Below are 144,179 nucleotides of genomic sequence, written 5' to 3'. Positions count from 1 at the left end.
TATTTATATACGTTTAATTAAAGGTTGGGGATGATGGTTTTTTATCTGACCCCTTTATCATGGATTGGACAACCTACTTACTTAATAGATACAAAGTGTCTGAATATATCTGAATATAATGTAGGTACCAGTTCATGAATGTTATAAAAAACGAACAATTAAATATTTACAATAATAAAAAAAAACACAAAAACATAACTATTTGAAAATGTAACTAGTTTTTATATCAGAAACGAATTCTACGTTATAATTTAGAATCATTTAATTACAAACAAGATAAAAGCGGGCGGGGCGGCGGAAAGCGCCGAAATTTTAGAACGTAACAAATATAAGAGCCTTGGTAGAGAGTACCATTTTGTACCATTTGGAGTTGAAACTCTAGGTCCATGGGGTCCCGCGCATTTATTAAGTTGAAGAGCTGGCGGCTACCTCGCACAACGTATCAGCATTGCGATACAGCGAGGAAATGTCGCCAGCATCCTTGGTACAATGCCTCAAGGGCCTATTTTAGATTTAAGCTAGTTTTTAATTCTACGTTATTGATTTATCCAAAGGACTGTTGGAATTTTTAGAATAAAGCCGGTCTTAGCGATCTTAGTCGGCTTATTTTGACATCAGGAGCAATAGTGCCAAGTTTCATACTTGAAAAAGGAAAGTAATCTTTTGCACCAACTCTAGAACACCTGTAAGGAATTGGAACATACCCGTAGACGGCATTTGTTCCAGTCCAGTTATAGAAAAAATGTTCGTAAGAGACCAAATTAAATGTTTACGTGTAAAATTAGATTTAAGAGACATTTTAATTGACTACTTAAACGGTCTTAAGACGTACGTAGGCCTTCATATGCAGGTCTAATTACAAACTCCATACTAACGAGGTACTTTCAGCTGTAATAATATGTTACTCTTCGAAGGCCGCAAAAATATCTGAAACGATCTTAATATTGTAGAACCATAAGAGCATGTCACATATTTTTGCGGCCTTCGAAGAGTAACATATTATTGCAGGTGACAGTACTGAATCGTTTTAATAAAAATAATTAATTTGACTTGTAACTCCGATTCCATAATTATGGAAAGAAAGCTCTTGTTCTATGGCACAGAATGTCGTCTGAAGCTGTAGATAATTTAAAACCCTGAAAATAGAATGTTTATCAAAGTAAGTAAAATTCGTAAAACGTGTCAACAATTAAAAAAATCAAAATGCAAATATCAAAATCACTCTGTATTTATCGTTCCGTATTAATCGATCGCTTAAAATGTTTAAATCGTACGTTCACATTGTAATAAAAAGAGCCGATAATTTTAGTGTTTGTTTACACTAATATTCGTTGAAGGGGTTGCGCGCGCGCACCTGCGCGATGTTATCCGGCGCGAGACCCGCTGTAAAGCGCTATTTATATTATGATCGATCGCCCGCTTAGCGGAACCTCCAAATTTATAGTTTGGAGTGCTTATTATTTAGCTCCTACCTATGTTGTAGGGGCGATTGGGAATATTGAAATTGAGGCATACACTTTTGTGGAGGGGTATGTAACAGTAAAAGTTAATTATTTGTCAATAAAATAAATTTTAGTTAGAACTTTGCTAGAGCTAGAGAGATTTTTTTAGCTAGAGCCTTGTAATTATTGTTTTTAATGTTTGATAAAAACATTTATTTACAAATAAGATATATACAGTGGTATTACTAAAATAAATTAATAACTAGCTTAAATCTAAAATAGGTCCTTGAGGCATTGTACCAAGGATGCTGGCGACATTTCCTCGCTGTATCGCAATGCTGATACGTTGTGCGAGGTAGCCGCCAGCTTTCGGTCACTAGTTACGTCAACCAGACGCTTCGCGATTTCCGCGAAAAACTTATGCGCGTTGTTTTTACATTATACACAGTACATCTGTTTAACTAAAAAAATTTTTTTTAAGGAAACGGCTAAGAATACGACTTATTTAAGAACCTGTATCGATTGTAAATTAAGTTAAATTAGATTACTCTCAACTTATATAACTACCTGTTTATTTTTTGATAATCCAGAGGAGGATAATGCATCAATTGCTCACCGTGAGGGGCCGCGAGCCCGCGCCCGCCGGACAGCGGGGCAGAAGCATAGAACTGTTTATCGATATCACAGAATAAGTAATAGTGTTATCATACTAAATGGACACGCACGCTCTAAATGGAATGATTTACTTGAACCCGCGGCAGCAGATTGACAGTTTATTGACAGAAACTCAGTTCGGTTAGCAACGCGATGATGGAAAATAAAGTTCAAAATGCCGATGTATTGTGCCAAGTATGTGTGCTTGTCAGTTTCAAATAAAGAAAAACTTTCTTATACCACGTTGCCATGGTTATGCCGAAATGCTGCCCCAAGGGACTTACACACATTGATGCGTATAAGTACAGACAATACATGTCGTACGCATATAGATGAATACTGAAACGATTTCCGTACATTGGCGGGTCCGCCGTGTCGATATTTTGTGTTATAGCCTTTTGCATTGTAAGAATAAATATTCAGACTTCAACAGAAAGAAGCGATTGTCAATGACATAGCGAAATGATTAATCGGTGGCGTCAAACAAAATTTCTGCAATCTTCGTCAATCACGTGCGATTGTCAATCAGGTAGTAAAAGGTTATAGATATAGATTAAGGATTTCTATTATTAATTATTATGTATGACAAATGTAAGCACTCGTTTTATCGATGAAGGCTCAACATTAGTCGAAGCACTGCTACCCATCAGCCCATCACTTGGCACGCTGACTGACACTGGAAGGATTCTTTTAAACACTTCGGCCTTCGGGGAAGTCCGTCGGACGTCGCATTCCGGGCCGACTCGCGCATGCGCGAAACACCGCCGACGTCGATCGTAGATAATGACCACTTATGACATGAACCATGCTCTTATTCCAACAAATTGATTTCGAACAAAGATCGGATCTCCGATAGCTAGCTGTTTGAAGTTGGGGGTAATGCCATCGTTTAGAAATTGACATGTAGCTTACTGACGCAACTTCAAATAGTGTGGTGATCGATTAGAGTATGATGCCGTTTGAGATAAACATCGCTAATAGCCTGTATTACATATGTTTTTAGTTTTAGAATGTGCGGCTTCATATAGCCTTTGGCGTTGATGGTTTCAAAATTAAATTGTAATAATTACTCATAGAAGCATAGAGCGATTACTGCAACACCGGCTGATCAAGATAACCGATTATTAATCGCCGCTAATTACTGCTGGTGTTAGTTCGACCTTTATCTGGACACCATTTACCTACGCCTAGCAACAAAAAATACTTGTAAAAAGCGTGAAGAAAGGTAGATTCGGTTGGGCTGTTAATGGAATCGCTTACCGACACGGTGCGAGGGTTCTGCTCAGACAAACCAGTACATTTGTGATCTCTGATCATGCATAGCTGTTACGGAACAAGAGCTCACACTTATTCTGGCAAGTTAGATGATTTACTACGATCACGCGGCCGTCCCGCTGCTCGCATTCACCTGTTCAATGTTTGGCTGGCGGCTGCAAACAAAAGGGTTCAAATATCACAGTTTTTGGAGATAATAGCTGTCAGTGCAATAAATTTAACAGATAATAACTGCACTTGCGGAGCGTTAGATTATCGTCCTAATTCTTGGGTTCTTTGATTTATCTACAGGCTTTTTAGTATGCCAAATAATAAACCTACTATATACCGAAAGAATTGGAGAAAGAGTGGTCAATAAGTGCAGCGATTAAATTAGACGTTCGTTTAGTGACTTCATAAACGGGAGATATTTATACTTATACACTTTTATGACTATTTATCATGAAAGAACTGGATCGGGTCGGGTCGTGAATTTTAGAGTACAGTTGCGTAGGTATTAGGAGTCTTTATTTTTTTAAGTTCATCTGATTTCTTGTGTATGTGTTTTTATATGAATGTTATCTTTATCTACTTAAGTACCTATACATACCTATTGTGTATAGGTACTTAGTGTAGATATAAAGAAGTGTGTGCAATTAAAGCACCTATTTCATTTTGTTACTAAAATATGATGTTGAACCGCCGACCACTTATCTGCTTTGCCCGATGGTTGACTGGTAGAGAGTAGATAATGCTTTATAGCATTAAGTCCGTCTGTGTACGATTGTGTTTTCTTTTGTGCAATAAAGATTAAATTAATAAATTTGCCAAATTATTGGGTTTTTAACCTCAATATCGTCTAATTTCCGCCATTGGCAAGTATGAGCAATGGTAGGTAGGTACAAGTTAGTGTGTGTAGCCGAGGAGCGGATGCGGTCCCGGCGATAAATCCGCGGAGCGCCGGCGGCGCGGGCGCTGGTTTCGGGACCTATCAATCATGCAGCGACGTCGCTGGTGGTTGCGCGGTGCGCCGTAGAGCACTGTAACGTGCAGAGGTTTTATTTATAGTGCGACATATAATAGTAGAAACTCGGAATAATAAACCAATAGGAACCGCCATTAACAGGCGTTCCCCTCTGCCAAAAGTCGGCGGCCGCCGGTCAAGGAGGTTATATAAAACTAGTTGCCATACGTCATACGCCATTCAGCAAACGTCAGTCTAAGCGGAATGTTAGGAGCAAAAATGCCGAATTGTAGCGTTTTCTCCTGTAAAAACCGATCGGAAACATCTAGCGTACTTAAAGAACACGTTTCTTTTCATATGTAAGTACAATTTACATGTAAATATTATCAAATAGTGCACTAATTTAGCAAAAAACTAAAAAACATTGTCAATCTGAAAGTGATACCACTTCATGGTACTAGATCTAATTTAGGGTAATATTTAAAGAAGACTTTCTAAATATTCATTAGGTATACCTAACTTCTATTTTGCGTGGCTTATTATTATATAATTTATATAACACATTATTTTTATATAACACCTTATTTTTATATTAACATAATCCTTTCAATGAAATAAATAGTATAAATCATAAATAACGTGATATTACCGATATAGGGTCATTGTGCTAGTTTCCGTCCATGCTCTAGTCTCTAGTTTTCGTCCACATAACAGATTAGCAAATAACATATTTGATATTTAATTTGCTACTTGCCAAATACATTTTTTATGTAGATAGATATATTGTCTCGACATTAAGGATTGCATTAAGTCCAAATTTGTGCAGCAATGTAGATTTATATTCAATTTCGTCAAGTGGACGAAAACTAGAGCTGGACGAAAACTAATGCACCTACCCTACTACTGTTTGAAAATTCATTTTTCTCTTATTTATTTATTTATTTCATTAGACACACCAACAGTACATAAACAGAGCAAGTAAAGTTACATAAGTACAGTAGACACGTATAATATTTATGCACCAATAACAGGTGTGCAACAACATTCAAGCAGTTTGAGGCTTTTACACTACTTTACTACTCCTAACTAGATATAACTATACATTAATAGATTAAGTAAATAAAACATGCAATAAAAAACTATAACTACCTTCATACTATAAGCATTAAGTTTGTTTGAGCATTCTGCGCTTCAAATTTTGCATAGAAATACTAACTCTTATTCTTATTTGACATGTCCAATATTTGTATTGTATTTTATTTATTTTAAGGTATTTACTGCCGTCATTTTCCATAAATAGGCACTTTTAATTTATTACTCTGGTATCACTCTACCATAGTTAGCGATGGGACACCATAAAAACCAATACCGATAAAATCTATATGAACATTATAAATATATTGTTATTTTGATTTATTTTTTTAGATTTCCAAAAGATGCAATAAATTTTAAACATAAGTAGTTTTCAGCTTATCAAGCCATCGAAAACCTAAAACTATTGCAATATCAGTCACGTTTTAAAGATCTAAGAACTGCATAAGTAATTTTGTAATTCCATATAAATATATGCTATTACAAAGTTACTGTTGCAGTTCCTAGTAGGTAAAGTAAAGGTAAGTACACTACGATGTATGTACGATGTGAGTATGAATAAAGATGTGTTTAGTTATGATATGTGTATACATAGTATGGGTATGAGTACCCTAAAAGAAGGATTGTCTACAAAAAGAGATGAGATCCCATCAAAAACATTACATGTAAAAAGGTGCAAGTCTCGCAACGCTTTTATTACAAAAAGTTTTGAGATGTAACGTGAAACCAAGTCGGTTATTTTAATCAGTGCCAGGGGGTGTTAAAACCGTATCAATAAGATATCTTTAATTTGTAATACATATAATGACTTGGCAATCGCACATAATGCTTTACTCGTACCGTACTCGTAAATATGTGTAATGATCAAACTGCAATTAGTGCTAGCGTTATGTTCAATTAGAATTATTTTTAATAGGTGACATGATCCTTATGTCATTATGCAGCCTTGCGATGGCCAAGTCATTATACGTATTACAAATTAAAGATATCTTATTGATATGGTTTTAACACCCCCTGGCACTAATTAAAATAACCGACTTGTTTTCACATTAGCATTACATCTCAAAACTTTTTTGTAGTAGAAGCGTTGCGAGACTTGCACCTTTTTACATGTAATGTTTTTGATGGTTATAATTGACTAAAACAGACAGTTAAAATTCAGTCAATAAAATATCGACAATATTATCGACAAGTCCCTCGCACTTCTACGTTTACTTAGAACTGACATCATCTCGTTCACGGACAGGGTTGTCTGTGTTTGTTCTTGTATTTGTGTGAATATAGTTAATGCTAGTGTTTGATAATTTTGTTGTGTGCGTGTGTAGCGACGCATGCAAAAAATGCATTAGTGTTTACATTATTTGTGTGCGTTCCTCGCCCCCCGCGCCGAAAACGGCAGAATTTTTCACATAGAAATTAGTGCGTGTCACCACTCCATATGATTATTCCTCCGAGAGTAGAAATTATATAAAATTGAACTAAAAAAAATTTCATAGGTACACTTGGTCAAGCAGATCTAGTCAGTAGAAATAGGCGGCAAATTTGAAAAATGTAGGCGCGAAGGGATATCGTCCCATAGAAATTTGAATTTCGCGTCTTTTTTTACTGACAAGATTTGCTTGACCAGCTATAGGTACTAAATTGTTGCCATGTTTAAGCAATTTATACGTCAAACATGTGACAACTACGTAAAAAGTGACGCCCTCAATAATTTTCTATAATTTCTTCTCAGACTAGGTATACTGGCTTCTAAGACTCTACCCTATTACTAAGACTCCGCTGTCCGTCTGTCCGTCCGTCTGTCACCAGGCTGTATCTCACGAACCGTGATAGCTAGACAGTTGAAATTTTCACAGATGATGTATTTATGTTGCCGCTATAACAACAAATACTAAAAACGGAATAAAATAAAGATTTAAGTGGGGCTCCCATACAACAAACATGATTTTTGACCGAAGTTAAGCAACGTCGGGCGGGGTCAGTACTTGGATGGGTGACCGTTTTTTTGCTTGTTTTGCTCTATTTTTTGTTGATGGTGCGGAACCCTCCGTGCGCGAGTCCGACTCGCACTTGGCCGGTTTTTTTCTTCTTATTAACTGACAATTTGGTTTGACTAACTTTACTATATGGTCAAGCAAATCTTGTCAGTAGAAAAAGGCGCGAAATTCAAATTTTCTATGGGTCGATATCCCCTCGCGCCTACATTTTTCAAATTTGCCGCCTTTTTCTACTGACAAGATCTGCTGGACCAGCTTTAGCATGCCAAACCTGCTGCAGGTGCATAAACCACGCGCACTGGCCGGTGATAAAAAAAAGTATAACATTGTCACTCGTCTTTTGTTTTTGTTTTTGGTGAATTTGGTGAAACACGCGACTTTTCATCAACTTTTAAAGATAGAGTAGAAAATATCAATACATTTTTGTTTGTTTATTATATGTATGTAAGTGGGCTAATTCTTGAATTTTGTCTCACATGGTACACTGTTACTAGCGTACTCTGTAGCTAATATTCTAACGACCCCTTATTAAAAGAAGAACCGCCACGGAGGATGTCAGACATAATCTGTGATACATGATAACTAGAGGCAAGTCACATTAAATCAGGGTGCTCGCGCGCGGTATTCACTTACGCGGTTAAATTGGCGTAATGCCGCCATTAGGGTGTATAAATATAATTCAATTGTCGCGGTTACTCGGTGATGGACGGTCGTAAAACAGGTATAAAAATAATGGGAACCAGCAGTGTTTCCCGCCAGCAGAATACTGTTTCTTTCCAGCATCACTTTGAAACGGATGGATATTTAAGTAATTAACCTTTTCGACGCCGTGTCAAACACAAAAGCTGTCACTCAGACGCCACGTCATTGTGAAATGTCAAAACTGAAATTAAACTTTATGCGTATGCACGTAGGTCTATGTTGCTCTGTGATCTGTGACCGATTAATCGGTCTTGGGCGTTGAACCTACGGTGCGGATATATCGGTCATTGGCGTCCAAAAGGTTAAATAAACTAAACCCTGGTTAGAATGGTTAGGCAAGTTAAAATTACACAATTTCTAGTTCTAGGTTTTTTAATATAACCGTGAAATCATACACTATTTTATTTATAAATCCTTTCTCTCGGCAGATTATGTGATTATTAATAATCATCGAAGATGTAACAATGGCGGGTCATTACGGTCCCCTGAAGAATGCGATTTGTAAGCGCGCCTCGAAACAACCATTTTGGCGTGTGCTGGTGATTGATCTTGGGATAATACTCACCCTGAGGATATGAGGACATATCACACGGTCACTGAAAAATCAACTGTATTTCCAAGTCCAGTGAGTCCTAATTTTCATTTATTATAGTAGTTGTAATTAATCAATAATGTTGATAAGTAAAGTGTATCTTAGTGGCCATAAAGATAAGGTCGAGTCTTGGTTGATACTGTAACGTAGATGGTGAAATCAGCACACGGCTGTAACGCTTGCCGCGAGCTGGCGATTAGGGTGAGAAACACTGTTTTAGTAGATAGACTTTGCAATGGTCTAGAGTCGATTATTCTTGGCATGGTTTTGAGTGTCACACCGTCTTTCGGAATTTTTTCAAACTGTACGAGTAGGTATGAATGTTGACTTACACAAGTATGAGTAAGACCTTATTGTTAGGATCAGGATCCTCATTAAGAAACGCTTGCTGTTTTTTCTGTTCACATTTAATGTGGACGGAAAGTGGACTAAAAACATAATGTAAATAATATACCCCAGGGCTGCAGGGCCAAAGGAATGGATTAAGGCTTCAAATGTTTTTATTTATATATCACAAAGTTTATTGTGTTTCGACCAGTCCTATATGGTTCGATCTCTCCACACGTGACTTTGGTTTTGTGTACGTCATTTCTAAAAGTTTGTAAGCTACAGCGAGTAGGAACTATAGTATTATGAGCCTAAATGTGTTTGTTATTTTGTCCTACAGGCAAGTATTAAGCCTTTGTCGGTTCGGCCCTCGCCCATCGCTTACCTACTGCTCTTTATCATAGTGATTTGTGGGGTGATTGTGCGCAGGATTGTTCCTAATTGCTCGAAGCTTACAAAATAGGCTTCTACTACAATACTACAATAGTTGTCTCTATGTGATACAGTGATAGGGATACTTAATTTAAAATAACCTTAGCCCTTATTTTGTGAAACTCGTGCGGTTTTATTATTTATAGCGGGGTCATCTATCGCACTTCGCAATGTTTTGTTAGAGCTCTGTGTTTGCCGAGGAATCATATACAATGTTGGATCCGAAAGTTTTTGTGGGAAATTGTACCAGTTTTGTACTCGTAAGACTCGTAATAACCTACTTATTATGGGTAGGTAATAAGTAGGTTATTACGAGTCTTACAAGTACAAAACTTGTACAATTTCCTCCATATCTACTAGTGTTTCGTTGATTTTAACGAGCAGGGTTTACAAAGTTTCTGACATTTATTAAGTGCCTACAAGTATAAAGGCTGACATTACACTGCACGGAGCTAACAGATCGGTGCAATTGGCTTTTGAACCCGATGAGTGAGCCTTCCTCGGGACGATCTAACTTGCCGATACGACCGCCGTACAATTTAGGATACTCGTGAGGAAATGGAGAAGAATGGTTTCTGGTTCAAAAAGCGGCCAAGTGCGAGTCGGACTCGCCCATGAAGGGTTGCGTATTTAGGGAATTTATGACGTATTAAAAAAAAAACTACTTACTAGATCTCGTTCAAACCAATTTTCGGTGGAAGTTTGCATGGTACATGTACATCATAATTTTTTTTTTAGTTTTATCATTCCCTTATTTTAGAAGTTACAGGGGGGGGGACAATGGGGACATACATTTTACCACTTACTTGGAAGTGTCTCTCGCGCAAACTATTCAGTTTAGAAAAAAATGATATTAGAAACCTCAATATAATTTTTGAAGACCTATCCATAGATACCCCACACGTATGGGTTTGATGAAAAAAAATTTGAGTTTCAGTTCTAATCTAAGTATGGGGAACCCCCAAAATTTATTGTTTTTTTTTTTTTCTATTTTTGTGTGAAAATCTTAATGCAGTTCACAATATACATCTACTTACCAAGTTTCAACAGTATAGTTCTTATAGTTTCGGAGAAAAGTGGCTGTGACATACGGACGGACAGACAGACGGACAGACGGACAGACGGACAGACAGACAGACAGACAGACAGACATGACGAATCCATAAGGGTTCCGTTTTTTGCCATTTGGCTACGGAACCCTAAAAAGGAGGGGTGTGGCCTAGCTAAATAGACTCGCCGTTTCTATTTTTTTTTTCTCGATGGGACTCGATAGAAATGATAAGTACGATTAATATCATTTATAAAGCAAACGTCGCAGGCGGGAGGTGAGGGCACATATAAATCCTAGGCGCGATTAGAGCTTGCCCATTATCCTGTCGATACTCCTATTCGTGCGCACGAACATGGCTGAATTACACCTCTACTTACTGTCAAACTTAATTCATACCCTCTGTTACGAAACCGCATGTTTAGGAAGTACTGTTGACGATCTCTAGATGGTAAAACTGCATCTGATGGCTACTGATTTGATGGCCTTTGAGAAGAAACGTCTTTAAAATCGGTCCGTATGGGGTCACTTGAAAAAACCAAATGTAACGAAAAGTTTTATGGCGCTTTCACCAATATTTATGCACTTGCGTTATTTTAACATCGATGTTTAGAGGAAAAAAAAGCAACGGATTGCACTCAGGGAGTGCCGACAGAAGTGAAAACAATCACTATTGCAAAATGTCTGCAGCTCTTATGTATAATTGAGGTTTACGCCATCTAGCGTTATTTCGTCGCATTGCTTGAAACCCCTAAGCACATCACTGTTAGTACTCGAGTTATATTAATACCAGTTAGAGCGAAACTCACTAGATGGCATTTAAATCAATAAAGAAAAACTCAATGACATTGAAGTTACAGTTCTTCGATTAGGTCATGTGTCCGTCTTACGTCTTACGGTCACGTGACACCTGTTACGAGTTTAATATTTTTTCCCCATCACAAAAAGTGCACAGCGCCGCTAAAGAAGTTTTCACTTCAAAATCGTAGTTGTACACACATTTGAATTCACGCACGCTATGATTGATTTACCTCTTGATATTCGTCGATTACGTCGGTGTGTACTGTGTAAGATTATTCTAGAAATGTGTTTTCTACAGTGTAAGTTCGTGATCGTGACCCTCTGCTGCTGTCACTTTCCCTTGCTTGATGAGCTCTCAGTCTGTGTCTTTAGTGACATGAGCAGCCCCGCAAATAAATTCAACTTATTTAGCATTCGTCATTATAGTCGTTTAGTAACATTTGTTTACGATTTTTTATATGTACAGGATAAGAGCAAGGAGACATTTTTTGATCTTGAAATTATCTGTGCCGTAAAATACCTATTAATAAATGTAGTAATGCTATGAAAAGTGATCTATTTCCATGTAAATATGCTCGTAACTGGTCGAATATTATCTCCTAACCATCCATGCGTAATAAACTTCTTAGTAATCCAGTTGGTATTCTATTCAAGCTTACGCAAACCAGTATTTGAGTTATGAACGGATGAATAGAAAGCCGATGTTGTTAACACCTAGAGGCATCGATGCGCTTTCAATGCTCGGAATATTTACGGTATTGTATGACGAGCGGTGATTAGTGGAGGCTGTTATAATTTAGGCTTAGCGTAATTCTCGCGGTGTTGTTCGCTTGTTAAGCTCACTTGTTGTGCGCGCGCTCACAAACTCACAGATTACGCTGGCTCGACGCTGCGTGGTATTGAGTCAGCTTATTTATATTGTTATTGACCTTTAAGCATGCACGAAAAATATTAGGATCAAAATATAAGAGAGTAACTAGAAAAAAAAACACTCACTGACTCACGCTTACCCGGTTTGCTCTTTCAGATCTACACAAAATAAGACCTTACCAATTCCTGTAAGTACCTGTAGTCCTGTAAGTATTTTACTGTCTATGCATCTCGCTCGTACTCGCATATTAGTGCAAGCGAGATGTATAGAAAGTAGATTACGTTCTCGAAAGCGTTTATGTCAGTTTTGACACTGTCAGTGACTCATGGTACGGGCTCTTGAATGAGTTGTTTAACTTAACGGCCATCGTAGACTAGTCGGTTCGAATTGCGGTAAGTGCATTTATTTGTGTGTTATCATATCGCAAATTTGTGTTCCTGAGTCATGAATTTATTATATGTAAGTATTTAAGTATTTCTATCTAGTACTCACAACACAAGCCTTATTAAGCTTACTGAGGGACTATTTTTGTAAGATATTTTTTATAAGGTACTTAACTGAGCAAAGTAGATCACATTTCATTTAAGTCGTCTTCATAAATTATATACCTTCTTCATTAAATTTGTGAAATCAATACATATTTAGAGGGAAAAAAATCATTTGATGTAACATCAGCCATTGTGCTTAAATTAAAACATAGTAAGTACGTATTTATAAAGCCGATTCCTCTATATGTTACCGGTACGCGGACGTTAATATATCGCTGACCATTTATTTACATTAGCACCGTTTCATTATCAGTTTATCACTGATTGCCTCGAACGCTATTGATGTACGCGTTGTATTGATAAATAGGCGATGACTAAATGTAAATACGATTGAGCTTTTGTTGTGGCGAGGCTTCGCGCGTGAGTACGATGGGCGCGAGGATCAATTGAAAGAGTTATTCACCGTTGGGATACAGTATCAGCCCTGACAAGCCGGATAAATACTCATTTTTATTGATGATCATTACAAAAGCAACTAAAAATATAATATTATAGTAAACCGATTGAAACGCTTTTTAAACTTAAACGTTATTGCAAAAAATAACACTTACAATTTGTATCCATGCAACATGCTTCAGATCATCGATTTCGATGGTTATTTCTATCCTACTTGTTTGTATAGTGGCTGGCTGGCTCGTCTTATAGGTACAAATATCTAACAGCTAACAGACTCACAAATAAATACTTAAATAATGTTTATTTTTGAATTAGGTTACTATAATCTAATAAATCCATTATTTATTTTCAATTGTGAATCAGTACCGAATATGTAAGTCATGAAATAAAGAAAATGGCGGACCTATTTGTTCAGTTTCGTTATAACAATCACTTTATTAGACTCCGTTTCTTGCTCTTACCCTCCACAATGCACAGTATTATACTATTAATACTATTATTCCAGCCCTCGTCAACCTTTTTTGTCGCGCAGTTTTTATATCGCTACGATGACATGATTATGAAATGCGAAGAGGAATCTCGATAAAGAACCCTTTGACCGCGACACACCACATAAATTATGAATTAGTCAGTTGACTTCATTGAAGAGCTGTGCCACCGCTGGGCTCCTTTGTGCAGGGTCCCTATTAACTGCTTAAGAAGTTCATAGCATTTTGATACATCGACTAAGAAGTGGGTCCCTTATTATGAACGTTCTCACTGGCCTTTTAAAGGTACCTGTATTATTGTGAGAATATTTTGACACATTGCCGTGCATTGTGTGAGGTTTTTTGGTGCAATAAATTATTTTTTCACGCTGCATCATTGTGGCCGAAGATGAGTGACACTGATTTATGAGCAACTGAAATTATACGCAAGGTGATGTTATTATTTATTCGATTTTTTTTTGTATTATCAAACGCGAACAACCTACTAGCTATGAAAATCTAAGCGAAGATTCAGAAGAAACATATTTCTATGTCAGTTTGCTAATTTGTTCGATCCTATCGAGATTTAATTAAATTAGGCTTGGTATCACATGTTTGCTCGCATTAAAGTGACAGTCCATTTCCAACCGCAGCTGCACTACTGTTAATTTTACTATGGAAATTAACAGTAACAGCGACGCCTTTAGTACCAGTAGTGCAGCTGCGGTCAGAAATGGAATGTTACTCTTAGTCATTATGTTACACATAATTGGATTGCGCTGAATACCCTTATGTACACCCTGTGTGTGTGTACTGTGTGTGTATAGAAAAAATAATTTCACACATCTTATTATTTAATATATAGACAAGTATTACTTTCTAATTTATTAGGAGTCATCGTCTGCGTCGGCATAACGCCGCTTGTGCGTGTGTGGACAGGTGACAATAGGGCCTTTCGGCGCGACCGCGACGAACAAGTGTGATAACCGATTGAGGAGTGCCGCTGTCACAATGAGCTCGCACAGTAGCTGCTTCCGTGTCTCTGTCGCTCCTGCTAGAATTACAAACGGTTACAGAATTGGGCTATCGAGTTACAATTGTTACAAGATATACCTACATACATAAGGTCCATTGGTTTGCAAGCTCTTTAAATTGTACTGATCTGTAAACTTTCGAACAATTCGAACAACAACAATGTCTTCACTAGGTATAGGCAACCACTAGACCAGCCAGCCTATATGTTACGTCCGAATTTGTTGAGTGCCTACTTACATCGGTACCTATCTAAGAAAAAGGAGCTGGAAATAGAACAATTGATTGAATTAATTGACTAATTTGACGTCATGATGACTAACGAATACAACAAATTTAAGTCATCTAGATATTTTTAGGTCTGTGGGCACGTACGTCTACGTTTCGACACAATAACATGCAGCGAGGTGCACATACGCCACGGTAAACAATTAACATAATACTTATACCACTGCCTTTTCTTTGAAATATGCCGCCGCGCCGCTCTCGGCGCTTCGACCCGCCTATTTGTCACTCTATACATGAGTGTGTTACAAAATTTTGATTGTCTTCATATAATGGCATGTTTTCGCACCCGAGTAGGTAACAGCACGGCTAGCACATGATTACCCGCGGGATAGCTCGCGCCGCGAGAGACGGCAGTCGCCCGTCACAAATTTCTATCTCTATCTGTCAATTCCTCGATTTTGGCAGCATGAGTTCGCACATCGAGAAAAGAGTTCCACGAGAGAGAGCCATCCCGCGCGCGACTTAGCCAATGTGGCCATTTATACATGGAACAAACTTTTCATTCGTGGCAACACTGAATCGGTAAAATAATAATCGGATAAGTAATGAATAGTCAGCCTTAGAAACGGAGCGTCCCTAGTCACGATAACTTTGTCTCTTTCTCGCAGTATGAAGAATAAGAAATAGCAAATATTATTTTTAAGTCGAAAATGTCAGTGTCAATACTGTCAATCAAAATTTGATTCGCTTTGTCGTTACAAGTTGGGATATATTATTATAATTATCTAAAGATTACCTACCTAATCATTAAAATAAAATACAACTCCTTACGAATAATTGGCGTTTTGTTAAAAGTTTTGGCTAACAAAATACCATCTTTACGAAGAAGTCAAGTTGCAAGTACGTACACAATTCAATCTTCATAAAGCTCTTTTCCGTTGTCTTTTGCAAAAAAATTACATTCCTTTTAAATCTTATTTACAGACTAAATATCTTATGCTAATCCCCGACATATCTCCCTTATGGCTTCGAAGATAGATTGAATGATAATCATGCACAAGCCTGTCATCAAACACGGAGGTATTCTCTACACCTAAGCATGCTGCTGCTAACCGCAGCCCTCCTGCCATCACGGAGGACATAGAAGGGCTCAAGTTGGGAACCTACTCCGTGCAAGGACAGTCGAGTGTTGATAACACTTCTCAAATAATGTGACTTAAATAAATACTACCAAAAACTTTAAATGATTTTATTTACTTTGACCTTTTTGAGATAGGTACTCAGATTTAAGTACGATTCGTCGGAGTCGGAGCGCATTTCACATTTGTATGCCCAAAGCCGGTCGGCTGCTTGCGGATCGGATGGCTCCGGACGGATTCTATCGCTTCTGCCACACATTATGTAATAGGTACACTGAAAAAGCACTCCGGCGCGGCCCAACTCTAGCCGGTCGGTGGGAATCGTAACTTAAGGATTAGGCTAGTACCAACTCGTACACTACAAAGTAAGTATTACGGCTGTGGTCTTCTGTGAGGTGGAGGTTGAGTTGAGCTGCCAGATTCATTATTTGCATTCTTTGTGGAATGATGTTTCACAAAATTTCGTCTAAATCGGTTCGGCGGATTAAGCGTCAAGAGGTAGCATATAGTCAGCAGCAATAGTTGCTAAGCGGGCGAGGTGTTCAAAATTACCTTGACGCGCTCTTATTCTCTTAACAATAAAGTCGCGTCAAGATCATTTTGAACACCTCGCCCGCTTAGCAACTATTGCTGCTGACTGTACATAGGTACATATTTACTTTTGCATTTACTTATTATAAGTAAGGTTGATCGCAATATTCAGGTCGGGATTGTGTTGTTTATATCCCGCAATGAATGGAAACACCAAAGGAGCGACATAATATAGGTTGTCAACAATAATTGCATGTAAAAATACGCGTGTAAGTAAATATAACGGGTTAGCACTGATTGATAGCACGTAATTGTTTCGCGGATTAGCAATGTACTATTTTTGTATCAATTATTTATGTTTCTATTAATTATCCCCCAGTCAATTCGCCACCAAAGGTTTGCTTTGTTGATGTGGTCGTGATCGTACAATCTTAGGCTTAGATTTTTTTCTGTCGGATTTTCGTTTAACTTAAGAGAACAAACAAGTCATTGTGAAAAAATATAATCATTTTGATATTAATGGCATGATCATGAAACTCAAGATTCAAATTATACTTAAACAAAAAAGTGTTGTAGTATGAAATAAATATAAAATATGGAAAATTATCTTTCTTTTAGAACAAAAGTCAACAAAACTTCGACCAAATGCGCTTGTCGCGACCCTCTAGCCTCGAAGACAATTTCTCTCATTTTGACGTTCAAACGCGGGACATTTTGTCTCCCATAGTACACTCGTGCTACGATTTTCGAGAGTATCCCGCGTGGAACTGTCAAACGACAAAATTATGTCGCTTTGACATTTGTCCGCGAGACAGCGGGTTGTCGCGCGGTTCTTATGCTACCGATTCGCGAGAGAGCTCTATGTCGCGGCATTTTCTCGCCTGTCGACTGTCGCGCCCATCATGTGCTAGCCGTGCAGCTTAATTAGCGATAAAGCCAATACTTATATAAAAAAAATATTAAGTTAATAAGATTTATTTATTTGTGATCTCTATACTTAAAAGTAGCGGCTTTTTTAACAACAAACGAAATGGTGCTCTATATTTCATCATAATGCAACCGACTAACTAAAAACGATATGGTTGAAATTGTTTCAAAATTGCAACCATTAATTAGTAGATATGATTAAGGATAAAAACATAGTGTACATGTATATGTTTCTTTTACCAATAAATATCTGTATCTGTATAGTGCGGCGTCACGGGAGATCTCGAATGGAAATGGCGGTATGATCTTGACATGTTCCAACGATATTGTTCGTCTAATATTGCCAAGAGCAGAGGTGCATTTTACCCGGTGTAATGCGACATTACAAGCCAATAAATAAATAAAGAAAATAGAGTTAAGGTAAAATATGGTAGAGGTAAATATCTGTAGGTACCTAGGCGATAAAAGATACCTCTTTTATCGCCTAGGTACTCGTACCTATAATAGACGTCACAAATGCCTTTGATGGGTGCTCTTTAAAGTGTGTTCTTTATAGGGCTCTTACGAATATTTTTTCAACTTAGGTACCTAATTCATTAGGTATCTAGTCTTAAATAATGCTAGCAATTTACATTATATTTTTTGATAAGATCCGTCTCTCCTACTTATAGTTGTTATTAATTATATGAAGTTTAGTGGATGTCGTTCGGCACCCTTTTGAGGGGGTGCGAGTGGCCTCTTCCGCCTTCCGGCTGCGGAGGCTGCTTCGGATCGCGCCCCACCTTGTGGGGCGGATTATATGAAGTTTATTAAACAAATTATCTAGAATAGGTATCATTTCTTTCGTAAATAATGGGTTACGTAAACAGGGAATGGCAAACATAAATTCACCAGTAGTAATAAACCGTAGGTAACCTAATAAAATGTAAACCCCTTTCTTGTATATTATGGTTTTGAACCACGCGCGTCGATAATTACCTACCTACCTACTACTTATAGGTAGGTGGACAGGAAACGAGCCATGAAATTAAATACATATTTCTACCACATTTTAAATGGATCGCAAATTATATACAGACTTAAACTATAGTATAGATACAATACCTTAGTGAAAATGAATTAAACCCTTGAACTATACCTATTTTAGCACCTACCCAGACAGGCCTTTTTATCTAATAAGTAGGTAACGGTACTCTTTTTTATATGATTTTTCTGAAATCATTGATTTCAGAAGATCATTGAGATTCGCTGAACGTGCATGTGGGTCAAATCGGTAGCTTTTAAGGTTCCGTATCATTGGTCTTCTTTGGATTCATACTACCTAATTAAGTCGTCAACAACATAACTATAATTTGAATAATCAATTTTTACTATTTCGCTGTTGTGATTTAGTCAAGGATTCAAAAGTTAAAATTGTCACATTTCTATAATATTAGCTCCAAGCGAAGGTGTTAAAAAGTATTGGTTTACGACGCCTCGACTGCAGACCATGTAAATAAGGGAGATTTACATGGTCTGCAGTCGAGGCGTCGTACACGAGTACCGCTATATACCGTTATGTAATCGGCCCCTAATGCTCACTCATTGGCGAGCTTGCCCCCGTCTGCGCTGCAATTAGCTGTTTACAGCTTGCCCCTATTGGCTGCGCCTGACAATAGTGTTGTAGAATGTAAGAATAGGACAATGAATCGCAGGTAGAAGCTTATTGAGCATTTTAGCGTTCATTGTTCATTATTATTATTACGTGTACCTACACTTAGAAAAGTCGTATATAGGTATACCTACAGAACAGGTAAACCTTTACGATGGTGACACTATAGGTAAGTAAGTACGAGTATGTCTTCCAAGCCAAGCCAAGCCAACCATGGATTTTTGTCCCTGACGTGGTACAACAGTCGTCCTTATCACCAGTTTTATTAATATTAATTAGCAAAAAGTGTATTTTGCTGGGTAACAGTAAAAGGTTCGTGTCTAATATTTGAATCGAAACTGGTGAGAGTTCTGACGAGTTGTTGAGAATTAGGGTTTTCGTAACGTCCCGCCATTTGCATTCTAGCATCTATCTCGACATGATCTGTGATCTCGACCATAAGTGGTTAACATTTATTAATTTACCTACCTATGTATATACTACGTACTAGGTATTAATACCTAAATATAGTTAGTTAATATATCGGGTAGAGATAAGTATATCTTTAAAAAATTTCACGGTTTCAATATTTAGTAATTACGATTTCAGAAATTAGACGACCCTGAAAATATCTCACGTTTAAGAAACATATAATGATTTCTCATTGTTCCAACTTCCATTGAAAGAGTTATTACAAATTCATTTAGCGTACCGTAATTTACTAATTAAAAACAAATTACACATACCGTCAAATTTGAGGGACCGAATTCTCACATATGTTAAAACAATGGCTACTGGCCGTTGCGCGCTATCTGCTATCTTACATCAATAAATGCCTTTCTTTAGAACGTTATATACAATTTTAATTACGTTTATCCGTCCGGAATTATAAAAGCTTGCTAGTGGAGGTGTCGTCCCGGGTGTAGAGGTCATGGTGGAGTGGTGTAAAAGTTTGAAGTAACGCATGGAGAATGTTTGTGGGTTAAGTATTAGATGTGGAAGGTGATTGTCACGGGGCGGGCGCCTGCACAGTGGGCCAGTAATGGTCGTTTAATTGCATCGGGGCAAACACTCCACCCTTCTATCCACTGCATGATATTTGGTTTAACCCGTTACATGTTGTAATGGTATTTTTATTGTTCATTAATTTAATATTGTTTAACACTGTCGAGGCAAACAATCTGACGAACGGAATCGGTAGTAGTTGTTTTTAACTCTAGGAGTTACTATACTTGAACGTACCTTCATGCAATACAAATATAAATAAATAATTATAAATATAAATAAAAAGCCATACAAACAAAAAGGTGTACATCTTTTTATATTTGAATTACGGAGCGATTATTTCCAATATTCCTTAATGTTATTTTTAAAGACCTATACAAAAATTACTAGTATGTAATGCCTCGCTAAAATATATGATACATTTAAACTTCTAAACTAAGTAAGTCGCTGCACACTCAATATCAGACAGACGGACATGGCGAAACTATAAGGGTTCCATTTTAGCCATGTTGGCTACGGAACACTAATAAATAGCCCTAAAAACCTTAGTAAAAATTAATCGTTAGTGAATAGTGATAGACTCGTCGTCTAAAAAAGTACTTTTAATTTTAACTGTAGTGTGTCGAGTTGCATTATAGGTAAGAAGTTGGTTTTTGAACTTAAGAATTTATTGATGTGATTGCCAATCTTAACAGAAATACATACCTACTAAATGAATGTGTTCTGGAACAATTCCTTTTAGCATAACTGAAAATCCATGATTAGTGTTACGTCGCAAACAGATTTTTGCGGCACTCAAAATTTTATAATACAGTGTACAGTCTAATTAAGTAGGTGAAGAAATTTGAAGAAAAAAATTGAATTCTTACGTCACGTCACTTCGTAAGTACTACATACATTGTCACTGTGGCGATCAATATCAAAGCCGCTGGGATCTCAGATTATTGTCTTTCAAATAAAGTTCTTTGACCGTACAGTTAGATTTTGAACGCCGGACTACGTAAGGTATATGTGCAGTGATGTTTTGTATGTCAAGGAAGACGTTTGAATACCTTTTCCACTAGGCATACGTTACTTTAACCCCAGTAATCAATTACCCACGCCACGGCATCACGGACACCTGTCGGTATTGTTTTAGTCAGATTGTTTTTAATCCGCGGCCCTTCAAATTATCATGTGCCTTGGGAGTAGATGATTTAAAATTCTAACTACCCGTCGCAAGGTGCGCTCTGATATGATTAGCAGCTTGTCAGAACCGAGTTAGACTCCCGATGTATTCAAATTTAATCGGGAAAGGGTTGAACTTATAAATTGTATTATAATTAATGGGCCCTTTTTACGGTTTTGTACTATTTTGCTTTAGGACGGGCAACTTTAACTCAACATTAAAAATATAACTGTTACAAATTTGCTTTCATATTTGCAGAGATGCGATTTATTTGAAATACTTCTATTTAAAATGCAAATACAAAATGCAAAATACCTATTTTGTATTTTGCATTTAAATGCCTTTTAGTAAAAAGCATTTTGTATTTTATTTGAAATACTTTTCGAGATGTATTTTGCATTTTTAATATTCATTTCAAAATGCAAAATACTTTGTGATTAAGTTTAGCCAACATTACCAGTCAAACAAAATGAAATGAACGAATGACGCTTGTATTGCCGAATTTGACCGATAGAGGCGTCTGCTAGCCATGCGCGCCCTTTTTAGGGTTCCGTAGCCAAATGGCAAAAAACGGAACCCTTATAGATTCGTCATGTCTGTCTGTCAGTCTGTCTGTCTGTCTGTCTGTCCGTCTGTCTATCCGTCCGTATGTCACAGCCACTTTTCTCCGAAACTATAAGAACTATACTGTTGAAACTTGGTAAGTAGATGTATTCTGTGAACCGCATTAAGATTTTCACACAAAAATAGAAAAAAAAAACAATACATTTTTGGGGTTCCCCATACTTCGAACTGAAACTCAAAAAATTATTTTTCATCAAACCCATACGTGTGGGGTATCTATGGATAGGTCTTCAAAAATGATATTGAGGTTTCTAATATCATTCTTTTCTAAACTGAATAGTTTGCGCGAGAGACACTTCCAAAGTGGTAAAATGTGTGTCCCCCCCCCCCTGTAACTTCTAAAATAAGAGAATGATAAAACTAAAAAAAATATATGATGTACATTGCTATGTAAACTTCCACCGAAAATTGGTTTGAACGAGATCTAGTAAGTAGTTTTTTTTTACACGTCATAAATCGCCTAAATACGGAACCCTTCATGGGTGAGTCCGACTCGCACTTGGCCGCTTTTTTTTTTCTTTGGTTAGAGTGCGCGCCTTATAGCCGTTTAGACTCGCAGCTCGGCTCGCGGCGCGTCTCGTGGCTCGCCTCGACACACTCGCATTCGGCTTGTCATTCGGTTATAATGTTATAAACCTTATGCCGTGCCGTTAGTGTTTAAATTATATTAGCTCGACGAGCTTGCGAGCCACGAGAGTCTAAACCGACTATTATGTCTGACTAGTGTCAATGTGAAACGAAAATGACAAACATTATCTATTCTATGGCTATTCTCATGATAAATACCTAAAATAAACAAAAATATCTGAGATTTGGTCAAAAGTAGGGCTTCCAAATACCGGACTTCTCACAATACCGGTATTAATACCGAAACTGTCTTCATCAATACCGGGATCCCGGCATCCCGGTATTGGATATGAATCGCTTAAAAAATTATAGTTTTATTGAAAAGGGGAATAAAAAAGGCTCACCGGAATACCAGATATGTCCAAAAAGCTATTACAACAATAAACAATCAATGCCGCCATCTGCAATAATTTTATTTCACACTCCAGGTTGGCAATAATTTTATCCAATTTGTTGACTTCACCTCACCACTCTCACCAGTCACATTTTTAGTCAAACTTAACCAACCAGACAACTTTTTTCAAATTTCCGTCAAAATTGGTTTGCCATTATTACAGTTATCCTTGCTCTTTCGATTTATTTTCGGATAAAATTATAAGCTTAATGTCCACTATCATCAAATATGATATGAATACATCACTCACATAACTTCAGGATTCATCCACCACCAACCACCAAATATTTACCTGACGCATAGGCAAATCTTGTTTCAATAATAAAATGAGGGCTAGAGGCCAGTTAGAGTTAGACCAAGTAAAGTCTGCAACGATTTTGATAGCATACGTAGTACGCAGTGCAAGTGTTATTTGTACGTCATAATTTCATAGAAGTTTGACGTTTAAAATAACACTTTCATTGCGCGTGCTATCAAAATCGTTGCAGACGTTTCTTGTTCTAACTCTAGATGCATCTGACGTTTAGTAAGCTTTTTGATACACTGAGTATAATGGATTTAAAGGGTTTATACTGCACATTTCCCTCGTTTTTTAAAATACCGGGATCCCGGTATTGTGTTTAAAAATACCGGTATTGAAAAATGAGTTTAAAAAGACGGAATCCCGGTATTTCGGTATCCCGGGATCCCGGTATTGGAAGCCCTAGTCAAAAGGTATTTTATTTTGAAAAAGCATTTTGAAAATACCTATTTTGCATTTAGCATTTGAAATACAAAACGCAAAACTATTTGGTATTTTGCATTTGAAATAGTAAATCTGAAAAGTATTTTGCATTTTGTATTTAAATGCTTTTTTAAAACCATTTTGTACATCTCTGCATATTTGTCTCCAAAGAAACATACAGAAAATATATACACGCAACATATTATATTATTAGACCTACAAGATTTAATTCAATTTGTATTTCGGAATAATTACAAATGCTAATTTCAAGATAATGCTTGCTAAGTACTGCTAAGTAGTACATTAAATTAGTAGCTAATTTATGGAATCGTTTTGCACGAGGGGACTTTTTGTTGGCACTATCATCGATCGAACAAATTCCGATAGTCGCCGGCGATACGATAAAAAAGTTAAGTAACCCTTCGCTAACTAGGGGAAGAGTCCCTTTTAATCGCCTTGGTGATTAATTTACATAATATCTTGCAGTTACATTGCCTGTACAGATGTTGGTGATGAGTGTTGATACAAATCATCAAATTATCGATAATATTTTAAATAAAGTTTTGTTAGTAGTAACGGTTTTCAATCCTCCTGAATCCCCAAGTCATTATCGCGGTTTTGAATTTGGAACCTTTTTGTATTCCATTTTAATTCGAAATTCTATTTGAATTAAATCCTTTATAAAGGCCTCTATAGCGATGATTCGACGGGACCGTCAAAAAATTAGGAGCTCGATTCTGATTTTATAACTGATTTAATAAAACTTCCATTGGAATTGCCGACAATTAAGCAATTTTTATCGCCATTTAACTTGTTATCCTCACTAATCGTAATAAAAACAATGATCAATTACTTACCACGCTCGTACTGCCTATAATAACATTATTATTTAAATAATATATGTCCTACAAGTAGGTAGGCACTAGTACGGTAACAACCTCGTGATAAGGCGGTCTTCACGCCAGAAGCGTACATGTACCGCTTCGAGACAACACTATATACGTGCATAGCGCTGTCTCGCTCACACACCGGACCGGCGTGCGGATCCTCATCAGTGCGATAACCGCGTACAGGATGACTCACGTTAGATCGGGCCGACCGGACCGTGTCCGGGCCGGAGCTTCCGGCGCTTACTTTTCTATGACAGCTCACGTGATGCTTTCCATAGAAAACGAAACTGGAAGCTTCGGCCCGGACACGGCCCGGTATAACGTGAGTCATCCTTTAAGCTTCGTGTCGGCATCTGATAGTGTTGAAGTCAATTGCCCGTAGTGCACTTCGTTGTCACTGTCGCTATCGTCACACAATTAGCTATGACGGAGACACGAAGGAAAATTATACTTGCACAGTCACAGTACCTTAAGTTAATGCAATTGGTTTAATAAATGTTGCATTATTTTTCTATTTAACGTTGGATATCGAACTTGCGAATTTCGTCAGCAAGTTTTCACTGACTGCACTTTTTCCAGCACTTATCGATAAGATTCTAACAAACCCAAATTCAATAAGGATTCGTTGTTTTATCACAAAGTTTCTATGGTCAGCAGGTCAGCTCGATGTCATCATAATATTGCATTATCACCAGAGATCGGACAAATTTGCGTCAATGCCCGCAAGAATGTGGACATGACTCCAAAACTGATTAAATAATTAATCATTTAATTAATTTTTTACCTGAGGTTTAATTTTGATTCCTAATCAATAAATAACACTAAGATTTCTTATAATGTAAATTTATTTAAAAAAATAATCAGTATGTTTTCCAAATTTTCTGAAGGTACTCATTTTTTTATATCAAAAATATATTTAAGTGCTATTTATTGACTAGGCAACAAAATTAAATCTCAGGTAAAAAAATGTATTAAAATTATTTTATGATTAATTATTTAATCAAATTTGGAGTCATGTCCACATTATTGCGAGCAATGACGCCAATCTGTCCGATCTCTGATTATTACCGAGATTATATTGAAGTGTAAACAAAGACTAATTATTATTCCGTACTAGTTCGTATATATGTATGTATACGTATGCTTTTATACAATTGTGCTATCTTAAATTACATTTTTTAATCTACGGCGATACGAACATTATATTAAATGGATCAGCGCGTGCGCTAACTTCTGTCTAGTTATCGTTACGCCCTGATTATAGTGCCAGTCATGGCAAACTGAGTAACAGACTCCTTTAGGATGCAACCGAGAAAACGAAAAAATGAGGAAGAGTATATAAACATATTATAATATACTCACGTTTATAAATAAATATCTGGGAGACCAAGCAAAGCTCGGTAAACATAACATAAAAACTAAAAAATGCACGTTTTCCCAGGGATAAGACCTAGCTAGATCGATTTTTCGCCACTAAAAACCCCCATATAGCAATTTTCATCGAAATCGTTAGAGCCGTTTCTGAGATCCCCGAAATATAAATATAAATAAATATATATATAAATAAATATATAAGAATTGCTCGTTTAAAGGTATTAGATAGATAGATTAGATAAGTTATAATGCCCTATTTATGTGTCGGAGGCTAACCAGTCCATTATTATGACAATCTCAGAACATATCCACAAAACCTTTTAAGGGACACTGTTAACACATTTATGTGCAATGTCAATAGTCTTGTCTGGTCATAAAACCGTTTTAGAAACCATTAATTATATCCAAGATAGACATATCATGTTTGAGACGTTATCTTGTATCAACGGCTATCAGCGATCGCCCATTGTATACGAAACTGAATTAATAGCTGACTGAATAGTTTCGTCATATGCAAATCCATTTCCCCTCAATTTAGTATATTCGCCCACGATTTCCAGACGCAAAGACAAAGGGGGCGAACATGTTTAATTCACGTATTTTTATCATAATCGTTCATTCAGACAAAGATTACTTCACACTATAGCAGATATGCCACTACCAAAAATATAACAATGATTTTAATTGAACAAAGTGATTTTAGCTCTGAACATACTCTCCGAAATATGTATGTAATGTACCTGTAAGGTAAATGTGGCTAATTCCGTCATAGAGACTTTTCCGTCCACGTGCGTATATTTCTTTGATTTTTAATCGTAGAAAAAAACCACATGCTTTTGATTGCTGAAACTAAAAGCAATCGCTGCTTTGTCGATAAAATTAGCAATTTTGTTAGTTGTTCGAGAAAAACGCTAGTAGACGGAATAGTCCCTATGACGGAATTGGCCACATTGACCTTAACTGACGTTCATGTTTGTTTGCAAGCTTTAAGCTTTATTTCTAGTATTGGAAAGTGAGTATCTGCTATAGGATTATTTTATATTAAAATATAATAAATTTATTTACAAACAAGATATATACAGTGGTAGGTATTACTAAAAGAAATGAAAAACTAGCTTAAATCTAAAATAGGCCCTTGAGGCATTGTACCAAGGATGCTGGCGACATTTCCTCGTTGTATCGCAATGCTGACAATAGGTAGGTAGGTTGTGCGAGGTAGCCGCCAGCTCTTCGGTCACCAGTTACGTCAACCAGACGCTTCGCGATTTCTGCGAACAACTATATTTATATTTAGTTCAATTCTCTAGAGTTCGTTGTCTGTATTTTAGCGCACTACGGCTGCCATCGTTCGTCTTGTTTAAAATTCGTCCCTCCGCAACTCCGATATGCAAATTCCAAGCGACATTCGCATACAAAAAGCTCGAACGCGGTGGCAACGAGTAAATCAATCGATCAACGCCGGATATACTCGTGGGATGTCTTCTATATGTCTTCATTGTGTTCATTAGCGTCGGGACCGGGTCGCGGATCGACCACACCTGCCTTCGGAATATGTCCGGCATTCCGCAAAAACCTAAATGAACGCCCCTGGTTTTGAATGCGCTTACGTTGTGCTTCTGTTTAAGTTTACGGTTTTTTTCTATTATAAATTTTAAATTACTTACTATAGTTCGCATTAGAAAGAACTTGCAAGAAGGTAAGCGATCTTGACGTCTTTTAATTGAAAGACGCTTTTTAAAAATAAAAAACTATTACTTATGAAAGCAGAAGAATATAAATGATCGTATTAGATTCATAATTGTTACATATTTGCCGTAACTTATTTTTAAAATGTGTTTTTCAATTAAAAGACACATCAACATTGTTTACCTTATTTCAAAACGTACATAGACAGATATTTGATAGACAATATTCAAATGTAGGATCCTTGGAGGATACAACTAAACGGAGTAGCCATTAACAGGCTTTCCCCTCTGTCGAAAATAGGCGGCCAACGGTCATACACAATGTATGGACTGACGTTTATCTGACATGGCTATTTTTACGTTACGCATACATTTGACGTTCCCCTCCCCCGCAGAAATCGGCAGACTGTTTTGTACAGAAAATTACAGACATGGCGTCTCCGTTTGATTATATCCTCCAAGGTAGGATCTGACGGCATAATTATGATATAAGTAAGTTGTTTTTTCTAACTTTTTAATAATACGTTTTTAATTCATAGATAAATAAAAAAATTGGTTCCCATTTAATTAACATCTTACTTATCTCCATCGATTGAAAGTAATATGACACAGTATTGTCCATTAAAATGACTCGCTCATTAGTGATTCGTCTTCAATACGAAACCGAGGCGTATAGGTAAGCGTCTTATAAAAACACAATAGCGCCGAATTGGGACCGTTACGCGCGGCTATTACGCTATTAAATACCCTAATTACAGATCAAACTCCGTAACCACAAAGGCTTCATCTCGCACCGTTTTTAGACTTTTGTGTCGTAAAAAAGTTTATTATGGGAGCGGCTGATTAGCGGTTTTAAAATAACACAGGGGTTCCGCATAACACCGCTCGGCAACACAATGGAGGAAACCTCTATTGTCTGAGACGGAGCCGTGTTTTAGATTAGGATTATACTCGAATTAATTAGTAACGTAGAACTAGCTCAACACACAATACGCGATGGTTGTATATGGATAATATCACAGAATGCAATTTCAACAATACAATTGCAACTTCAAAATGATTCAGTTCAATTGGATTCACATGAACGCGGTGAAAGGTAGCTTGAATGCTTTTGCGATGTTACATGAAGGTTAAATCAATCTGAGTCTTTTAAAATATGTTCTTTGCCTTTGCCTTTTAAAAATAACGATGGAGTCATAAAAGAACGTAAGATGGAAACAATTGAAATCACAACTAACCTACGGAAGTCACGCGTGCATGAGGTTTGCGGTTTTTAGGTTTCAAGTGAGTAAATTACATGATAGGGACACCATTGTATAATATATTCCTTTGAGTGTGCTTTGTACGATGTAGCAAGGTCAGTATTCTTCGTCATATTAACCAAAAGGTACTGACAATCATGAATATCTACAGATGTGTAATAATCGTTCCCGTCCTGTGGTAAAGAAGCCTTCATGATGACGGATAACGCGTGGGAAAATTATATAGTTTACTTTTCCTTACAAATATGTATTTTATACATTTAATACTTATAGATACGTAGCTAGAGTAAGTAGTACTTATACCTACTGGACACTGACTTAATATAAAAGAAATAGACACACAAAGCAGAACAAAAACGTCAAGAAATGTGGATCCCAATGACGTTTCGCACCATTTGCATTGATGATAAAAACGCTTACGTAAAATTTGAGTCAAGATAAATGTTTCGTACAGAAAAGAGCTTAATGTCGTAAGCATTAAGTGTCAAATTTGCAAACATAAGTACCAACACTGTTAAAAAATTTAGTCCGATGGCACTACGTAACGTATGTACGTCAAACAACGTCAAACGAGAATAATGAACGAATGGAGTCACTTTGGTACACTTTAATATGTATTACTGTACAGGAAAACCAATTGAAGTAATAAATAAAACAAATTTAATTTAATCGGGAGCTCAAATAAAATTAATTCGTGGTTCAAATTCAAACAAATCTAATTTTTAATTCGTAAGTATACGTCTTTAAATACTAATTTCCTTGAAATAAATTCTACTTATTAAATAACTGTGTATTTAAGATCTACATTTACTCATAGCGCGGGTGCACGGGGACATTTAGATACTGATTGGATTTTTTTTATAAAGTCTACCTATACTTTATAAAAAAAATCCTGTGGTTGTCACTGTGTTCCGACAGGTTTAGCATTTACAGTTAGTCGATATAAGCCCTTATTGGTGGTGTATATGTCGGAAACAGGGAAATGGGCCGAACACACAAGTGCCGTTTTGCCTTGTTTAAAACTGCATCACCCCTATCTCTTGCTATAATTAAATAGCAGTCCACTTTGCACGTCGCATAGGTTTTCTTGGAAATCTTGAATTTAAACATAATATTATTTCTTATGAATTCCATATAAAAATATAAAAAAATATTGACCTCACATCGACTCATTAGATTTTTGTTCCTTAACATCCCTTCTTTGGTACTAACAAATTAATTTATTCAAATCCATAAAATTACCACCAGATTACATAAATTATGTAATGCTATCCAAAGAACTAACCGAAAGAAATACATTCCATCCTTTTTCCTTGTTTTATCATTGTTATTTTTACATATTTTAACGGCACATTTCGTAATTGTTGACAACTTCACATTTGAGCGTTTCAAACAAGACTAAACGAAAAAGTAATGCATGATCTGTTTTGACATCACTTTTGTGGGGCCATTTTTGGCGGCTGATTGGGTATCCAGTTCTTTATACTATATCAATGCTACTGGAAAATTAATCAAGGCGTTTATTAATTTGCCTATTGGCAGTATCTGCGCCACAAATCAGCGATGATTATAACTAAATGTTTATCCGGTTTCATAAATCCTCAATTGATTTTAGTACCAAAACATCCACCGGCCGATCGGTTGAGTTGGGCCTGTAGTGGCAATGACGTTGTAATATTGTCTCAGGTCCCAAAAACTTCACACAAGACGTTAAACTTGCAAAGCAGTACTCACAAATAATTAAAGGAGGTCAAACATTGGTAACGAGGTACCCTAACTAGATTGGCAGAGGCAACACCAGGATTCACGACATTAAATCTAACCCGTGTTGCTAAGAAAATCACCGGCGGTTTGTTATCAGGGGCAGTATTTACGAGGGCAACTATTTACCTTAACTATAAGCACCAGCGGGTAAGCCATAAACGTAGTCAACCGTCCATTTTCCCGATATCGCGACTACGGGCAGACACGCAGGCCTTTCCAGCTAATACACTGTGAAAAGATTTAAAGAGCTCAATTGATTTGATCTAAATTCATCCTTAAGTTCTCCCAGTTAGGTTTAGTTTTGTTTGAATAGAGGGGTTAGTTAATGAGGCTTGGTCGGACGGGCATGTATTAGCATAACGACCCGCGCGCCCCTTAACGCAGCATGCTTGGTCACGCTGACCCCCGACGTTGCTCGCAATTTCCCCGCTTTCGTGAAAAGTGTTGCGACTATGTAAAAATTTACGTGATATTTAAATACATTGAAGTAATTTGAAAAGAAATACGAGTAGAACATTGTAACTTTGAAGGTGTACTACCAACTTAGGTAAGTTGTTATTTTATAACTCAATAATATATTAAGTTTATTATCTTATTTTCGAGAATTTGGGTTATCTATACTTGACCGTCGTAGAATGTCTCTGGTTTATATGCATTCTTAAGGTGACAGTCCATTTCCAACCGCAGCTGCACCACTGTTCATTTTACTATGGAAATTGACAGTAACAGCGACGCGTTCAGTACCAGTAGTGCAGCTGCGGTCAGAAATGGAATATTACCCTTAAAGAGACAGTTCTAACAAAATAATCAACTGATATTTAGGTATAAGCAGATAGTGTGTCCAATATCTTTAGTTTAGTTTTTTTAGATTATTCGAAAATTTCATCTAACTTTAAAAACAAGTTACCTATCATAGCGTTATCGCACATTGCAAGAAAGACAGTCATGAATTGGAATAATTGATATAATTTACTTATTGTTACCTTTTCGTTTCAAACAAATCAAAACGTTTAGTGTCCCTATTAGGATAGAAAGTCAGGTGGATGTGGTGTATTGGGGTTATAATTATAATTTATAATTACCTATATAAATATGTATTATATATAGGTACCTATAATACCTACTTGTATTTTATTAAAGATATTAGTTTTTTCTACAAATCAGAGAACATTATTCATTTATGTAATACGAATAAGACAAAAACATCAAAAACCTGTTGGCGCTGAAAAGTTCTTAAAACTCAAGTACACGTAACTTTGCTGGCAACCGGAGCGAACGGCAGATGGAGGTAAAACAAGCATGGCGTCTAAACTAATGTTGCCAGTGTATATCACTATCGCATAATTTAGGACATTTCTTGAAATTACCCTGAACTCCGGTCGATATTGCCTAACCCGCGCGTAGGGTTTGCACGACGGATCCGAAATGTATGGGAATATCCGCGGATCCGGATCCAGATCCGGATAATTTCTTACATTTCAGATCCGGATTGCAAACCCTACCCGCGCAGTCTATGTGCTCTATCCACGAAACCTCGAGCACACCGCTATTCACAGCGCAGTAAGCCAGCTTATCATCTAGATCGAACAAAGGCTACTTACAACTGTTCTTAATCGTCATTTCACATACGGTCTCTACTGACGCATGCATCACGTTCGTCTTGCCTGAAAGTATATGCGTTACCATACGGTACGGTTTGCAAAATAAACTAAGTTTTAAGTACCACAGAATAAATAATAGTACTAAGTACAGAAGACTCACTCTCTAACAAAACACGTCTGTTACGATCAGCACAGATATGGCCGCTAGGTGGTGACAGCGCCACGCGCGGCTTATGGCTTTCCCCAAAATTGGGGCCGGAATGGATGTACTTTTATCTACCTGTAGCAAAGCGATGAAATCGCGGAGTGAGACACGCCTGGTTTTACCTCATATAAGTAATAATTACTGATGTGACGTCGGAAAGTTTCCAAACTTGCAAAATTTCCACATGGGAAAGTTACGGAAACTTCTCATAATTGTGTATGGGAATCGAAATCTTCAAAATGAAAGCTGTGTTTCTCGTGAAATGTTACCTGCTGAAATTTTCGAGAACTATTCCAACGTTTTAGAAACTTTCCGCGACGTCAACAACTGTCTTTATTTGCATATGAGCTATTATAACTTTCGTCAATATAAGTGAAACTTTGAGTGCCCCTTTGCACTTCGAATAAGAAAAGTGCGATGAACGATTGAGCGACAGATCGCTATTGCGATAAACTTGACAGAACAGATCCTCGACGAACGTTTGTTCGAAAGATCAGTATTGCTGTATCACTGCTACTCGAGTCTCGATGAAATGCTTGTACTTACATACAACACAGCTTGAGTGCGACAATTTATAGATCGTCTGATCGATTTTGCGACAAATAGGTACTTGTACTAAACAACAACTTAAGTGCGTCAAATTATAGATTATTTATTTTTCATTTTACAAAATTTTATACAATAAAAAATACTTTTTTTTTTAAATATATTTTATAATTCAGACTACCTAATTGTTTAGTCTATCGCTCCTGCATTTTGCAAATAATGGGGGCGATTTTGCTCGCTTCGCGGTCTGCACTGGCCACAATGGGTTTCGAGCGATATGCATAGATATGCGTTAAACGATGCAGCCCATGCAAATGTGTTGCGCTCGTGAAAGGCTTCACTCCCACGCCGCTTTCCAATAACTGTGCTGCTACCCTCGGTGTGAAAATCTTATGAATGTTAAGACGATTCTCCTGAAAGAATAGGTGAATGAGGAAAATCTTTAGCTAAGAACGTAACACCAGAATAAGATATTAGTATTCCATTAAAGAACGCACGTTTTACCCTGATTTATGAAATAACTTCAACCCGAGGCGGTAAATGATTGAAAACTGATTGAATCTCAGTTTGAAGTACAACCGGAAATCTCTACTCATTTTAATTCTTATATGATTTTATTTTCTCGTTCTAATAGCTGTCAAACGTTATATTTCTGGACCAGAAATGTCATTGTGACAGATAGATCAAATCCATAACAGTTTTAGAACAAGAAATTAAAATAAGGGCCCATTTAGACGGCGTGCGAACTCGTATACGATTTCAGTTAGGTACATAGCGGACCATTGAAGTTACATGAATTCAGCCGACCGATCAAACGACGCAATGTAATCAAACTCGCATGCGAGTTCTCGCCCCGTCTAAATGAGCCCTAAGAATCGGGCTTAATTAATCCACTATGAATAGAAAGCTAGGTAGGTACTAAGCAAGTAACGAAGCCAAGAAAAAATCACATAGCATCTTAGGTAGCTTATATTTTAATAAGTGGCCGCTTTTCCATAGGCCGGCTCCGATCTTGATAGTATGTGTTCGTGTGAATGGCCTACGTCGGCTTATTGTTGCCTCACGCATCGGGGACCGCGATTATATGCAAATGAGATGTCATAACACGTGAATAATTACCAGCGGCCACGAGTCGCCCTTTCGGGCCGCCCGCACTAAATTGGATTTACGTGAAATGCAAGTTTTGCCGCCGAGACATGACGTTGATGTATGAATTTGCCTTTATTATTTAGAACGCTAGGTAGTTAATATTAGCTTATAGTATATAGTCTGCAATCGAATGTTTATTCCGATTATTTTGGTCTTATAATGTAAGTATTCGGTGTGCCTTATAGTGTAAGTTCGGATGACAATTACAGCACCATTACTGTGGCAAGTTGCAACATTAGAGTCCGTCTATCTATGATAACTCTTCGCCGACTTTAAAAAAACAAAATGTGGAAGTGTAATGAAAAACGTCATATTTTCATAGAAATTTTACATGTTGTACCTTTATGTTGTATGCGGTTGCCATGCATAGTTAAATAGTTAGCTTGGTCACACTCTTCTGTTGCGGCGTCGACGCTGGAGTTGTCCTATCAGTTTCCTTTATCCTTTAATGTGTGACGTTATCATTATGTTTTCGAAAGAACCTCTACGTGTTAGCATAGGTTTGTCTTAATGATTTGGATTGTCATTTCCTGCAACAATGCTGCCGCTATTGGAATATAGCCTTTAGTAACTATACCAGTATGTAAAGCAACGTATAAAGTGTCACAATCTTCTGTACATTAATAGTTAGTTCCTCATTGGTTCGTCATAATAAAGTTGTGACTGAATGTGCCGTAGAAAAATACTATTCCCGGTCACTTATTTTGAGTTATAATATAATATAGATAATATTTAAACGAAGGTACCTAAACAATAGTAGTTTATGCAACAGTGATATAATAAGGGTTCTTAAAATTCAAGGGTCGAAGTTACAAAACGAGACGTAGTCGAGTTTTGTAAAAAAAGACCCGAGAATTTTAAGAACCAATTATGAGCTGTTGCATACATTACTTTTTCTATGACAGCTGCAAAAAAAAAAAAAAAAAGTTATTATTAAAAAAAAAAGAGTTATTATTTAAAAAAAATTGAGTTATTATTTAAAAAAAATTGAGTTATTATTTAAAAAAAAGAGTTATTATTTAAAAAAAAAGAGTTATTATTGTAAATGAAAACATACCTCTTTCAATCAAGATGATCGGAACTTGTATCTTTAAAAAAAATAAAGCAGTTGTATTATACTCATAAGATGACTGCTAGCAGTCATCTTATGAGCCTATAGACAAAGCATTCAAATGACATTGCTTTAGATATCACTGTCAGTCATTTAATTGACACATTTAAGTGCTGGAGTAGAAAAAGTCTATTGTGATATTATGTACAGAAGTAAAAAAAACCTAGTTCTTTATGGTATACATCTGAAAATGTAGGTATTAGGTAGGTACTATTAGTTTTGACAGACGTGGATATTGCTATCAAAGATAGCTGTTGCTATAGATGCACCATTGTTAGTTTTTGGTTCGCACCGTTAAATAATTACTAACTGTTTCCCAATTATTGCTCCTTAATTGTATGGGAATGGATAATGAGCGCTGGTTATACAAGTGGCTACAATAGTACAGTAAGTAGGTATCTGTATAAATAATACATAGCAATGTTAGTATGTACCTATAACTAGTTAAAATTTCGTTTTAGCTTTATTGACCAAGCGTTAGTGAGGGTCTCCGTGTCACCTCGTATGTCCGGATGTTCTCGTTTAACCTTTTGGACGCCAATGACCGATATATACGCCCCGCAGGTTCAACGCCAAAGACCGATTAATCGGTCACAGACCACAGAGCAACATAGACTTACGTGCATATGCATAAAGTTCAATTTCAGTTTTGACACATCGGTGACGTGGCGTCAGCGTGACAGCTTTTGTGTTTGACACGGCGTCGAAAAGGTTAAAGAACCCGTACCATGAGTCACTGACAGTGTCAAAACTGACATATACGCTATCGAGAACGTAATTTACTTTCTATACATCTCGTTCGCACTAATATGCGAGTACGAGCGAGATTTATAGAAAGTAAATTACGTTCTTGATAGCGTTTATGTCAGTGCCAAACGGATGCTAGCCGTACAGGTCGCAATTCTCAACCAATTTTCGTAAAATTTTGTGATCAGGTTCAAGCACAAACTCTACATGTCGCTTTTGTCAACCAATTGTCGTAAAATTTTGTGAACAGGTTTTATATATTTTTTTTGTCGATTTAGTTTTTGGAATTTTATCAAATATGTGGAGCGATGGGGATTCGCGAGGTCTACAGCTCACACAGGCACTATTCTAAATATTTTAAGAACTAGGTTGATCTAAAACTGATGCTTCTTAGCAGAACACGTAAGTTATACCTATTATAGCATTTTTTCATTCTACTGTTTAAGGCGGTTGCGCATAACAATCTATAATATAATATTCATCACTGGCTCAGTGACCCAAAAAGGATCTTGGCTTCTAACACAAGAGAGCGCCACTCTGCTCTATCCTGCGCCACTCCACGCCTGGTTGGGTATTCCGAGGGCGGTGAGTTCTACAGGACAGGCATCTATATAATACATAATTTTTGCTAAAAACTGTAATGTTTTATATTTTTGTCTTAAGTTATGTCGATTCTGGTTATGTTAATGCAACTGAATAGTACTTATTCTCTAAAAGGTTAAGTAGTCGACGGATCTATTATTAAATTCCAGTGTCCGCATTAATTACTGCAGACTTTTCGTAAGTCTCATTGCACACATAAAGCCTTACGATAGTATATAAATAATAAAATAATAATAAATAAAATATCATTTATTTCAGGCTTTTCACCCATAAAACACAGAGACAAATCACACAATACATAACACAAGTGCTTAAACGACACAATAACAAACCATATATATACTGACAGAACAAATACAAAAGTATATGTTAAAAGTATTATTACCTACTACTACTAGTAACTACCAAAGAAATAAATTTAAGAAAAACCGGCCAAGTGCGAGTCGGACTCGCGCACGGAGGGTTCCGCACCATCAACAAAAAATAAAGCATAAAAATCGTTTTTGTTGTATGGGAGCCCCCCATAAATATTTATTTTATTTTATTTTTAGTATTTGTTGTTATAGCGGCAACACATCATTTGTGAAAATTTCAACTGTCTAGCTATCGCGGTTCATGAGATACAGCCTGGTGACGGACGGACGGACGGACAGCGAAGTCTTAGTAATAGGGTCCCGTTTTTTACCCTTTGGGTACGGAACCCTAAAAATGATATTCGAGTGCTCCAATGTAAACCTTTCAGTTCCTTTCCCATGAACGTAATATAACGAGTTAGTAATTAAAACCGATAAATGATATCCGTCAGTAAAATTTGTAATTTCGAAATTGGCGTGTCCGATGAGCGGGTGCCGCCCTAATGGGGGCCTGCGCCATATAAGCTCGTACTTATATTTACATACAGAGCCGAGCGTCAGTTGCTCGGGTCTTTTTCTGTTAATGTATGTAAATGGGAAACAATTAGGCGAGTTAAAACACGGGGCAGGCAGTCTAGGCAAGAGCGAGCGCCCCTTCCGCCGAGACGCCATATGTTAGTGGGCGGGCGGGCGTTTGCCGCGCGAGGCATGTTATCAGGGTTTTTGTGAAGGGTAGTCCGCTTGATAAAAATATACACGTGAATTTAAGACACGAACGGCGGTTCCTAACTTCCTGCTTGTATGTATTTAAAAAAAATCGTAATAGGTAAATCAATTTGAGCTGCCATAGTTTTAACGTTGTATGCAATGATGGTTTGGTTGAGGGAAAAATTGTCGTACGTAGTATGTATTAATATTACCCTGTCCTGTGTTGGATATTGTGTTACCTACCTAGAAATCCATATATCGCAATAGGATATAGTATGATAAGTATGATAACGGAATTCTAGAGAATCCGTTGGTTCAATCTAGTTAAGTTTGTATGTAGGTAGGTACGCAAGCAAGATCTCTCATGAGGTATTTAAAACATTTTGAGTACGCACAGTTTACTAACTGTGCGTACCTGCGGTATACTACCTAGTTTCCTACATACTTAACCCTTTTCCAGGCATAGTAATTTATCGACCACATATTACGCGCCAGAAGAATTTCAATTTTAGCAAATCCGATTAAAGGTTCAAATTAGATCTCACATTAAAGAAATGTGATTTGTCTTCAAATGAATCATCAAAACTGGATTAATTGGAATATGTTTAGATTTTTTTGGAAAGTTTATAGATTTGCGCGGCTTGAAAAGGTTTAAGACAACTAAGAAACAAATATTTTAGTAACATACAATCAAATAAAAAGCCTTACCGGGAGATCCAGCATCTTAGTCAGGGCATAGAGAAAAAAGTAAGATAAGAGTGCTCACTTCATACATCAGACTATTAATTTCAGTGTCTACATCTAGCATCGAGTAGCGGAACTATCAGTACTGCTACTTGACAATAGATGTAGTACTGATAGTTCCGCTACTCGATGCTAGATGCTAATAGTATTTTTGGTACTAAAACTCATGTATGGAGTGAGCACTCTATGTATTTTTTTCTCTATGGTCAGGGCACTGACCATCCAGCCTCTAGACTCAACTTAGGCCAATTCTTTCATGAAACCGATGCTGCCAAAAATACAGGGGTGCGGGGGACGAGGTGAGCGAGTCCCGTGCCATGATTGGTCCGTTCAAACACACGTGGGCGTCAGACAGAAATATCTACCGGGCGCTAGTGATGTGACACGTTGAATAATAACATTGTCAATCACGGTCAATAATGTAATAACAGTAATAATATGCAAGCATGTTTCGAATGCTATGTTGATTCGTTCGTTCGAAAACATTAACCCATAACGTTGTGGTTTCGTTAGCAGGTGTATCTGCTTTATATAATTAATTTAAAAATAAACTATTGGTAAAAAGGCGTCTTATGGGATTTAGAGAAGCGCGAGACGAGACGAGATACGGATGCGGATATTCGCAACATCCCTGCTTGGAAGCACTTCATTCACGCAGCTCGCCCTTCGGCCTCGCTTTAAATTACTGAGGGTTGCACGCTTGGGAGTCGGGGTGAAGGCTTCGGGCCTTCGGCGGGCCAGCCTTCGGCCTCCCAGCCTGATATTCGCCCTTCGGGTTCGCTTAACCTACTTGGAAATTTTCCTTTGCCCGTGTCCGCCGTCATTTTGAGTGTTAATAAAAAATAATTCACATACTAATCTTGGGCCCCCAAGCTCGCCGCATGCCAAATCTCAACGCGCTCAGACCAACTTGAAAAAAAAAGACGGCCATTTTCATAATCATAATTCTTTATTGCAACCATGGTATTACAAGGTGTTCTTATGTTAGTTAGTACATTTTGAAACTTTTTAAATGCAATTTGTGTTGTCTCGGGCCCTCTATGGCATTTGGTCGAGCACCCCCCACCTATCTCTCACCTTTGAAGCTTTTCATAAAAAATAAGTGGCCATTTTTACCGCCATATTGGTTTTATTAAAAAAAAATCCATAGGAATACAGCTAGGTGACCCCGAGTTTTCGTGACCAAAATTTTAGCGCGCTGGGAGCATTTTGAAAAATGATCGCCATTTTGAATCCGCCATTTTGAAAAAATAATGGCGGCTTCAGAAACTGTCAGCGTCCCTCTATGACATTTGGTCGAGCATCTCCCACGTATCTGTCACCGTTTAGTAACCAAAAGTCGGATAATCTGGTAGACCAAAAGTCGGATTTTTCTGGAAGTCACCAAACCACACCCTCTATACGACCGTATCAAAGTCAAATACCCCAGGAACCCCCTTCTGGGAGAGCAATTATGTCAATTAATCAGTCGGGTTGCGGCTTTATATACAGGGTGGATTTTCTTTTTGGCTCAGTGAGGGCAGCTACCAGATCCCGTACTGCTACGAGAAAACGGTCTTAGGAGACCTTCCCTCGATTTCAAATTAGATCCCATTCCTATTGAGGATCAAAAGCTTGTATGGAAGCAAAAAAAAAATTCCGGCTAGAAAAGCCACAAATCGAGGAAAACTTTTCCCATAATATTTGAATGAAAATGAAAACTTTTATTTTTCACATGCTACTTTTGTATGCCAATCGATTCCATTCCTATACAGTATCAATAGTTTCCTAGGGGTCGACTTACGGTAATGTACTAAAAAGCCACAAATTAATAAAAACTTTTTCCATACATTTACTATGGAGAAAATGTGAAATTTTATTCACAATTTTCTACCTCGCCCATCATTCGTACAGCAATGTCTTCATACAGTATTATGGTTCTTAAATTTAACAGGACTGGACTGATTGGCCAGATAGAAAACTGTGAATTAAATTTCACGTTTTCTCCATAGTAAATGTATGGATAAGTTTTCTTCAATTTGTGGCTTTTTAGTACATTACCGTAAGTCGACCCCTAGGAAACTATTGATACTGGATAGGAATGGAATCGATTGGCATACAAAAGTAGCATTTGAAAAATAAAAGTTATCATTTTCATTCAAATATTATGGGAAAAGTTTTCCTCGATTTGTGGCTTTTCTAGGCGGAAATTTTTTTTTAGCTTTTGATCCTAAATAGGAATGGGATCGATTGGCGTAAAAAAAAAAGTTTGTCAAAAATGACCTTTTCTCGTATCCTGTATGTTTTTTCCAAAATCTGTAAATGCCAATCTTCATTAATTTGAAATCGAGGGAAGGTCTCTTAAGACCGTTTTCTCGTAGCAGTACGGGATCTGGTAGCTGCCCTCACTGAGCCAAAAAGAAAATCCACCCTGTATTCGCGGTATCCTACTATACCCACCCATTAAAAACATCCTGTATAATTCTATTAAGAGTTATTACATGGTTTAAATCAAATATTTATTTGTTATTATGTAAATGAAATGTTATTTAACACAATCTAACTGAATGAGGTTTAAATTATTTGGCCGAATGTTCAAGTATCATTGCCATGTTGGCAGTCGTACACAGAATAAAATTGGTCTTGTGATTAATCTTTGCAATGTTTTTATAATAGCTAAAAGTAATACGAGTACCTATGTAGTGCTGAATTGACAATATCGTTTATGTTCAAGGGAAAATTGGTACCTGACCGTAAGTGTAAATCTCATATTATTTATTTGTTTTATAGTGAATTTTTCGCAAATACCTATGCGATTTGAATTGAATTACCTTGTCAATAGTAAACAATCACATTCTATGGATATGGACATCACTAGTTTGGGCTTAGGAATGTCACGTAATAAAAGACAAGAAAGGATGTATACGGATGCAGCGCGATAGAAAGAGACTTTCTTAAAAGACGTCATCGAGTTTCAAGCGCTGTCAAATTTGATGAGCCGCTTAAATTAAAATATTTTTTTATCCAAATCTCTAAAAAATCGGCTTACCTGTGAAATGAAATGCCATTTTTTTGTACACCAGAGTTTTTAGTGTTCTTGCCACACAATTTGACACAACAATAATGCATTTTTGATAGCAAAAACTTCTTCGAGCTACCGAAGTTTCTAGACCGAGCCCGGTCCGCCGACTGAAGTAAGCGGTGTAGGCGTGACTCGAAGATGGAGTAACGCTACCGTATGTGTGGCAGAGGGGGTAGCGCGACTATGCTATGTCTAGAGGCTGGATGGTCAGTGGGTCAGGGTCACTAAACGGCCTAGGCTAAACGGCCATTAAAATAACTAAACATACTCGTTCGTAGCTATCCTCTACTAAAAACTCACCGTGCAACTTCCTTACTAGAGCTGAATCATTATTATATGACTGACCGAAAATATCGAAAATTAACGTTTTATCTTTATATTTTCAAACCCTTTCGGAAGTTTCCTCATAGCTGCCGGTGCTATACCTACCTACATAATCTGCCCAATAAAAGATGGTTCATGCAATGCACCCTAAATCATACACTTATAGATAACAAGTTCTTGATCATTGTTAAAAAAAAATTCCTACGCGTCGACTTGAGAACCTCCTCCGTTTTTTTCGTCGGTTGAAAATATACAACAAACTAGTTTCTTATTTTTATTTTGGTTCATTTCGAATATTCTCGGGTAGACTATTTAGGAAATAGGTACCTACGGAAGTATTTTCCTTAGAGTTCTGTCACCAAAATAGTTACTAACCCGAGGAACTTCAAATTTTCGCGCGGTTACTTCTAATTTTTTTATGTTTATGTTCTATTAATATTGAAGTATGTTCTTCATTGTCATGGTTGTTAACTGCTAAAAGGAATTTATGGTTTAAAAACTAACTGGGGCCCGTTTCTCAAAAACTTGTAGGTAACTTGTAACACATAAGCGGATGTCACTTTTTGACAGCTTTTGTTAGAAAGGGACTTCCACTTGTATTACAAGTTACAAGCTTTTGAGAAACGGGCCCCTGGTAGTAAGTATTTTACAAATTTTGAATAATTTGGTATAATCGTTTTTACAACCGTTCCTTGTTTTCTTATTTACTAGTTATCGTGTGCTAGATCCAATCAGTCTATGCATTCGTGATACTTACATTATTACATTGATTCTCCCCCGAGGCTATTCTCACATGAGGGTGATGGGCGTCAATCTTGAATAGGTATGTTAATGTGGGTAGGTATTGGTATTAAATTGAATTTGTAATTTTTTGTGCGGAATCCGCTTCCATTAAAGACATCACAAACAGTTGAGCTTACTGCGGGACTTAGGTCTATTTAAGCTTTGTTTTTATATCCCACGGCAAACCTACAAAAAAAAATTACCTACAGACTATTCGACCAATCTAATTCCACGATCCAATTTGAATGATTTTGTGCCTAATCTAATACCTTTAAACGAGCAATTCTTGTTTATTTATATATATATATATATATATATATATATATATATATATATATTTCGGCGATCTCGGAAACGGCTCTAACGATTTCGATGAAATTTGCTATATGGAGGTTTTCGGGGGCGAAAAATAGATCTAGGTCTTATCTCTGGGAAAACGCGCATTTTCGAGTTTTTATATGTTTTCCGAGCGAAGCTCGGTCACCCAGATATTATACCTAAACACAGTTGAATTGGGCAGTTAGGTTGTAGGTTAGCCAATCAAACTGCCATTTTAGAATCTTGAATTAAAAACTAGGGATAAGTTAGGAAACATCATCCCATAAGATTTAACTCTCATCATAAGCTTATCTTTAAGTGAAGAATGACATTCTCCTTTAATTTACTCGATTATTTCAGATAAAAATCAGTTTGGGATTAAAACAACATTGACACCTTTACGTTGTTCTTATTTTAGTAATTTATCTTTCACAGCTCCAGTGCTAAAAAAGTTAACTTTTTTGAATAGGTAATTAGAATTTGCGTTAGCGCTTAGCGTCGGCGGGAGGAGCCTGCGCGGCGCCGCCCCGTAGCGCCCAGTGGGCGGGCTCGGTCCGAGCAGCGCGGTCACCGGTCGCGGACATCCCGGTAATCGATAATTTTCTCTGACTTCTGGAATGTAAGACTTGAGCGATCATTGAAATCTAATGTTTTAGAGATTAGCTGTTTAATAAGTTATTTAACGTTACTTGAAATGTATATTTCTTAATAATTTATGGTGTTTTTTGTAATTTATTATTTTCAGGACCTTTGTATATGTCGGCCCTATCAATAATGTATTATAATATTCACAAAATAATTAAAAATTATTTATTAAGTATAACTTCAGCCAATCTATAAGTAGGTAGTACATCATATGTACCGTCGTGTCTGATGTTTGATCGGTTGATTACTAAGAATGTGAATTAAAAAAAAACCGGCCAAGTGCGAGTCGGACTCGCGCACGGAGGGTTCCGCACCATCAACAAAAAATAGAGCAAAACAAGCAAAAAACGGTCACCCATCCAAGTACTGACCCCGCCCGACGTTGCTTAACTTCGGTCAAAAATCACGTTTGTTGTATGGGAGCCCCACTTAAATCTTTATTTTATTCTGTTTTTAGTATTTGTTGTTATAGCGGCAACAGAAATACATCATCTGTGAAAATTTCAACAGTCTAGCTATCACGGTTCGTGAGATACAGCCTGGTGACAGACGGACGGACGGACGGACGGACAGCGGAGTCTTAGTAATAGGGTCCCGTTTTTACCCTTTGGGTACGGAACCCTAAAAACCTTTGATTGGCTGATGATAAGGGCGTGATTTCTACTACACTACCAGAATGTGGTAAACATCTGATGTAACAATGCTTTTTCATTTAATTTTATTCATTCATAATTGTTACTTATAACAAAACAATATATTATTGTCATTCATTGTACGTTTCAAATGAATAAATCCTTATGAAACGAAAACAAAATACCTTACAAAATCAAATTAAGGGATCCGACCCGAAGTAGTCAATCGTGTAGAACATGGGGCTGAATGAGAATAGGTCTTTGTTCTACAGGTAGGTGTCAGATCGTATGTCGCCGCTTGGGTGGTCCAAGACAGATAGCACAAATATTTTGAGCACATTATGATTTAAATGGGCACTGTGCGGGCCGGCGCGGCGCGGCATTGTACTATTTGTATTTTGAAGCACGACGAATGTCACTTGTTTGAGCCGCCATCTTGACCTGACCCCGCTGCGGGGTGACCTGGTCTTTGCTACTATCCATTTCCCCTTTCTAACCTTTGCGGGCGGGGAGACCGGTAGGCCAAGACGGCGAGGTTTTTGTGTATTTTGCGCGTCGTTTAGAATCCCGGCCGCAGTGGCAATGGGCGAGGCGCTATTGTGTTCGTAGGGTGACACCTTACTCTTTTGTTGATGGAGGCGCGCTGTGAAGCGAGTGTTAATGAGAATAGCATATACTAAATATGTTTTTGTTTACTATTTTAATTTGAGACTGATTCATCACAACATTTTTTGGTATCTTTTTTTTTTAGAAAATAGAATCTAAGAACTTACATAAACCAACTTTTGCCTGTGACTGCCGTGAGTTTCGAGCTAATGTTTTATTTAAAAATACACTGTTTGATTCAAACCCTTCAGCTGTTTTTGTGTGAGAGTAAGTGAAAGAGTAAATAAACATGCATAGTGTACCTACATCCATTAATTACAAAGCTTAACGTTCATAACATTCATAGGATGCATAAGTATAGCTAATTATAATTATGTAGGTACAAACAAATCGTTTAACTAAACGAGTACTACCTACGTAATATGTGAATCCATACTAATATTATAAATGCGAAAGTGTGTCTGTCTGTTACCTCTTAACGCTTAAACCGCTGAACCGATTTAGTTTGAAATTTGGTATAGGTACCTAGAGATAGTTTGAGTCCCGGGCAAGGGACTCAAACATAGGGTAGTTTTTATCCCAGAAATCATCCTTTAAGGGGGTGAAAAAGGGGGTGGAAGTTTGTACGGGGAATCTATAAAAATCTGCATTGGATCAAAAATAAGCTACCCAAATTACTAACACCACGCGGACGAAGTCCCGGGCTAAAGCTAGTAAGAAAAAAACGGACGAGATGACGAGCAGATATAGGTAATGTAACAGAGAAATAGTTCTGAGAATCAACGGTCGTATCATAACAAAATCAGAACTTCGACAAATTGTTACATCAGAATGGGCTATCAAGTAAGTAAATGTTGGAAAAGGTCAAGTGATATTCGTCAAGATTGCCTATTTCGCTTAACATTGCCTGGTTTGGAAAAAAGTTGTGATTTACCAATCTGCACCTCTAGCCGCCCAGAGGCCTATAAAAAGTTCTCCCGTTCCATTCTACTTAATTTGAATCTTTATTTTGACAAATCAGAATTTATTTTTTATTGGCAAGGTTTGACGTCTGGGTGGCTAGGGGTCTTCGATCAACACGGAAGGGATGCGGCATTTGCACTATTTCCCCTCTGCCTAGGTACAAGATCAACTGATCTAGCGCGGGTAATAAAACTAGTTGCGCTCGGATTTTTAACTAGACCGAGTCCAGACGCGCGAGTGAACACAGCAGCAGAAAAAATGCCTAATTGCTCGGTTTTTTGTCGTAAAAAGAGGCCGAGGACATGAAATTTACAAAAAGAAGGTGTTACATTTCACTGTAATATTTTTTTTACATGTCATACGTTTAATTACATTTAAACACAATTATTATATTTTAGGCTCATGTAATTGCTGGATTTATCGATTTTACTCGCCCAGGACAAATTGCGGATCGGTCGAGCGACAAATCCGACTTATCATCTCTCAGAAAACAATAAAATTCTTTGACGAAAATGTGTTAGTGTGCGTGTTGTGACACTTGTGATTCGTCCGTACACAAAAACAGATCGAGGTGTGCAAGATTTCTCTGTGTAGGGTGTCATTTTCTATGTATTTGTGTCGTCATTACAGATTGGATTTTGTATGTAAGTGTGTGCGAAGTGCGACTGTTTGCACGTTCCCCCCCCCCCTGCGAAAAATGGCAGAATTATTTGAATGTCAAGATATCGCTTGGGCCTATCCCTTCCGACGTGTCGGAAGCCCGTGTTGATCGAAGCTAGGGGTTAATTATTTTCTAACAATAGGAGAAAGAGTGATACCATTTTGACATGGTAGTCAACATTTATAGAAACGTTTCCTGGAAACCGCGGTCTAAACTCCCCGAAATAATAATCTAACCAACCTATTAATAAATAAAGTCGTTTCCTGTTCCAATAAGTAAGTAATTTCACATCCAGATACAGTAATTAGGAATACTAAGTTTTAACTAGATATCTAGGTACATAACTTGCTTCGGTCGAACTGCATAATAACTAACTAAGTATCTACTTAATTAATAGGTTGGTACTTAATAGTGCTATTACATAACAATGGCGGGGCAATTAAAGCTCTCTTTGTCAAAAATGTATGCCTTCCTATAAATAGGTAATTATGTCTATAAAAACTACGTCTAAAACTTACCTCAATTCCTCATGTTGAAGAATAGAGATGCAATTTTGACATATTTCTCATTTGTAATATGAATAAATAAGGAATGGCCCGTGATTTCGTAATCGCAGTGCTGATTGTAACACTGTTCCAAAATAATGTATTTTTAATAAGTAGTGAATAATTTTTCCCGCCCCCCTTAATAAAAACAGTTTAAAAGCTCTGATGGATGGTGCGAGTACATGGTCAACAACTCAGGTATGACCAATAGTCGATCGATCAAATACAGCATCTAACGAAACTCGCATGCGTTCTCGAACTGTCTAAATGAGCCTCTTATGGTTACGACGGGGAAAAATGGGTTAGTTATATCCTTTCGCCGGACATATTTTGCTCTTGATGCTAAGAAGTTCAAGGAAACGATATATACCTTTCTCTATCTCTCATAGCAGAACCTGTCATAAAAAAGGATGGATGTGTCTTAGAGTGTCTTAGAGACACTGCTTATGCTGAGCGGCATCGTGGTGTACCTTTCTTTATTTAATTTTCTGTTGTACCTAATGTATTTTTTTTACGCCAAATAAATATTTTCTATTCTATTCTATTCTAGATGTAATAACCCCTATGCATACGGCACTTATTACTAATAAGCCACATATCGCGCGACGCTTGCAACTTTAAGTACGATTGTCTATTAATAGTCGTTCGTCCATTCGTATTGCTAAGACATAAGGTCCACCAACGGTCAGTTAAGAAAGTTGCTACTAGTACGACTGGTATGCCTGCGTAGCCTGCCACTTGATGTATCAATAACGATATGTAATTACGCCGGCTAGAACCACACACGTTACAATTAATGGTACGAGTAACACACGTTGCATTTCACACGCAGTGAATTGCAATAAATAGGTACGTAAGTATTCTGTATTATACTTACGTAACTTTACAACATAAACATATATAAACATATAAAAACAGAAATAATACCACAATATTAAAATTAATTAAAACTATCTACCTATACAGGGTGATTCAGGAGACGTGAGCAGGATTAAGCACTGCATACGCATACAGTAAGTTATAAACAACTGTTTCGTACCAGTATTTGTGAGATTAACTTTAATTTAATTTATATTGTTTTAAAAATAAAGTTTTAATTTATTTACGACATTTATGGTCACCCTCTTTGTTTTATCCATAACAAGTGCCAAATTGAATGTCATCGGAGTCTGGTTACTTTTGAAATATCGTATCTCACTCAAGTGTGACATTTTATTTTCTTCATACTCAAAGTGCCGTCATAACGGTAAAAAAAGTTTTATCTTTGTTAATTAAATGTTGTAGGGTATCCATGATTGTAGATAATTAAATTTGTCCTTATCAAAAAGTATAACAACAGACAAAAGCGTGACTGTTTTACTTAAATATTGTGGTCAACGATTCTTTTACATTTACTGATTGGGTAGGCTTAGTCCTGCTCACGTCTCATGAATCACCCTGTATACACATATTTACGTATGTGCCGATTATTTATCGGTTATAAAATTTACATTAAAAATTAACTGATAAATCTTAACAATGTAATGTGTTTGTCTTAAATTGCGTATCTTTATTATTTAGGTAGGTACATGCGTCTGAACTAGAATAATATTGAGGCACTAGAATAATATTAATTTAATTGTTTTTTATTTTATTTATTATGTTAATATTAAATGATTATAGTATTAAAATATTGTATGTACCTACTGACTCTCTTCGTGCATGTATAATATTTTAGCGTGTCAGGAATCAGGATTGTTTTTTTTATGATAAGTATTTCATAACAAGTTACCCTAAAAGTTAGGCTTTTTCCCCGTATAAATAAATGAAATTGTTACTGGGTGAATGTAACATGTTATTCAAGGGGAAGAACAATGAGAAATATTTTTTGGCATTCTATGATTTTCAAATTAAAATAAGGATGAAATCTATAATAAAATGAAAAGTATAAAAAAATTGGATTTATCATAGCTGATACAGCTGGGTTGCGTAATGCATCGCAGCCATAGTGTGTGTTTTAGTTTGAATGTACGAGATGTTGTATAATATGTATGCTTAGTTTTTAAGGTATATCTATGGGTCAATAGTTGCCTGAAAATAAATATTTTCATTCAGTCATTCATTCATTCATAGCTAGTTGTGATTGTGACATCACATCAATGCTTCTTGCTTACTCACTTCAAAATATTGAAATAGCAAAAGATTTATTTGATTTGACTTTTGCCCTTACAGAAGACATTTTTTACTACGTTGTTAAAAAAAATCTGTGATTTGTACCTAAGTAGATATAGACATAATATTGTGATGTGGATATAGTTATACAGTGTGTGGCCTATAACGCGGGCGAAAAATTAAAACGTAGATTCTACTCCTGTGTGGCCTATACACACTGTATATACAAACAGCGTGTGCATCAGGTATAGGTGGCTTTTTAAGCACGCTGTATGTATAGTTAGTTACACGGCAAGATAGGTACACTGTAACATGTCCTTCGGCAAGGCGGTGTCAGATAAAAGTCGGCGAGTGTCCGAGGTATAAATAAATATATTCATTAGGCGACACCCACGCTGTACCGTGGCACTAAATCGTACGTGTATCGCCCCTGTCCCGGCGCTACAAGGCGATGCGGCCACTTTCAAGCGGCCGAGAAAAAAAAACATCGGGTCTGCCTTCTTATCCTTTACTAATATGAATGGGAAGAGTATTGGTAGGTACGCACACTTGAAAGTTCTTAAGTAAGTTTTAAACGTATCTCATACTTATTTCGAAATACGCACATAATCATTGTAAATTAATCGGCAGTTATATAATATATTTTTCACAATAACAGCTCAGAAAGGCTTACTTTGCACAAAACTGATAGCAAAGTTGCATTCTATTCACACGTGAGGCAAAGTAAGGATGATAAATATTTAATAACATTCATTTGGATTTGATTTGGTTTGATTTTGTTTGATATTTTACATTTAATATTTGCTTCGGGTTGGTGTGGTGAAAAATTTTGTGTTTTACTCGGGGGCAAATTGTGTTTAACCCTCGTTCTTTGAAACCCTCGCAACGCTCAAGATTGCATTTTTTGAACCACGAGCGTAGCGAGTATTTTGGAATCTTTCGCTTGCTCGGGTATCAATATTAGCACGAGCGGTAAAACAACAACCTTGCCCCCTTGTAAAACAAATAACTATGTACTCGTATTTCCTTCACATTCACCTGAGGAGGGGTTCGTGCATAACAATAAACGTAAAACTACATAAATAATTAATAATACAATACAATATAGAGTAACAGGCCTCCATAGAGGTGTTAGTTACATACTTAAGCCTAGGTTATAAACAATATATGTAAAAATAAAAATTTATCCTAAATATGTGCTAAAAAAATTACACTTAATCTAAGAAATAGGTACGCTCCCATTTGACTTAAATAATACACCACTCAATATACCTATAATATTACATTATTTTTGTCTTATGTTTCCAAAACTGTGTAACTTTTATTACTTGCATGAAATAAAATACTTTTTATTTATATTTTAATACTTTATTCACTAGGTGCACGACTGGTGCTGCCCTCATTTTGTCGGACTTTCTACGTTAAATCTTATGGAGTAAAATTAGTTCAGCGGCTGCCGCTAGTACTAATGTCGGACATTTCATAAGATTACCTGTGTTTGTGACGATCAGCGCCACTTCCCCCTCCACCGACTTCGCACCTTGCCAATATCAATCATCAATCAAGCATGGAGCCATGTAAACAGAAAGTAAATAAGAGTTCCTTTTCTTAGCTTAGCTTTCCTAAAAATTGTCATTGTCATATTTGTCATCATTGGATTCTTGTGCGGAAAGAGAAGAGTCAATGTATTGGCTCCTTGGCTCTCATACATTCCACGAATCTTCTCTTTCCGCACAAACTCTATAAATGTTTTGATGTATGTGTTTATTTGAATTTTTGATATAATAAAAAAGTCTATTATTTCCTCTATACTTCGTTTTTTTAGCATTAGAAATTTGGTAAACAATCTTGATGTGTCTTTTAATTGAAAAACACATTTTAAAAATAAGTTACGGTAAATATGTAACAATTATGAATCTAATACGATCTTTTATAGTCTTCTGCTTTCATAAGTAATAGTTATTGATTTTTAAAAAGTGTTATTCAATTAAAAGACATGTCAAAATCGCTTACCTTCTTTCAAGTTATTTCTAATGCTAAAAAAACGAACTATAGTTCTCTAACCCTCTATGTACAATACTTCTTCTAGTTCTAACCCTCTATGTAAAAATTTTCAACAGAAGCATTTATATTTTGTTTTACGGTGGTTCCAATGCAACACTGCACATCTCATCAAAAATCCATTCTATTCAACGCAACAACATTAAATTTATTGTACCTATCTATAAAATTATCATACCATTGGTCAATCGAATTTTGTGTTCTACATTATTTACATATAAATTCAAATGATATTGACTATAAAAATTTTGTTGATTAGCGTAGGTTTTAAATCCAGATCCAACAACCAACTAGTATGTCGGCTCTTCCGCACGCGTGCATTTTAAGAGTGGATTTACATTCTTGATATTGTTGTTATAAAAATAGTATTTGTGGTAAAAAAATATTGGTTTTTAAACCGATACAAAGCCACAAAATATTGAGTCCATGTGACACGACCATTAAAATTCAAAATTTAGTTGTAGGCTTAATTATTGGGATTTAGTCTGCATAATCTGACGTGTGTTTTATAAAAGCAGTACAAAGTCCCATTTGAAGTATCAAATGGGACTTTGTACTGCTTTTATAAAATAAATAAGAATAGGTAGGGCAAATGTCTTTAGATACCTACACTGACCAGTTAAATAATTAGACAAAGTTAATTTTAGAAGAAGTAACATGCCAGTATGTACTACTTCAATGAAAAGCGATCAAAGACATATGTCTATTAAAAAAGTGGATAGTGGATAATTCGCGGCTTAAAAGAATTGCAAGTAATTAGTTGCAATCAATATTTAATACTACGAGCAGTACGAGCTAGCACGCTATAGTAAACTCTATTACATTTGTTTAAGTGTCAAAGTAGTATGTATTTATAAACAGGCAGATTTGTATTAAAGAGTTCATCAAAAGGTTTCCATACTATCATTACAAGCCACTTTCCTGTAAGTAATTAGTGTATTCAAAATAAATCCTTGCAAGTCCAGACAACATATGCATTCAATAGTACCTAGGTACCACATGGCGTTCTACTTAAAGACAGTGATTTTATTCCACATATGGACATATGGACACAATGGGAATCCTTAATTATATCTGCACTATTTTTATGTATTTTACTTCTTTTGTTCTTGTATTAATAAAACATGACTTATTTTTTTAAACCAATCTACCGCAATTGAAAAAAAAAAAAAACGGTTATTACTAATTACCTACCGATTTTATTACCGTGCTTAGAATCAATTAGTTTGACTCAACTTATTAATTATTTTCGAACGGTTTAAATAAAGTCTTGGCTAAAGTAAAAATCCGAATTACGAACTTACTCTTCTAATTAATTAAATATGAAAGTAACCTTAGCACGCACCGCGTTTATTAGAACGGATGTTAAGCATGGTTAACTCGAACCACTTCTAATTAAAAAGCATACATTACACTGTATCTGTCTCTCAATATAGCTGTTATCTATTGCGTGCCAGAGAGGGATAGGCTTACATTAACACCTTCGCTAAAGAGTGGTAAAAGATCACCTGTGCTCACTACCGTAATTCTACCGGCGGCGGTAGTGCACCTGTCCCTTTCATGCGATTCAAGCTTAAGCTGAACCAAACGAGTGCGAGTAGGAGTAGTTCCGTTTGCTCTCGATTCCAATACGTCCGTAGTGCAACGTTTTTGTAACTGTGAAATGAACCTTAACCATAGAAACTTTATGATTCTAAATCGCGTTCGGGAAAGTAAACCGTTCGAATTTAAAAAGCCAAGAACGGGACGGAAGGTTACAATCGAATCGAGCGCTGCCGTAATTTTTGACGCGTTCGGAAATCGAATTAAGAGCGTTAGAGTGAGAGGTGCGCGGAGGCCCGAGTCCGTGAAGGCAGTTCTTGTTATTGTTTGGAGCGGTGATTTTTTCCGAGGCGTGCGAATGGGAGTGGGTGCCGGTGGGCGCGTCGGGCACCCAGCGCGCTCTTCAGTGTTCTGGCTGAGCTTCGAGCGAGCGCGTGCTTGCTTAGTGCGTCCGTGCCGAAGGTTCTAGGTCTCGGTTCCAGTGTCGGACTGATAAGGTCTGAGTGTCGTGGTCTGGCCGCATGTTATCATGTTGATATCGGCGGGCAGCGGCCCCACGCCCGAGTTCTCCCCCGCCTCGTGCTGCGCGCCCTGGAAGATGGAGCCGGCGCCACCCGCGCCCGCTACCATGCCACAACCCCTCAACATATCACCCAATGGTGAGTGATTTTCGTTTCCTTGTTAGATAAGTACAAATTTTGGAGTTCCTTACCTATCTTAATCAGCTTGTTACCAATGTTCAGGATCAATTTAGACATTTGTGTGGTTTTTAAATTATAATACTTACATGTAGGTACATTTATTTACTAATATAAATGGCGTACACATTTATATAAAAATATAGTATAAGATTGACTCATGAAAATAAAATTATATTAACCTCATGCTAGAGGTAGGTAATGTAAATATAAAATATTGTCTTCATTATTATTTTTTATATTATTTCCATTGAATTCTGTTCAGTACACATAAATAAATACATTGTTTAAACGTATAACATAATGAAACAATATTACCAAACATAAAATTAGCTAACTCCATGTGCCGTCGATAAAGGGGCCCACTGATTAACAGTCCGCCGGACGGTATCGGCCTGCCAGTTAGAACAAAAAGTTGACAGTTCCGAACAACTGACACGCCAATACCGTCCGGTGGACTTTTAATCAGTGGGCCCCTTAAGAGTCGCGAGCCGGCCGAATTTCACCTTCCCATACAAACGGAGTTTCGTTCTCATTTTAAAACTGCATGTTGGATTGTAATGAAACTTTGCACACACAATGACATAAGGTATCGTCAGGTGACAAGCAAAAGTAAGTACCTGCACAAGTTCATAGCCATAGTGAACCACATTAGTACGAAAAGAAGGTTGATTTTTGTTTAAATATTTTATAGTAATTAGTGACTTTTGCTTGTCACCTGACGGTATATACTTACATCTAGTTCTGTAATTAGTTTATATAGCTCCAGTATATAAAACAAACACAATAGAGCAAAAACAAGTTTTGTATGAAAAAATTAAATTCGCTGTATTTTTTAGGGTTCCGTACCCAAAGGGTAAAAACGGGACCTTATTACTAAGACTCCGCTGTCCGTCCGTCCGTCCGTCCGTCTGTCACCAGGCTGTATCTCACGAACCGTGATAGCTAGACAGTTGACATTTTCACAGATGATGTATTTCTGTTGCCGCTATAACAACAAATTTATACTAAAAACAGAATAAAATAAAGATTTGAGTGGGGCTCCCATACAACAAACGTGATTTTTGACCGAAGTTAAGCAACGTCGGGCGGGGTCAGTACTTGGATGGGTGTCCGTTTTTTTGCTTGTTTTGCTCTATTTTTTGTTGATGGTGCGGAACCCTCCGTGCGCGAGTCCGACTCGCACTTGGCCGGTTTTTTATGTATCATCAACGTCCTCAACATTATCTACCATGTCCCAACATTTCCCAATAATGGGAGACTAATACTTAACGGGACTGATGTAGTTAAATAATGTTTTATCTCTTTCTTACAAATACATAAGTCAAAATGACAGGTACAGACAAACGAATTATTCAGCTAATTCAGGCCAGTAACGCGTTTATGAATAATGACCAACAGAAGTCTGCAACGATTTTGATAGCACGCTCAGTGCGAGTGTCATTTATATGTCATAATTTCATAAAAGGTTGACGTTTAAAATAACACTTGCATGTTGCACTGCATGTGCTATCAAAATCGTTGCAGACTTCTCTTGGTTCAACTCTAATCTAATGCATACGATGAAATAGGCTCATTTTTAGGGTTCCGTAGCCAAATGGCAAAAAACGGAACCCTTATAGATTCGTCATGTCTGTCTGTCTGTCTGTCTGTCTGTCTGTCCGTCTGTCCGTCCGTATGTCACAGTCACTTTTCTCCGAAACTATAAGAACTGTACTGTTGAAACTTGGTAAGTAGATGTATTCTGTGAACCGCATTAAGATTTTCACACAAAAATAGAAAAAAAACAATACATTTTTGGGGTTCCCCATACTTAGAACTGAAACTCAATTTTTTTTTTCATCAAACCCATACGTGTGGGGTATCTATGGATAGGTCTTCAAAAATGATATTGACGTTTCTAATATCATTTTTTTCTAAACTAAATAGTTTGCGCGAGAGACACTTCCAAAGTGGTAAAATGTGTCCCCCCCCCCTGTAACTTCTAAAATAACAGAATGATAAAACTAAAAAAAATATATGATGTACATTACCATGTAAACTTCCACCGAAAATTGGTTTGAACGAGATCTTGAAAGTAGTTTTTTTTAATACGTCATAAATCGCCTAAATACGGAACCCTTCATGGGCGAGTCCGACTCGCACTTGGCCGCTTTTTAATTGATTTATGTTTGGTCAAGGAATTTTAACAAATCAGTTTCACATATACAAACCTTACACCACACCACGACCGGCAGTGCGAGTAATATAACCTCGCATTAACCGGCAGTATTAACAGGAAAACCAAATAAAAACAATTAAAGCCTGGCCAGGAATATAATGATTATTGTCAAGAGGGCGCTGTTATTCTCATGTATAGAGTGACAGTTTAGTACTTATAGACCATAGAATTAGATGACAAAGACCAACTGTCAATCTTCAAAAGTGCGACCAAAAATGAAATGCAAGTGTGTGCGTAAATTGTCTGTGTGAGATCAAAAATAGTGATGTCATGTTACAACATATTAATAATCTGTCGATGTTTGATTGCTTTATCGACTATTTTTTCAAATGTGTTATTTAAAACGTTAAAATTCTACGACAATATGACGTATAAACAATGATCGGAATAGGTAGTGCCATTTGGGGTGAATGACCTCAAACATTGTACTTAACATGGATAAGACTCGGGATTCCAAGACTCTTATTTTTAGGGTTCCGTACCTCAAAAGGAAAAAACGGAACCCTAATAGGATCACTCGTGCGTCTGTCTGTCCGTCCGTCTGTCACAGCCTATTTTCTCCGAAACGACTGGACCAATTAAGTTGAAATTTGGCACACATATGTAAGTTTGTAACCCAAAGATGGACGTGTAACGTAAATAAATGAATTTTAAATATGGAGGCCATTTTTGGGGGGTAAATGAGAAAATTGTAAAATAAAGTTTTTCAAACTAAGTATATTACATATCAAATGAAAGATCTCATTGTAAGGATTTCAAATATATATTTTTTATAATTTTAGGATTAATAGTTTAGCAGTTATTCAAGAAAATAGGCAAAAAATGACCATTCCCCCCTTATCTCCGAAACTACAGGGTCTAAAATTTTGAAAAAAATACACAAAATAGTTCTTTACCTATAGATGACAGTAAAACCTATTAGAAATGTGCAGTCAAGCGTGAGTCGGACTTAATGTACGGAACCCTTGGAACGCGAGTCCGACTCGCACTTGGCCGGTTTTCTTCCCAAAAATATTTCTTGGCATGTCTTTAATTGAAGTAGGTAATATGAGATCCCGGGGTGAAAAGGTATATCCATACTAAGCTTACGCACCAAAGTCCCGTGAAATGGCACTACCAATTCCGATCACTGCGTATAAATAACACCTACACTGCGTGTGCTATCAAAATTGTTGCAGACTTATCTTAATGTAACTCTTACTGTGTTGGAAAGTGAAGTTTAAATTTACCGCTAAACATGAGCACCTTCAAAAAGGTATAACAATCGTTATTATTTGAAGTCGGTTATAAAAGCTAATATCTTAATGATGTTTTGTAAAGAAATAATTACATAGCTATTATTAATATGCCGACAAGTTATCGATACTGTCATATGAACAGTTTGTCAAGCCCTAGCGTAAAGTAACAGGATATGTTTTTACACAAAATATTTTAAATTATAGACTAATATGGTAAAATATTAGCACGCAAAGGAAGAAAAACTTATAATTAACTGTATAAACCGGCTTCTTACACTTTTTACGCTGTTAATTTGACAAAATATCGTTATGAAAATTTCGCTCGGAATAATATCATAAATCCTCTGAAATGAGTATTTGCTTGGATTATTTGGCCCTGTGACACTGAAATCCGGCACACTACAAGACACCATCTTCACTGAATTACTTTATTTAATACTTTTCGTCCTAATCCATGTATATTTTTCAATTTGAAAATTACCGTGATACGCTCTTGGCCGTCCGCGGCCGTCGTCAAACTCAAAAGTGGTTACGTTTTCCTATTGGTAGTCTAACTCTTTCGCACTCATGGGATGTTCATATACGTGATGGCTTCCCTTTCGCACACTTAAGCTGTCTGTCAAGCGCGAGCGCGGATTCTATGTCTGTGTTATAGACAAAGATAATTTGAAATAGAGGCGTATTGTCAAAGTAAATTATGTAGCCACAGTAAATTTAATGCCATCTTTCGACGGAAGATTAAAACTGTTAGAACGCCATTTGATTTTGATCCTTAATTCTTTCACTGATATGTGTTAATTTGTTAAATATTAAAAATAACGCCATCTACTCGACAGTATAGGCATAAGGCATGATGCAATCTTTTCGTGCGTTAAATAACGCCATAACCTTTTGTATAGTACATATATGAACAAATTAGTTCCAGTGAAATTCCGCAACATTGCGCGTGATCATATTATATTCCTGGTCAGGCTTTAAGAGCCAACAGGAGTGGTCATTTCTCCATACAAACGTACTCGACTGTTTCCTCCGTGGTTTTGAAGCTAGAGCAATGATTTTTTAAGACAGATTAATATTATCAATATCTGTGTCGGACCGTTTTGTTTTTTTTGATATTTTTGTTTTTTAAGGCGCTAGAGCCCTTCAAAAATGGCCAAAATGGCATAATTGACTATGCCGCAATGAGAGGCGTGGTATTGTATTGTAAAACTGATATCAATTAGCCAAAAAAGCAAAACGGTCCGACACAGATAATTTCAAAATCATTTAGATTTCCAAATTTGGTTACGATTGGTTAAGTTTTGGAATAGGAAACAGTCGAGTACGAAACCTCGATATTTGAGATTTTTTACGGAGGATTTTTCGCCTTGTCTTTATCGCACTAGTTTTAGGAGCCGCTTCCGTTAGCGAGACGGGTATATTTACCTAAAATATTTAAATCTCAGCTCCTGTTGGCTCTTAAGTTCTAAATAAATCGAAATCCTTCTAGTACCTACATACTCATAACTTGATAGGCAATGTGTCACTACTTAAATACTACTACTTAAATCGAACAACTACTTAACACTTCAATGTTATATTTTGGGGGTGCAAAGCGTGACTGTTTAAAACAGCCAAACAGGCATACATACATTCTACCCTCATGGGACCCTACCATCTACATCTGGAAATGTATAAGCCTTGCACGAGGGTCAAACTGAAAGTTTTTAGAATAGAGAAAACTATAATAATTACAAAACTGAAAGTAGTTATTTGATATCTTTGTTGTAACGCGTGCTTATAGTCGTTCTAATCACGCATAAATATATGTATATTTTTACAGTACAATGATGCTATTTTCCCGTCCCAGTGCCGGAATAATCACTTTCCGTGCCTATGTCGAAAATTTAAAGGTTAATATCGTAAATAACTATTTAATTTGGGTGGAACCGCCCCAAAATGTACACGGCTCCTTCTTATAACGCCCTCTTCGTATGGCGATTTTTGGTTCTCATAGATTTTGTATGGAAATCATGAGGTACTTATCGAGATTAAAGTTATTTTATGTAGGTACGCAAAAATATTCATGCATTTTTTTACTGGTGTCATAATGAATAGTTAGAATCTGCTGATATGCAATTTTATTGTCGGTCCGCACAGCTACGATATTAAACTATAGGTACCTCAATAAAACTATAAACAAATATATTTTCATAAATAATGTGCTCGTTCCTGTTATACTTACCTATTTAATGTAGTTACATCTCTAAATGGCCCATTCTAAAAACGATCAGTCTTACCTAAGATGCACATTTCATAGTGTATTTTTAATTTTTTATGTTTTATTTATTTATTTAAACTTTACTGCATGATATAATTGTACAAATGGCAGACTTAATGCCTTAAGGCATTCTCTGCCAGTCAACCAATTGGGTCAAACAGAAACTTGTAGGTACTGAAATCATATACAAACTAAAAATACGCGTTTCCCCAGAAATAAGACCTAGCTAGGTCAATTTTTCGCCCCCGGAAACCCCAAAATCAAAATTTCATCGAAATCGTTAGAGCCGTTTCCGAGATCCCCAAAATATATACAAGAATTGCTCGTTTAAAGGAACTGAACGTAGACTTTCCAGAAAGTAATCCTAATCGTAGATAATGTTCAAATACCCTTTCATCAGTCAAGAGCCTTAGCGAGCGTAAGGAGTATCGTCATTTGTCATCGGCGCCCGCCGCGCCCGCGCACCCAGCTGCCGCGATGAGTGAGCGAAAACCACTGCCATCGGGACATTGTTCGCATCGTGCCGCCGATCGAACTAATTAATCGGTAGATCGGCCGCTAGATTGCCCGGTAGCGTTTCCGGCGGTTGCTCAATATTCACCCGGTATTAGATCGGAGCGTAGCGCCGGTGACAGGCGAAAGAAGTCGGTTTTCATATACATAGTATGATTCGAAATGTAAATAAAGGTACAGTCCAAACTTAAACTAATTAAAAACTATAATACCTAAGGGCCACCCCACATCTAGCGTGTTTCGAGCGTCGGCGTCTCGTCGGCGTCTACAACTCTATGGCCCTGCTCGACGCAACGTCGACGCGACGTCGACGCAACTGCGCAGTTGCGTCATTTTCCATAGCGCTGACCGACGCCGACGCTCGAAAGACGCCAGATGTGGGGTGGCCCTAAAGAGGGCATAGTGCCAAAGATTACTGGCAGCATTTCATCGCTGAATCGCAACGCTTATTCGTTGAGCGAGGAAACTGCCAGCTCTTTAGTCCCCAGATACATCAACGCAAACAAGCTCTGAGCTCCCGGGCCCCACGGACCGAGGTCTCGACACCGAAAGGAACAATATTTTATGTTATATTTTAGTAGGTATGTCGATGAGGACACGAGTGAAACGCCACGGCAACGGCAGTAGTGCCATGGCCGTATCCTGAGTACGCGTTTCAAAGGTTACATATCGATTTTCTCGGCCCAATAAATAATCACTCATATTTGGTTATAGTGGATGCTTACAGTAAATGGGTCGAGTGCTTCGATATGAAGTCAAACACAACGACGCATAGTGTTATTGAGAAGCTCTGCGAAGTTATGTCTCGATTCGGTACCCCTCAATGTATAGTGAGTGACAATGGCACGGCGTTTACGTCAGACGATTTTAAACAATTCTGTTCGCTAAACAAAATAACACATTTAACGAGCGCGCCGTACCACCCAGCTAGCAACGGCCAGGCCGAAACCTATGTAAAAGTAATTAAAAAAGGTATAAAATCTGTACTGATGTCAAATATTACTAATGCTAAAATTAACACTAAATTAATGAAGTATTTATTTGACTAGAAATTCAATTCATTCGACCACTGGTACTTCACCAGCGCAGTTAGTTTTTGGTAAAAAGTTAAAGTCCAGATTAGACTTATTAACCAATGTAAACTCACCGCCGTCTTCGTCCACCAACTTCGCCTCGTCGGTTAAAGAAAAACAGTCCTCACAGGTTAATTATCACGGCGGCGCAGAAAGAACCGATTTTAATATCGAGGACCAGATATTATATAAGAAATATATTAATAAAAACAAATTTATCTGGGTAAGAGGAAAAATAACAAATAAACTAGGTCAACGGTTGTATTTAATAGAAGACCAAGAAACATGTAACGTTATAAAAAAACATATCAACCAAATTGTTTTATACAAAGGGAAAGAAACCAATTCACCCACTACGGAATGTATGGTGCCCACTACACACATGACGCCGAGCACACAGGAGCCAACCGTATTCCTGCCCGTGCCTGGTCCCGTCGCCTCCACAAGCGTCAGCCAGCCAGTCGTAAGGCCGACCTTGCCGGCGCTTCCAGAGGAACCCAAACACTTGGACACTTTTCATCCGGCTGAGGGAGAAGAGGGTAATAATATATCCACGGAGGGTCAGCGCTCTGTCCAATCCGAGAACGCGGATGACCAACGTGTCTACGCCACCCCGGAAGACCAGTCCCCTCAACAACCCGGGAACTCAGACCCTCAAGACACGAATGCCCTAAAACCCTTGCCACCGCGGCAAGCTAGACTTAATTTAGATTTTAAGAAATACTTTTAAGGTACTTATTGTTAAATAAAGGTGGAGGGATAGTATGTATGGTTAGCAGCGGCTGCGCCCGCGCATCCCGCGGTAGGCCTATTATTGTTAATAAATCAGTGTGCAAATAGCTACGGCGCGTTTCACTTCCGCTTTATCTGTGTCGTCATTAATATCGTTGGCTATGAACCACTGAGTCAGCCGATTCTTGTAGGTTCTCCACTCCTGGGTTTCATGATTAAAAACCGAAATTAACCCAAAAGTACCAGCCATCGCCGCCACTTAGTAGGTATGTCGATGAGGACACGAGTGAAACGCGCCGTAGCTATTTGCACACTGATTTATTAACAATAATAGGCCTACCGCGGGATGCGCGGGCGCAGCCGCTGCTAACCATACATACTATATTTATAATTTGTCAATGTTACAGAAATAACCCAGTAGACACAGTTTCGTATAACATTAAACTATATAGTGCAACCTCGCTAATTCGTACCTCGATAAAGAAAAATCCTCGTTAGCACGAAATAAAACGCTAAGTATTCCCTTCCCGTCAAAGCCTAAAAGCTCCATAACGTACATATGTTTAATATTTAACCTCATTAAGATGAAGTAACCCGTTGGTTCTCTTCATGGCTATCCAGTACAAATTTTACCTCCATAAATCGAAAGCTGAAATTTACCTTTCTGTATGTACCTAATTCGAAAAAAAAGATAATAATACGTATCTTTTTTTGTCACCTCTATATCACGAAATTATTTGTAATCAAACCTCAAACTCGAAGAACCGTTATAACTCTTTATCTCTCTAATACGAATTTTTCATGAATTGTACCTCTGTAACTCGAAATAAACTATTTAAGACGAAGAAAAACCTGTAAGAACCTTTCTAAGTCGATAACCTCTACGTAAACTCGTTAACATGAATTTTTGGCGTGTCCGAAAGGATCTCTTCTAGCATGAATCTGAAAAGATTCATGCTATCGAGGTTCCACTGTAGTAATAGTTTATTTTTTATTTCATTCTAATTCGATATTTTTAGAATTTATATGCAAAAATCCTACATACCGTTCATCCAAATAAGCGCTAAGTTTTATCATCTAGCCGCCCAGAGACCTATAAAAAGGTTTCCTGTTCCATTCTAATTTGCACTTTGTGTTGACAAAATAAAATTTCATTTTGCTTGGCAAGGTTTGACATATGGGCGGCTAAATGTTATAGATGTTTAACCAGGGCCATAAAATAAACAAAGTTTATGATGTCCTAAAATGATACAAAATACAAACAAATAAATGGTAAGTAGTTATTTGATTAGATGCTCATTCAAGTATAGTTTCATTTTGCTTGGCAAGGTTTGACATATGGGCGGCTAAATGTTATAGATGTTTAACCAGGGCCATAAAATAAACAAAGTTTATGATGTCCTAAAATTATACAAAATACAAACAAATAAATGGTAAGTAGTTATTTGATTAGATGCTCATTCAAGTATAGGTAGTTAGAAATATTTGATAAGTTTTGATTAACGATTTCAAACATACCGACAGCAGCAGACGGAATTTATGGCCGTAGAGTCGTCGTTGACTATTTAATCCGATCGAAGATAGTATTTGTAATAGTTAATAGTCGAGAATGCAAACTCAGTAGTAGAATCTGGTATAATAGCTCAGATAACCATCTAAATGTGAATCGTAAACTTGTATAAATGCTGAGAATAATTTAATTACTAATTTATGTAGTTAATAATTAGCAGCGACATTATATTTGCTAAAACATACATGTTTGCGGTCTGTGTGAGTCACAATACATTTGCTAGGTGAGTGCTGGCAACAGGCATTGTATTCTAAACGTAGGCGAACGGTTGACTAAGGTAAAATAGTATGGGTATACCCTCGAGGACGTAATGACTACGCGTTGTAAGATCCCATTTTATACTGGGCTGCCTGAGCTAAAATGCTCTGGTAGTCCGCGATAGGAATTCGCTGTAGTCTGTTTTTCACGTCAACGTTTATATTGAGGCAGGTTTGATCAGGTGCGCTAATAAATCTAATTAACATTTAAATGGTGATCACGCATAATAATCAGCTGCCTTGGTAAACTGAGGCGATGCTGCTTAATTAGTAGACAATTATGACTATGTGTTGGGGCGTTACACATTCAGCCGCTCTTTGTGAACACTTGTACAAACCAAACGGCAGTATTTGACGCAAGAATGACGCCGGCATTTCGTTAATCCCAAAAACGTTGTATTCAATAATTTGATTTAATTAGTAACCGAGTGACATTATCAAAAACAAAAGCAATTTTATTGATTGCTTACGGCTTAGTTTGATTTGACTTTACAAGTATAATCAGTATTGTTACCTACTATAAAAGTACGCACAGTCGCTATCAGATACCTATATCGGAGCAACCAAGGCGCTCACAAATATCTGAACACGCCTATTGTCAAGGCGCTAGAGTGCGTGTTCAGATATTTTTGGCTACTCTGATATATCTGATGGCGACTGTACGTAAATACATATATATGTCGCAGCCGACTAGTTTAATTAGCCAGCTAATTAGTCGCCTAGCCCGTTCACTAAACGTCGGCAGGCAGGCGTAAGGCAGGCAAAGTAGCACAGTAGCCTGACTCGGTATATTTACTAAAAGCTCACTTCCGTTCTTGATGCACTTCCCGCGAAGGGTACTAAATCTCTCGATCATCCTCACTGAATATGCAATGAGTTGATTTGCGAGCTTAAACTTATGCGATGGGGAGATGAGTATGTAGGATGTGTGTAATGCTTAATATTTTTTACAACGCAAGATAATGTCGTGTATACAGTCTTAATGGATAATTTCTTGAGTAAAGATCCAACTATGTCCGTTACCCCTGGGCTTTCACATATGGCAAAAAGGCTGGTTGCCTGCTAAGCTCCGGATGTCTTTCTTTCGTCCTAGCTGTGCGCGGGATTTTCTGCATGTACTTACTCATTTTTCCTCAGCACCTCCTCTCAGAAAAAAGGTAAAACAATGAAATTTAATCCCGTTAACGTTATTAATTTTATTTAACTTTCCCTGTAATTTTGTTGGTTTGTGTTAGTGTACGTCAAATCTTGGACAAACTTTGACCCACTTACCGATTTCCGATTGAGCTGAAAATTTGCATACATATTTTGAAAATTTGTAAGTCGGGTGACAATGCAATATTATAGTACCATCGAGCTGATCTAATGATGAACACAGGAGGTGGCCACATAGGAACTCTGTGATAAAACAACAGAACCTAATTGTGTTTGGGGTTTTTAGAATTGTCTCTCTGAGTAGGTACTAGTTGCCTGTGAAAAGTATAGTGAGCGAGAAAAGCTTTTACCATGAATGTCATGTTTGCCTAAAACTTATTTATAATATGATAATGAGAGGCAAATTGAAATTCCCTTATGTGATCTGATTGATGTTTTCGATTCCTATTTTACTAATTTATAATTCGTGTAAGTACCTAAATCAATGGTTATCCTAATTCCATAGGATTTTTTTTTTCGCAAAGAAAACATCACTTTATCAATTTTTTATTGAACTCGATAGGATATAAATGTGTATCATCATCAGCAGCATAAATCCAGACATTATCCGAATACCTATTTTTCGAAGCAAGACCCTAACCTAATCTCATGGGCAATTTAACACGAATCATTCGAATATATATTTTATTATCGGACCGAGTATACGCTTTTTAACTCTGAACTCATCAACATAATACATGCGAATCTTTAAAAACAATTCTAACGAATTTTAGTTGAACGTGGGTTTCTTGCAACCATAAAAGGGGCCCGCGTGTACACTTTCGATTTCATATTAAAATTTACACGAAAGGTGGTAATTTTCCGGCTGCGCGATGACATTAATAGCTGCGAGTGTGCTCGGTAAACAGTATTTTTAGGGTTCCGTACCCAAAGGGTAAAAAACGGGACCCTATTACTAAGACTTCGCTGTTCGTCCGTCCGTCTGTCATCAGGCTGTATCTCATGAACCGCGATAGCTAGACAGTTGAAATTTTCACAAATGATGTACCTATCTCTGTTGCCGCTATAACAACAAATACTAAATATAAAATAAAATAAATATTTAAGGGGGGCTCCCATACAACAAACACGATTTTTTTGCTCTATTTTTTATTGATGGTACGGAACCCTCCGTGCGCGAGTCCGACGCGCACTTGGCGGGTTTTTTTTGTATAAAACTGTTTCACATTCGGACGATCTTGCAAGAAGTGCAAGCTCCCCTCGCTCCGTTTTGCATGTTTAACGCGGTGTGCAGGTGCCCGTATCGCAAGCATCTACGTTTATAAGTATAGTTTGTCCATAGCAAGAACTAATTGTGTAAACTTACATCCCGCAAATGTCTTAAAAGCGTCATTAAATGCTAACACATTTCAAAGCTGCGTCGCAGAGCTTATCTTTTACGAAGATAGTTTAACCTGTACACTTAGGTTAATAACTAGGTACTATTTCTAGCGCTTATCAGACATAGGTACATTGCTGCTTCATTATTAGACACCTGAGAGGACACTTGATAATAAAAAAAAGGATTAAGGTCGTGTTTGTTTTCTAATTACGTTGACATACCTCTGCTGTTTACATGTAGGAAAGATTCAATTTAAATTCACAACATTGTAAACACATTACACTAGTATGAAGATTGGACTTGTTAAACAAACCACATCAAATGATAGCCATGAACCGAACCGGTCAAATAAAGTAATAAAAACTAGTGGTCGATAAATAGGAGCCACGACTGCAGTCAACGTCGAGTCAATACATTCTAATCAGTGATTTATTGGCCCTAATCCTCAGCTCAGCACAAATAAGCTATCTTGTCGGCTTAATGTTGTATCAGCTCAGGCGTGAACTCCCGCGTACCACTAAGTGGTCCTTCCAGTTTCCACTCGAAATATTTTAATAAGACCTTACTGCTCACGCACCCAAATAAAGACACACACACGCACGCACCTCGGCACTACATTAAAACATGGAGCGTTCGAACTCACTTTATTTATAATAGTAGCGACACTAAGGATCTACATTTTTGCTCTAAACGGCGTTAATTTATTGACCGTGGGCAGATAATATCATTTTTTTTCTTCCATTATTAAAGCGATTACACGAGAAATTATACGTCGATGTCCAGTTCTTCGTGCCCGATCAAAAAGTAAACCAATCCAAATAAGACCTTATTCAGCCTGTGTTGAAAGCAGTTTTTGCTTGTTCAGAGTGGAAAGGCGTGATAATACTTTTCTCGACAGAATCGTCTTGTAGACTCGCTAATAAAAAGTGTAAAGTTATGGACAAGTTATGCCACTTGCATTAATTTCGATGCTTAACCTGATAAACAAATTATGGTGTATTAAGTTAATAGCTTAATTTATAATTGAATATTTTACGATGTATTCGCATATATCCATAATGGTATCACGTTGTTTAACATAATTATCTGATGCGTTTGAAGACAAATTAGGCAAAATTGGAGGCGTTGCTCCTTAGCTAAATATGGCCGAGCACATACCTAAACTTAGGATCCATTAGGCTAATCAAAGCAGAGTGGTCAGATTTCGCACTTAATAAGTTTACTCAGAGGACAGTTTATTGAATTTAGTGACAGTTAAGGAAGTGAAATCTCGATAATCCGGCAATTCGATGGCCCGATACATCCAGTAATCCGGCCCTAAAAAGGGGTGGAAATGATCATTTTAGATATCCAGTTTTACTAACTGTGCTTATTAGATTATCGCACTATTTAGGGGTAAATGGATATTATATTACATAACAAACAATTTTATTTTTATTTTATGAATGTATTTCTACAACATAGGGTCATTGTGCTAGTTTCCGTCCATGCTCTAGTTTTCGTCCACATGACAGATTAGCAAATAACATATTTGATATTAAATTTGTTACTTGCCAAATACATTTTTTATGTAGATAGATATATTGTCTCGACGTTAAGGATTGGATTAAGTCCAAATTTATGCAGCAATGCAGATTTATATTCAATTTCGTCAAGTGGACGAAAACTAGAGCTGGACGAAAACTAACGCACCTACCCTACCTACTTATAAACGTATCAAAATATTCATTATGCAGATTTGTCTCTAACTTCCAGTAATCTTAATTTTTGACTAATGCATCACTACCATATCAGCAATAGTGCCGGATTAGCGAGATATACAATTTTTTTATAAAGCTTTAATGCTACCTTCTAAATTACTAGAGTATTGTTTATCTTTAACAACTTCAATAACAGATAATCTCAGGACATCAAATTGATGTCCACTGAAGCCTTTTTCTTTTTTATTATCGCTTTTTTAACAATGTTCCTTTGAAATTATACTTTATGGGGTGATTTCAAGATTAAAGAGCCTAAGTGTCGAAGCTTGTCATCATGGAATAACAGGGAGCTTCATAATTCATAATGCAACGAATGCACACCGCTGACTCTTGAATCACAATGGCTGCAATGTCTTAAGTGACGTGAACTGTACCAAACGGTGCGTAGGAAATAAAACATACCGCGGTATTCGGAAAACAAGATCTGTTCTAGAGAAGAGAACGACACGATATGTACTAGATGCCAGGTAGTTTAGATTTCAACTAGATATCTTTTGCAGCTCAATTCGGGCAACCAATGTCACTTTTACGTTAAATTATCGTATTAAGATCGTTTCAAAATTGTTTTGGGATCTAAAAATATATAACGAGACGTTTTAGACATTGTGGTAATCGTTCAAGAGTAACTCCAGAATCGCGGAAATGTCAAATTTGACAGGCTAGATCTTAAAAATATCGTTGTCGTATCTTGGTGATGTCTAATCGATATCTAGTTCAAAATCCGAATCGGGCCCATAGATATTGCAGCGGTGCTTAAAGTGTTTTAGGCTTAACTGCTACCCATATGTAGATATTGGCCACTCCTTATAATAAATTTTCTATTGGCTTGTTTCTTTCTGATTTACAAATATGTACAAATATTTATTGATAACTCCAATGTTACATGTCAAAATAATTATACATTGTATAACTATAAATGTTGTTACATAATATAAAATTAATTATTAATTATCAGATATGTAATTAATATGTATGTCAATAGCAATTTATCACATATAAACATGATTTTATGTGCATGGTAACTCAAATTTTATTTGTTAGGAGACTGGCTAATTAGTATCGAGTGGCCAATAACTATATCAAGGAGATTGTATAATTGCCAAATAAATACCTAAGTATGCCCGGGCACTTATGTGAGAACTCTGACTGTACATAACTAGATACACAGATGAAAAATATACGAAAGTACCTAATCATAGATTATTTATTTTATTTTATTGTATTCTTTCAATCAGCTTATTATTTTTGGGACTATAAAACAGATAATATTTGTTGTAACTAGATTTTATTTATTTCGTAAATGAATTTTACCTAATAAGTAATCTATGTCGGTCGCATACATCATTTTGGCCTTCAAGCTTCAACCGCTTGGAGGAGACCCATGATTGCATAGCTGTGACTCAAGTCATAAACCTTTTATTGTCGCATAATGACGCGAGTAATGACTGAGCAATGTAATCCGTGGTCATAGAAATGTTACCCCGAGGCGCCCTCATTATGGAAACATAAAAAATTAATGCATTTCCAACGAGACTCGTCCAAGGCAAATCAGTGGGATAATTTTCTGTATGACTTAATTTATGGGACTAATCTTGACTATAGTATTTTTCAAACACCTTCCGTACGGTGGTACGGTGACAGATGTCATCTCAAAATAATTTTGCGAGATTTTGAGTTTAACTGTTATAAACTGTATGGAGATAACATCTGTCACCGTACCCAAGCGGTTTGAAAAATACTATAGTATACAGGCGGGTTTAAAATAAATAGTTTCATGACAATGCCTTATCATTATCTTGATAATAAGTACCGATTACGTTGGAATTAAATGCATTTTAAATAAGTAGGTACCTACCTACTTCTGAGGATCACTATTGACCCAAAACATGTAATGTGGCCTAAATTGGAAACCATTTTGGTAAAATATTTAATATACCTACTACCTACCTGTACGACGAAAGTTTTGGACTAACAAAACACAACTATCATTAGAAAACGTTACGATTCGAGTTTAAAATACGTTAGGATTGTATTAAGGCCGTGCATCGAAAAATAACAGGATCTTAGAAAGGTGGCAGTGGCTAGCCCCGGAAACAAACAGTAGTGATTTTCGGATATATGTTTCTTGACTATATGATAAGACATTTCGTAGTAGTCGAAACACGAATGCTTAAAATTTTCTCGATAGAAAATAAATCCAAACTTACGTGTTCATTTTTCGGTTTTAGCTTCGTGCAACTAGAAAACACATCCATATCCAGCACAACCCACCTTACAGCAAAGGTTTTCATCTCGTCTTAACTTTCAAAGAACTAAATATTAACTTATTATCCTTTACCGATGGATTTATTATCGATTTTTGATTTTATGAATTCAACAGCAAACGCCCATTTTACGCAGTTCCGTTTCTCTTTCTGTCATGCGTCAAAGTCATAAATGCATCCTTTATGCCAGTAATGTTAGATGGCCGTCGTGCCTCAAAGAGGTAAGACCTATGTCACTTCGCGCAGCGCTCCGAATTACGTAAAATTTTAATATCCAATAAACGTTGAGTCGTAACTCCATTGAGTAGTAACGGAATCGGAGGTAAACCTATGATGGTGCCTTCTTACAGGCCTATACGTTACGCATGTGTGCGTGTTTGCTTAGCTACGTCATGCTACGTCGAAATCTATACTCTTTGTCAGTTACAACGGGTTAGGAAATTTCGACAGATATTGAAATGTATCGGTAGCTGTTTGGTATTTAGCCATCAGAATCTAACCGTAACTTTTTGCTTTATTTTTGTTTGAAAATAAAATATCTATAAGAATATATTTTTTGCTTTTTTTCTATTGTAATGATAAAAATAAATCTAGTATGTTTCATGCTCAAATAATTTAAAATAATTGAATAAATATTAAAAACTAATTGATATTACTCGTTTTAATTATTATATTATTAAGTTTGTTTGAATAAAATATTTTATTTCAATAATACGAAAAGTTATTATATTTAAGTACCACTAAAAAAGGTCTCTACTTACAAAAACTCACTTGCACGGGCCAGGGTTCGAACCCGTGACCTCCGGTTTGAAAGTCGCACGCCACTACAATTTCACATAAGTAATTTACAATGACATGATACCGTGGAAAAAGTGAATATTACAATGTACTGTGTTACTATCATTTTATAGTTTATTTTGGCTTGACAAGGAGGAATGAGAAAAACGTGCAGAGCGAGAGGATTAAATCTCTCTGTCCCTTTCTTAAAGTAGCCAATCCTAATTATGACATCTGTTTTGATATTAATTCTTTGAACATAATTTGTCGATGTTCTTTTTTATATCATCGAGAAAGATTTTTATTAAAAAAATGTGTTGAATTTATATGTTTTATTTATGTTTTTTTGGCATAAATTTCATTACTTTTGACAAATTTTGATTGTGATGACAAACGATTTGATGTGATGTGTGAAACGAACCATGTGATCAACGATTTATCTAATAAAACTTCATTTAGTCGAAAAAAATAGTTGTCTACTACCGGGTGGAAAAAAATTATGGGCCCTGGAGGGAAAGTGCCTTAAAACCTTAAGTTTGCTCATTTTACTTAAATGAAACATTATTGTTTTTTAAAGAAACAACTGCATTCAAAGATTTTTGAAGTGAAAACTTCTTTAGCGGCGCTAGGCACTTTATGAGGTGGGGAAAAAATGATAAACTCGAGACAGCGTAAGGCGATCATGTGACCGTAAGGTTTAGATGGCATTTAAATCAATAAAGAAAAACTCAATGACATTACATGAAAAAGGTTATAATCTTGTACGGGCTGAAATACGAGGATCTCACAGTATTATAACTTTATATCACTCAAATATAATTCAATAAAGCTACATCTTGATGAAATCGCTAATAAAAGTGAACTCTAGTACTGGTGAATAAAACTCAAAATATCATGACCAAATAAATAAATTATTATAATTAATAAATTTGATTTTCGAATTTTAAACAAGCTCACTGACCAGCAATTTCGGAACCAAAAGTTTTCAATAGAAAGGAGGATGGGTCAATTATACATAGTGCTGCAGACATTTTGGACTAGTCATTGAGTTTTCACTTCTGTCGGCACTCCCGGAATGCAACACGTTGTTTTTTTTAAAATTCGCTTAATCGCGCCCGGGAATCGAACCTACTTTTTCCACACTATTAAAGAACACAAATGCTTTTCTTCTGGTAACTTAAATGTTCTATCTATCTTGGTGATATGTCAATGCAATCAAATAATCTGAAAAAATAATAATAACCCAATTTATGAATTCCGTTCCTTCAGAAAAATGCGAAATGTACGTACAATTTTTAGGGATATCGTACTTTTCCCAGAGACAAATTTAGTTGGCTAAGACACATTTTCACTGATTTGGGGTCTGTACTAAAAATCTAACATAATATGATAAGGACTTAATCGTTTTAAGCTCAAGAGTGAGTTTTCCTAAAGCTTTTTCTAAAAATTATGTCTTTATTAACGTTAGGAGTGCACTGCAGCATGTCAAATGTATGCCAAAATGTCAAGGGAGAGAACAATAAATTAAGTTTAAATTCCACTTCCACTCATCAGCAAAGTGATATAAGTATATCAGCAGTTTAAAGTTATTTTAGATTACAAAATTAGCGCATCAAAAAAATCAAAGTGCATAGAAAAAAAGTCTCCTGAGTCATAATAAAATTGATGTCTCTTGGGTCACCAGAAAAGTCACCAGGGAGAACGATGACCCAAATCACATTTAAAAGAAAATGTAAATTTTGTGTACTACCTACGAACATTTTTCAAAAAACTATGTTTTTATAACATATTAGACCCAGGATAGATCTAATACCTCTTTTCGTACCCCGGATAAAATGGTCGGCGACTAAAAAAGTAACTGAAACGTTACGTTATTAGGTTCACGATGCCGCGTTGTACCCTTGCCTTCGTTGCGATATGTTTGGTAAGTCAGGAGACTTAAAAAATGAGCCATGATTTTGGGACATATTAACAAATATTTTTTTGAATATATATTAATTTTAGCGGACTGTAATAATTTACCAGTTAAATTAGATGTAAATACCTTTTTAGTTAATCGTTAATATGATATATTAGTAGCAGTAAAACACTTTATTGTACAAAAAGACATATAAAACATGAAAAAACACACATCCTTCGTATATGGTAGAATATATTTTTCACACTTATAAGTAAAAACCAAAACCGATACGCGATTGGGATACGCTCTTTTTGTATGGGATAAAAAAAAATTCTCCTGGGTCACCAAGAAAAATCGACATATTAAAATAATTCAGTTCGTTTTTAAGTTCTAGTCAGATTGACTTTTTGGTTATTTGAGATAAATTACAATAACGCTTAGATTTGAAAAACATGATTTTCTATTTTGTTGCGATCGACCCGGGTAATAAAAATACGGCGAATTTGAACTTTTGTTTGTTGTCGTTGTAAAATGTATTAAAAAATAATGTAGGCACCCCTGACAATTGAAATTCAAAATTATCCAGAAAAAGCGGCCAAGTGCGAGTCGGACTCGCCCATGAAGGGTTCCGTATTTAGGGGATTTATGACGTATTAAAAAAAAACTACTTACTAGATCTTGTTCAAACCAATTTTCGGTGGAAGTTTGCATGGTAATGTACATCATATATTTTTTTTAGTTTTATCATTCTCTTATTTTAGAAGTTACAGGGGGGGGGGACACACACATTTTACCACTTTGGAAGTGTCTCTCGCGCAAACTATTCAGTTTAGAAAAAAATTATGTTAGAAACCTCAATATCATTTTTGAAGACCTATCCATAGATACCCCATTTTTTTTTCTATTTTTGTGTGAAAATATAATGCGGTTCACAGAATACATCTACTTACCAAGTTTCAACAGTATAGTTCTTATAGTTTCGGAAAAAAGTGACTGTGACATACGGACGGACAGACGGACAGACAGACAGACAGACATGACGAATCTATAAGGGTTCCGTTTTTTGCCATTTGGCTACGGAACCCTAAAAATGAGTGTTTCAAAAAGGCACCCTGTATTCCTTACATACCTAAATAATCTCTTATTCAATAAAACATATAATTACTAAACACTGTGATTTATTTCAAATAAATGCAAATCGATCGGATAAAAGATATTAATACCTACCTATACAACAATGAATACGAGTACAGGCAGCTGCAATAATATGTTACACACCGAAGGCCGTTTTGCGGTAGATCATGTTAGATCTTATTTGTAGAGCCATAAGAGCGTGTCACATATTTTTGCGGCCGTCGAAGAGTAACATATTATTGCAGGTGACTGTACCTATGAAAAATTCGAGGGTTAATAAAAAGCATTTCAACCAAAGCATTTATAATAATAACGACCATGGACGCCTGCAACCCCAGGGTTATTGTAACCCCATAACAATAAGGTTGAAATTTGCATTTAGTGACCGCAAAGTCAGGTGAGCGTAATCAAGTAAATCTGTTTTCATCATATTTTATCAAAAATAATCTCTTTTCTGTTCTTGTGCTATTTTCTTATTATCAATACTCTTAACTTATATGCTATATACGCTGCTGCTTCTATGATGTTAACATCTTCCAAAACAACAATAAATATGCAGGTTTATGAATTAATTATTTTATTGTTTGCTATTATGAACAAGTAACAACGCCATCTGTTTCAATTTTTTCCGAATTTAAGTTTCTGGCCGACCGCAGCGACCACGTATAATGGTAGTTAACTTCTGTAACGTTAGATGGTGCTAAAAGGTCACACAAACTTCACGTGCGGCGCGAAGCGTTTCCATGTGTGCGTGTTAGCGGGGAGGGAAGAACTAGCGGGCGTGGTTTACGAAGCGCCAGACGCGGCTGCAGTAGGCCCTTAAATGTACTCATTTCTCACATCCCAACTTACCCGGAAAGTACCATATAACAGCTATGTTTCATTTATTCCAGTACCAGTGTCCCCATCGTCGTCGGGAGGCACCGGGGGCTCCGGGACCCCGCTGTACCCGCCGTCGCACCCCCTCTCCTCCCTGCTGTCGCAACAGCGCCTGCTCGAGCTGTCGCGCTTCGGCCTGCGACACTACGACATCGCGCATCACGTCCTGTCACAGCAAGGTGCTGTTACCAAGTTGCTTGGTAAGCAAGTTCTCTTGCTCAGGTTTCCCATAAAGTTTTAAGTCATAATGTATTGTTTTTCATATTATCATCACTACATCGGAAGACCAGCGCTGGAAGCCACCAGCAACATGCTGAGATGAGGCCATTTCGTGGCACTTTAATCTTATTTTGTGTTTTCTTTCATATTATGTATTGTCTGTGCTTACGAATAAATTCTATTCTATTCTATTCTACATAGTATAAACAAAGTCGCTTCCCTATATGTCTGTCTGTCTGTCTGTATGTATGCTTAGATCTTTAAAACTTCGCAACGGATTTTGATGTGTTTTTTTTTTCATAGAGTGATTCAAGAGGAAGGTTATGTATAATTTGTTAACCCGTGCGAAGCCGGGGCGGTTCGCTAGTTAGTCATAAAACTGAACCGTTAACTTTTCAGGATTTTCGTAAGGATATCCTATAGATAGGTTAGGTTAGGTTTATTTTATGACAAATAATTAATAATTATTATTAATTTTTAAATATTATATTTTATGGCAATCCTGAAAAGTGACGCGTTTCTGAACCAAATGAATTATGCCCAACTAAAATGCGGGCAAACAATACATTATGACTTAAAACTATTTGGGAAACAATAGAGATCCGTATACTCCATATGGATCTTAAAAGGGTGAAAACAAGAATCGAAAGTAATTATTATTATTTACAATATTGTACCTACTGTTGTAAAGATATCAAACTGAATACTTAATAAGAATAATATTTGGGAGACCGAGCTTTGATCGGAAAACATATAAAAACTCAAAATTAAGCGCGTTTTCCTAGAGATAAGACCTAGCTAGATCGATTTTCGCCCCCGAAAACCTCCATATAGCAAATTTCATCGAAATCGTTAAAGCCGTTTCCGAGATCCCCGAAATATATATAAATAAATATACATATAAATAAATAAATAAACAAGAATTGCTCGTTTAAACGTATTAGGTAGATAGATAGATTACCATTAGACCGTCAAGCATAAAAATACTAGCATACAATTCTGACGTAGTTATCCTAGCCTCCTGGTCCTGTTACTAAACGAAATATTTTACGGGGGAACGACCTGTAACGCATCAGCGACTTTCTGTACGCAACTTTACTATAGTGCATGGTGACGATAATTAGGCACTTGTATTTTATTGCGTGTACTGAATAGGTACACTCAATGGTCAGGATTGGCAGGAACAAAAATATTACTTATTTGCACTAGAAATTACTTACTCGTGAGAGACATATTAAAATACATTTTACCTTGTCTTCTTTCTGAGGCCCAAAGAGGCTTTTCATCGTTGAGAATTTTAATTCACTACATAGTATAAAACAAAGTCTCTTCCCGCTGTCTGTCTGTCCCTATGTGTGCTTAGATTTTTAAAACTACGCAACGGATTTTGATGCAGTTTTAATAGATAGAGTGATTCAAGAGGAAGGTTCATGTATAATTTGTTAACCCGTGCAAAGTCGGGGCGGGTCGCTATATCAATTATAGTATGTAGGTACTAACCGTACGATAATTGATAAGTAAAATTCAGCCTCGCGGCTTAGACTACTACAATTAATGCATATATTATTTATAGGAAGGTGGTCGAACAGTCTTTGGACTGTTCAGCCATCTACACATTGATTTATTCAACCGAGCCATACAGCCTGGGGCCCATTATAGCCTGCAACTAAGTTATTTGCAATAATTACCCCGCCCGCTTAGAATGATCAATACGTAACCGACAACTTGCGAGTTGCGACTGATTGCAGAGATATTACTAAGAAGCGAAGACTTTACCCACACGTATAGTCACGTCAATCGCTGTAGATAAACATAAGTAAATAAAAATTTAGAAATAGCATTGATAATAAAATTACGAGAAATTTAATGAAAGCTAGTTGAAATTATTTTATACACTATTTTTAATTCGTGGATATTTATGTAATACGAATGGGTACTTATGCAATGTACGAGTACATAGTACTAAAATGTTTGTTATTGTAGTTATTATTCAAATATTCAGTTTGGCTTAAAATTAATTAATTTTTCTCGCAAGTATGATGACTTTTGTGGTTACACAACCCTCCCATGTCGAAATCGGGTTAGACCCTTATTTACCTTTAAGAATACTTTAACTAAGCTTAAAGCTAGTTTCATAATATCTGTTAGTATAAAAATATACAAATATGCAGTAAAAAACGTTATCAATTACATTAAAATATAAAAGCAAAACGAATACCTTGACAATTCACATAGCAGAGGGTGCAAATAGAAAGGTAGCGGAAACTAAGGATGCTTTCATAATATATGTAGTTGTCGTCATTATCTTATAAACCATGAGCATTTTAACAAACACCGTTTTCTCATTCATATATTTTCATCCTTATACTCGAAGTAGCGCGCAGTGAATGCTTTCGACATTCGATTTTTACTCCTCGACACGACACACTTTGTATTGCGCGTAGGTAACGAAATAAACGATAAATTTGCATATTTACCAACAACTAAGCTTTCAGAAATTTAAAAAATAACAAAACCGATAGCTGTTGGCGCGATAGGAACAACCAATTATTAAATAAATATAAATGATATGAAAACATTCATGACAAGTCCGCAATTTGTCGACAGAGAGCGGGCCGGGCCTGTGGTTTGCCGTGCTCTAATAACACGGTTGCAGTAAAAATCTCAATCGCTATTAATCAACGATAAGGCATCGCCGGAGCCTGCCGCGACGAAAGCTGCCATTGACGAAAGCTTAGATTCTAATCGATTCATAAAACTTGCTGCGTGTTAATTATAAGCCACTGGGCTGCGTCTGCGCCGCCACCGCTCTTCTGCCCGCAGGCCGCCGCGCCGCCCAATCCGTCGCGATCCCACTTCTGATGTGAGAACCATCTTATCGGTGATCCCCTGTAGCAATTACCATTTATTTGACTATGCTGTTTATCACTGTAGTGCTGCCGTCTGTATTTAAGTTTGTCAATAAATCGTCATTCAGCACTTGCCTATCCACTCTATGACACCTTCAAATTGCGATTAATCGTCGCCATGGTATCATTATGTCGGATCAGTTTGAAATGAACGAAAAAGTTATCACATTTAAATAAAACTGTGGGAACAACTATTTTGTTTACGACGTCGTCTATTGTGTATAAATTTAATGGTTTTACATGTCTTCACGTTGCAAATCGAGAGAACAATTCGCTCACTAACCGTCCTTTGTCATTTCGAAACAATTAGATATCAATTGAAGGCCAATTGTTAATACTTCGCAGGAAGAAACTACACGAGTAGCGTGTAATTAAAGCCGAGACATTGTGTATGTGCACTGCTCCTAGTCATTTTAATGCTCTTTCACGAAGCGGAGAGTTCAATTAGTGTTCTATAATGTTAGGTTTGAGTGCAAACGAAGGATGGCCACCACAACGTTGTGGTGTCACTTGTGCGCAGTCTTTTAATTTGATGCTTTTTATCCGTACGCTGTGTAATTAGAACACATGGTCGCTTTGTATTTGCTCGGGAGTCGTGAACGGATTATTTGTGGCAAGGCAACCATGGGCGTTAAAATAGTCGCCTAGAATAGTGTTTAGATACTGTACCTTTTTTCATCGAATACAACATAACTAGGATCCATTTCTTATTAGTTAGCATTAAAATGTTAAGAATAATGTCATTTATGGTTACTTTTAAGAAACTAATACTACTTTTTGCACATTGTTTTGACTTACACTTTACATACTTATTATGTTTTCTCAGCCTACCCGTGACCAACGAGTACTAATAATGGGCTCTTTACGTCGTTATTTTAAATTAATTATATGCGACATAATGAAAATGTAGGTACTTATTTATGTAGGTACTAATTACATCCTAATGTTCACCTCATATAACGTAATTTATCAAAATCTTCTGAACGGTCCGTTACGTCAAACAAATTTGTTTTAACAAACACATGTATTTTTGGTTGTTTAAAAAAAAATGTATTCTTTAACTGACACATTAACAAGGTTTTTTAAAATATATTTATTATGTTTATCCATAATTATCAATGACCTGACCTATTATTACAATAGCCATAGGACGCTAAACAAGAAATTCTAACATTTAAGAACAGAAACTAAGCAAAATTAAAGTGATTATCTTAAACTATGGTTACGTTACCTACATTCAAAGTGTCGTGTCAATCAATTTCCGCCTCTGGGGGTTTCGTAACGTCACGTGTCTGTTCCCACGGAAGCCTGGCCTACGTTCCGCCCAGGGCCGTCATGTCCATCCACTTAAGTATTTAACATACATGAAGCCTTAGCTCAAAACTATCTAGCCCAAACATTTTCTAAGCTGAAGGCAGGAAAATGGGCACGCACTAATTTCGCTACGTAGTCGATTCCGAATATTTCAATCGTTGTGGTTAGGTACAGATAGACGAATGAAAATGTCATATCATAATTAATGCTCGATTATTACTAAACGTAATTGATTCGTAAAAGTTTGTTTCATTTGTTACTACTAAGCGAGCATGAGAATCGCAGTTAATGTATATCTACTGAACATGTCATTATACCAGTCCAATAAATGCCATAATGATTCCGATTCCGCTTTGTTGAATAGATGCGTAAGTAATAGTAAGTAGTAGTATAGTAATAGAAGACGAACGTCGAAATCACGACTAGACTAATTTCATATTAAACCGGTAATTTTATTTGAGGTAAATTTGGTAGGGTAATGATACCTACTCGGAAAAATTGTCCGCGGATCGCCGCGGCTGGTAATGAAGCCGTATTTAGGCTTTGGTCCTATAATCAAAATTGAATTAGGTACCGTGGATGACATTCTTACTTTGTGGACAAAGCTTTTTCCTTTTCTGCTCCAGTTCTCGACGTCAATATGAATTTATAATGGCCGCGGCCTCTGCTATTCGTGAAACGTTATTACTCTGATCTATCAATTTCCTACCTGCTAGTGCATATTGAGTACCTATTAAACATTAAAGCCATACGTTTAATGTTTATACAGGGTGTTGCCTGTAACATGAGCAAATAATTAAACCATATATTATACTCCTCAAACTATACAACATTTTTTAAACAACTTTCAAAAATTATGAATCCTTTAGACTTGCTCTTTTTCATACAAAATCAATATTGCCTTCAATGTACGCTGACATTAGTGTGTTTGATGTTGCTTGTCACGCTTTAAACATAACAAAATTTGCAATAAGTACATTGCGTCTTAGAATAAACTTAGTGTAATAAAAATCAAAACATAAGTTATTTTTAAAAGTTGTTGAACAAATGTTGGTCAGTATGAAGAGTATAGCCTACTGTTTAATTTATTGCTCCTGTTACAGTAAACACCCTGTATGTATGTTTATTTAGTCATTTTGAATGACGTATGCATATTAAAGTCATTGTGATAAATGGCCAATAAAACATCTAATCTTAGTTTAAAACCTGCGTGAAATTTACAATAACTTAAGTGCTTGTTCTTAGACGACATAGTTAAATGAAGACTTTGTCGCCCTTTGGACATTGTTTTTACAGGTTTGATGAGTGATAAACACTAAAAGGTGTTAAAAGTACCTGTATGGGCAACTTATAAAACTCATAAACAATGTCCAAGAACGCGTATTAAAAAATACTTTTAATAATTATTAACTACATATAGAAAGACTTAAATATAAAACTGGCTTGCAAAATTTCAATTGCATGAAATTTACTCGGTCACAAATACTAAGTAGGTATTAGGGGATCTCACAAAAATAATGACTAGTTTTTATTTGTCACAAATACTTTAAATGCTAGAGACTTCAAAAGGATAAGTTCGCCTTTGTACTTCTTACTAATTGTATGTTATTTTTAATATGTCTTTTTGTACAATAAAGAGTTTACTACTACTACTACTATTTTAAATTCTGACATTAAATGAAAACACTTTTTTACTCTCCGTCATGGATTTACCCTTTTAATCAAATCGTCCGATAAATCAGGCGTCAATGAGAAAGCCACGTGGATCACACCATTCTAACTTTCTTACCAGGACCTATCGTGTAGGGTTAGGCTATAAAAGTAATCAGTCAGTCATCGTTTACTCCCGATGCATTGTTAAATTAATAAGGGCCTACATTCCACAACTATCATTTCAATTATGGTTTTGAATTGTAGTGTTACTTATATGTTGATTATCAATGCGTTATGAAATAAAAGATATGGCCAATTTAAATCGTGTTTAGGCGTCAAAAAATCCAAATTCAATTGATGCACTCGTCAGCACAAGGAAACCAATGTTTGTCCCATTCAATCTCTGTACAATATTAGTTAGATTAATGAGATTACCACCTACGGTCGAGAGGCCGATTCCGATTTAACTATTTGTTATTTATATCATATCGTCTCACGCGCATCAATGAGTGCGAGCGGGATGCCTAATGACACAACTCTGATGGAATTTCGCGCACACCAATCAGCGTAACCAACCGCCAAGCTCGTATCATAACATCAGAAAACCCTTAACAATGTTTTAAACGGCGTCTCAGCCACTTTGCTGAAATATTTTGATCTATTAGCGCCGTGACGCGGCAAAACGCGCTAGCGCCAGTTAAGGGGCCACTTTTTAATACAAATTTAATTACCTGCATTCGGGCCCTTTCTGTCACTCACAATCATCTTGTCCTTTATGGGGCACCGTGTAATGACTTCGGGCGCCCATAAACGACTCTTGTGTGGAAATTTATTAAGCGTTTTGGGAGTGTATTGTGCCCTTTAAGACTCTCACTTCCTTTACCGGTACGGTGATGATTAATTGTTCGGCTTTGTTTGGCAGCAAAAAGGCTTTTAAGCCGATAATAACCACGGAGTTTTGTTTTGACACCTCGTTAATGTGTTGTTTTATGGGCGTAAGTACGCAATGATATCCATTACGTAGTAATATGGTTTCAATTATTACACAAAAAATCCGCGGTGTACTAATTAGTAAGTAGTAAAAACACCGTGTTTATATCGGGATATCGGTGACCGTGAGAATTCAGACGGGACCTGTATTCCGCTTAGCGCGAGGCTAAAAATGCTGAACACACATTAGACTTTTTAATGCCTCGTGAGGTCTGATGAGGACTTCAGGGATAATTTGCAAAAAGAAGAGTCAATTTAGTCAACTTCTGTGTGTAGGTATGTAAATTAAATGCTATGAGAAAAGTAAAATACATAATATATACAGATGTGGTGCATAATTGTGTTTTCCATCGTATTTTCTCGGAATTTTACTTTCATTATAGTAAAACTTATGAAGTTAAAAAGGTAAAAAGGATGTTCATTAATAAAATCAGGAGTAGGAGTTAAGTTACATAATTGAAAACGCTAGAATACCTAATCTATTATTATACATATAAAAAGTGAACTTTATGAAGGAGACATAGAGAGAGAAACGACTTACGGCCCGATTCGAACTTTAAGATACGTCAAAAATTTACTAAAGATACGACATGGATCGAATATGTCAAGTGTCGAGAGGAAAACGCCACTTTTGACACATATCCGAATTTTAATCAGGCAGCTGTTCGTAGTAACATAATTTCTTCCATAATATAACTAAATCGCAGTAATAAATTTACATCATGCAATGTACAGATATCTATCGAGAAAAGTATTTGTTTTCATCATTACCGGCCAGTGTTCGGAGACTATAAATACAAGACACTAGGCAACATATTGTTAGGCAATAATCGAATCTAACCGAAAAATATTTTTTTACAATACATATGGTGCTACTTTCCCGAACTATATAGTGCGGGAATAGTAGATTGTTAACCAGGGATGAAAGGCACTCATTTCTGCCGAGGTAGTTTGGTGCTCGAACGCAGTGAGAGCGCCAATAGTCAGAGGCTGAAATGATGCCTTGTACCCGAGTTAAACACTCTACTTTTCATTTCGAATACGAGGAAAGTAAAATGCGTGTGTTTTTTTAAAAACATGACTAAGTATAGAATTTTATAGTAAATCTTGAGGGTACTTTCAATTAACAATTTAGGCAAAAGTATCGTTGTTTATGGAATGGGGAGTTAAATATCCCAATGGGAATTGTACAACAAATCCATTTAAACCCAAATTTTAGTTGGTTATCATAAAAAAATCATAAAATCATACTTGGAACGTAAAATGCTCTAGTGCAAAAACGTATCATTTTCTGTACACCTTTTAGAACAAAAATGACCCTCTTTCAGAGCATGAGAAATGAAAATAACACTTTCCGTGCGTATGTCGAAAGTTTAAGTAAAACGTTGTCGCACATGTATGCGAATAGGTAATTCGCAACTCGTGTCGATTTAAAACACTCCCTTCGGTCGTGTTTTAATGTATCGCCACTCGTTTCGAATTTCCTCTTTTCCGCACTTGTATCGTAAATAACTATTTTGTGATAGGTATTCGAATAATATCATTGTTATGTTAAACTAATTTTATAATTAGTATATAGAGACTCGATAAAGTTTGCTTTATGAGGGTTAACGGGGATAAAACTCATTAACTATTTATGACCTTTTCCTGTCTTTGTATAGCAAGTTTTGTCTGTCGGGAACTACGCTTTTTCGGCCAAAAAACACTTACATTTTTCCATAACCATGATACTTAAACTGTTTAACTATAATTTTTTTGAATTCCTGTTCATGATAACTTAATACTCGCTTATTAGTGCGAGTTGTGTACCTACTACTATTAAAGCAGGTAATTATGATAAGCGCAAGATCGCTCTACACACGCGCACGCATTTCACGCAAATAATATACATTTACAACAGTTTCAGGGCTGTATTCCAAACGAGTTCTATGATATGGTTGCATTATTTCATATGCTGTGCTATAAATAATACTAATCTTTAAAAAAAAATAACTTTAATATTTTCATATTCAAAAAAGTACCTACATCTTTTCTTTAAAAAGTTTTTACCAAGGTATACAGTTACTGTGAGAAGTAACGGCGATAGTTTCCGGATATATTGTACATATAATAAAAACATATTAATATGTTTAAAAATTTACATTTAAAACTCGAAACGAATAAGTAGGTAGGCACTGAATGGGAATTGAAGGCAGGTTTGCAGGATTGGCACGCATCAGGATAATCACGAGTAACTCGCCCATTAGGTTTATTAAAAAGGGTTAAACAATTCAGTTAAAATGAACGTCCGCTGCTTGTAACTGCATTTTAAAATAATAGTACATTACTGCAGACGCCGGGAAAGAAGGGCTTGCCGGGTGAGTAGGTATAGCCGGCCGACCGTAGGGAGGCCGGATAGTGATACGAAGCCGGCAAGACCTTTTCACGGCTAGGCATGTATAGTGCTTTTCTCAAACATGCAATGAAATAAAAAAATACACCACTCATTTACAGTTGGCTTTACTTTCAAACTTTAACTGACGAACTGAACAAAAAATGCTGCTGCACCCTGCTGAATTATTAACTGGATAGCATGATTTGTTTCGAAATAAATTAAAAGTGGAAAATTCACTGTCTTGGGTGGGACTTGAACCCACGACCACTGGATCACTAGTACAGTGCTCTGCCATCTGAGATACCAAGACCGTACCCAATTCAGAGCATTGAATTTAGATGGCAGAGCACTGTACTAGTGATCCAGTGGTCGTGGGTTCAAGTCCCACCCAAGACGGTGAATTTTTCCACTTTTAATTTATTTCGAAGCTTAATAGCATCGTTCGCAGGCGTTTCTGCTTAATATAAAAATAATTTAGCATGATTTGTGTTGTGGCGCGCAAGTCCACATTTGGAGTTGAGTGTGCGCCACACATCATCTACCATTATTTTCGGGTACATATTGTCAGCAATATCCCAATCGTCCAACTTTGCATCATTGGAATAGAGCTGCGGGTGCCTCACACGATCCGCCTCTGGACCCGATTCGGATTTTGAACTAGATATCTACTTAATAGATATCTATTAGACATCACCAATATACGACAACGATATTTTTAAGATCTACCCTGTCAAATTTGACATTCCGCGATTCTGGAGATACTCCGATTTCCACAATGTCTAAAACGTCTCGATACGTATTTTTAGATTTCAAAACGATTTTGAAACGATCTTACTACGATAATTTAACGTAGAAGTGACATTGGTTGCCCGAATTGAGCTGCATAAGATATCTAGATGAAATCTAAACTACCACGTATATCTAGTACATCTTGTATCGTTCTCTTCTCTAGAACGGATCGTGTTTTCCGTATACTGCGGATATTGTGAACAATATCCTAACTGTTCAACTTCGCATCATTGGAATAGAGCTGCGGTACAGTGGGCCAAGAAAGTGGTCTACCACCCTACGGTTGAGGTTCGTCTGAACGTCATGAGACAACAAGGTCGACACACGTACGTCAACTGTACGTCATTGTCAACCTTAGCGATCGTTAGATCTCGCAGAAACTTTTGTCAAAACTGGTAGACCACTTTCTTGGTCCACTGTACCTCACACGATCCGCCTCTGTCTAGGCAGCGCGTAATTGCCCTCGGTCATGCGATTACGTTCCTGGCCGATTTAATTATCGCGAAATGATCAGTGTGCCGGCCTCCCGCAATTTACCTATCAATCAACAGAGGTTGTTGGCTGCGGGTGGCGATGGCTTTCAGGCCCTGTATTCCTCACGCATATTGAGCTGGGCTAGCGAGCGACAAGTGTAACAACTACAGGTGTAACAACTCTCCCAATTATCTCAGGTGGTTTGTAAAGAAGTTACGCAGTAATTTTCTAATAAACGGTAGCAGACTAAAACTAGTTTCTAAGACATTTTTACTAACTTAACAAAATAAAAATCAGCCTCCAAGCCTTCAACAAGTCCGTAGACCATTATATTATAACTACTTACGAACCACCTTAGTTAAACGTGTGACATATAGTTATGATAACACTGATTTAAACTTTCACGATTTTTACACATTATTAAATTGTACAACGGGTCTTCTTCGAGACCACGGGGACAACGCCGTCCTCGAAACGTTGGAGGTAAATCTTAAAAACGTAGATACGCGATTAAGTCCCGTTGTAAAATTTAATAATATAGTTATGATCTTATGATAATAAGAGAACGTGTTTGTACAGTCCGCTGCAGAGAAAAAGTAGCCCCTCTGCATAGAAGTTTGTATGGTACTTTTTCTCTACAGGTGACCGTACTAGTACATATATCTCAAACGAAAGCTCGCCAGTGGTCACGGCAGCATGATGGATAAAACTTAGAATACGGGATGGTGAAAGGTCTCCCAGACAGGCTAGTGGCTTTTGCTGGAATGTAATACAACTATTATGTATAAAGTACATTTACATTACGTATTTTGAAGTGGCACAGAATGCGCAGGGAAACATTATAATGCCATTATAAACAGTGGAAAAAATATCAACCAAAATGCCGGGACCGACCTACCATTAACGACCAAATATTCGATATAAAAATCTAGAATAATTAACAAAATTGTTTCACATATGCGATCTACATAATAATGAAGTTATGAATATATTACAGGCTGTTCTAAATCTTGACTGAAATAATTAAGCAAACACGTTTTCTCTATTTAATCTTAACGTTACACGCGATTTTTGTAAATGATTTACACATGAATAGCACCCTAACGTGACCCTGACGTCCACTTACAACGGTCTAAATGAGAGGTACGGCATATATTATATGATCGATATGTAGGCATAAAAGTTTTTGTACCACAATATGGTTATGCACTTAAATAAATGTAATTGCGTCAACGCAAGCACTTACGGTGTTAACTTGGCGCGTTGTTTCTTGCATCGCGATCCCATTTTTGGTCGTAAGCTTTAGTTTTATCAAGACATAAAGACCCGAATGAATTTATCGCGAATGGCGTTGGCAAAAATGTGAATATAATAAATGCAATGAATAATTCAGCGTGTATCGGTAATTCGGTATGGACGGCGGCGGCGAAGGCGCGGGCGCTAGTAAAAACGCAGCGCTAACGCTCGCCCGGCCGGAATGCCTCGCCAGCGTTTTTACCTAATTGTTCTGGAGCACGCACTCATCCATTATCTAACTGATTTAGGCTTTGTTACTTTTTTGCCTAGGCCTTCGCGTCATATCACAATCGTTGTCCTCTGAATTTTGAACGGGCGAAACAATTGGATTTTCTAAATTTAATTTCACAAATTCGTTTTTTCCATTCCTTAACAGGATAAAATATTTTTCATGCACAACGCTAATATATTATCGGGTGTTAATATCACACCAACACATTTCTTTTTATTACCGCGCCTGAGGCATTTAAAAAGACCTTAATTAATTCATTAATCGCATTGTATTCAATTTGTTAGGATGCTGTTGAAGTCCGAATTTCGTTGGCAGTGTTAGTTTAGCATAAATTATTGAGTATGTTTGGTATAAGATATTAACGAACATTAAATAAATTTTGCGGTTCCAATTTGTACAAAAATAGATTTAACATGTTAACTGTTAAATAAAGTCCCATTAGTTCTCGAACAGTCTCGTACCAATGAGTTTTTTGGAACTTATGTACGAAAATATCATTTGATATTTACGATTTGCTTTTCGGTGAAGAAAAACATCGTGAGGAAACCGGACTAATCCCAATAAGGCCTAGTTTCCCCTATGGGTTGGAAGATCAGATGGCAGTCGCTTTGGTAAAAACTAGAGCCTACGTCAATTCTAGATATTTGTCAAGCGGACCCCAGGCTCTCATGAGCCGTGGCAAAATGCAGGGATAACGCGAGGAAGAAGAAGTTCTCGAACAGTCTAAATGGGGCTTAAGAAAACATTCTCCGGGACGATTTTTTTGTAATTGTGCTGTCTGTACAAATGAGTGGCGACAAACTATAAAATAAGAACTCACGTGCGCTTGCGTGGATGTCAATGATTCTGTAATTAATATTAATTTGATGGTTAGTTGTTATTCCACGGCGTTGCCAACGTGCTCGATTATCCATGTTTTTAACAACCGACCACCTTCCTTTTGAACATAATAGCGCAAATATTAATGTCAACAGTAAACAGAATTTTGACCCATATTCCTGAGCAATATGGCTGATTTTTAAAGCATTGTATTTGCGTTGTAATTGAGTAGGAATGGTCGTACTGCCGAGAGTCGCGTTTCCTCACGTTTGGCGCTCAATGCAATTGCCTCTATAGGCATCGTGCTGATATTTTCGGTATTTTCATTTGTGCAACGCTTGTTTATTTTCCGCTCGTCAAGTACAGGTGACGGTGTTCAATGAATCGATTAAATGCCGCCACTTAATTGTAATCTCCGACTGAAATCAGATTTGTTTTAAAATCCCTACAAGTCATGCAACCGACTCGTTGATAATATATTTTATTGAATTCTTATTTAAGTTTAGAGTAAAGTATGTTTTAATTACACATTGTCCCAGTATTCTCAACTGGAGTAAAAAATATACAGTTATTAAGTGTTAAGCATTAGAAAAAAGATCAAACGAAGCAAAGAAAACAATCTTGACGTGTCTTTTAATTGAAAAAGCCTTTTTCACCCTGAGGTGAGCTGCTGACAGCTCGAACAAGGGTAGTTTGCTACTTAAAAACAGTGAGCATGATCGCATTTTGCTCACTGTTTTTAAGTCATGGAAAATAAATTCATCCAGATATCCAAGTGTCAAAACTATTCGTGTAAAATTTAATCCAAATTCCCTAATTAGTTTAGCAGTTTTTGTGTAATAGTGGAGTACCTACCTAACAAATATTAAACAAACATCCAAATATATTTAAGTACTAAGAAAATTAACAAATTTACATTAAAAATACATTAAACTAAATTAAAACTAAACTCAACAAGGCCATAACTCAGTCAAACAACTCTCAGCCTCTGCATCAGGAAAGACCCGGAACGAGGGTCATGAGGGTTTTTAAGTAGCAAAGTACCCTTGTTCGAGCTGCTGAGGTGAAAACTTAATTGTTGGTATATCTTAATAAAAAATGAGTGAATAGAGGTAAGTGATGAAGAAGGAATACATTTTTCGGGTTCTCTAATATGATCTCACTGCTGAGGTGAAACGTTTTGTGAACTACACGAGATCAAAGTTATTTACATCTCGTGCGCTTTTGAGTCCCTTACTACGCTCAAGATTCTAAATTAGTTAGTATAGAATCTTTCGCTTGCACGGGACTCAAAATAAGCACTCGAAGAAATATCAAACTTTGATCTCTTGTTGTACAAATAATTATTGTTGGAAAATAAGTCACGGCAAATATTTAAAAAGCGTTTTTCAATAAATGGGCACGACAAGATCGCGTAGTCTTTTTCTAAAGCTAAAAAAAACGAACTATAGGTACATAGATAGTAGTAGGTATTTGAAGAGATTTATTTACCATACTGCTCTGTTCCTTCCACTATTGTACTATTTTTGTGTTCTGGTAATAAACGTATTTTTTTTTGTATAAATTACACATTGTTTTTCCTGTTTTAGGAACCCTTCGACCGCCGGGGCTCATCGGGGGAAGCAAGCCTAAGGTGGCCACGCCGGCCGTAGTCTCTAAGATAGAACAGTACAAGCGGGAAAACCCCACCATCTTCGCTTGGGAGATTCGGGAGCGACTCATCTCTGAAGGTAAGATTTTTTGATAATAAGTGCTGTGCTAGGTACTAGCTTGATATTTCTCAAAACATTTCCTTTTGAAGTTTTTGTAATATTGACAGGTATTTGCAGCATTTATTATTAATTAAGAATATGCAATTAAATATGTATTTATAATTTTATAATATTTTATTTTATTATATTTTATGTAATTAAAACATAAAAAATATGTATTTTAGTAATATAAAATACTAAGTATTAATGCAAATCAACTTGTGAATTGTGAAGAAAAGATATCAACGCGCATCGGACGGATCAGAATAACACCACAATATTTCATTGCAGCAAACGTTGCATTTTACGTTTACTTCAACGTAATAATTAAAAGACACAATGCAGACGAAGACTATATGACAAATGTAATATTCACGCCCAATCTTTTGCTCACTCATAAGCGGTAAACACTTGTTTTGTATTACAGCTTGAACATATAGGTAGTATCGCGTATACGCTAATGATCAAATGTAGTTAATGAGTTTAAATTATTGAAGAGAAAACTTCTTTAGCGGCGCTGTGCACTTTTTGTCATGGGGAAAAATATTAAACTCGCGAGAGCCTAAGACGTAAGACATAAGACGGACACGTGACCTGATCGAAAAACTGTTATTTATTGATTTAAATGCCATCTAGTGAGTTTCCCTCTAACTGGTACTTATATAACTCGAGTACTAACAGTGATGTGCTTAGAGGTTTCAAGTAATGCGACGAAATAACGCTAGATGGCGTTAACCTCAATTATACATAGTGCTGCAGACATTTTGCACTAGTAATTGAGTTTTCACTTCTGCCGGCACTCCCGGAGTGCAATCCGTTTTTTTTTTCTTTATTTACCAACAGTTTGGCTGGTTACAGTACTTATAATCTCTATATTAATCACTAATGCGAAAATGGTGAGTCGAAAGTTGTTGTTAATGATTTTAGCAGCCGACACTTTTACTTACACAACCATTTTATGCTAAAACTGATTACATATAACAACAACAAGAGTAAAATTAGGTAACTAAATAACACTGGAACCAACTTAAGATTGCTTGGGATAATCTCTAACTTCCCGCACGCAGTATGCGATTGTTAAGTCAAACGCAATGATAAGTTCTAGTAAGTGTAAGGCCTGAGTGGACGCTCATGTTGGGCGTGCAGCGGGGAGGGGCATGCGGCGTGCATTTTAAACAAATGCAAGCGTATAGGAGCGGCCTTAGTGCACGCTGCTCAAATTACTTGTGAGCCCGGCGCCACGCTGCACGCCCCGCCGAACGCTCCGCTTTGAGCGTCCACTCAGGCTTTACACTAACAAATGACGATGATTTGGCACTGGCAAGGAATTCCCGTGCACATTATGAACGCCGGGAGCGATCACGCGTCTGCGTCTGCGCTGCATTCAGCACATACCTACTTGCATTATTTCTTACTGCGAATTTTCAATATTACGCATTTTTAAAACTTAAACAGGAGCCGAATTTTTGTACAAAAAAGAATTCATTTAGCTACAAATGAGACTTTTTTTGTTATTTCCACTCAGAATCAAAAGCTCATTCCATCCCAATATTAGGAGATATTTAAGTGTCCTAAAATTTCCATACATTTTTCGTTCCTTCCGTTTTGCTACCTTTATACAAATTCTATGAAATGGTAATGGATTGGGATAAAACATTGGGACATTTTTTTCTTCTATTAGGATAGAAAGAGCAGAAGTTCCCTTGATCATTAAGATCATTTTGATGTTATTTCAATGGCCCGAACTATTTTTTATTATTACAATGAATGAATATTATGGTAACTTACGTAATTTAAACACTCGCATGGCATGTTTTGGAGAGCATAGATCTCGGTTAGTACAGAATGGGTAGGAATGAAATACGCCTGAATAAATTACTCATACCTCAAATTGTCTGAATTTCAGTCAAATTAACGCCATGACAGAACGTTCATAATCATAATATGACTGCTTGTTTTCAGCAAATAATTACAATTCTTAGCAAAACAGTTCGATTCCCATGTACCTTTACCAAATACAAATTATAGTCTATTTATTTAATCTTAAACAATGTTTACTGCCTATTAAGTTGTTTAAAAAATCATTAGTTACTATCATTGTGGCAGTTACAAAGACAACACGTGAACTTTATTGCAACAAGTTAAGGTCTACCAATGGTCAATGTGAGTTTCCATTCATACAGTATGCAACGCAAGTCGCTCGTTTGCGTTCATGCGTTTATTATAAGTACAGTCACCTGCAATAATATGTTACACAACGAAGGCCGAAAGAATATCTCACACGTTCTTATTTGTAGAGCCATAAGAGCGTGTCACAGATTTTTGCGGCCTCCGAAGAGTAACATATTATTGCAGGTGACTGTACGTAATACCCGTTGGGTGGAGAGCAGCTGCTCGTTGCGTGCGCGAGCTTCTGCGCAGTAGTCCGAGTATCGATACATTAAAAGATCCATGGAATCAACATAGACTATTTCATATCTATTTTGTATGATCCCATGCCTGCGACGATGCTTATGTTTTAGTAACCCTTAAGCGCCACTTGCACCATCCTACTAACCCGGGTTTAACGGGTTAAACCGGCAGCCGGTCAAATTGTACTGGTGACCATGGTAACTACAGGTTTAACCGGTTAACCCCGGGTTAGTGAAGTGTACAAGTTGACAACGGGACACAGGTGGCTACATTAATACCTTTGACAGTCTTCTTGCATTTTTTTTCTGAAACAGGATCATTAGTACTATTGGGCTTCGAGGAGGCTTGAACTCACGATCCTCTACGTTTTTTGGCAAATTAGGGTTAAAGTGTGGTGCACAATACAGCTTAGGCAGAAAATAATAACTAACCGAAAGAAGTAAATAATTACGAGGGCGTACTTACGCTCGCTAATCGCTTAGGTTGTAAATCTAATTGGACAAAACGGCACACTGGGCATATAGTTGTATCAGTAAAAGTTAAGCCGGTGTAAAGGTCGACCGCCGCCATTAGGTAGGAAGCACAGAACCTCTTACGCAGTAACTTTATATCCGATTAACGGATCTGCTTATTTGAGTAATGATTAATGAACTTTAGTAGATTCATGACAACGTTTTTGGGGGTGAATAAGTGAAGCCATTGAAGTGAAACCCCCAAGTCGGACAGTTTCGTGAATGGCTTATGGGTAACGGATAGTATGTCGGTAACACGATATGTGTTGGATTTACGCATCTATGTGCACATAGACTTGGTTGTTGTCGTTACATAAGTAAGGTTAGGTAATTTAATCATTCATCATAACACAAAAAAATAAAGGTATTGTAAGTAGGAACACAAAACTTGGTAGTTATACACAAAACTGTAAAACTGACTTGACTGTATGTTATATGACTTACATATTGGGAAGTAGGTAAAGTACTGATTAACTATTTATCTTCTGAAAATTTAACTTAATTGCTAGTACAGGTAAATTACGATTAGGAAAAAAGTTAAATATAATTTATGTAGTAGGTACAGAGTTACATATGTAATTTTTAGAATAACTATTTCTAAAATAAAACACACGTGAATGGTTCCGCAATGGACTCACAAGTCTCACAACTTATTGCGCAAAGAAAAACGCAACCAGAATTAATTGTATTTAATGTATCAACATTACAATTACCATAAATAGATGCGCAGATTGGTATTGCAGCGAGCGATGGGCGTCTCTGCTTGGAGGCCAACGAGCCAATTGCGATAATTACTCCCGCGACACCTTCGCGCCATGCGTGACGTGGAACGCGAGCAATTCTACAACGCCCTATATGCTCACCCCTGACAATCAATATTTAGTCGTATGCCATCCTTTTTAAAGTTAAATATGGCTTGTTAGCTGAAGCGCTAAAGAGTACCTCTTGCAACTCGAACGTTTCGCCTTCGTGTTTTGCCTAGCACTGCATAGAATCGCAAAATGCATCCAGTTTAAAGCAACTCGACTAAATTCAAATTAATACGCACTTATAGCCTTTTAAATTAGCAAGAGTGAGTGCGAGTGCGTGATCGGCTGTGAAACGGGTTTCGCTTACAAGACCACTTCTGGTTTACGATATCACTGGGGACCGGATTAGGCGACGATAACGCTCTCGATGGGAAACACTGTGCTCAACCAACTTGTTAAATTGGTTCACAGTCATTAAATCTACAGGGGGTGCCGTAACTTGGGGCCATGATCAGGTAAACATCGATATAAAACCAACTTTATTTACAAGAGTTTTATATACAATATCGATTTCGAAAGGACTGTTTGCACATTCAATTTTATTACTTAATTCACCGAAGTATGCTACAGGAAGGCAGATATTTATATTTGAGTTGATTATGATTATTCATATATGGGAATGTTATTGAAGTCGATCGATGAAAGACCGTTTTAAATGAAATAATACTAACATTGAAACTACTTTAAACTGTAAAAATATACAGTAAGTTTTATACAGAATCCTTAGAGTAAATAATAAACACGTATCCAGTTAATGATCGGTTGAAAAATGTGAACAAGTTGTTATGGACAGGGCGAACAATTGTTCAGCGAGTGCTTTTATTCTCCATGTTTTTGTTCTTATCTTTGTGGTCGGCAGAGACATTATCGTCATTTGTTGAAATGTATTTAAAATAATTGGTCAGTGCGGTGAGCAGTGTGCCCTTGCGTTGCCTGCCAAGCTCACGCGATCTCGTGGGCAGTTTTGCTTAAATGCTCACATATTTGCTGTAAACGTCCGAATATTTAGTGAAAAACGTCCGCTTTTAGTTGGTTTACAGTTATATTTTAAATGTAGGCCATATATCTGACAGGTGTCGTCACTTTCGTGAACCTAACAGATAATCATTATACGTATCAATATCGTTGTCTTTAAACGCGTTACGATAAAATAATACCTATATACCTCCCTAAATAAAAGTACCGATATCAATTGAACATAATAAATTTGAATGTAATGCCTGATATGACACATTCATTTTCTAAACTATGTACTCGTAGCTTAGTCATTTGTGAATGTTATTGTGTTGCCGATGGGCTAGTCGAGAATAAAAAAAACTTTGTTGTCGCTTTTATTGTACAAAAAAGTGGATTATTTTAAGGGTGTATAAGCCCCGAGAGCCTACGTCTAGTGCAATAATGTATTACAAAAAATAATTATATGAAATAAGACGCTTATTATGTACCTACGAAGTAGTGAACAAAACTAACATTTTGTACCTACTGATACTTTATTTCAGTGGGGTACTTATATACGTATTTTTAAAAGTGTTCTAGAGATATATAATTTTTTACAATTTTATGCTCATTATTTTAACCATTGGCCTAAAAAGAAAGAAAACATCTTACGAATAAAAAAATTGTAAAACACAAAAAAAACACGGGAAAACTGTCGTCCTTTGGGTAGTGATCCCTAAAATATACCTCCGTTTTCTTTAGCAGTATACCTGTAGGTTTGCGATTGGTGCACAATATATTTATTTCTAAAAAGAAACAACTAGAAAATTTTCATTGCATCTACAAGTCGCGCTCACGCTTGCCAGTGGCCGCGATGTAGTTATGATTGATTCCATTATATCCGACTACGGTTTCGGTGTATCAAAGCGTGTTGACCGGGCGGACCACCTGCTGCTGCTTAGCCGTAAACTCTCATTGAATTAAGAAGATGCACAGAATAGAAGTGATATTAAACATTTGATAGTTTTATTGAAGTGAAAACTGCGCTGTGCACTTTTTGTGATGGGGAAAAAATGTTCAACTCGTAACAGGTGTCACGTGAGACGTAAGACGGACCCGTGACCTGATCTAAAAACTGTTACTTGAGTTTTTCTTTATTGAATTAAATGCCATCTAGTGAGTTTCCCTCCAACTGGTATTAATATAACTCGAGTACTAACAGTGATATGCTTAGGGGTTTCAAGTAATGCGACGAAATAACGCTAGATGGCTTTAACCTCAATTACATAGTGCTGCAGACATTTTGCAATAGTTGTGTTTTCACTTCAGCCGGCACTCCCTGAGTGCAACCCGTGGTTATTATTTTTAATTATTATTTTAGTACTTAAGTACTTACCTTGGTTACAGTAACTGTTATCATCCTTGTTTTTTTTTATACCACATCGGTGGCAAACAAGCATACGGGCCGCCTGATGGTACAGTTAATTTTCAAGTTTCAGAGTTTCTTTAAAAATTTAGCAGTCTCTATTTTGTAAGTAAAGCTGTAGGTAAGCAATATAGTTACTGTAGCACTGTTAAAATATATTAAAATGATTTTAAACGCGTCATTCACGTATTATTAAGTCAAATAGAGGCTCGACATAATAATATCTCGAATATTTAAATAATGTGTGTATGTGTATGTATGTGTCTTAATATGTTCGAGTCTTACAGGAGTTTTATAGTTAATATTGTAGCAATGTTACTGTTAGCGTTGACAGCGGCGACGTTACTGTCAATATCCTTGATAAAATGAGAGAAGGATTATACGTTCTAGTCGTGACAGTAATTATATAATATACGGCAAGGACATCAACGCAATGTATCTAGGAAATTATTGACAGTGGCATCGCTCGAGTTAATGCAACAGGCCGCGTAGCCAACATGCCAATCGCTTACGCTCCGTAGCGATCGAAACGCAACTGTCACTGTCGCACTAATATAGAAGAGTGATAGTGATAGGGAGACACAAAATGATTCAATGGAGAAGCGATAGCGATTGTCACCTTGGCTAGGCCGCCAGTAACGTTGCAACAGTACCTAATCCTGTTGCAGTCGCCATCCGAATGTAATATATCAAGTTAATACTTTATATAGTTTCGTTAAATCCGTTATTAAATCTGGCCTTAATCTTATAAAATAATCTGCATTATTTATTAAAAAATAATTAAGGGCCGTTAATATTTCGCTTTTAGATTTTATAACAAATTACTTCTCTGCAATCTGCTTAAAATAGATTAGAAGAAAAAAATAAACAATAATTTGCACCAAAGCCTATCTAAATAATAGATATTGTCATAAGTCTATGGTATGGAATACTTTTAAAATAAGATCGAAATAGAATTTCAATTAAATTTATATCATAATGGCCTGACGTACAATGCGGGTTTTTGATAAGAGCTCGTGCCCAGCCGTGTTTATGAAACGAGCCAAAATTGATTAATTTCATTTCATAACTGTAGCGGCACGGTAGCCACCCAATTTTTTTTTCGACTACATCTTCATAACAAGTGCTATTATTAAGAATTATAGATGTACCTATCTATAATTACTCGACCCAAGAAAAATATTAAAAGGTAACATTCAAAAATCCTTTTTTTCCTTCTTCAGAAGTCCACTTTAACACCAAACTAATATTTAGAAATGCCAATATATAATAGGATTCTGTTAAAAACGAGGCATCCACTTAAGACAGACGCGCCCGATGAGCGGTTATCAAAACAGAGCGGCTCATCGCAACCGTCTAAATTTTAATAAGTTGCCCACTACCGCCTTTGTTAACCGTGACGAGGCAGTTTTGGACAATGGCTTGCGCAACTTATCGACTAAATAAATCGATATCGGTTTACGAGGCGTTACGAGGCTCTAGCTACTGACCGCAGTTTGATTAATTGCATTCTTGGGTGTAGGCCAGCGGCTAAGGGGTTCGATTCCCGAATCGAACGTTGGCGCCGATTAATTAGCGAATCGATGCCGAGACTTTTACGACTCTCATGCTGGGGATCTTTTTGTGGGTGTACAAAAAGGTTTTGTTTTTTATTTAACGACTAATTTTATTTTAATATCGAGTTTTTAAAATAAACAAAAAATCTTAGGACTATAAACAGAATCGATTAAATTGTGCCCAGAATCTCAGACCTCCTATTGGTGTGTCTAATGGGATGGAGTACTTTTTCACGCGCTTTTTGACATTTACTAACAAGGTCTTGCCTCGTTCGCTTCCATTGTGCGGTCCAAAAATCAAATCGATGGCCTCACAGCTTCTAATAAATCGATACATTTATTGATTTGTTACAGCTTTAAATTGGTTCCCAGCAGTGCACCGCAACGTTGCGCCCGAGCCGCGTTGCTCTCGCTCTTGGCTTTTGGGACTTTTACAACGCGCTTTATTTGATCTACTTTTAATGTATGAATAAACAAGGCTTTATCTGCCAAAATACCCCCGTAACTCGCGGTGTACGTTTTACGTATATTTGGCATACCGACAAGATATTATACCTTTACTAGCGACCCGCCCCGGCTTTGCACGGGTTAACAAATTATACATAAACCTTTCTCTTGAATCACTATATAAGTATATTAATCATAGGATCATAGCTATGACATTTTGTTTGACTTTTTTTTGATTTATTGATTATTAATGATAAGAGTTAGCACTCGAAGAACAATTTAAAAATCTAAAAAGTGAAACGTAACGAAATGTGAAAAAAAATCTATGATATTAATATCCAGACAGGAAAATAGAGGACTACGTTAATACGGAGGTGTACCTAAGTCTTTCGCAAATATTATAACATTGATTACATTTTAACAAAAAAATATTCACGGTAGCGTGTGCCACTTCCGCACGATACAGTCCTAGTAAAAGTGCTATTTATCAGACGTCGTAACGTTATCTAGCCATTGCTAATTGAAATTTGTAGGAAAGCGGGTGTAGGCGTTTAGCGCAACGGTTGCTGCAAGCGGCCCCCTGCTGGCGTGGACACCTTTTTACTTGGGCCACGCCGCGGGTGCCGCTTGATTGCCTCCGATCTCATCGTTTTATGCTCCCCATAAAGCCAACAATAATTCATTTAGACGACGTGACGCCACTCACTCGTTAACTGGTGGTGTTGTTCGACGCGGACGTGATTCCAGGGCGGCCAGACAGTTCCGCCTTGGATAATATCACTCGCGCATTTCAAATCTCTCACAGTCAATTATTCGATACATTTCTAATCGAATCACTTCAAATCGTAAAGAAAGCACCCATTAATCGAACGCTACCATCAATACATAAAATCAAAATTTAATGATCTTGAATAGCCAGTTCACGACTCATCACAAGAAAACTAATAAAACGTCAAATTCACTGTGCTTTATAGATATTTGAGGCTAATTAACTTGATCAGGTTAAGCCGTCCACATTTTTTCCATTTCTTTAATTTAGTTGGACGAACCGTCTCTATTTAAAAACCGGTCTAAGTAAAACAAACAAACAAATTCATTCCAAACCATTAGGCACGAGATCCGACTGTTAATGTCTCAATTTAGAAACGGGCGTAAATCTTTTAAGGCGTGACAATTACTGTTGCTTTCCGGCAATACAAATAAAAAGGCTTTCCGTCAATTATCGATAAATTAACCCGATTAAACACTCCACGGCCGACGGCGCCGGAGCGTCTTATCTCGGGACATGTCACGCTTTTAGGCAGGTAACACTGCGCCTCAGAAACATTTACAATTTTAAACTAATTTTCTTTCTTCCATATACAGTACTCACTGAATCAAAAGTGAAAAACTTTAAACCGACCGGTCTGGCCCAGGGATGTTGCGAACATCCGCATCCGCATCCGCAACCGCGGAACTTCCGCATTATTTTCAAATCCTCCGCATCCGCATAAAATCGATGCGGAGCTTATGCGGATGCGGATGTCGAACAAGTCGGTACAGGAACGTCTTAGCGGCGGCGTAAGTGCTAGGTAATTTCGTCATTACCTATAACGAAATCGTCTAGATCCAGAAAAGTCGGCCAAGTTACTGTTTATTAAATATAACGCACCTATATTCTTGCTCAAATACTAAACGTTTCGTTTGTTTTTAAATAAAAAAATACTAAAAATGTAATATTTGACGTTTTCTAAGTACCTAATCTTGACATCCGCATCCGCATCCGCATCCGCGGATGTGAGCCTTTAAATATCCGCATCCGCGGATGTCAAAAAATCGGCATCCGCAACATCCCTGGTCTGGCCTAGCGGGTAGTGACCCTGCCTGGGAAGCCGCGGTCCTGGGTTCGAATCCCAGTAAGGGCATTTATTTGTGTGATGAGCACAGATATTTGTTCCTGAGTCATGGTTGTTTTCTATGTATTTAAGTATTTGTATATTATATCTATCGTTGTCTGAGTACCCACAACAGAAGCCTTCTTGAGCTTACCGTGGGGCTTAGTCAATTTGTGTAAAAATGTCCTATAATATTTATTTATTTATTTATTATTAAAATATGTAAACACATACACCATTGTGTCATCTAATCATTGCCGCCGATGTTGATATTTATTATAAAGTGTACAGTCAATAATGTGTACGAACATTATCACGTTATTAGATCTGATACGTACAAAAAGTCAACGTTGTAAGAATTTAAACGCTGAACATAACTAGCTCCTTCTATTGAAAATAACTAAACCTTTTAATAGAAGCGGGGCCCATTGTGACTAATCATGATTAAACGACTTTAGACAAATTGCATGACCGTGACTGGGCATGTAGGCAACAGGGCTCGAGCTCAAATCATTAAAAGAACAATTATAGATATCGCATTCATTCCCACCTGCAACCGTTGACTCCGTTAATGATCTCGATCTAAACAAATACCAAATCTGACCGCTCGCCGATCATTCTATAACCGATTGCCATTTACAATTTAATATAGGTACATTGCCAATCATGTTTGATTTACACTGACAGGATTTGGAACATAATTCAGAATAGTATTTTTTATTTCAATTGATTAGAGTCAGAATTTTACTTATTGATAAGTTTTACGAACTAGTTACGGTAATATCCAATTGATTACTGTTCTTGATCATACTCATAAAGGCTTTTTGTGAGTCAAAAGAAAACTAAATCGAACTAGATTAAAAGAGGCGGCGCGTCGCTGAGCTCCCACAAAACCTTAACGGATTTTCAACGGTTCGTTTTCTTTTTACAAAACGCTTCTCCCAACATAATTAAAGATCTCGGTTGGTAAGTGATGACTGGTCACCATTAGATGTATTCTCAGCCACATCAGGTTTCTGACGTCTAAGGGCGGCGGCTGACGCCGCGCTGCCTCGCCGCGCCGATTACGGACCAAACAAATTGTGTGGAGGGCACCTCTTTGTGCTTCAGACGTGTTAACAATGAGAGAAGCCCCGCAACTGATCATTACTATTATACCTCCTATGCAAGGCTTTGTATTTTGAGTAAATTATAACAGCTCGCTTGTATCATCTACGCCCGCCAACTCTCAGACAGCACGTCATTACCAACAGTGACAGCATTAAATCGATTTGTTTCATCGCGTTGTTGTAGACCACCAATCATTGTATTAATATTGTCCATATCTAGAAGCTATAATTTTTTCTATTTATTCTCCGTGACAAGCATTTGACAAGGCGTATAATTTTTAGTTACCGATAGATAGATAATTTCCTTTAACTAGCGTTGTCTTTAAAACGTTTCACATGTGACATGTTAAGAGCGTCCATTAAGAAATTATTTACAATTATTCTTCGTGGACGTAATTGTTCAAAGTATGGACAATTTATGACTGCAATAATGAGTAAGCGGAAAAGTTTAACTTCAAGGAAACAATTAGGTACCTACCTACACCAAACAGACTGTGCGCACAGTTACTAAAGATAACGCCTGAAATTATCATTTGATTATTAGTCGATGGATGGCTGTTATTTAATCGATATCAACACAAAAATCATAATAAAAAAACACATTCACACACTCACGTCATTAAATTAATGTTTCTCATGACATAATGGCAGCGTTTAACATAAGATGCCTGCAGGTACATTAAACGAAACATGGTACCTATCGGAACTAAAATGAAATTGAGTAGTACCTACTCGTAATCTCTTTTAATGCATTGTAAATGGAATAGTTGATGGACACTGGCCCACGAAATAAAAAATAAACCTTCAATACAGGTTTCCAATAATTGTAATAAATTGCGCCAGCAAGACTACTGGACTCAATTGTTCAGTAGCTGAACAACAAATTCTACGACAATTATTGTTGGCCAGGCTATGATTAAATTATGGCACTTATTCGAAGTGTTTCCTGAAAATTACATGGGATGGCTCTCGCAAGGCTGCGCGCGCACGCGATCCGAGCACGCATTAAACTCTATAATGGCCAACCATTCTGCGGTACTAGTCAGGAACAACATAAGCGTACTTGGCGTACAACATACTTACGACATTCTATGCTGGCAGGCTGACCGTTTTAAACGCGACCAATGACGCATCGGTTTTAACGCTCCCAGTCACTCTTGTAATTAACAATGCGTTCTTCCAACCTGACGTCGTTCAAACCTGGCACGACGACGCCGATGGCGGTGTTGAATTATAGCAATACTTTTTCATCTTACGTATATATATATATATTACGTTGCGCTAAATGTCTATTTATAGGATAGTGTATGTTAAATATTGTGTATGGCTTGTCTAAGTAAAACAATTTTGATATCTTCATCGCGCATTGCCGTAACAGTCGATATAAAAAAAAACATATTTATTGAAAGAAAATGGAGTATGTACCTACCTATCTGGGTAATCCGCTAGATATGATCACTATTAGCTTTAAGTTCAAACTTGTAAATAGTCATGGAACATTTTGTGACCAATCAATCTTTCATTTCGAGTACATGGTTTCGCCATTGCCGTTGTATTTTCAGGTATACTAACAGTTTAGAGCTGAATTTTATAATTTTAATTATTTTCGCAGGTGTATGCACCAACGCAACTGCTCCAAGCGTGTCCTCGATCAACAGGATACTGAGGAACCGGGCCGCGGAGCGTGCGGCGGCGGAGTTCGCTCGGGCCGCTGGCTACGGGCTGTACGCCGCACCGCCACCCTATGGCGCCTTCCCCTGGGCTGGCAGCGGCGGCGTGTGGCCCCCGGGCTCGCTGCCGCTACCCCCCGGCGTGCCGCCGCCTTCAGGGGTACCGCATCATGACATGCAACAGGGCTTCTTGTCTTCATCCGGGCGAGGACTAATAGGTAATTTCTTAATAAGGAAGTACCGGGCGATAAAAACAAGCAATCTTATTTCTGTTAATTTGATGTGGCAATCAATACTCAACATTCTTATCTTTCTCGTAGATGTCGACGGCGATGACTCCGGTTCGCTTGACGGAGAACAACCAAAGTTTAGAAGAAATCGCACCACCTTCAGTCCTGACCAGCTTGAAGAACTAGAAAAAGAATTCGAGAAATCTCATTACCCGTGCGTCTCGACGAGGGAACGCCTCGCTTCCAAGACGTCATTGTCGGAGGCGCGAGTCCAGGTAACAAGACCGCTATACCTAAGCCACAAATTAAATTCCTCAATCATAAACCAAGCAGCGAATTAATAATTTATAGTAATAATGTCGAGCTAGAGATATCTTAATCAAATCAGAGCTATCATTTTACATCGATTTACATTCATGAATATTTGTTAAATCAGTGAGAACAGAATACTAATCATGTTTATTTACCGTTACTGACAGGTTTGGTTTTCCAACAGACGAGCCAAGTGGAGACGCCATCAGCGCATGAATCTCCTCAAGCGCGGTGGCGGCTCGCCCGCACACCGCCTGCCCCACTCCCCGTCCCCCTCCCGCTCCCGTTCGCGTTCTTTGTCCCCCGCGCGCGCGTATCACACGCCCCAGATGGGCGGCGAGAATAGTGCTTTCAAGTCACTCTCCCATCAAGATACGGCTCTGAAGGCTCTGTCTCACCAGGCTCAGTTCGATAGCAACGCACTGAAAGCGCTGTCGCAGCATACGTACGAGAGCGGTGCGTTCAAACCGCATCCTGGGCTAGAGAGTAGCGCGTTCAAAGCGCTCGTCCCGCATTCGGCGGCGGCTGCGTTACTGGCGGCGCAGTCGATACACCTAGCTCGCGGGTACGAGTCGCATTCGGACACGGACGAGGAGATCAATGTGCACGACGAGAGTGAAAATGAGGCTGACAGACGCAACAGCAGGGCGCGGTCGCGCTCGCGGAGCCCCGCGCGGCCGCGCCCGCCGCCGCCCAGCGATCTGCCTCTGCAACTCACCAAGCACGACCGTTGACGACTCATTATTCAGTATTACAGGGTTCCAATTGAAGATATCAACAAATAAGCTTTATACGTAAGCAACGCCACTGATTAACGGAAAAAATTAAAAGATAACATTTTAACGGCTTTTAAAGATTTGAATGTGACCTGTAAACATTGTTATAATAGTCTTTATCATTCTTTATAAATGTACATTCCATGTGAATTAAGATGTAAATATTTGTTGTAGGTAGCCAAGTAAGCTCGAAAGTAATTATTACTTAGATACCTATATACAAGTGAATGACTGTGCACAAAAAGTAGATCTTTTATCCACAATAGGAATGTTGACATGATGCTATATATCATCAGATTGTTATGAATACTTACCAAAGCAGCCATTTGGATTGTAAAGGCACGGTTTTAGGCAAACCAAAGTTCCTAATATATTCCTACTCGAAATGATCAATGTATCATAACTTGTATATTGTTATAAAAAAATGTACATTTAATACGTTGTCTGTTGAATTGTAGTTGTAACGGAACCTGATGCTGAAATGGCAGCAACACACTTGGTTATTTTATTTGCGCTAATATAGCCTGGTCACTTCCGTTTTAAAAGATACAACACGAATATTTGGGCAAATGCGGCCAGGTATGTTTGCGGCCGAAGTGAAATGGGTGTTGTTTTGTAAATATTGTACCTAATCATTTCGGGCACTATATGTAAATTATTTATTTCTTAGAAAATTAATATTTGTACAGTATGAGAAGTAGCAAATTACATACGTAAGTACGAGAAATCGAATAAAAAAGTTGAAGTATATTGTTTTTTATTCGTAAGACCTTTCTGTATACAAAACAATGTTCCGGTGATTAAATTTGGAAGCATCCCAAGCTGGCATCGTGGAGCTGAAACCAACGCGTAGATGCCCTTACGACTATTTAATGAAATATAGGTAAGTGGTAAGTATACCGAGGGAATAACAATTATTGAGAAAATTAGTCCCTATCTAAAATTTACTAGGCTACAGGGATGTTGCGGATGCCAATTTTTTGACCGATATATCCGCACCATAGGTTCAACGCCAAAGACCGATTAATCGGTCACAGACCACAGAGCAACATAGACCTACGTGCATATGCATAAAGTTCAATTTCAGTTTTGACACTTCGGTGACGTGGCGTCGGCGTGACAGTTTTTGTGTTTGACACAGCGTCGAAAAGGTTAAGGCAAAGTAGAGGGCCTTATCCCACCCCTTCTGTTGGGCTCCTCCAAGTAATGTCTACGTTGACTGACGGCACTGGTAATATCAGCGGCTGATGGAATCGTTACATGAACCTAGTTAGATTAATTTAGGACTAGTTATAGCACTAAAAATAGAATTGCAGTATTGAAAGCCGATGTAAATGCACTGTAAATAAGTTCAACATTGCCAGCTGTGCCAAACATTGCTTTGCTTGATAAAACAGTTATCAATCAACTATCTATGTCTTTAAATTTAAAACTAGCTTGTTTTGAATTACCTACTTTTACTGCTGCGCATGGTTGCCGACTGCATTGCTCCCGCAAATGAGGGATGTCTGATTATTGGTGGCAGTAATGCAGTCTGCAGTAATGTCGCGCCATAAAGCTGCAGCAGTAACGCTAGTTCAATCTGAATCCGAACGGTACCTTAAAGGTGACAGTCCATTTCCAACCGCAGCTGCACTACTGTTCATTTTACTATGGAAATTGACAGTAACAGCGAAGCGTTCAGTACCAGTAGTGCAGCTGCGGTCGGTAATGGAATGTTACCCTTACTGTTGCAGCGGTGCCGAAGCAGTAAACGAGCGACATCACTATCAATATCTCTGATAAAATGGATAAACGGAATGAAGGTTCTAATTGTGACGGTAATGCGGAAACGACACGACAGCAACCTGAGAAACTTCATCCCCGCTCCTTCGTCAATTTCCCGCTGCTGCATCACTGCAGCAGGAACGCGGCAGCAGCGACACTGCTGCAGATGCGATATGATTTCCACCTGTAATATAATATCGAAGTCATGTGATAAACAAATAATTTTTAAGAAAAAAAAACCGACTTCTATGCGGCCCGGTGAAAGATTATTGTAGATGGTGCGCTATGTAGAAAAGGAGGTAAAACCACCCACTTTTCTAGTAGCATTTCGTTTCTGTAAGGCTCGCAGTTCTAACCTAACCTAACCTACTTTTGTTCGGTTCTGTGAGGATAGTAGTTCAAACCTAACCTAACCCACTTAACAGCGCATATGCGGTGCGGTGTACGGGGGTTTGAGAAGGAGGGGTTTGGCCTCATCATACTTTATACCTACATTTTATGGTAGGTAAGCATAGTGGTTAATTTAGTTTAGGTATCATAGTGGTTTTCCGGGTCAAGGTCCGGGTCTGTGTCCGAGTCCGAGTCCGGGTCTAGTCCAGGTCCGAGTTCAGGTCCGGGTCCGGGTCCGAACCGGATCCGGGTACGAGTCCGGATCTGGATCCGAGTCCGGGTCCCAGTCCAAGTCAAAGTCGAAATTCGAAATCACCAAACGTGTACTATGCGTCGTTGAAGAGTTCTGTTCTGATCATCATCAGCAGTTCCAGTTCATCAAATGCGACAGTTTTTAATGTTAATGCTTTATTTTATGATGAAAATACAGAAAATTCTATACGTGTGCCTTTAAGATTTGAGGAGTTCCCTCGATTCCCCATGGATCCCATGTTCAGAACTAGAGCTTGACATAAATATGGCTTAAAAACCTAACTTGCTTAACAAACATAACGAAGAGGAATAATCGCCAAACGCGAGCTATGCGTCGTTAAAGAGTTTCGTTCTGGTCATCATCAGCAGTTACACTTCCTCAAATATTACTTTTTTGAATGTATATGCTTGATTTGTTGATAAAAACACAACAATCACTATATGTATGCCTTTGAAATTTGAGGAGTTCCCTCGATTCCTTATGGATCCCATCATCAGAACTCGAGCTTGACAAAGATGTGGCTTAAAAACTTAACTTGCTTAACAAACATAACGAAGAGGACAAATCGCCAAACGTGAACTATGCGTCGTTGAAGAGTTTTGTTCTGATCATCATCAGCAGTTCCGCTGCATCAAATGCGATAGTTTTTAATGAAAATGCTCGATTTTCTGATGAAAATACAAAAATCTCTATATGCATGCCTTTAAGATTTGAGGAGTTCCCTCGATTCCTCATGGATCCCATCTTCAGAACTCGAGCTTGACAAAAATGTGGCTTAAAAACTTAACTTGCTTAACAAACATAACGAAGAGGACAAATCGTCAAACGTGTACTATGCGTCGTTGAAGAGTTCCGTTCTGATCATCATCAGCAGTTCCACTTCATCAAATGTCACTTTTTTGAATGTATATGCTTGATTTGTTGATAAAAATACAAAAATCACTATATGTATGCCTTTAAGATTTGAGGAGTTCCCTCGATTCCTCATGGATCCCATCATCAGAACTGGGTTTTGATAAAAACGGGACCAATCTGTAAGCATATACATGCAATCAAAAAAAAAATTTCAAAATCGGTCCAGCAATGACGGAGATATGGAGTAACAAACATAAAAAAATAAAAAACATACAACCGAATTGATAACCTCCTCCTTTTAGATTTGGAAGTCGGTTAAAAAATAGGTACTGAGATAGTTATTTGTACAACAAGAGATCAAAGTTTGATATTTCTTCGAGTTCTTATTTTGAGTCCCGTGCAAGCGAAAGATTCTATACTAGTATCTAATTTAGAATCTTGAGCGTAGTAAGGGACTCAAAAGCGCACGAGATGTAAATAACTTTGATCTCGTGTAGTTCACAAAACTTTTCACCTCAGCAGTGAGAACATATTAGAGAACCCGAAAAATGTATTCCTTCATCACTTACTTACCTCTATTCACTCATGTTTTCTTAAGATATACCAACAATTAAGTTTTCACCTCAGCAGCTCGAACAAGGGTACTTTGTTACTTAAAAACATTGAGCAAAATCGCATTTTGTTCATTTTGTCTCACTCAGTGAGCAAAATGCGATTTTACTCACTGTTTTTAAGTAGCAAAGTACCCTTGTTCGAGTTGCTGAGGTGAAAAAATAATTGCATCAGAGATTATATTAATATTTGGACAACCCTTAGTAAATAGGTACCCGTATGCCAAAAATTTCACAAAAATGCATCTTTAAAACACTCTAATCTCGAGGATCTAGGAGTCAACATTTTCATACATAGGTAATTTATTTAGTTCTGCGCTTTTCAGGTTAATTTCACTACTGGGTTGAATTTATTGATTTATAATTTGATGAAGTTATCTGTCAATCCAGAAGAATACCACTAATATTTCTTACCTTGCTTTTTATAAAAGTTAGAAGCGGAAACAATTAATTGAAATGAAATCACTGGCAATCTATTTTTCCTTTTAAACATTCCGTATTGACCTGAATTCTCAGCCGTCGGCGGTAACAAAAGGTGAGCACCTTATAATTTTAACTCTTTTACAGTCATATCATGCACGACAATTATCCTTTTTTCCCCATTGTTATTAACAAAAGTCCCGATTTGTTCCATCCCGGATATCGGCAATCAGGCCGTGAAAGCTGGCTAAAGAGCAAAAACATGATCGGAGGACAAAGCCTCATTAACAGGATTCACTGCTGATATAGCTACGCAATACCTTATACCCGACTGCATGTATTATGGGTACATTGCAGTACAAAGATATTAACTAAGTACTTTTTGTGTAATAATTAGAGTAATATGTAGGTTTCATTGATTTGTAACTTAAATTTGATCCACTTCTCGACGTCTAAGTGAGCTGAAATTTGGCGTGCTTCCGTAGTTCCGATGGCAATGCAATGATATATAATTAATATTATTATGCTAACATATAGCTGATCTGATGGTGCAGTCTAATGGCTCCTTTACGCGATGGGCCAGCGCCGGCCACTCCAAGGGACGCAGCCATGCGGTAGAATGAGATAGCAATATCACTTGCTCCCTCTAACGCATAAATGCGTCCCTTGGAGTGGCCGACGCTGGCCCGTCGTGTAGAGGAGCCATAAAGGTAGGTAGGTAAAGGAAAACACAAACACATGATTTTAGGTTCATTATCATTAAATTTCAAAAGTACATGATAGAGGTGCGAATGAGAGGAAGTCAGTCATATTTAAAGTGATATTCGGATGTCAATTACAGCTGCATTACTGTTGCGACATTACTGCTGCGGCATTGATGTCGCCGCTGTACCTACCAGTCAATTTCCTTGATAAAATGAGTGACGTTCGCCGGCGCATTACTGCCGCGACTATGACGTTCGATCCGATACTCATTTTATCAAGGAAAGTGACAGATACAGCTACGTTGCATCAACGCTGCCGCAGTAATGTAGCAACAGTAACGCAGCTGGATTTGACATCCGAATGTAACCTAAGATGAATATGTAAATTTTCGTCACTTTAATTCTAATAAATGACAATGTAAGTATTTCACCTTTATTATTGCTATAAAGGTTCAATGAATACGCTGTGTCGAGTTCTAGAACATTCACGGGCCTTACTTGCCCGAATCACTCAAGTTTATAGTTCGTTTTTTTAGCATTAGAAAGAACTTGAAAGAAGGTAAGCGATCTCGACATGTCTTTTAATTGAAAAACGCTTTTTAAAAATCAGTAACTATTACTTATGAAAGCAGAAGAATATAAATGATCGTATTAGATTCATAATTGTTAAATATTTGCCGTAACTTATTTTAAAAATGTGTTTTTCAATTAAAAGACGCATTAAGATTGTTTACCTTATTTCTAATGCTAAAAAAACGAACTATAGAAATTTGGCGAATTAATTAACTATGCAATGAAAAGGCTTGGCAGAGGCCCGATAGGAATGTTACTAATAGATAAGTAGATAACACATACTAATAATGCAACAAGCAAAACGCTTGTATGTCACATGGATGTTACATACATACGAGCGCTTGTGTATAGGTACTATAAAAATGTAACAGTGTCATATTTTCTGTGGCGTTAATTTAAAACAACCACTTTGAATTTTATTAGAATCGTTATTGTAAAGTTTAAAAGATCGCGAGTTCACGCTGTAAAAGCGTTAACTTTCTGGTTTTGGTAAATCACAAAGCAGAAAGTGTAGTAGAGTTTGTCTGTAGGCCGGTGTCCGCTCGGCGCTTCAATCCGCGCTGGATATTTATTGTTATTGGATCGGCGCGCGGACATGCATCCACACTTCGCGGCTATCACGAGGGAACAACTTTATCGGCCGCGCCACTATTCTGGAGCAGCATTCAGATTTTTTTGTGTTGTAGTTTTGTTATTGGTAGGTATGTTACTCACAGTACTGTGTCGCATCGATACTATAAGTAGAGGAGGAGACCGAAAGACTTGCCTAGGTGAGAGAATTGCCTATTGATTAATTTAATAAAAAATAATATATTACAAAAATAATACTTATCAAAATAAGTACCTACTTATATATATTTTTAGCAAGCATACGTCATGCCCGAATTAATATCGATGTTAGGCTATATTATTATTCGAGTGATAAATTGATCGTAAAACCGGTAAATATTTTCATTTCGGCACATTTTTATTAAATAAAATTGTTCAAGTCCAGTCAAGTCAAGATTTTATCCAGGCGCAAGCATAGTGCCTGGATAAAATCTAAATAGCAATAATTTTGAGCATAATATGCTTAATTGCTTACACCAATTAGCAGACAATTCATTAATTTTCTCATTTCTCTAACTGCTGGACTATCACGCAGACGAAGTCGCGGGCAAAAGCTAATTAGATATATAGCGAACTACCATTATAAATATTACGACGTGTTTTAAAAATAATCATTAAATGAGATTTATTCTATGCCAAATAGTTTGCTTGCAAACTCTTTACTCAGAATACTCCCGCGCCTGCATTTCGCACGTACGATCCCATAAACTTTCCTCACCATCGGTAATTTGTTAAATGATAGGCCGCATCTACATAATATGAACATTCGCTGACACTACCAGCCGTAAGTAGTTCTATGCTCAAATATATTAACACCCATCCTACGCGCGTCTTGGTGTGATATCGCCAAATTAAATTATAAGTAAAGAAGGTATTGATCAGATACGTGTGGGTATGGACATGAACAGAATGTGTAATAAAGTTTCACATGTATATTATGTAGTATATGATTGATAGTAAATTCTACCCTATTTTTTTTTTTTGCATTTGCGGTTTACTTTGACGTTCTAATCGCACTGAATATCCTAAATACCTTTGGAGACTTATTTTAAGCTTTATTCAAATAAATTGGTCATACGAGGTGAAAGCTTGTAATTTAATAAAATATAAAAATTTGTTTTGAGGTTTTTGAAACTTTTTACAATTCCAAAAAATGAGGTGGTTAATACTGTGTGACGCCGACAATAACAATTATGCCACTTTACAGTAAAGCCATAAAAAATCCAAAAAAATATACTCTCAATTACATTAAAAGCACATAATAAATTGAGCAAAAACAACCATAAGCTACCTCTCTAAATGTTTTCACACATTTCTTAACGAAACACTAAAGGATATGACATCATTGGCGCGTAAAATTCACAAATTATTTATATGCAAATTGGCTGAGCAATCATAACATAAATTCTTTATAATCTCGCTAACCTTACAGAGGCCAGTAAAATTATCTGCGGGGCGAAAAAGTGTTTCGATATTGGTTCCCACTGACATTCAAACTTAGCCTTTCCGTATGCAACTGCTAAAAGGTAAGGCTGTCGATACACCGAGAGCGACAGCTGCTTAGTGCTCTTAACGTGACAGTCGCCAACCGCAGCTGCACTACTGTTCATTTTACTAAGGAAATTGACAGTAACAGCGACGCGTTCAGTACCAGTAGTGCAGCTGCGGTCAGAAATGGAATGTTACCCTTAAGGTGACGTTCAGATTTCAACTGCAGCTGTTGCGGCGTCGTTTTAGCCGCCGCTGTAGACAATAACAGCCATATTCGAACTTTAAGATAGGTACGTCAAATACCTATTAGATAGGTATCTATTAGACATCATCAAGATATGTCAGTGTCAAACAAGTGTCAAAAGTGACGTTTCTTCAAACAAAAACGTCACTTTTGACACTTGTTTGACACTGACATATCTTGGTGATGTCTAATAGATATCTAGTTCAAAATCCGAATCGGGACCTAAGTGACGTTTACCACCGCTTTACTGCCGCGATTATGACGTTCATTCCGCCACTCATTTTAACAAGGAAGTTGACAGATACTGCAGCGGCTACAACGACGCAACAGAAATGCTACTTGACATCTAAACGTCACCTTTAAATTACAATTGTTTAAGACTATATCGTATTTATTAGAATAATACTAATGTACATACCATTTAGGGCCACTTGCACCATCCCATTAACCCAAGGTTACGCGGTTAAACCGTTAACTCAGTATAAAATTGTACTGGTAACCATGGTAACTCCAGGGTAAACTCTGCTAACCCACCAGGGTTAATGGAATGGTGCAAGTGGCACTTAAGGGTTAATAAAACGAAATCCGGGGCAATGCTTTATAATTAACAAAATGATAGGTATGTACTTAATTGTTTAGCTAGCCAAAACTACCTGCTTTGCGTCTTAGCCTTTTAAAGAAATAAAACATTTCAGTTGATCTGTGTATGTGTAATACAGTGAAAGCATATAACTGGAAACCGCCTTTGGGAACATTACCGTTCAAATTCTCGGGCCAAATTAGCACACATACACAATTACGCCTTTTAAATAAGACGATACGTTTACAGAGCCTGTCTCTATTACACTAACGTACACAGCTAAGTGTAGATGAAATGCATATAATGTCAATTACTACCAATCAGCGACATTAATCCGCTAATAACCTTCTTGCTGTACGTACTGGCCGCTGAGAGTTCGCGGTTCATATTTGATTAGAATATGACTTGGACAAGGATAGGTTTATGCCATACATTGAAGAACCAGTCAAATAATTCACGTATAATAATTTAATACAGATTAAAACATAACTAGTTAAAATGTTGTTATGAAATTAAATGACAGACTAACTCAACATAATTAAATATTCATTGTTGTATAAATGTATTCCGCTATAATAAGTATTTTGTATATTTTATTATCAATCTGTATGGCAGTGCGAAGACACGTTCAGAGCCCGTACCATGAGTCACTGACAGAGTCAAAACTGACATTTACGCTATCGAGAACGTAATTTACTTTCTATACATCTCGTTTACACTAATATGCGAGTACGAGCGAGATGTATAGAAAGTAAATTACGTTCTCGACGGCGTTTATGTCAGTGCCAAACTGATAGTAGCCGTACTGGTATAGGCTGTCCGTTTTTCTAAGATCAAGTACTATGTAAATGTATGGCGAACTTGATCTTAGAAATCGGACAGGCTATACAGCCTGCAAAATTTACATGGGTACACGAATCGGGTCAAAAACATTTAAACAGGCGGAGTCACAATAAATCCCCACTTTCAGTTCCAATGGAAATATTTTATTATGTATATAGCCGGTCAAGCAAGTTTGTCAGTAGAAAAAGGCGCAAAATTTTGTATGGGACCATAACCGTTCGCGCGCTTACATTTTCTAAATTTGCTGCTCTTTTCTACTGACGGAAATGGCTTGAGAGAAAACCTACTGTGACAGTAGAGGGTGGATTCAAATGATCAACATTTTCAGATAATGTGTGTATTTGTTAAATTAATTCAGTGAAAGCGTGATAGAAAAAAATGTATCTACATATAGGAGACCGGGTATGATTATCTCACGGGTTATCTCATGAATAGAACATAATATTCTAGATATCTTGCCAGACATCCACTCAATTTCATGTCTCTCTAATTGGACAGTTTTTTTCCATAGTTCTCTGCGAATAGCATCTTGTGGGAATCTGAATGGAAAGTAATGTAAAATGACAATAATAAATTTGATTATTAATTTGAAATAACTAGGTAGTTTTTTTATAGCTCCATCACATGAAATAAAAAAGGAAAATACAAATCTGTAAGAAGGAATTTATTACTACATTTATAATTATATAGAAAACACCTAAACCAAACATAAGTTAATAAAATAGTCTACTTCATTTGGCATAAAACCATCCCTATTATTCTCGCAATTTAAAAAGTCGTATGTTGTTATGAAAGTCGTATGCAGTTATTACGTTTTAGCTTAGCACGATAGTATTGAAAAAATGTCGTCATGTTTATTCCAAATTTTACTGAAGTTATCTGTTTACTACAAGTGAAAAGTGATTCCACTGTCCTTGATATGAACTAAAATAACTTCTGCACCACTTCACGACACATGAAGACATTTTTAATTACAAAAAAACGTAGTTTTTATAAACCAATTTAGCCATCCGTCACTGACTGTCATCTCGGCCGAACTGAAGTTGCAAATCGAACAGTCTGTAAGCACCGCCTACAATCGAATACTTTACGTTGGGTCATAATTGAGCGGACAGAATACTTCCATGGTTTATATGCGTTCACTGGTGTAATATCTAAATGCAAAACACCTAAACTATTCCAAGCATTCGTTGACATGGATTGTGTCAAATATATTAATTAAATTTAAATGATTATCTCTAATTGTCAGGCATTAAGTTTTCGCGCCTACTTAAGCCGTGGTAATACGAAACAATTGAGCCATTAGCGTGTTATTTACGATCGGACGTGAAACCGTTAAGTGACAAACCGGCTCTATAAAAATCATCCCATTAACCGACCCGGACAAATCACAGGGAAAAAATCTATCTTAGTTTTCCATAAAACCATGAGCAGATTCGAAATGTAAGCACATTAAGTTATCGGTGGAATTATCTCGTACGTGTTACAATATTTATTTGTTTCTCGCTCGGACGGACGGTGTGATTGTGGCGGAGTGTTCTCTGATTCTCTCCCAATTAGGTGGTTATTGACATTTTACTTTTATCGGGGCAATCTTGGGATGACCTCTCCGATTCATAGTGCTGCACTTTGGGGTCCCTTTGTTTCCCATAAAGTTTTAAGTCATAATTTATTCACAACTTTGGGAACAAATCAAATTATTTTATTAAATATTTTGATTTGTGTTTTTTAAGTAGTCACACTACTATATATAAATTATAAACTGAAATAAATGTCATATATTAAAGAAAAAGTGACGAAGCCCACCAGTGCCAGTGCTTTAGCGCGGATTGCTAAAGACGCCGGTTCGAATCCGGCCTTCACCACTAGAGGGAGGGCTTCGTCACTTTTTCTTTAATATATGACATCTATTTCAGTTCATAATGTATTGTTTGTCCTATAATTATTAGTCCTAAAACTGAAACCGTTATCTTTTCAGGATTTTCGTAAGGTTAACCTATAATTAGGTTAGATTAGGTTTGGTTTGTTTTATGGCAATCCTGAAAAGTGACGCGTTTATGAATCAAATAAATTATGACTAACGAAAATGCGGCAAACAATTATACATTAGGACTTAAAACTTTTTGGGAAACAATAGCAGCGCTTTGTTCAAAGGTTGACAGATGTTAAAAGTTTGTATTGGCTTAATTCAATTAAATAAGGTAATATGACATATTATCGTGTGAATAAAATGAGGTAATATTTATGATCCGAGTTTTAGATCTAAAAAAAAACACGCATTTGATCTCACCACTAAGAGAGCTTTAAAATGTGGTAAACATTGACTTTTTTGTTACCAAATTTACGAGAAATAAAAAAAAGACAATAATATTCGAAAAAGAAATATTTTCACGTCAGCTTGTAATTAATTGTGAGTAATTATATTTTTGTTTTTAATTACTGTACACGTACTGTACCTTCCTCACTCTAGCAATAATCAGCTGAACAACAAAATGATTGCCTCCAAATAAGGCCCGCACTATAGATAGGACAAGTTGTGACAGCGCCTAACGTCGAAATTTATCCCAAAAAGGGAAGCTGTTAATAGAGTCATTCAACGTTACCGGTGGAATTATCTACAAAGAAGTCTCAGAGTCTGTTGGGCTGTCGGTCGGAAATATAAATTTATTCAGTGGTTGTCGCTGCGACACGGGCGCCCGGCTGTATCTCGCCGAGTAATCTTGAACATTGGCGTTAAAGAATTTAAATTATATGCCGATACAAATGAACGGTCGAACCCATCTCATTTATTGCTCTAATCCGAATTATATTGACTAGATATTTGGGATTCTGAACGCATTGTCACGTTATTTTGTAGTGTAATATCGATTCTGGTAATTTATAGCGCTATTATACGCCTAAGCGGCATCTCAGAACAGTAACAAGAGTATAGTAAACCACAATACTGATCGGGATTCGAAAGTCGTGCGTCGTCAATACCGGTAGATGTAATAGTTTTGAGCAACTAGGCACACACTAAGTTTTAAATTTACATCACAAAAGAGATTTATTGTTTATTCACTTTCAACAATACACTGATGGACAGTGCCTCAGTGCATTTTACTTGTAATGTAAAACGAGTAAAATGTAGGTATATTTATTACATTTTATTTGAAACTAAAGTTATATGACGAAAATTAAGTACAATAAAATGATTATGTAGATTTGAAATTTAAGTTAAAAAAAGTTGGTCGCAAATCAATGACCCTGTATTATACCTACGTAAAATTATTACAATTTAAATAAGTTATAGAACTAGATATGATGTAATGGAATGTGCATCGAAGGCATCGGACTCATATATCAAGCCGTTGCTTATCTTATAGCGCAGCGAATCAAACACGCATGCAAACCAGTGTTACTGTGGTTTCTAGATCTGTAATAGCTATGCGTATTCGGAAAGCGCATTTGGTGGTTCACCTGAGCTTGCTTGCTTGGTAAGCAAATGTAATAGTGCTCCGGGCCAAGCGTTAGCGCTGACTATAAATTCCGATTACTATTAGGTATTTCATTACTCCCGCTAATTAAGCGCAGCAACCAATTCGCGCGCGTTTGCGCATCCATCGGTGCTCGCCCGGAGACACCATTACTCTTGCTACTACCATTTTTACATGTGTAGAGTTATTGATGTCACAGACCCTCTCTATATTGTCGCTCTTTCGTAAGAATGAACCAGGGATGTTGCGAACATCCGCATCCGCATCCGCAACCGCGGAACTTCCGCATTATTTTCAACATCCGCATCCGCATCCGCATCCGCATAAAATCGATGCGGAGCTTATGCGGATGCGGATGTCGAACAAGTCGGTATAGGAACGTCTTAGCGGCGGCGTAAGTGCTAGGTAATTTCGTCATTACCTATAAGGAAATCGTCTAGCTAGATCCAGAAAAGTCGGCGAAGTTGCTGTTTATCTATCTATCTAATACCTTTAAACGAGCAATTCTTGTTTATTTATATATACATTTCGGGGATCTCGGAAACGGCTCTAACGATTTCGATGAAATTTGCTATATGGGGGTTTTCGGGGGCGAAAAATCGATCTAGCTAGGTCTTATCTCAGGGAAAACGCGCATTTTCGAGTTTTTATATGTTTTCCGAGCGAAGCTCGGTCACCCAGATATTTAAATATAACGCACCTGAGCGTTTTCCAAAAAAAGTGGACATTTCATTCATGTCTTCAAAATATTGACTTCTTGGGCTCATTTTACTCAGAATCATTTGTACATTCACGCCTCATACATAAAAAAATGTGTCCAAAAATTTCCTTTCCTGATCGTCACATTCTTGTATGAAATTGTTTTTATTTGTATGAACGTGACGTACTGGAAAAAATTTTTTTCATACAACATTTTGGGACACTTTTTTTCATGTATGAGGCGTGAATGTACAAATGATTCTGAGTAAAATGAGCCCAAGAAGTCAATATTTTGAAGACATGAATGACATGTACACTTTTTTTGGAAAACGCTCACCTATATTCTTGCTCAAATACTAAACGTTTCGGTTTTTTTAATTAAAAAATACTAAAAATGTAATATTTGACGTTTTCTAAGTACCTAATCTTGACATCCGCATCCGCATCCGCATCCGCGGATGTGAGCCTTTAAATATCCGCATCCGCATCCGCATCCGCGGATGTCAAAAAATCTGCATCCGCAACATCCCTGGAATGAACGTATAATAACGGTAGTAATACTCCCTGGTGATAGTTGCCCTTTGCCCCATCTAGGGGACATAGGACATGTACAGATGTAGTGCATAATTATTTTCCATCGTATTTTCACGGAAACGTATGAACATGTCTTGCTATTTCAGTCAGTCTCGGTAGAAAAAGTACTGAGTTCGACTGAAGTAGCATGACAGGTACGAACGTTTTCGCGAAAATACGATGGAAAACGATTAGGTATGCACTACATCCGTACGTCACCCTTTTATTAATAAATATTTTTGGTACAACTAAACGGCGTAGGAAAACCTCGTTTCTCGTTTTAAAATCTAGCATTCAACATAGTGTTGTGAATAATGCTTATTTCGAGGCTTAAAGACTTGAACCCTTAATACTCTCGAGGCTTAACGTCTCGAAGGCGGCAAAGACGATTTCTTACATCCATACGCGTAAAATAAATAAATACAATTCTCAAATATAGTCGAGTCTTCAAGACTTACGAGTCTTGAAGGCTCGAGTCTTTAAGCCTAAAAATAAGCGTTGTGACAAACTACAGTGACTGGCAAGCCAATTCAAATGTAGGTACACTGATATCAGACTGACATCATTTATATGTCATTCTCATGTCCGTGTTCGTTCGAATTGGCCCGTGTATTTTAACGAATCACGATGGTGGATAAGGAAAAGATCATCTTATCCCTTTAAACGATCAATTATTGTATATTTATTTATTTATTTATATGTATATGTACCTATATTTTGGAGGATATAATCAAACGGAGACGCCATGTCTGTAATTTTCTGTACAAAACAGTCTGCCGATTTTTGCGGGGGAGGGGAACGTCAAATGTATGCGTAACGTAAAAATAGCCATGTCAGATAAACGTCAGTCCATACATTGTGTATGACCGTTGGCCGCCTATTTTCGACAGAGGGGAAAGCCTGTCAATGGCTACTCCGTTTAGTTGTATCCTCCAAGACCTATATAGTTTCAGGATCTCGGAAACGTCTCTAACGATTTCGATGAAATTTGCTATATGGAGGTTATTGGAGGCGAAAAGTCGATTTAGGTAAGTCTTATCTCTGGGAAAACGCGAATTTTTGAGTTTATTATGTTTTCCGAGCAAAGCTCGGTCTCCCAGATATTGATATTAATACCTACAAAGAAGAGGTGAAAACAAAATTAATTTTCAACAGTATCAAGCGTACCTCCAATCCGAATCAACTCTATTTGTGTCTAGATCTACCGGGGATTGTAAATTTATTACAGGACATCTCCATCTCAAAGCACTATATGCTAATACGAACAGAGTAATCAACTTTATTAAGTCGATGCCCTTAGGTGCCCCGTTTCATTTAAGTTGATTTCTTGTATGGGGTATAGAGTTCTTGCATTTGATTCTGCCATGATTGATATCTACATGGATGGTCTAGGTACGAGTATGTAGACGTCAATCATGTCACTTTGCCTCATAGTCAGTATTGTGAATAACGCTTAAAGACTCGAGCCCTCAATAAGTCAGTAACTCAGTAAGTCTTAAAGACTCGACTATATTTGAGAATTGTATTTATTTATTTTACGCATATGGATGTAAGAAATCGTCTTTGCCGCCTTTGAGGCGTTAAGCCTCGAGAGTCTTAAGGGTTCGAGTCTTTAAGCCTCGAAATGACCGTTATTCACAACACCACTCATACTAAAATTAGTTCAGTATGACCTACATATTCACCCTTCAGAGTTTGACCAGAGATAACATAATCATTCTGTAACTGTATATTGTTAATAAAAACCAAGTAATTAGCAGAGACATATGATCATCATACTCATAAAAACTATTTATTTCATACATAATACATAAAAATCCGTTTGGCAGTTGAGTATTTTCGAATTGAATAACTTGAATATGTTATTAATATATTACGTATAAATAAGTAAACAGACACTCGTGTCTATATTCATTAAAATAAAATTATTATAAAAATAACTCACACATCCGCACTAGACGCACAAGAACGTTGCTTAGACATTTTCATTCTTAATTTCCGTTTTTCCATTAGAGTTTTTTGTAAATCGTCTATTTCCTTTGAAGACGCATTTTGAATACTAGAAGTGTTCTTTCTGATTTGTTTTCTCAGTGTAGCTTTTTCATTCATGTAAAACTCGATGGATTTTTTCGTTTCTTTTAACTCTTCTTTTTTCTCTTCATTCACTGCTTTTATAGTATTTCTTTTTCGTTCTAGCTCATCATGTAAACCTATTTTCATTGCATTTACTCTTTCTTTAAGTTCTGCCATTGACATCTCACACAGTAAACCTAAGCCAGATGTTTCTGTCAAGTCTATAATTTTTGGTACTTTTGCTTTTTTCGCTATTATAGCAAGAATTTTGAACTCCTTTATCATTTTAACTCTGCGGTCTAACTCATTCTGTTTATCTTTTAAAGCTTTTTCTAACAATCTTTCATTCCGTCTCTTAAAAATTTCGGCAGCTTCTTTATTTTTCAATGCAATATTGTGTTTAGCTTGCAATACATTTAATTCTAACATAGACAATTTTTCCATTTGCTTGCGTTTTTTTATTATTTCGTTTTTTCTCCAATTATCTAGTTCTTCATTCCACATTTCTTTCTCTTTCAGGAACTGTTCATATTTCTTTTTATTTTCAACAACGACTCTTTGTTTAGCCAATAATGCTTCTTCATATGAAATTTGGCCCAATAAATGTTTCTTTTCTATGTCAAGTAATCGTTCTCTTTCGTTCTCTTGGCGGTCAAATTCTTGTAATTCCTCTATTTTTGCAGTATTTTTGCTGTTTAAAGCATTTTTAAACCATTGAACTTCTTCTTGTTCAGCTAATTGAATTCTTTTATTCATCCGCTTGATGGTGACTGCAGTTTCTTTAACTGGTTGGCATATTTTTTTTATTGAGTATGTGTTTTGAATTTTCGGTAATGGTTTTATTGAGTTTTCTATTTCTTCTTTAATACTATGAAGTTTTTGAAAATATGCTTTTGATTTAACCATAGCATAATGACAGTCTATATTTTTAACATCGTTTAATAAGTGGTTGGCTTTCTGCTTATTTTTCTCATAGCTTTTTTTTAATTTTTCGTCTATATCATTTCTGGATACAATCCGTTTTGGTTTTGATACATGAGGTAATGAGACTGGCGATGAAGGTAAAGGATGAGTTGCGCGACTGGCTGAATGTAGTCCTTGTCTATTCAACAGACTAGGTGCTATTGGCACAGTTAGCGGCTTTGTCCTACGGATTCTAATCTTTTTAACATATTCTGCATAAGTATTAGCCATTTCACTTATGTAAGGTTGCCACGTATATAAAGGACATGTAATATTTTCGGTAATATACTTTGCATCATAATAATCTTCACCAACGTGTTCCAAGAAAGTCAACACTTCGTCGTTACTCAAGAAGGATGTAAACGTACTCAACAAAGGCTTGCTTAAATTAAACAGACATTTGTACAGAAGATGCACGTCTTTAGGTTTGATTTGAAAGATTAGAGCGTGGAACAAAATCATGAAGAAGTCTTTATCTTCATCTGAAAGTTTCTCGGGCAAGTGAAAAGCTATGTCTTTTAAGAATTGATCGTGCTTCTGAATGCCTAGAAACGTTTTGGCCACCCAGCCTAGTTTGGAATCTTCCGTGTCTTTCGGACACTTATCGATGTATGACTTCATGTATTCGTGGGGAGCGACTGCGACTGCAGAGCTATAATCAATTAATAGATTTCTTACCATTTTGACATTTGCTGATGTGTAATAGTAAACCATTCTATTATTTTATGGTTTACTATCTTCTAATATCACATACGACTTAAATATATAACGTACAATTCATATTTTACAAATTCATATTATACAATCACAACAAATATTTATTTGACGCTGTCCGAAATGTTGACGCTTGACATTAGCACATTTGATTTATTAGGTTAGTGGAGGTTTGATTACACCGGGTTTACAACCTGTCGATTTATTTAATACTATAGATAAAATACACTAATTATAGTTGGTCAAACCAAATTGTCAGTAAATAAGAACAAAAAAACTATACTCATCCTTTTCTTTTGGGTGCTAGTACTAGTGTAAGACAAAGCTAGTATGATTATATCTGTCTTTGTTTGAAATAAGACAGTCCTTTGACAAACTATAAGCACATAAATAATTAATGAATTTTATGTGAATTTTGCTTAAACCATATTCACTTCACTCTTTGGTCTTCACCCATGGCACTCGCGCGAGCCATGTTAGAGTCTGTGCGGAAAGAGAAGAGTCGTGGATTGTATTGGGCCCCATACATTCCACGACTCTTCTCTTTCCGCACAGACTCTATGTACGGCGAGAGGCTACGTTGCCACCCTACGCCGACAAGTAGGGTTACAACATGATCCTACATAATTAAATTACCACTAATCGAAATAGAACAAAAATCTCTAGAACAGTCCTGACAATTGGTATGGTATAAAAGGTATTTGGTAATAATAGTAAGGTCCTGTTTTTATGTATGTACAGATCATCTAACGTTTGGGGACCTCGAGGATCCTCCGCCATCTTGGAAAATATGTCTCATCCTTTAGAAAAAAATGCCTTTTTCTCTGATCTACGCACTCTTTGAAAATAGGGCAACATATTAGGTACCTAAAGCTTATTTATCTTATTAAATTCTACACAAAAATAATAGTTTGTGTTACAAGGGATCAAAATGATATAGGTATTTCCGTCAAGGGCGTACATTGAATCCTGAATGAAGCGATGGATTCTACAATAGAATCACGAACGTAGTGAGGACACATACTGCTTTTCACATCAACTATGAGGAAAATAAAAAAAATCTTAGTGTTGACATAATCTGATGCTTAAACAGATTATTTAAGCTAAAAAATAATGTGCAAAAAAATGTTAAAATAGTGTGCTAGAACAGAAAAGTGCCACTTTGATTCCTCCTAGCAGGGAAGAAAAAGCTCTTTTCCGAATAGGTGGTGTGAAAATACTATTTGTGTTAAACTAACTTTCATCGAGATAACGCTGTAACAAACGAGGTTTTTAGTTAGTCTCTTTCCAGGGCAGATTCTCTTAAGGTGCAGTGAGTTCAGAGGGCCTAGCCAACTTGCCAAACGTTTGCGTCGTAGGGAAGGAAACGGTTATCTCTCTTTATCACTCTTCCATATTAGTGCGACTGAGAGAGTGAGAGACATTAGCGTATCGCTGAGCACTGGACAGAGGCATGCGTACGCGGATATCATTGTTATTGAATTGTTAGTTTAAGTTATTTAAAAAAAAAGTAGTCGATGGTTTGATCAAAACTATCATCACGCATTTAAAAAATGGGTGCGTTTTAGACCTATGTTCGTGTTCTTTTTTTCTATCGAACGACGGTGCTTGCATCGATGAACTTAGAACTTACTAAAGAAAGGTCTCAAGATTGCTATTCATATTTTTGGCAACCGTATTATGATCTTATAAAGCGCTACGATCTTTCAAAAATTCTGTTGGCTGAACCCACTGCATTTGAATATGATAAATATTCAAAACCCGCTTTGCAGAGTATGATCCCTGAACCCCTAGTCATAGCTGTATGCTGATGCAGCCATATTCGGACTTTAAGATAGCGTTTCTTCAAACAAAAACGTCTGGACACTTGCTTGACACTGGCATATCCGATCCATATCGTTTCTATATATGTATAACATTTGACGTATCTTAAAGTTAGAATATGGCTGTAAATTTCATTCGATAGCGTGAAAATTATTTCAATTTTATATACAGTAGGGCCTCGATAATACGAACTTCAAAAAAATACCCCCTGTACGGACTGGCGAAGCGTTCGGATACTTCGGATTATAGTATGTTATAAAGAAAATAATGGTATATTAAAAAAAAAAAAATTAATGAGACTCCAAAGTAACAAAGACAAAGAAATTAATCAAGAAAATACCTTAACACAAAATAATCGCGAACAAATCATTTTAAGAACTCGTCTAATGTAGTCTGCCGGGTTATATTTATTGACAGAGCAAAGGCTTTGTCTCTCAAATTACGTAGCATTATTCATCAGCCCAGTCCAAACAAGTAGTCAATGCCGATATAGCTTGCGAGTAGGGAATTTCTTTGACATTAAGAGCCGAAGAATCGTCAATAAAAGACTCGTCACATCCAGAATTGTCAGTATCTTGCGAAAGTTGGGCTATGATCTCATCGTCAGTTCAGAGAAAGGGGTCATTCGGCAGTTCGGATTACAGCGACTTTCAGATTAGCCTATGTACGGATTATCAAGGCCCTACTGTACATGTCGCCCGTCATGCACACACCCTAATAAAAGCAAAGTATTACTTTAGCCGTATGTGATACCTACTATAGAATTATTGTAGTTTATTGAAAGGATAATGAATTTTAATTACCTACTACAAAACTCACGTATACAATTCTATGCGCTCGCTGCTCTTTTCGTATCTAGTATTTAATTAGGTAGCCGACCTGTTTTCGCCGGAACTGTCATTAATCAATCACTCAGCCAAGAAGCCATTATTCGACACCTCGGGCGGGGCCCGGTAAAGTGCAAGTCACATGGGGCCTCTTAAAATATAATAATCGTGTTAAACGCGATCATAAAAGCCATGTTCGATTAGTGAACTTCAAATGGGTCTGTGTTCGTAGCTCGTTATCTCGTTGGCACCTATTGTGCTCCAGTAGGTAATATTGGGTGTTGAAGAGTGATGAGTTTTGTTAACTATTTTTAATTAGTTTTATACGGACGGTATGATTGCTACCACTGTGATTTGTTCTTTATATTTTGATATTTTTTTTAAATTTTAAGTCGTTATTAGAATAGATACAAAGGTATATTCTCTACGCGTAATTACAGTGGAGAACTATCTAAAAAATAATAAACGCAATAAGGTGCAGGAGGACCATTTCGACTGCGGGGAAATTTCAACTTATCGAAATATCTTCCATGTTTTACATTATTAACTATATAGTGCCATATATGTCCAGATAGCGAAACACGTCTTTTTCGCTATCTGGTTCTCGCACCAGTTAATAATGTAAAACATGCAAGATATATCGAATAAGGTCAAGCGAGGTAAATGCAACTATGGGATTATTGCGTCTCTCCGTTCTTTCTCGAATACGATTGGTCGAAACGCCCTCTACTATGCAACGTTTCATTTCCAAGTAGTTCAGGCATGAAACCTTGCATAGTAGAGGCGTTTCGACCAATCGTATTCGAGAAAGAACGGAGAGACGCAATAACCCCATAGTCGCATTTACCTCGCTTGACCTTAGTTGAAATTTACCCGCAGTCGACTTTGCCCCCCTGCACCTTACACTAACATTGCGTATGCGTAGCATTTCTATAGCGCTAACTAACCAATAATTACTGCTTCTATTCCTTGAATGTGTATCATGATCAAAGAGGTACTTATCCCTAATTATGTAAATTCTTATCCACTTAAGTATGTAACTGGATGAGAAAGCAGTGGCTTATTGACTCTGTCACAATTAATTTGACAATGATTGAAAATCAATCTCGGGATAATATTAGCTGTCAGAGTCTGTCAAATTATCGTTCGTAATTAACGACCGGCTCGACTTTTTGACTAACACTCCTTTGGTGAGAACTCATTGTTACCTTGTTCAAAGTACTAGCCACTTATTCCTTATAGATCGTTAATTGGTCTTTATGTCGTTAAAGAATTGAACGGCAAAAGTAATTGTATATGATTTGAGTTGAATTTATTTGTGTGTGATTTGACAAGAGTGGTATTTTTTGACTCAGTTAAACAACGTTGCATACAATACTTTTTCTACGACCAGCACTTACTTTGAAATAAAATTGTAAATTTAACAAATATTTTTCATTCAAGAAGTAGCAAATAACGGGCGGGAAAAGAATGTATGAAATAAAATAAAAACATGTCTATGGTTCACTCATCTGTCAGAGATGACAATTAAAATTAGGTTGGCAACAATGTATTTCATTCAATATTTTTTAAGTAATGATTACACGAAGTATCGTAAAAGTGCCAAAAAGATACTGCGTGTATGCACAAATTCTTTTTTGGGGAATAGACTAAAGACTTGTCTTGACAACTATAGGGGTTTAAATGTGTGTGCACGACCCTTTAAATGACAAATAAAAGTACGGGAGTAGAAAAAACTACATATTCGTAAAGTTTTCTTTTGTTGATTTTATTACCTGTTCTCTTTATTTGTACATTGATTTAAATTGATATTTTTATATTTCTGGTAAGGAGATAAGAATCGTATTTTTTCGCCCGGAAAACTGCATTTCCGTTCTATGTAAGTATCTGTTATTTATGCATTATTTAATATAATTCGGTAACAGCGAACGCATCCGTCGGAAACAATTAGCAAGCTGGGAAGAACATGGCGGCGATTTTTCTTCATTATTGCTTTGCCCACGCCTTGTTTCTGCAGGTGTTTTTGAATATGTGTAATGTACAATATATTTGGCTCTGAAGCCTATAAAGTCTATACTCATATATAAAAAAATATTGTTTATAGAAAAAAATATAACTTATCGTATTAGTTCTAATATCTAGGAGACAAGCTTCGCTCGGAAAATATATAAAAACTCTAATATGCGAGTTACCCCAGAGAAAAGACCTAGCTAGATCGATTTTTCGCCCCTGAAAATCCCCAAACAGCAAATTTCATCGAAATAGTTAGAGCCGTTTCCGAGATCCCCGAAATATATTAAAAAAGAATTTCTCGTTTAAAGGTATAAGATACACAACTATATAAAAGTAGGACATTCCCATAACTATTTTCAATATAAGTGATACTTTGATCCAGACCGGCGTAAACTATAAATCTAAACATCTCATTGATTTTATGGCTAAACTCGGATCGAGCTACTTACTCTACTCTACTCGGGGATCTTTCTCTTTTACCTACTCTAATGAAGGCGTAATGAGAGTGACAGAGAAAAATGCCCGCAATTTGCGAAATTGGGTTTTCGCGGTAGCCCCGCTGCATGGCATTTGCTATGGCTAAGTGTGGCTATGTCATCATTGATGCCAATTTTTTAAGAAAATATGACGTGTATAATGCCAGTCCCTCACTTTGTAATGTTCAAGTCGGTGCACAGTTAGCTTAAACAGAATTTATTTAGGTCAAAAAATCAGTACTTTAAATAAGCTTGATGTACGAGTGGATATTGTTATTATTTAGCAACTTTAGGCCTTGTACCAGTCCACTACCCATTAACCGGTTAAACATGGAGTTACCATGGATACCAGTACAATTTGACACTAGGTTAACGGTTTAACGGTTTAACCGCTTAACACCGGGTTAGTGGGATGGTGCAAGTGGGCCTTATTGGCACGTGCACTTAACCGTGTTAAGTGCACGTTAACCGTATTGCGTGATGTTAGATAAAGATATTCCCAATGGATAGGTTTAATTACCTATCCATTGGGAATATCTTTAGGTAATTAAATTCAAGCTGGCTAAATATTGCAGCGCCATACAATATGCAGCAGATGCAAAATTGTCATTTGTCTAAGAAAAGTGATTTGAAAGAGTTTTTTAAAGTTGTATTTTTTGGATGTTTCTGAGCAAATTGAGTAGGTAGGCAAGTAGGTACACCCAGCCGCAAAATTGCATCCACTTTAAGAATGAATTTCACCAATGTCCTTGCAATTTTGCAGCTAACTGTACATGTTTCTACGGGACAGTGTACTGGTATCCGATGTGCGTTTCACATAATATGTATATAAAAATGGAAGCCGAAACTGATTGCCTATAGCACAAGATAAACGCTAAGTGGTACGTTAGTCTGACCGCTCGTCACGAAAGGTTATGCCTGTTATTTATTGAATCCTGCGTCACGACTTTGGAACGTACGGCCTAAGATGTGGCTCTAAGGATACCTTTACAAGTCCCATATTTTCCTTATATCTATTACGTAATAGAGGCATTGGTTTAAGTCTAATGACTTGCTCTTCGTCTATTATTACTTAGGCAATATAAACATGGCGTGTTTCCATTCCGCTCAATTATTATAGGTATATATATATATATACCTATAATAATTGAGCGGAACATATATATATATATATATTATATATATTTTATATATTATATATATTTATATATATTAATCGGTTCATTATGAAATATTATAGTAATAAAACATGATAAGGTAAACGTACTGGTGCTCGACGCGGTCCCAGTTCATGTCATCTTGAAACTTAAGTCATTGTCAATAGAGGTGACAGCAGGGTGTCATCTATTGGGCATTAGCATGTCGAGCACTAGTACGTTTACCTTATGTCTACTTGATTCATACTGAAATTTCCTATATTCACGTGGATTGCATTACTGTTTTTTACATAAAATTCACCAGTGTGGCAGTGTACGGCTACCAACAGTTTGGCACTGACATAAACGCTATCGAGAACGTAACTTACTTTCTATGCATCTCACTCGTACTCGCATATTAGTGCGAGCGAGATGCATATAGGGAATGCAAATCGGTTATTTTCGGTTATTTTGTATGGAAATAATCGGTTATTAACCGAAACCGCGGTTATTTCCATACAAAAAATAACCGATTTGCATTCCCTAGATGCATAGAAAGTAAATTACGTAATTATTATAATTAATTGTAATTATGTCAGTTTTGACGCTGTCAGTGACTCATGGTACGGGTACAGCAAGACGATTTTACATTTCATGCATGAATTGGCCGAAATTAGAATGGGCTACAGAACATCTGTCAATTCATTTTGATATTGACGCAAGGAAGTTTGTGGTGACTCTGTCAATTAGTCTTATTCCGATAGAGAGATAGTAATGGAAAGATAATGGATTCCTGCTTCTGCTTGAAACAAAACATTAAAATATTTACTTGCTCATTCAGTAGGTGAAAGTTTATTAAGCCCACCGAAGGAGAAAATCCATCAGTCTTGGTCAGCCACAAAGGATCTCAGTAGAGAATTATGACTCCTAAGGCGCGGAACACACGGAGAAGTGCTGCAGCGTTGCGCGATTAAGCGTGAAACGTCGAGTGTATCAAAATAGCGCGACCTCACCCTTAGAGGGGCTACCGCGAAAACCGAAAATCGCAAATTGCGGGGATCTTTCTAACCGACTAAAAAGTCCAATGCATGCGTAATTAGAGTGACAGAGAAAAATGCCCGCAATTTGCGAAACTCGATTTTCGCGGTTATAGCCCAGAAGCGGTAAGTGATTTACAGCGGAGCAAGCGTGTAAAAAGCGCGCTGTTGTGCAAACGTTGTGTCGACGCCACTCGAACGCTCAGATGACGCTATCTATTAATAAAATACATATAATACTCTAAGACCCCCACACTAGCGTCTTTTTGAGCGTCAATCTAGTCAGCGCTATGGAAAATGACGTCGCTGCGCAGTTGCGCCAACGTTGCGTCGCGTCGGGCAGCAGCCATAAGGTTGACTAGACGCCGACGCTCGGATGACGCTAGCGTGGGATGGCTAATAATGTTGTCCCTTAGGGCCACCCCACATCTAGCGTCTTTCGAGCGTCGGCGTTTCGTCGGCGTCTACAACTCTATGGCCCTGCTCGACGCAACGTCGACGCAACTGCGCAGCGACGTCATTTTCCATAGCGCTGACCGACGCCGATGCTCGAAAGACGCTAGATGTGGGGTGGCCCTTACCTACAATGTAACACGAAAATTCGATCGCGCTTCGCCGCGCTTTAGCACTCTGTGTGTTCTGTGCTCTATACAAGGTCGCTACTATGTAGAAGGTTTTAATTATTGCCTACTCGAATTTAATGACCTCAACGTGATTAGACAGTGCCTCTCTATGGCTTTATTTAGTACATAAATCTCGGCTGAAGATGGCGAAGGCAATAACAATAAGAATGTCTAGGCCAGCCATACTCTAAGTGTGTTCCGCGGAACTCTAGGGTTCCGCGACACCCCTGCAGGGGTTCCGCAAGAATTTAGAACACTATGCTTTAGTCGCCTCGAAAATTTTTACTATACCGCCACCGTATTGTAGGGTTCCATCAAGTATTTCGTTTTCTAAAAGGGTTCCGTCAAAAAAAAGATTGAGAACCGCTGGTCTAGGTGTTATCGATGTCGGTAAAGGCAACTGAAAGTTAATGCTATAGGGATGTATTGCCTACGTTATATTTTATGTCCATGCAGGTATTTTTAAATTAACTAAAATATCTAAGATATATTTTTTTCTTTATATTTATCTCCATACCAAATTTCATCAAAATCGGTTCTGCGGTTTACGAGTGAAGAGATAACAAATAGACAGGCAGACAGGTTATCTAGTATCACATTTAAAGTACTAGAACGGATAGTAGGATATTACGGCATAAATTATTTTTGATTTATATTATGACCGTGGTCCTGCCATAGTAGCACGGTCGCATTTCTATCGTTTATCACCATGCCTGTCACGTTCTAACAAGTATGTAAGTGCGAAAGTGACGGGCATAGTGACAGTCGATAAAAATGGAATCGTGCTGAGCCCGCTGGTCTTTACAGTGGGATATATCTGAAGCATAAAGGATGACTCACGCTAGACCGGGCCGTGGCCGGGCCGAGGCAGCCGACATATCATTTTCTATGACGGCTCATCGGTGATCACGCGGTGCTTTCCATAGAAAACGAAGCGCCGGAAGCTCCGGCCCGGCCCCGGACCGGTCTAGCGTGAGTCATCCTTTCGGCTACACCTAACAATGCAGGCCTCTGACTAAAAGTGTCAAGTCAAAAAAGCTTTTACGGCACTCCCCAGCATAATAATGCTCTCAACATTTGATGGCCAGTTTTGCAGCAATTAAAACTATTTTTGCCCGTAGAGAAAGATTTATTTATTTCATTAAGTATAATCAGAGTGGAACAAGACAATGTTAAATCCCGACGCTGGGCAATCTCCGACCAAGATAAAGTTTGATGACCACGAATGTTATTTATTTGTTTAGTAATTTATATAAGGTTAGTTACTGTTTTATTGGCCGTATTAAATCAAGCCCCAATAAGGCAGCCATTCATGTTTATTTTTACGAAGTTTGTGCTCGGTATGTCCAATAAATTATTAACTTGGTCACTTTTATCACGAGGCTACGGTAACATTTATCGAACGTCTATACATAACATGGATCTGGTACTCATTTATCTCACTTATCTTTTAATTAAATAGACTCCTTCGTTTTGAGTAAATATCACTTCTAAAGTAGTAGGTAGTAGGTAGTGGCATTACTAACTAGCTATATAAGAAACCTCCTATATATTCCGTACACGGCGGGAAGAGGTTGATAACTCGCGGGAAAAAATGGAAGAAATTAGAACCTTATGCAATTTAATTTTAAGTTCAAATTTCTTCAATAAAATATCTCGAGTTATCAACTTCTTCTCGCCGTGTACCGTATGTCTCTGACATAGCTTCTTAGAACTGTTTCGTAGGGAGGTCGGTCGGTCGGTCCGTTCGTTCATAACAGTTGAGTCGATATCCAAAAACTGGATCTGAATTACTAGGGCTTCTTTATCCGTGCCTTAAACTAAACTACTTACACGGAAAAAAATGTTTTAGTAGCTTCCTACAGACACCACTTTCAACAAAATAAGCGATGTATGTCTGAGGAAATCTAAATTCGCAAATTGCGGGGATCTTTCTCTTTTACTCCAATGAAGGCGTAATTAGAGTGACAGAGAACACTGAACACTGCCCGCAATTTGCGAACTTCGATTTTCGCGGTTATAGCACGGAAAAGAATCCAACTCTCAATATTCACACCAGCAAACTTAACTATGTATGTCGAAAAAGGTCCTGTCCATGCAAATCTTGTGTCACAGGCCACAGTACAAAGTGGTCCAACTCACACCTATGTGAACTTGGCACCCGACCTTGACCAATTTTTTATTTATATTTTTTTTCTTATAGTATTTTGTTTGTAGTTGATTGTAGTTAAAAGGATTTTATTTGTAGTTGCCCCAAAAAAAAGTTATGGGGGTGAGAAAAATACCAGCACCCCACTTTTGAAATCTTATGCTTTAATTGTTGATCCTGGCTTAGAATCGTTTGTAGTTGATTGTAGTTCTTTTATTTTTATTTGTAGTAGCCAATTATCTCCAAAAAATAAAAAAAATAAAAAAAAGCCTTATGAGCCCGTTGATGTCTTTTCCCGATAAAGAGCTTTTTGGTGAAATTAAACACGAGAGCGCGTTTATGTCTTTTACAAGAAAAGGACAAACGGTCCGTTGTACCAAACCATCAGTCACCCTTAAAGTGTTCTCTTAAAGTTATAATATAATGGTAATTACACACCATCACTACTAAGTGACGTTGAACAGTCTGTCAAGTGTGAATGCTGCAACTGACCCTAAGTATGATAAAACTTGATAAATCCCACACTGTGTTGATTGATTATGGGTAAAATCGTTTATACTGTTTGTAGTTATTTGTAAATCTTTTAATTTCATTAGTTGTTGCCAAATTAAACGACTAAACTTTGTTTTAATTTCACTATGAGAGCTTTTTCAGGACAATTTAATAATATAGGAAAAACTTGGAAAATCGTAAACGTTTATGATGGATTCTGGTTCAGAATCGTTTGTAGTTATTTGTAGTTCTTTTTATTTCATTTGTAGTTGCCAAACAACCCCACAAAAATCGATTCGATTTCACTATGAGAGCTCTTCTCATGACAATTCAATAATATTTGAATAACTTGGAAAATCGTACACGTTTATGATTAATTCTTGTTCACAATCGTTTGTAGTTATTTGTAGTTCTTTTCATTTCATTTGTAGTCGCCAAATAACCCCACAAAATTCAATTCGATTTCACTATGAGAGCTTTTCTCATGACAATTCAATAATATGTGAAAAACATGGAAAATCGTAAACGTTTATGATGGATTCCGGTTCAGAATAGTGTGTAGTTATTTGTAGTTCTTTTCATTTCATTTGTAGTTGCGAAACAACCCCACAAAAATTGATTCGATTTCACTACGATAGTTTTCTCATGACAATTCAATAATATTTGAAAAACTTGGAAAATCGTTGACGTTTATGATGTATTCCGGTTCAGAATCGTTTGTAGTTATTTGTAGTTCTTTTCATTTCATTTGTAGTCGCCAAACAACCCCACAAAATTCGATTCGATTTCACTATGAGAGCTTTTCTCATGACAATTCAATAATATGTGAAAAACTTGGAAAATCGTAAACGTTTATGATGGATTCTGGTTCAGAATCGTTTGTAGTTATTTGTAGTTCTTTTCATTTCATTTGTAGTTGCTAAACAACCCCACAAAAATTGATTCGATTTCACTACAATAGTTTTCTCATGACAATTCAATAATATGTGAAAAATTTGGCAAATCGTAAATGTTTATGATGGATTCTGGTTCAGAATCGTGTGTAGTTATTTGTAGTTCTTTTCATTTCATTTGTAGTTGCCAAACAACCCCACAAAAATCGATTCGATTTTACTATGAGAGCTTTTCTCATGACAATTCAATAATATTTGAAAAACTTGGAAAATCGTAAACTTTTATGATGGATTCTGGTTCAGAATCGTTTGTAGTTATTTGTAGTTCTTTTCATTTCATTTGTAGTTGCCAAACAACCCCACAAAAATTGATTCGATTTCACTACAATAGTTTTCTCATGACAATTCAATAATATGTGAAAAATTTGGAAAATCGTAAATGTTTATGATGGATTCTGGTTCAGAATAGTTTGTAGTTATTTGTAGTTCTTTTCATTTCATTTGTAGTTGCCAAACAACCCCACAAAAATCGATTCGATTTCACTACGATAGTTTTCTCATGACAATTCTATAATACGTGAAAATTTTGATAAATCGTAAATGTTTATGATGGATTCTGGTTCAGAATCGTTTGTAGTTATTTGTAGTTCTTTTCATTTCATTTGTAGTTGCCAAACAACCCCAAAAAAATCGATTCGATTTCACTACGACAGCTTTTCTCATGACAATTCAATAATATTTGAAAAACTTAGAAAATCGTTGACGTTTATGATGTATTCCGGTTCAGAATCGTTTGTAGTTATTTGTAGTTCTTTTCATTTCATTTGTAGTCGCCAAACAACCCCACAAAATTCGATTCGATTTCACTATGAGAGCTTTTCTCATGACAATTCAATAATATGTGAAAAACTTGGAAAATCGTAAACGTTTATGATGGATTCTGGTTCAGAATCGTTTGTAGTTATTTGTAGTTCTTTTCATTTCATTTGTAGTTGCCAAACAACCCCACAAAAATTGATTCGATTTCACTACGATAGTTTTCTTATGACAATTCGATAATATGTGAAAAATTTGGAAAATCGTAAATGTTTATGATGGATTCTGGTTCAGAATCGTTTGTAGTTATTTGTAGTTCTTTTCGTTTCAATTGTAGTTGCCAAACAACCCCACAAATTTGAATTTTCTAGTGCCAAAGCTTTCTTATGACAATTCAATAATATTAGAAAAATTTGGAAACTTCGTCACTTTTATGATTGATTCTGGTATAGAATCGTTTGTTAATGAATTTAGTATTTTCTTTTCCTTTATAAAAGCAAAATAACGGGAGAAAAAATAATTTCACTACGAGAGCGCGTTGATGTCTTTCACAAGGAATTGGCTAAGTTAGGAAAAAACTTGATCAATCCTACAATTTCCTCGTTGATTATTGTTCAGAATCGTTTGTAGTTATTTGTAGTTCTTTTCATTTCATTTGTAGTTGCCAAACAACCCCAAAAAAATCGATTCGATTTCACTACGAGAGCTTTTCTCATGACAATTCAATAATATTTGAAAAACTTGGAAAATCATTGACGTTTATGATGTATTCCGGTTCAGAATTGTTTGTAGTTATTTGTAGTTCTTTTCATTTCATTTATAGTTGCCAAACAACCCCACAAAAATCAATTCGATTTCACTATGAGAGCTTTTCTCATGACAATTTAATAATATGTGAAAAACTTGGAAAATCGTAAACGTTTATGACGGATTCTGGTTCAGAATCGTTTGTAGTTATTTGTAGTTCTTTTCATTTCATTTGTACTTGCCAAACAACCCCACAAAAATTGATTCGATTTCACTACGATAGTTTTCTTATGACAATTCGATAATATGTGAAAAATTTGGAAAATCGTAAATGTTTATGATGGATTCTGGTTCAGAATCGTTTGTAGTTATTTGTAGTTCTTTTCGTTTCAATTGTAGTTGCCAAACAACCCCACAAATTTGAATTGTATTCTAGTGCCAAAGCATTCTTATGACAATTCAATAATATTAGAAAAATTTGGAAACTTCGTCACTTTTATGATTGATTCTGGTATAGAATCGTTTGTTAATGAATTTAGTATTTTCTTTTCCTTTATAAAAGCAAAATAACGGGAGAAAAAATAATTTCACTACGAGAGCGCGTTGATGTCTTTCACAAGGAATTGGCTAAGTTAGGAAAAAACTTGATCAATCCTACAATTTCCTCGTTGATTATTGTTCAGAATCGTTTGTAGTTATTTGTAGTTCTTTTCATTTCATTTGTAGTTGCCAAACTACCCCACAAAAATCGATGCGATTTTACTACGAGAGCTTTTCTCATGACACTTCAATAATATTTGAAAAACTTGGAAAATCGTAAACGTTTATGATGGATTCAGGTTCAGAATCGCTTGTAGTTATTTGTAGTTCTTTTCATTTCATTTGTAGTTACCAAACAACGCCACAAAATTCGTTTCGATTTCACTATGAGAGCTTTTCCCATGACAATTCAATAATATTTTAAAAACTTGGAAAATCGTAAACGTTTATGATGGATTCTGGTTCAGAATAGTTTGTAGTTATTTGTAGTTCTTTTCTTTTCATTTGTAGTTGCCTAACAACCCCACAAAAATCGATTCGAGTTTACCACGAGAGCTTTTCTCATGACAATTCAATAATATTTGAAAAACTTGGAAAATCGTTAACGTTTATGATGTATTCCGGTTCAGAATCGTTTGTTGTTATTTGTAGTTCATTTCATTTCATTTGTAGTTACCAAACAACGCCACAAAATTCAATTCGATTTCACTAAGAGAGCTTTTCTCATGACAATTCAATAATATGTGAAAAACTTGGAAAATCATAAACGTTTATGATGGATTCTGGTTCAGAATAGTTTGTAGTTATTTGTAGTTCTTTTCATTTCATTTGTAGTTGCCAAACAACCCCACAAAAATCGATTCGATTTCACTACGATAGTTTTCTCATGACAATTCTATAATACGTGAAAATTTTGATAAATCGTAAATGTTTATGATGGATTCTGGTTCAGAATCGTTTGTAGTTATTTGTAGTTCTTTTCATTTCATTTGTAGTTGCCAAACAACCCCAAAAAAATCGATTCGATTTCACTACGACAGCTTTTCTCATGACAATTCAATAATATTTGAAAAACTTAGAAAATCGTTGACGTTTATGATGTATTCCGGTTCAGAATCGTTTGTAGTTATTTGTAGTTCTTTTCATTTCATTTGTAGTCGCCAAACAACCCCACAAAATTCGATTCGATTTCACTATGAGAGCTTTTCTCATGACAATTCAATAATATGTGAAAAACTTGGAAAATCGTAAACGTTTATGATGGATTCTGGTTCAGAATCGTTTGTAGTTATTTGTAGTTCTTTTCATTTCATTTGTAGTTGCCAAACAACCCCACAAAAATTGATTCGATTTCACTACGATAGTTTTCTTATGACAATTCGATAATATGTGAAAAATTTGGAAAATCGTAAATGTTTATGATGGATTCTGGTTCAGAATCGTTTGTAGTTATTTGTAGTTCTTTTCGTTTCAATTGTAGTTGCCAAACAACCCCACAAATTTGAATTTTCTAGTGCCAAAGCTTTCTTATGACAATTCAATAATATTAGAAAAATTTGGAAACTTCGTCACTTTTATGATTGATTCTGGTATAGAATCGTTTGTTAATGAATTTAGTATTTTCTTTTCCTTTATGAAAGCAAAATAACGGGAGAAAAAATAATTTCACTACGAGAGCGCGTTGATGTCTTTCACAAGGAATTGGCTAAGTTAGGAAAAAACTTGATCAATCCTACAATTTCCTCGTTGATTATTGTTCAGAATCGTTTGTAGTTATTTGTAGTTCTTTTCATTTCATTTGTAGTTGCCAAACAACCCCAAAAAAGTCGATTCGATTTCACTACGAGAGCTTTTCTCATGACAATTCAATAATATTTGAAAAACTTGGAAAATCATTGACGTTTATGATGTATTCCGGTTCAGAATTGTTTGTAGTTATTTGTAGTTCTTTTTATTTCATTTATAGTTGCCAAACAACCCCACAAAAATCGATTCGATTTCACTATGAGAGCTTTTCTCATGACAATTTAATAATATGTGAAAAACTTGGAAAATCGTAAACGTTTATTACGGATTCTGGTTCAGAATCGTTTGTAGTTATTTGTAGTTCTTTTCAAATCATTTGTAGTTGCCAAACAACCCCACAAAAATTGATTCGATTTCACTACGATAGTTTTCTTATGACAATTCGATAATATGTGAAAAATTTGGAAAATCGTAAATGTTTATGATGGATTCTGGTTCAGAATCGTTTGTAGTTATTTGTAGTTCTTTTCGTTTCAATTGTAGTTGCCAAACAACCCCACAAATTTGAATTGTATTCTAGTGCCAAAGCATTCTTATGATAATTCAATAATATTAGAAAAATTTGGAAACTTCGTCACTTTTATGATTGATTCTGGTATAGAATCGTTTGTTAATGAATTTAGTATTTTCTTTTCCTTTATAAAAGCAAAATAACGGGAGAAAAAATAATTTCACTACGAGAGCGCGTTGATGTCTTTCACAAGGAATTGGCTAAGTTAGGAAAAAACTTGATCAATCCTACAATTTCCTCGTTGATTATTGTTCAGAATCGTTTGTAGTTATTTGTAGTTCTTTTCATTTCATTTGTAGTTGCCAAACTACCCCACAAAAATCGATGCGATTTTACTACGAGAGCTTTTCTCATGACACTTCAATAATATTTGAAAAACTTGGAAAATCGTAAACGTTTATGATGGATTCAGGTTCAGAATCGTTTGTAGTTATTTGTAGTTCTTTTCATTTCATTTGTAGTTACCAAACAACGCCACAAAATTCGATTCGATTTCACTATGAGAGCTTTTCCCATGACAATTCAATAATATTTGAAAAACTTGGAAAATCGTAAACGTTTATGATGGATTCTGGTTCAGAATAGTTTGTAGTTATTTGTAGTTCTTTTCATTTCATTTGTAGTTGCCAAACAACCCCACAAAAATCGATTCGATTTCACTACGATAGTTTTCTCATGACAATTCTATAATATGTGAAAATTTTGATAAATCGTAAATGTTTATGATGGATTCTGGTTCAGAATCGTTTGTAGTTATTTGTAGTTCTTTTCATTTCATTTGTAGTTGCCAAACAACCCCAAAAAAATCGATTCGATTTCACTACGTGAGCTTTTCTCATGACAATTCAATAATATTTGAAAAACTTAGAAAATCGTTGACGTTTATGATGTATTCCGGTTCAGAATCGTTTGTAGTTATTTGTAGTTCTTTTCATTTCATTTGTAGTCGCCAAAAAACCCCACACAATTCGATTCGATTTCACTATAAGAGCTTTTCTCATGACAATTCAATAATATGTGAAAAACTTGGAAAATCGTAAACGTTTATGATGGATTCTGGTTCAGAATCCTTTGTAGTTATTTGTAGTTCTTTTCATTTCATTTGTACTTGCCAAACAACCCCACAAAAATTGATTCGATTTCACTACGATAGTTTTCTTATGACAATTCGATAATATGTGAAAAATTTGGAAATTCGTAAATGTTTATGATGGATTCTGGTTCAGAATCGTTTGTAGTTATTTGTAGTTCTTTTCGTTTCAATTGTAGTTGCCAAACAACCCCACAAATTTGAATTGTATTCTAGTGCCAAAGCTTTATATGTGTGAAAAATTTGGAAAATCGTAAACGTTTATGATGGGTTCTGGTTCAGAATCGTTTGTAGTTATTTGTAGTTCTTTTCATTTCATTTGTAGTTGCCAAAAAACCCTACAAAAATCGATTCGATTGCACTACGAGAGCTTTTCTCATGACACTTCAATAATATTTGAAAAACTTGGAAAATCGTAAACGTTTATGATGGATTCAGGTTCAGAATCGTTTGTAGTTATTTGTAGTTCTTTTCATTTCATTTGTAGTTGCCAAACAACGCCACAAAAATTGATTCGATTTCACTACAATAGTTTTCTCATGACAATTCAATAATATGTGAAAAATTTGGAAAATCGTAAATGTTTATGATGGATTCTGGTTCAGAATCGTTTGTAGTTATTTGTAGTTCTTTTCATTTCATTTGTAGTTGCCAAACAACCCCAAAAAAATCGATTCGATTTCACTACGAGAGCTTTTCTCATGACAATTCAATAATATTTGAAAAACTTGGAAAATCATTGACGTTTATGATGTATTCCGGTTCAGAATTGTTTGTAGTTATTTGTAGTTCTTTTCATTTCATTTGTAGTCGCCAAACAACCCCACAAAATTCGATTCGATTTCACTATGAGAGCTTTTCTCATGACAATTCAATAATATGTGAAAAACTTGGAAAATCGTAAACGTTTATGATGGATTCTGGTTCAGAATCGTTTGTAGTTATTTGTAGTTCTTTTCATTTCATTTGTAGTTGCCAAACAACCCCACAAAAATTGATTCGATTTCACTACAATAGTTTTCTCATGACAATTCAATAATATGTGAAAAATTTGGAAAATCGTAAATGTTTATGATGGATTCTGGTTCACAATCGTGTGTAGTTATTTGTAGTTCTTTTCATTTCATTTGTAGTTGCCAAACAACCCCAAAAAAATCGATTCGATTTTACTATGAGAGCTTTTCTCATGACAATTCAATAATATTTGAAAAACTTGGAAAATCGTAAACTTTTATGATGGATTCTGGTTCAGAATCGTTTGTAGTTATTTGTAGTTCTTTTCATTTCATTTGTAGTTGCCAAACAACCCCACAAAAATTGATTCGATTTCACTACAATAGTTTTCTCATGACAATTCAATAATATGTGAAAAATTTGGAAAATCGTAAATGTTTATGATGGATTCTGGTTCAGAATCGTTTGTAGTTATTTGTAGTTGTTTTCATTTCATTTGTAGTTGCCAAACAACCCAAAAAAAATCGATTCGATTTCACTACGAGAGCTTTTCTCATGACAATTCAATAATATTTGAAAAACTTGGAAAATCGTAAACGTTTATGATGGATTCAGGTTCAGAATAATTTGTAGTTATTTGTAGTTCTTTTCATTTCATTTGTAGTTACCAAACAACGCCACAAAATTCGTTTCGATTTCACTATGAGAGATTTTCACATGACAATTCAATAATATTTGAAAAACTTGGAAAATCGTAAACGTTTATGATGGATTCTGGTTCAGAATAGTTTGTAGTTATTTGTAGTTCTTTTCATTTCATTTGTAGTTGCCAAACAACCCCACAAAAATCGATTCGATTTCACTACAATAGTTTTCTCATGACAATTCTATAATATGTGAAAATTTTGATAAATCGTAAATGTTTATGATGGATTCTGGTTCAGAATCGTTTGTAGTTATTTGTAGTTCTTTTCATTTCATTTGTAGTTGCCAAACAACCCCAAAAAAATCGATTCGATTTCACTACGAGAGCTTTTCTCATGACAATTCAATAATATTTGAAAAACTTAGAAAATCGTTGACGTTTATGATGTATTCCGGTTCAGAATCGTTTGTAGTTATTTGTAGTTCTTTTCATTTCATTTGTAGTCGCCAAACAACCCCACAAAATTCGATTCGATTTCACTATAAGAGCTTTTCTCATGACAATTCAATAATATGTGAAAAACTTGGAAAATCGTAAACGTTTATGATGGATTCTGGTTCAGAATCGTTTGTAGTTATTTGTAGTACTTTTCATTTCATTTGTACTTGCCAAACAACCCCACAAAAATTGATTCGATTTCACTACGATAGTTTTCTTATGACAATTCGATAATATGTGAAAAATTTGGAAAATCGTAAATATTTATGATGGATTCTGGTTCAGCATCGTTTGTAGTTATTTGTAGTTCTTTTCGTTTCAATTGTAGTTGCCAAACAACCCCACAAATTTGAATAGTGCCAAAGCTTTCTTATGACAATTCAATAATATTAGAAAAATTTGGAAACTTCGTCACTTTTATGATTGATTCTGGTATAGAATCGTTTGTTAATGAATTTAGTATTTTCTTTTCCTTTATAAAAGCAAAATAACGGGAGAAAAAATAATTTCACTACGAGAGCGCGTTGATGTCTTTCACAAGGAATTGGCTAAGTTAGGAAAAAACTTGATCAATCCTACAATTGCCTCGTTGATTATTGTTCAGAATCGTTTGTAGTTATTTGTAGTTCTTTTCATTTCATTTGTAGTTGCCAAACTACCCCACAAAAATCGATGCGATTTTACTACGAGAGCTTTTCTCATGACACTTCAATAATATTTGAAAAACTTGGAAAATCGTAAACGTTTATGATGGATTCAGGTTCAGAATCGTTTGTAGTTATTTGTAGTTCTTTTCATTTCATTTGTAGTTACCAAACAACGCCACAAAATTCGTTTCGATTTTACTATGAGAGCTTTTCCCATGACAATTCAATAATATTTGAAAAAACTTGGAAAATCGTAAACGTTTATGATGGATTCTGGTTCAGAATCGTTTGTAGTTATTTGTAGTTCTTTTCATTTCATTTGTAGTTTCCAAACAACCCCACAAAAATCGATTCGATTTCACTACGATAGTTTTCTCATGACAATTCAATAATATGTGAAAAATTTGGAAAATCGTAAACGTTTATGATGGGTTCTGGTTCAGAATCGTTTGTAGTTATTTTTAGTTCTTTTCATTTCATTTGTAGTTGCCAAAAAACCCTACAAAAATCGATTCGATTGCACTACGAGAGCTTTTCTCATGACAATTCTATAATATGTAAAAATTTTGATAAATCGTAAATGTTTATGACGAATTCTGGTTCAGAATTGTTTGTAATTATTTGTAGTTCTTTTCATTTCATTTGTAGTTGCCAAACAACCCCACAAAAATTGATTCGATTTCACTACAATAGTTTTCTCATGACAATTCAATAATATGTGAAAAATTTGGAAAATCGTAAATGTTTATGATGGATTCTGGTTCACAATCGTGTGTAGTTATTTGTAGTTCTTTTCATTTCATTTGTAGTTGCCAAACAACCCCAAAAAAATCGATTCGATTTTACTATGAGAGCTTTTCTCATGACAATTCAATAATATTTGAAAAACTTGGAAAATCGTAAACTTTTATGATGGATTCTGGTTCAGAATCGTTTGTAGTTATTTGTAGTTCTTTTCATTTCATTTGTAGTTGCCAAACAACCCCACAAAAATTGATTCGATTTCACTACAATAGTTTTCTCATGACAATTCAATAATATGTGAAAAATTTGGAAAATCGTAAATGTTTATGATGGATTCTGGTTCAGAATCGTTTGTAGTTATTTGTAGTTGTTTTCATTTCATTTGTAGTTGCCAAACAACCCAAAAAAAATCGATTCGATTTCACTACGAGAGCTTTTCTCATGACAATTCAATAATATTTGAAAAACTTGGAAAATCGTAAACGTTTATGATGGATTCAGGTTCAGAATAATTTGTAGTTCTTTTCATTTCATTTGTAGTTACCAAACAACGCCACAAAATTCGTTTCGATTTCACTATGAGAGCTTTTCACATGACAATTCAATAATATTTGAAAAACTTGGAAAATCGTAAACGTTTATGATGGATTCTGGTTCAGAATAGTTTGTAGTTATTTGTAGTTCTTTTCATTTCATTTGTAGTTGCCAAACAACCCCACAAAAATCGATTCGATTTCACTACAATAGTTTTCTCATGACAATTCTATAATATGTGAAAATTTTGATAAATCGTAAATGTTTATGATGGATTCTGGTTCAGAATCGTTTGTAGTTATTTGTAGTTCTTTTCATTTCATTTGTAGTTGCCAAACAACCCCAAAAAAATCGATTCGATTTCACTACGAGAGCTTTTCTCATGACAATTCAATAATATTTGAAAAACTTAGAAAATCGTTGACGTTTATGATGTATTCCGGTTCAGAATCGTTTGTAGTTATTTGTAGTTCTTTTCATTTCATTTGTAGTCGCCAAACAACCCCACAAAATTCGATTCGATTTCACTATAAGAGCTTTTCTCATGACAATTCAATAATATGTGAAAAACTTGGAAAATCGTAAACGTTTATGATGGATTCTGGTTCAGAATCGTTTGTAGTTATTTGTAGTACTTTTCATTTCATTTGTACTTGCCAAACAACCCCACAAAAATTGATTCGATTTCACTACGATAGTTTTCTTATGACAATTCGATAATATGTGAAAAATTTGGAAAATCGTAAATATTTATGATGGATTCTGGTTCAGCATCGTTTGTAGTTATTTGTAGTTCTTTTCGTTTCAATTGTAGTTGCCAAACAACCCCACAAATTTGAATAGTGCCAAAGCTTTCTTATGACAATTCAATAATATTAGAAAAATTTGGAAACTTCGTCACTTTTATGATTGATTCTGGTATAGAATCGTTTGTTAATGAATTTAGTATTTTCTTTTCCTTTATAAAAGCAAAATAACGGGAGAAAAAATAATTTCACTACGAGAGCGCGTTGATGTCTTTCACAAGGAATTGGCTAAGTTAGGAAAAAACTTGATCAATCCTACAATTGCCTCGTTGATTATTGTTCAGAATCGTTTGTAGTTATTTGTAGTTCTTTTCATTTCATTTGTAGTTGCCAAACTACCCCACAAAAATCGATGCGATTTTACTACGAGAGCTTTTCTCATGACACTTCAATAATATTTGAAAAACTTGGAAAATCGTAAACGTTTATGATGGATTCAGGTTCAGAATCGTTTGTAGTTATTTGTAGTTCTTTTCATTTCATTTGTAGTTACCAAACAACGCCACAAAATTCGTTTCGATTTTACTATGAGAGCTTTTCCCATGACAATTCAATAATATTTGAAAAAACTTGGAAAATCGTAAACGTTTATGATGGATTCTGGTTCAGAATCGTTTGTAGTTATTTGTAGTTCTTTTCATTTCATTTGTAGTTTCCAAACAACCCCACAAAAATCGATTCGATTTCACTACGATAGTTTTCTCATGACAATTCAATAATATGTGAAAAATTTGGAAAATCGTAAACGTTTATGATGGGTTCTGGTTCAGAATCGTTTGTAGTTATTTTTAGTTCTTTTCATTTCATTTGTAGTTGCCAAAAAACCCTACAAAAATCGATTCGATTGCACTACGAGAGCTTTTCTCATGACAATTCTATAATATGTAAAAATTTTGATAAATCGTAAATGTTTATGACGAATTCTGGTTCAGAATTGTTTGTAATTATTTGTAGTTCTTTTCATTTCATTTGTAGTTGCCAAACAACCCCACAAAAATTGATTCGATTTCACTACAATAGTTTTCTCATGACAATTCAATAATATTTGAAAAACTTGGAAAATCATTGACGTTTATGATGTATTCCGGTTCAGAATTGTTTGTAGTTATTTGTAGTTCTTTTCATTTCATTTGTAGTCGCCAAACAACCCCACAAAATTCGATTCGATTTCACTATGAGAG

At 36.5% G+C, this 144,179-nt stretch overlaps 2 protein-coding genes across 5 annotated transcripts; one reads left to right on the top strand and one right to left on the bottom strand.

The window, feature by feature from the left end:
* The first annotated feature begins 52,801 nt into the window (after positions 1 to 52,801).
* LOC134662770 (paired box protein Pax-6-like) lies at positions 52,802 to 103,404 on the top strand. Of its 4 annotated transcripts, none has more exons than XM_063519062.1 (6): positions 52,805 to 53,309; positions 74,477 to 74,662; positions 89,121 to 89,261; positions 101,976 to 102,251; positions 102,354 to 102,538; positions 102,760 to 103,064. In XM_063519062.1, the coding sequence occupies exons 1-6, from the start codon at positions 53,180 to 53,182 to the stop codon at positions 102,919 to 102,921; spliced, it is 1,080 nt and encodes a 359-aa protein (XP_063375132.1). In that variant the 5' UTR covers positions 52,805 to 53,179; the 3' UTR covers positions 102,922 to 103,064. The 4 variants fall into 4 exon arrangements, with proteins under 4 accessions (XP_063375130.1, XP_063375129.1, XP_063375132.1 ...); XM_063519061.1 differs by having other exon boundaries at positions 52,807 to 53,309; positions 102,743 to 103,401; XM_063519060.1 differs by having other exon boundaries at positions 52,802 to 53,309; positions 74,477 to 74,641; positions 101,976 to 102,538; positions 102,743 to 103,404.
* Positions 103,405 to 119,380: 15,976 nt separating this feature from the next.
* LOC134662608 (cilia- and flagella-associated protein 99-like) lies at positions 119,381 to 121,299 on the bottom strand. The gene has a single exon (XM_063518881.1). It carries the CDS (start codon positions 121,187 to 121,189, stop codon positions 119,381 to 119,383), a length of 1,809 nt encoding a protein of 602 aa, XP_063374951.1. The 5' UTR covers positions 121,190 to 121,299.
* Positions 121,300 to 144,179: the final 22,880 nt, after the last annotated feature.

Source organism: Cydia amplana, chromosome 3, assembly GCF_948474715.1.
Source record: "Cydia amplana chromosome 3, ilCydAmpl1.1, whole genome shotgun sequence".
In the NCBI taxonomy this organism is placed as follows: Eukaryota; Metazoa; Arthropoda; class Insecta; order Lepidoptera; family Tortricidae; genus Cydia; species Cydia amplana.
This window is presented reverse-complemented; position numbering and strand designations above follow the sequence as displayed.

Bases quoted from the DNA above. Each gene is read 5' to 3' on its own strand.
- LOC134662770 (XM_063519059.1), top strand. From the start codon at position 53,180: ATGTTGATATCGGCGGGCAGCGGCCCCACGCCCGAGTTCTCCCCCGCC. The intron at 74,663-89,120 runs GTAAGCAAGTTC...TTCCTGTTTTAG, and splicing joins TGCTGTTACCAAGTTGCTTG to GAACCCTTCGACCGCCGGGG. The intron at 89,262-101,975 runs GTAAGATTTTTT...TTATTTTCGCAG, and splicing joins GGAGCGACTCATCTCTGAAG to GTGTATGCACCAACGCAACT.
- LOC134662608 (XM_063518881.1), bottom strand. From the start codon at position 121,189: ATGGTTTACTATTACACATCAGCAAATGTCAAAATGGTAAGAAATCTA.